Consider the following 144179-nt stretch of genomic DNA (forward strand, 5'->3'; position numbering starts at 1 on the left):
CCACCATAATTAGTGAAGGACTGAAGATGCAGCCAAAGCTCGTTCTAGCGAAGGATAGAGACATTTAAATATATTTGTGGATGGTTCTTGAATAAGTAATTTGGTTCTAGTGGCCATGGATGTATTTTATGGAACTCCAATGAAAACTTTGTGGCAGGGTGTGAGGCATCATCTGCAGCTATAATGGAGCTTGAAGCCATTTGAGATGGCCTGTTAGCTAGATTGTTGAGTGCGGTAGAGATACAAGTAAATTCAGATTTCTTTGTAGCAGTCCATGCCCATGCCCTTCAAGGGTTGAATACATCTTCGGCTTGGATGTTTTGGAGTTCAGTTTATGAGATCTCAAGGTTTGTTTCTGATTTCGGGTTGTGTTGTTTTTAATGACATTTCCAGTTCCCTAATCCTTTTGCATATTTCCTAGCCTGGGGTGCTAGACGTTTGTGTGGAGTGTTCTTTCTGTGGTTGGTGTTAACTCTTCCTTCTTATCCTCAAGGTCTGCTGGCTTGGACTATTTTATTTGAATGAATGAAGCCATGTGTTGTTGACTAAAAAATAAAATAAAAACGCAGCATAACACAACTTGTCCAAATTCAAGGGAGAGGCTTAAATATTGCCTTTATTAAAAGGAAAAAAAAAAGAGTTTTAAGCATTAGAATGCTAGGCCTAATAGGATATTAAGCTCATGATTTGAATAATTACTATGATTAGGAAGGAAGCCAACTTCAAGATTAAGATCAAGTTTAGGTCTGACTCATAGTAAAACAAGGTCAAGTTCTACTAAGATACATCAACCCGAGTTGGCCTTATTAAGACCAATCAGGTGGGTCAAGACTGCACTTGGCTTTTTGCTGGATGAGGACCAAAGTCAAGGTCTTTAGTCTTGTCAAAGTCTAGGGTAGGGTCAGGGCCAATTGTTCATTTTCATAACCAAAGAAAACATGGAAATCATTGCTGGTGTGTCCCTACTGTTCACTTTTCTAGGCAGTTCTAATTAACAAATCAAAAGTTGATTAAGATTTATGAACCCCCAAAACACCACAATGGAAGGCACTCACTAATAATCAAGTTGAAAGCACACTCAACCTCAAGCCTCCCATTCTATGTATCCACACTTAATAATAATAGAACGTCACTGTATTTTTTTTCACATTTTTTCCTTTTTAAAGTGAAGATACGCATCTATACTAATTTTCTTTTATACTAATTAATGAATGACAGTAAAAATTAGTAATTTAGTTGGCAAATTATTGGGGTTTGATCAAATACTTGAATCTAAGTTACTTTGAAGATGTAATCAAGGTGTGTATAAGTTAACTCAGATTAACCTCAGTCTCAAAAAAAATCTACATTTGTGTGTTGTGAGAAAAGATATCATACATGAGTGTCCAAGGTTTAAAGTATCCACAATACCATACGATACTAGTCGATACGTATCCATATTTGACCCAACTGATACGATACATCTCGATACGTCTCTTTATTAAATTACATTAAAATACATTAACTAAAGCGATACAATACTAGATACACGACGATACGTCTCTTAAAATCACCTGACCGATATGATACTCGATACCAATACTTTAAACCTTGTGAGTGACTTCTCATCCAAATTGATCTTTATCGACTTCATCAAACACCTCATACTTTTCACGAAATCAGATATAATTTTCACATCACAAAGGAAACCACCATTGTTTGTGCTTATTTAGAGATTCATTTCTTGGGTTAGTCTATTTTTTTAGTGATCGATGTTTCAAAAAATGGTAGTAGATAATGATACTTATGGAATAATTGAAATATCATTATAAGTCTTTCTTTTGATAATGATAAAATTTGATAATTTCACGTCTTCACTAAAAAAACTGTGAAAATAATAATGATATGTGAAGGTAACCTAATGGTTGGTCGCTTCTAAATAATTTGAAACCATATTCTACTATAGTCGTTAAAAATATAATTATACATTTCTTTTTCTTTTTTAAAAAACAAAATTTAGAGCTTCAGTTTATAAAACAAAAATAGTAAGGATGATGGAATCTCCCTATCTAATTCTCCTAGAAGGATCAATCAATCCTCTAGCAGCTCCATTAACAAATGCATGATTAAACACTGATTTAATACAGGACATTACTAAGATCACCTGTTAATCACAAAAACCCAATTTAGATAAAGTCCCTTCTACAAACTCCTATTAGGAACAAAAACAGAATAGAGTTCACTTATGATCCTATCTAGGATTCCTTTTTATAACGCTTTTACTAAAAAAATGACATTTATTTTTAATTTGAAAGTTAAGATTCGTATCCAAATGAAAATGAAAAAAAAATGATATGAAAAACGATGGGTAATAGTGTAATACAAGTATACAACATCATCGCCTGTCCCAAACGCTGTTTGTACGGACAGCTTTCGACTAAATGTTAAGTTTTTTTTTATTAAAAATTAAAAATAAAAAAAAAGTTTAAAAAAAATATAAAAAAATTTAAAAAAAAATTTAAAAAAATTTAAAAAAAGAAAGAAAGAAAGAAAAAGGAAAACCATGGTGGGCTATGGTTGAATTGCTTTAGTCGTGCATATTAAATGTATATCGTCCGGCAATAGTCAATATCAAAATCTTGTCGAAATTTCGATCTCGACCACTCGTTGCACTTAAATGATTTAAAACAACGGGTGATTGAGATTAAAATTTCAACAAAGTTTTGATCTAGACCGTTGGTTCTAGAGTCCAGCTGAAGCAAACTCCATTAGTGAGTTATTGATGTGTTTGTGAATTGTGAGCCAGGTAATGAAAGATACCCCGCTAATATATAAAGAGAGGTACTTTCCACGGAGTTAAGAAAATTAACCCCAAATCATTTAATATCAAATTTTCATCTCAACCACGATTTGTTTTTTCAAAAATTTCAACCATGTTAAGTGTAAATGCGACAAACTTCAAATGCTACGCACTTGGGTGTGGGTGGTGTGGTGTGAACGGTGATTCACCGTATCTCCACCTTTACACTTTTTTCTTTCTTTTTTTTGTTGATTCATCACTCTCAAATGATAATGCAGAATCAATTTTCAATGTTCCTCATTCTTTCAAAAGAAAAATATAAGATGCACTCAGCAAAGAGTGGTTATGATTTATGAATTAGAAAAGAGCATACCCCACTCCCCCACTCCCACTCGGTCACTCACTACAATTCAAAGGACCTTCCGGAATTGTACTCTTCTATGTCAAAACCTAAATATACAGTTCCGTAATAGTTATTAATTAATTTGAAAGCAAAGGTAATAATTATTAATTAATTTGAAAGCAAAGGTCTGAATCCTTTAAGAATTGTTCGTTCAATTTCAGTGTTGCACATCCCTACAGTTGAGATTAAATTTCGATCTTGACAGTCAGTCATCAAAATTTTGATCAAAATCGTTTGTTTTTTATCACTTGCTTCAAAACTCTTTTCACACCGTTCATTTATTAAAGCGTGATCAATTCAGATTTGTATGTTCGGAATTGGGCTTGCACAAGAACATAGAAAAAAGAGAAGATCCACCGTTCTCTCGATTATAGTATGAAAAATTCTACAAACTGTACAGCATTTTATGTAGATCATGAAATAGAACAAAATTTTGTGATAGAGCCTCAAGCCCCATCCATCTCTTCTCTAAACAAACCCTTGAAGTTGTCAAATTTCCAGATTTACAAAAGAAAATGCAGATGCTCAAAGCCCCAGGAGAAAATCGCTAATTGGAATTGGTTAGGGGTGTGAGAAGTGAGAAGTGAGCGGCAACCTTATTGCTGCTGATGCGGGTGTGATCTTGGAGAGAGGAGGGAAGCAAGCGAACTGGCCAAGACTGTGACTATGCCAGCCTTCACACTTCCCCTCTTTGGAATCGGTCGCACAGAGCGATTCCTTGGGGTAATCCTCCCTCCGTTCATTATTGTCATCGTCGTCCTCGCACCTGCTGCCATCTTTCTGTCTGCTCTCTTCTTCTTTTTCTTCTTCACTTAATTACTGCAAGCACAGACAGACCTAAGTGATGGTGGAATCGGAAGAAACTGCTGAGCTGAGATTTTAAGCGTAGTTGTGAGAAGAAGCAAGGACAGAAGCTCACTTATATACACAAGGAAAGAAGAAAAAGACCAAAAGTGGGACAGAACACCGGTGCCCCTCTACGGAACCTTGAATACAGACATGAAGTCCAGTTCATTGAAAGTGGACCTGAATGCCTTTTCGGGTGTCTCTTTCTCTAAAGTCTAAAGCAAATATTCAATGGCAACGTGTTTGTAATAATGCCCCACTGAACCCCAACAATGGCTTAGTAATGTATATAAAGAATGATAAAGAATTTGATAGGAACTCAATTATTTGAACATTTTAAGTTTCTGTTCGCTTAGAAAATTCATATTTTACACGTGGGTTAATGGGTTTGTTTTAAACTGTTGTGTTGCGTCATGGCTCCGGTGCTTTATTAGATTCCTTCTTTTTAACTTTCCTCCATCAAAGGCCCGCCAACTCGGACCACCTTCGCCACCAATAGACTTAGACCTTGGGAGAAATAAATGTATAATCAATAATGTATAGGAATGAACTTGAATGTTGTGCATTAAATATGCAGCTCTTGTTGTCGATGGTCGAGATTAAATTTTGATCGAGATTTCAATCTCAACTGTCCATTCGCAAGTGGTGAAAACTAAAATGTACAATCGAGATTTAATCCCGGCCGACCATCATCAGCACAGTTAATGCACAACATTGCAATACAAAAATCTGGAATTGCCAGAACATGTTAGAATTGTGAGACTGCTTTGGCCTGAATCAGTCATTAGTGAATGACTGAAGATGCAACCAAAGCACAACTTGTCCAAATTCAAGGCAAATGTCTAAATATTGGAATGCTAGGTCTAATTTCAAATCATATTCATGATTTGAATAATTGAAATCCCGTCGCACTGTTAGGTTAATTATCTATCTCGAGAGATGATTGTTTCATTTATTTATTTTAATTCCTTACTATGTGAGTAAAGTTAAGACTAAAAACAAAATCAAGGTCAAGATCAAGATTAGGTTTAATTTGAAAATCTAATCTATTGTGAAATAAGGTAAGATCCATTAACATGCCATGACCCAAGCCGGCTTTATCAAGACCAATCAGATGAGTCAAGACTAGACTTGGCTTTGTAGGCTTTTTGTTTTTCTGATAAAATGCTTGGTAGGTTCAAGACCAAAGGTCAAGGTCTAGGGTTAAAATCATTGCTGCTGCGTGACCTGCGTCCCTATTGTTCACTCTTTGAATCAATACTACTCAATCAAAAGTTGATTAGGATTTATAAACCCCAAAGAACTGTAATGGAGCGCACTCACTAATAAAGTTGAAAGCACACTCAACTTTTCTTTTTAAAAGTGAAGATATGCATCTAAACTGATCTTTTTATTTTTACAAAAAAAAATTAAAAAATATATATAGAAATGGTAGTGGATAATTTGACATTGTCTCTTCTTTCAAAAAAAAATTGAAAGTTTAATCTTTTATTTTAATATATATTTTTATTTCATTGGGAGTAAAGTGTATTATTTTTAGACATGCATATCACATAAAACATGCAAAATGAAGGATAAAATTTAGTAAAGAATACCGAATTGTATTGAAAATATGACATTATAATTTGCATTTTTTTTAATATTCTAAGCCATTATCAATAATCTGATCTTCATAAAATATGATCCAAATCTATTTAGAATTCTCAAAATAATTGAAAACGGAAAAGTGAATTAAAGAAAGAAAACAAAAGAGAAGGAAAGGATGAAATAATTATTGCAAAAGAAGAAAAAAAATCAAGAACTTTATAATTCCATGCACAAATTTTTTTATCTCCTTCCCTCTGCTACCATCTTTTTTTTTTTTTGTAATTCATTAACCCATCAAGTTGCCGCTCCTGTTTTGAATTCCAGAATAAATAGAGACTCCAACACCCATGAAGATAGGAGCTAGATATGTAATTGGGTTAGTTTGGGGATGTGAGAAGTGAACTGCAACCTTCGCCAACAATAATTCTACTAATGTGGTTGTGATGTCCTGTGAGTGTGAGAGAAGAGGGAAGCGAAAGAATGAGCTAACCCAGTAACTATTCCTGTTTTCACCATTCCCCTCTTTAGAATCAGCCGTGCAGAATGTATCCTCGCTGTAAAGCTTTCCCAGTTCATCACTGTTGTCGTCGTTCTCTTATTGTTGACGTACGGAATGAGAAGTTACTGAACTCAAACCTGAAAGTGCAGATTAGACTATGATGTTGTTATGGATAAAGAGAGGCAAGGTACGTGCCCACTTATATACAAAGAGAGTAATCCTTTAGTGAAGGAAAAAGTGAGCATATCAAAGCTAGAGGAATAATGAAATGCCCATTGGGCTTCTACTTTAAGCAAAACAAACACATTGTTTTCATAGATTCATATGCAAAACGTTGGGTAAGGTTTGATTTTTAAAGGTATCTAGAATTCCTCTGTTGCAAGTACACTCTGTATTGTTTTTTTTTCTCCGGAAAGTGAAGATCCGAATCCCACCTAGATCTCTTAAAGTTTGAAAAAGACGAAAGAAATTATTATTTTGTACGAGTTGTTAATGTTAATTATAAGCTTTCTTCTTGGTTCAAAATGAATTTAGGCCACTAAAGTATTATTAAAGGTGACAAAATTCGATGAATAATTAATTGTTTACTTGAAATTAAATGCTCAGAGGTAAGACTTTCTATATGATGCATTTGTGGGGCTGGTGTGATAATATACAATTTATCAATAAATAGTTACAAATAAAGTTTTAAGAGATGGCCAATGCAAGTTCTTCTGAAGTTTACATCGGAAAAATCAAATCTGAAAATGAAAAACTATCAGTTTGGACTCAATGTTTCTTTTTGGTCTTTCAGTTTAATTGAAAACTCTTGGAAGATGAGTAAGTTCGTCCATAATTGACCTATGTAGGATCAGATCAATAGATAAATCTGAAAATCGCAGGGTTTACTATTGGATTGGTTGATTTCAGTAGCAGTAATAGTGAATGAATCAAGCAAAAGAGAGGTTCATCCATTAGTTGAAGAATTAATGTACATCTTTACAACTTTACATGACAAAACTTTGTGAGATGCCCTCAAATTAAAGCCTGATCCATCTCTTAATTTTTGAAGCCCACTTTAAAAAGAACCTCTTAGTATCAAATTTGAAAACCGAAACTTCTTTAATTTCTGTCTTGAGTTCTGTAAATTGATAATTTGATGCCTCATATGGAACACGAGGTGTGAACGGAATGCTTTTCTTTTCTTTTGTATTGCATTACTTGAGGGGACACATTTCTTTCTTTTTTGTAGATTCCTTTGCTTTAACCTACTACATGTAGATGTAGTTCGATCTGTTTGTTTTATTTTTACTTTATTTTGCAATTCAATGATCAATCAACTCTACCCTACATGGCGAGTCCATCAATGTTTGTCTTGGAGATGGATTTTGAACAATAAAATCTTATTTTAATTTTTCAATGGTAGAAAAATAACAAAGGAGTCTCACTATTCATTTAAGAAAATTTGATATTTTTGAACTTATTTATTAATATTTCAATTTTTTTTAGTTTTTTACACAACATCTATTATTATTGGAGGGATACTAATGACCACCCACTATTATGCTCTAAATTATATAACATTCATATAAAAAATTATTAGTTATCTACAGGTAATTCTACAGGTAAGTTTTGTTGTTAAATGGTGTGTAAGTTTATCTAAATGTCTTTACTCTTTATTTAAGTCATATAAAGTATAAATTACCCAAGTGCCCTCCAGACAATAAAATTATCCAAATACCTTTTAGGCGGGTGAAGGTATTCTCCCTCCAACAAGCTTCTTCTTATCTCTAGCCGAAAACCGCGAGACCTCCTTCCCCTTGCTGAAGACAAATCCCCCACCGCCAAAAATCCAACAAAAATGGTAAAAAGCCTCACTCAAACTAATCGGTCTATGATTCTTCGTAAATGGTATTCAACCTCATTCATACTACGGTAAAGCCGGTGGGTGATTTCCGATGAAATACTAGGGCTGCAAACGAATCAAGGAAACTTGTTTGCTGATGTGGCATTCCAACTTTCCCACCCCATGCCATTTTAAAATCCCACATATTTGGTGGGACTTTGTGGGAAAATTGGGAAAAGTAAAAAGGGGGACCCACCCCTACCACTTTTCCACAAAATCCTTTCCTTTCCTTTCTTTCTTCCTCACCCCACTACATATAGGACCCACATGTTTTTTTTTCCCACTTCACCTTTGCAAACAAATGCACCCTAGGGGAAATGGTATTGTTCGTAATTGGTTGCTGTAATTTTCACGGTAAAGACATCAACTTCATCATGTACCCAATCTAAATCGATCAAAGTTTCTGATTTCATGCTCACAACATCTTTCATTCGGTACATATATCCATCTATCGTTGTTCAGGATTTCTCTTCTTTTTTTTTTTATAGTTTTTTTTCTCCTTTTCTATTTGTATCATAACTTTTTGTGAGATTAATTTGAGCGGTCTTCGATTGTATCGATGTTAGTTTTCTCTTGCTCGATTTGGATTTCTTTTTTCATATTCATTTTCAGTCGACCCCATGATCCTCTAGTTTCGTGGAAAAATGCTACAATTCTAAGTTTTGATCGAGGATTCGGTTGCTTCACGTTTAGAGTTAATTCTATTTATTGTTGTTGTGTAGTTCTTTTGGACGGATCTGTGTAATTTTTTTCTCTGGATACTCCAGCCAAGAGCAACAGTGGAGAACAAGCTCGTTTTCAGCGAAGAATCTGGACGTTTACGAAGAATAACATTTACCATTTATGAAGAATACCATTTACGTCTTTACCGGTGGGGGTGCTTGTCTCCGATAGGGGGAGGGGGTCTATTTATTTCCGGCAGTGGTGGGCAATTTCCAGTGAAGGATAGGAAGAACACGGGTAATTAGGTAATTTTATTGCCCATAAGGCATTTGGCTAATTTGAATTTTAAATGACTTAAACAATGGTAAGGGCATTTAGATAATTTTTTCAGTTATTTAACAATATAATTCAACTTAGGTGAGTTGTAATTTTTTAAGTGAGTGTGTCATGTAATTTACAGCATAATAGTGGATGATCACTAGTTTCATCCTAACAATAATGAGTGTTGTGTAAAAAACTCATGTTTGAATTCTTTACCTTCTTTTAACAAAAAATAAAAATAAAAAAAGGTCCCTCCATTTGGCTTGACGAGAAGCTACATGTTTGAGAGATGAAGATATAGGAAGGATATTTCAAAGAATGAGCATGGCATAAGCAATCTAGGTATTGCCTATAAATAAATGACAAGCTATCAAGGAATTGTACAAAGTGATGTCATCATGAAAACATGTGCAATCAAGGAATTACCAAGTAGTAATCATTCACTGCTCAAGGATTCTTGTCCTCGGTCAGAATCTAGAGGATTTTGTCTTTAGCCCTATTCTCGGAAGGAGTAAGAAGAGGAGGACACGTCCATTGCTCTAGGTGGTTAGAAATAGAGATGTACTTGGTGGTCGAACATAAAAAAATTTTGGATGCCAACCCTTAGTGTTTGAAGGGAGTGTCCCATTAGTGATGAAGTTCCCATTCCACCTTGATTGGCTAGATGACCTCTTGGATAAATAGAACCATCCACTTTGTTCCATCTTTTTGGCCATAAAGAAGTGAAGGAACTGTTGTTGACGTCTGAGGGATCTGCACGCACACCAGAACTGTTGTTGTAATCACAGTACTTCTTTAGAGCTGAAACGTACATGAAGTACTTTCTTTAAGGTATTTAGACACCCTGAATTGTGCAATACGGGTTCTAAAAGTGTCTTCACCCCAAGATCAGTCAGCCCAAACCTTTAAGGTTGCACCCCAGAAAGGTTTACTCAAGGTATAATCAGGTTATGCACCCCAGAAAGGTTTACTCAAGGTATAATCAGGTTATGTTCACTGCTTAACAGAATAACAGGGAGAGAGAGAGAGAGAAAGAGGAGGAGGAATTATGTGTGTCAAGAATGAGCACGAAATGGAGTTTATATAGAGCCCCAAAGGCTGTCAGAATAACAGGGAGAGAGAGAGAGAAAGAGGAGGAGGAATTATGTGTGTCAAGAATGAGCACGAAATGGAGTTTATATAGAGCCCCAAAGGCTGTGGGTGAAAGGGTAAGGCTGTGAGGGTACCTTTCAGCTCAACTCTCTTCAGCAAGGTACCTGCAGCTGACCTCCCTACAGGAGAGTGCCACTCAAATGGCATCTCCACGTATTCACCTAGTAGTGGGCTTTTCAGAATAAGGATCATGACAAACTGGGCCTTCCGGATCAAGTCCCAAGTCCCAAGTCCCAAGTCATATAGATATATATATATATAATCATGGCAGGGTCATTATAGGGTATCCAGTAAATTAATAATACCTGGGCTCTTACTATATAAAAACCATATGATCAGATCCTCTCCACCCGATGTGGGACTAAATAAAACCATGGATAAAAGACACAATTAAAATGAATAAAATATATATATAAAGTTTTAAACATATTTACAACAAGAACAAGGCCAAAGAGGGTCGAACTTATACTGGCTCTTGTTAACAAAACCCCTAGAAACATATCAGGTTTCGCCAGCTGTTCGGAACTAACATTCCCGGACACATCTCAAAATGATACAAAATTTCAGCCAAGATAGGGTGCACAGGAATTCTAAACCCACTCTTCAGGGTGTCCTCATATAGGACAAATTCCCCTGGACGACATTTATTGACTGGTTCAGTCTTGTTGGGGACCCTACGATTGTAATCTTGAGGAATGTCATATTTATTTTTTAAATACTCTAGTCTTTCTTTGGTCATCTCCGAAGTTCGGAATTCAAGACCTGACTTATTTGGGTCAAACTCGAAATGGTGGGGGAAAGGATCTTTCACCTGCTCGGCCTTATATTCTTCGGCTCAGAGACTGTCCACCCATCTCTTTCTCTTAGCCTTGAATTTAGCTCAAGAATTAACCACAGACTTAACTCAAGCACTACAAGGAACTATTACTTGTGGTCGGGATTTGGACTCAGAATCTTTGGCTTCACTTCCCAAAGATTCCCGAAAAAAAACAAAAGGGGTGGACGGTTCTTACTAATTACTGGAGGCAGGCTCAAGGTGTCATAATCTATTAGACCCGGTGGATGAAGAATTGGTAACCTCCATTTCAATTGGTAAACGACAGGGTCTTTTGGCCACAGTCTTCCTTCCAACCATAGAAGAGTAAGAGGACGAACAAGGAAGGTCTACTGAAAACTAAAAAGACCCCAGAACAACAGCAAAACATAAGGAGAGAAAAAAAAATAACAATGCAAATAGATGAAATGAAAGACTTAAACAACAAATAAGAACAATAGAGAATTAAAAGAAACGGTACATATTGTTTGGATTTCTACAAACACTTAGAAGGCTCAAAAATCTTCCATCTCTGAGGTCTACGAATGGACGCTACCAGGACAGAATGAAGCAAAATAAGGGAAGAACTCGAAGAAAGCAGAACCAAAGCACTATTTCAAGAGCTCTGGTGAACGAAGGTTTAGAACTTGCTTAGCATCAAGTGAGGAAGATGAAGGAAGAAAGGGTTTAAATACCCTCTGAGAATATTCCAATTGTAAGAAGCAGAAAAGAAGTCAAATCTAAAGGTTCAGATTTGATGACCTTTATTAGGAATTCTTTAACGATACCAATCAAGAGGACCATAAGAGATCTAATCACACCCCCGCCCCCTTTTTGAAATATTGATCCAAGGGTGGCTAGAATCAACGGCCTTAAATGCAAGTCGCCAATACATCGTCAGATGCCCAAGATTGGAACACGTGGACAAAAGATATTAAAAAGGCCTTTCAAAATTGAAAAACCGTCATAATATCACCTAGTGTACAAATCTGAACACCAGTTGATATTATAAGAAATACGCTACAGCGCCAATCTACAAGAACTTGTTCGACCGTTTCGGTAGAGTAACGCCTCCGTCAAGCAAGTCAGCAAGAAGCAAAAGGTTTAGAAAACAGGAAGCTCAATGCAATCCTTGATGCCAAAGAGAAATAACTCTAGAATACTTACCTTTTCATGGTGAAGACATGAATATAAAGATTATAGCTTTAGGAAGAGTTACCTGAGCCATAAGGTGATAGAGTTAGACTAAAACTCTGGGATTACCCTTTTTCTTGTTTAGGGCTTTATCTATAGAAAAAGAGATTAACTGTATCATACATCAACTTGTAAAAGATTATTATGTTTACCAACGGGTTTTGTTTAATTTGAAGATACTCCTTTTTAGATTTCATATATTGTAATGCACTTAAATGGTTTAAAACGGGATGGTCGAGATTGAAATTTCAACCAGGTTTTGATCTCAACCGTCGACCGGACAGTTGCCCAAAAGCAAAAACCATGAGTGAGTTATTGATGTGTTTGTGAATTGTGAGCTAGGTAGTGGAAGATAGCTCCCTAATATATAAAGAGAGGTACTTTCCACGATGTTAAGGAAATTGACCCCAAATCACTTAATATCAAAATTCAACTATTATAAAGTTTTCATCTCAACCACGTTTTTTTGTTCAAACATCTCAACCATGTTAAGTGTAAACGCGACAAACTTCATATGCCACACCCTTGGGGGTGGGTGGTGTGGTGTGAATGGTATCTCCACCTTTACACTTTTTCCTTCTTTTTCCCTTTAAGTTGATTCATCACTACTTTCAGATGATAATACAGAATCAACTTTCAATGTCTCTCATTCTTTTAAAAGAAGTTTTGAAAGAAAAATATAAGAAGCACTCACAAAGGGTGGTTATGATTTAGGGATTAAATCCTCTACGGATGGCCGCTCCAGATGGCCGCCACCTGTCCGCTAAAAAAATCAGAGCCGTTTAAGTTACTTTTACGTTTTCCTTTGTTTTACGTTTTCCTTTGTTTTTCGTTAAATCAAGTACAGATAATTCGGTTCGGAGAATGAATCGGTAAGATAAACCAAACCGGTTACTCATTAAAAAAATAATAAATAAAATAAAAAAACTTAAACGGCTAAACCCTGAATCGTCTCCTCCGTTCCTCCTCGTTCCTTTCCCCTTCCCTACAATTCCCTCTTAAGATTGTGCCATGTGGCATTTAAGTAATCCAATGGTCACCCAATAAACTAGAGTTTAAATAAAACTCAAATTTATGGGTGGATTTAAATAAAACTCAAATTTAGTTTGAATTGGAAAACCGTTGGATTACTTAAATGCCCTGGCCATCCTAAGAGGTTGTAGTGATTGCGGGGAATTACAGAGGATGTGAATCCCCTCTGTTCTGCGATTTTCAAATTTTTATTTCTTTCTCTCTCACTCTATATCAACGTGGTTTCCTTTCTTTCTGTCTGTCTGTCTCTCTATCGACACGGATTTCCCTTCATTGAGGAAGCAACCTATGTACCAAAATCTTCACTGCCAGTGGCATTACAGCCACAGGGATGGTTCATGGTCAGAAGATCATACAGATGGCTACCAGAGATAGGGAGTGCAATAGTGTCTATGTAGAAGAACAGGGCTCAAAGCTTGTAGTATTTTCTCAGTTTGATATAGACAATCTAAAAAAATCATTAGGCATCAAAAATTGATAGCTGGCTTACTGAAAGGATTGCAACATGTTAGGAAAACCTTTTCTCTAACTCAAGATGGGGGCGAGTGCATCCCTTTTTCTGTATCTTATCTAGAAAGATACAAATACAAATTCTTTCCATGACTTGCAGCAAGCGAGGGCGCAGTTATAACTTCTTACAGCCTCAATTATTGTATGGCATTAACATCTTGTGCTACATTAGAAGTCTACAAAAATCAACAACATTCATTAGTTGTGCTTTGATGCTGGGCCGTCACTAAAATATGCACATAATATTGTAAACTTGATCCTAAAATACTTTCTGCCTTCGGTTTTTGAACAGGTTCAGCACAAGTAGTCTGGTATTTATATAATGTCACTGACACCATGAAGAGAGTTCAGAATTCGGGTTGACAAATGCATAAATATTTCTACAAAAAAAATGCATATAACATTGTAAACTCTTCCACCACGCTAAAGCAGGAACTTTATTAGATAAAGAGTAAAAATGCCTTCTTTTTAAAACTACCATGGTAGTATCTGTTGGGATCCAATGATTGTGACAATCTTCAATGTTTCTCCAAACATATTCACAGCTCTTCTGACCATTGAGATAATGGGTCTGCATTTTGCTTGATATATGCTTTTCTGGAGCCAGCCTACATGCCACAGACGATATAAATCCAACCGCATTGCATAATATGTTGGAATACTGGGTGAAATCACTGATCCTGTGAAATAATCCAAGTTTACCAAAGTTCTTTTCTTGATAGCAGGTTACCAAACATCCCTGAAGAGAGAGAGAGAAATGTGTCAAAATTTGGAAATCACAGAACAAAAAGACAATGCAGGGTTTAGCCGTTTAAGTTTTTCTTTTTTTTACTGAGTAACATGTTTGATTTATCCGGTTCATACATCCGAACCGAATTAGCTGTACTTGGTTTAACGGAAAAACAGAGGAAAACGTAAAAGTAACTTAAACGGCTCTGATTTTTTTAGCGGACAGGTGGCGGCCATCTGGAGCGGCCGCTCCTTTGATGGCCGCAGAGGATTTAATCCCATTGATTTACCAATTAGAAAATAGCATATCATACTCACTACAGTTGAAAAGACCTTTCAACCTGTACTCATCTTCTATGTCAAATCCAACTTGTACTCTTCTATGTCAAAACGTAATATATAGTTCCGTAAAAATTATTCTTCAATTTAAAAGCAAAGGTCTGGATCCTTCCAGGGTTGTCGATTGAATTTCAGTGCTACACAATAATTATGCTGCCTACAATTGAGATCGAAATCTCGGTCTATCCGTCACCAAAATTTCAATTTCAACCGCCCATCTTATTTTCGACCACTTGCTTCAAACTCTGGTCCCACCCTGTGATCAATTCAGATTTGTGGATCCGGAATTGGGCTTGCACAAGAACATAGGAATAAGTGTTTTTTTTTTCCTTCGGTCTGAAGGAATATTTGTTTCGAAGAAAAAAAAGAAGATCCTCCGTCTCTTCATTACAGTACGAAAAATTCTACAAACTATACAGCATTTCCGGTAGATCATGAAATGGAACAAAATTTTGTGATAGAGCCTCAAGCCCCATCCATCTCTTCTCTAAACAAACCCTTGAAATTGTCAGATTTCCAGATTTACAAAAGAAAATGCAGATGCTCAAAGCCCCAAGAGGAAATCGCTAATTGGATTTGGTTAGGGGTGTGAGAAGTGAGAAGTGAGGTGCAACCTTATTGCTGCTGATGCGGGTGTGATCTTGGAGAGAGGAGGGAAGCAAGCGAATTAGCCAAGACTGTGACTATGCCAGCCTTCACACTTCCCCTCTTTGGAATCGGTCGCACACAGCGGTTCCTTGGGGTAATCCTCCCTCCGTTCATCATTGTCATCGTCGTCCTTGCACCTGCTTCCATCCTTCTGTCTCTTCTTCTTCTTCTTTCTTCTTCACTTACGGCAAGCACAACAGACTTAAGTAATGGTGGAATCAGAAGAAACTCTTACGGCAAGCACAACAGACTTAAGTAATGGTGGAATCAGAAGAAACTGCTGAGCTGAGATATTAAGCGTAGTTGTGAGAAGAAGCGAGGACAGAAGCCCACTTATATATACATGAAAAGAAGAAACCAAAAGTAGGGCAGAACATCGGTGCCCATTTATTTATTTATTTCCCCAAAACCTGAAAACACCAATGCCCATCTATGGGACCTTGAACACAGACATAAAGTCCAGTTCATTGAAAGTGGACCTGAAGAATGCCTTTCCGGTTCTCTTTCTCGAAAAGTCTAAAGCCAATATTAAACGGCAAGGTGTTTGTAATAATGCCCCACTGAACCCCAACAATAGCTCAGTAATGCATATAAAGAATGATAAAGAGCTAGGTAGGACGTAGGAGCTTAATTATTTGAACATTTTAAGATGCTGTTGCTGGCTTCCAAAATTCATATTCAACACGTGGGTTAATGGGTTTGTTTTAACTCTCTTGGTTGCGTGATGGCTTCGGTGCTTTATTAAGATTCTTTCTTTTTGTTCCATCAAAGGACCCACCAGCAGACTTAGACTTTGGAAATCGGGAATTTATAATGCATCTCCTCCTCCACCATCTATGATGTCCCTGAATGCATTTTTATACATAAATCTGGAGTTGCCAAAACATGTTAGAATTGTAAGACTGCTTGTGACAATGGGCAGTTTGGAGCAACATAAAAAATGAACCAGTGGGTTTTGGTGGTTAACATGAATCTCATTAGTGAATGACTGAAGATGCAGCCAAAGCATTACTTGTCCAAATTCAAGGCAAATGTCTAAATATTAGAATATCCTGGTGAGTCAAGACTGGACTTGGTTTTGTAGGTTTTTTGTTTTCTTGGTAAGATGCTTTGTAGATTCTAAGACCAAAGGTCAAGGTCTAGGGTTAAAATCAATGCCGGTGGGTCTCTATTGTTCACTCTTTTAATCAATTCTACTAAATCAAAAGTTGATTAGAATTTATGGACCCCAAAAAAACCACAATGGAAGGCACTCACTTATAAAGTTGAAAGCAGACTCAATCTCAAGCCTCCCATTCTATGTATTCACACTTGGATAATAATTGATCTTCTTATCACGTTAATAAATGAATGTCATTAAAAATTAATAACTTAAGTAGTTGAAAGTATTGGAGTTTCATAAAAAAAATCAAAAGTTATTCAGAAGAAGTAATGGAGGCATACCTAAGTTAACTCAGATGAACCTTGATCAAAAAAATTAAAAATTTGAAATTTGAAATTGCTAGAGGAAAAGATCTCTTACATGGGTCCACCATAAATTAGGTATAATTGAGTAATTTCTCATCTAAATGGTCATTCATCGACCCATCAAACATCTCTTACTTTTCATGGAATCAGATACAATTTTTATTTTATCAAAAAAAAAAAAAAAAAAAAAAAGAAAACCCCATTATCTATGCTTTTTGGTCTTTTCATTTGTCCTTTCTTGTGTGTGTGGTGGTGTTTCTGGTCGCCTTTCTTGGTGGTTTGTGGTGTGTTTTGACTATATTCTATATGCCCTTGTTATTTGTCTTGCCTCTTTTTCACCTTGGTTTTCCTTTGTTTATTATTGTTTTTTTTTTTTCGGTCGTGTGTTTTTTTGGTGCTTCCTCTGCTGGTTTTGTGGTCTTGTTGGCTCTTGTTGTCTTTTCAATAATACCGAAAAGTGAAATATGGAAGAAAAACAAAAGAAGGAATGGATGAATTAATTATTGCAAAAGAAAGAAGATTTTTTTTTTATTACTTGATAATTCCATGAACAAAATTTTTGAACCTCAAATCCCCTTCCCTCCTCTACCATCTTGGCTTTCCTTAAAATCGATTAACCCATCAAGTTGCCACTCATTTTTGAAGACCAAAATAAACAGAGACTCTGAACACCTATGAAGATAGGAGCTAGACATGTAATTGGGTTAGTTTGGGGATGTGAGAAGTAAACTACAACTTTCGGCAATAGTACTTCTACTATTGTGGTTGTGATGCCTTGTGAGTGTGAGAGAAGAGGGAAGCGAGAGAATGAGCCAACCCAATAACTATCCCTGCTTTCACCCTTCCCCTCTTTGGAATCGTTCGTGCAGAACATGTCCTCGTTGTAAAGCTTACCCTATTCATCAGTGTTGTCGTTGTTCTCGCACCGAGTGCCATCTTTGTATATTTTCTTGTTGGTATTGTTGATGGAATGAGAAGCTACTGAGCTCAAATGTGAAAATGCAGATTAGACTCTGATATGGTTGTGAATTGTGAGAAGATGCATGACAGATGCCCACTTATATACAAAGAGAGTAACCCATTAGTGAAGGAAAAATGAGCATATCTTTTCTTTTTCTTGTTTTTTTTTTTTGGGTAGAAAGTGAGCATATCAAAGTTAGAGGAATAAGAAATTGCCCATTGGGCCTCTACTTTAAGCAATACAAACACACTTGGTTTTCATTGATTCATATGCAAAACGTTGGGCGAGGTTTGATTTCTAAAGGTATCAAGAATTCCTCTTTTGCAAGTACACTCTGTATTGTTTATTTTTCTTTGCAAAGTGAAGATCCGTATCCCACCAAGATCTGTTAAAGTTAAAGAAATTATTGTTTTGTGCAAGTTGTTAATGTTAATTATAAGCTTTCTTTTATGCTCAAAATGCATTTAGGCCACTAAATTACTATTAATTTTAGTTTAAAAAAATAAAGTACTATTAAGGGTGACAAAAGTCGATGAACGATTAATTGTTTACTTGAAATTAAATGCCTAGAGGTAAGACTTTAAAGCCTGATCCACCCCTTAATTTCTTAAAATGTTTGATAGCTCTAATTTTGGTTTCTTTTGGGGTGGTGAGTTGCGACTTTACTAGTATCGATCTCTATTAATGTGGGTGTGACATATGATGACTAAAGAGGGAAGCAATAGAATTAGCCAATCCAATAATTATCCCAGCCTTCACCATTCCCCTCTTTGGAATATGGCGCCTTGAATGAATCCTTGACATAAAGCTCCCTTCTTTCATTGCATTCATCGTTGTTCTTGCACCACTTGCCATCCTTCTCTTCATTCTTCTTCTTCTTCTTTTCAAGGCAAATACAAATCCAAGCGGTGCTGGTGCTCTCATTTGCTAGTCTACTTGTCCTAGAATTGAATTTAGAATTATCAATTAAGATCTTTGGAAAGTACAAACATAGTGCGATGTGGTTGTGAGTTTTGAGAAGTTGGGAAGGCAAATGCCCACTTATATACAAAGAAGAGACCCTTTAGTGGAGGAAAAATACCCTTAATTTTTCATATGCAACATGTGGGATGGTGAAAATTGTAATATAAAATTTTATTTGTTAGTCTCAAAACTATCAATCAATTCAATTCTAATGTCATTGTTTGTTCATACTATTGGCCAAAAGTAAAAGGTCATTAGCAGAGAAACCCAACATATAATAATGTTGGGTTTGTGTGTATTGTATTCTGTGGGTCCAGTAATTATGGTTTTGGTTGTATTTGTAATTGAAACAGGGTTTGGGTCAATTATTAGTACTGGATTAAAAATGTAATTACATAGATATTAAAGTTTTAGGTTTCCCTATAAATAGTCTCTGTGGGATAACCTATAGGGATCAATCTCTATAGTAAATTTGGAAATCAATCACTGCAAGGGATTGAGAAACCCATCCTGAGAATAAGGATGAGGGACAAGCAAAGGGTAATACTTTGTGGGTGGAGAGTTGTGTGTGATTTCTTGGAAATAGTGAAACTTCTTTTCTCTGGTGGACGTAGGATTGTTTTACCGAACCACGTTAAATTTTCTCTGTTCGTGGTTGTGCATCCATTATCCTTAACAGATAATACTGAAATGCACCCACTAAATTTGTCATGATGTAATGTACTAGTGCTATGTGCTACTGGGTAATCAGTGACTTACTGATGCAGTTGTAAATTGTGAGGTGATGAAAGATGCCCAAGTATAACGTCAAAGAAAATGATGACCCTCTAATAATATCAAAATTGAAGTATTATAAAATTTTCATGTTAAACTATGCTAAGTGTGAACGCGAAAAGCTTCATATGCCACACCTTTGGGGGTAATGGTGTCAACAGATTCATTGTATCTTCACTTTTTCTTCATTTATTCAAATGTTTTAGAAAATAGAGATATTCCAACACATTAACTAATTAAACTTGAAAAAATGAACCACGCTATCATTTTTCACCCGAAATTACAGAGCAGAACCACTCAGGTTTGTGAAAGATTCGATAAAGTAGAAAGTTCTACCAAGAAAAGACAATAAAATAAAGAAAAAGTGGAAGAAAAAAAAACACATTCTAATTTGTCTCTTCTGTATCAAATAATTTAAAGTATAATAATTATTCTTCAATTTGAATGCAAAGATCCGTATCCTTTTAGGTTTGTTAATTGGTTCAAAATTCTGTTCACACAGGTTCATTTATTAAAGTGGTATCAAATTTCGATTTTAAAAAAAAAAAAAATTTAGAGAGTTTTTATGAGCACCTATTATTATTGGGGTGAAGCTAGTGATTACATGTTATTATACTTTAAATTAGATAGTATTTACTGTCAAAATTGCAAGTTACCTATAATTAAAATTTTTTATCAAATGATGCATAAAATTTCATATCTGATGGCGAGCGTGTTGTCAGAAAATTCATCTCATCTAAGTTCTCACGCCATTGTTACAACATTTTCTTCTATTCCCATAATTTTTGAGTGAATCTATTTTCCTTCTTTTACTTTGAGAATCTACTATTAGTTGATTTTGAAGAAAAATTTTAGGGTAACCTTCAAGAATGGGTATCAAAAAGAAATACATTTCAAGGCGTTAAGAAAATTGACTCTAAATCACTTAATATCAAAATTCAATTGTCATAAAGTTTTCATCTCAACCACGTTTTTTTCATTCAAACATCTCAACCATGTTAAGTGTAAACGCAACTAACTTCATATGCCACACCCTTGGGAGTGGGTGCTGTGGTGTGAACGATGATTCACTGTATCTCCCACCTTTACACTTTTTCCTTCTTTTTTTTCCCTTTACTACAGAATCAACTTGATGAATCAACTTTCAATGTCTCTCATTCTTTCAAAAGAAAAATATAAGCACTAACCAAAGGGTGGTTATGATTTATGAATTAGAAAAGAGCATATCGCACTCACTACAGTTGAAATGGACCTTCCAACCTGTACTCATCTTCTATGTCAATTCTGACTTGTACTCTTCTATGTCAAAACGTAATATACAGTTCCGTAATAATTATTCTTCAAGTTGAAAGCAAAGGTCCGAATCCTTCTAGAGTTGTCCGGTTCAATTTCAGATGCTACGCATTAATTATGCTGCCTACAATTGAGATCGAAATCTCAGTTTGTCCATCACCAAAATTTCAATTTCAACCGTCCGTCTTATTTTCGACCACTTGCTTCAAAATCTGGTCACCCCTTGTGATCAATTCAGAATTGTAATTCCGAAATTAGGCTTGCACAAGAACATAGGAATAAGTGTTTTTTTTTTCTTCGGTCTGAAGGAATGTGTTTTGAAGAAAAAAGAAAGGATCCTCCTTCCTCCTTCCTCCGTCTCTTGATTACAGTATGAAAAATTCTACAAACTATACAGCATTTTCGGTAGATCATGAAATAGAACAAAATTGTGTGATAGAGCCTCAAGCCCCATCCATCTCTTCTCTAAACAAACCCTTGAAGTTGTCAAATTCCCAGATTTACAAAAGAAAATGCAGATTCTCAAAGCCCCAGGGGAAAATCGCCCTAATTGGATTTGGTTTGGGGCGTGAGAAGTGAGAAGTGAGCTGCAACCTTATTGCTGCTGATGCGGGTGTGATCTTGGAGAGAGGAGGGAAGCAAGCGAATTAGCCAAGACTGTGACTATGCCAGCCTTCACCCTTCCCCTCTTTGGAATTGGTCGCACAGAGCGATTCCTTGGGGTAATCCTTTCTCCGTTCATCATTGTCATCGTCGTCTTCGCACCTGCTGCCATCTTTCTGTCTATTCTCTTCTTCTTTTTCTTTTTCACTTACTGCAAGCACACACAGACCTAAGTAATGGTGGAATCGGAAGAAACTGCTGAGCTGCGATTTTAAGCGTAGTTGTGAGAAGAAGCGAGAACAGAAGCCCACTTATATATACATGGAAAGAAGAAACCAAAAGTTGGGCAAACACCAGTGCCCATCTTTTTTCTTTTTTTTGCCCAAAACCTGAAAACACCAGCCGCCCATCTATGGAACCTTGAACACAGGCATGAAGTCCAGTAAATTGAAAGTGGACCTGAATGCCTTTTCGGGTGTCTCTTTCTCTAAAGCCTAAAGCAAATATTCAATGGCAAGGGTGTTTGTAATAATGCCCCACCGAACCCCAACAATGGCTCAGTAATGTATATAAAGAATGATAAAGAATTAGATAGGAACTCAATTATTTGAACATTTTAAGTTGCTGTTGGCTTTGAAAATTCATACGCAACATGTGGGTTAATGGGTTTTGGTTTTTAACTGTGCTGGCTTGCGTGATGGCTCCGGTGCTTTATTAGATTCCTTCTTATCTACTTTCCTCCATCAAAGATCCACCAGCTCAAGCCACCAGCAGACTTAGATTTTTTTATTTTTTTTTGGTGATAACCAGCAGACTTAGACTTTGGGAGACGGGGAATGTATAATGTCTCCGAGTGAACTTGAATATTGTGCATTAAATACGCAACATCTGTTGCCAACGGTCGAGATTAAAATTTAATCTTAACTGTCCATTCATAAGTGGTGAAAACTAAAAAGAACGGTCAAGATTTGATCTTGACCGACTGTCGGCAGCACAGTTAATGCACAACACTAAAATTAAACCCTAATGCTTCTCCTCCTCTACCACCTATGATGTCCCTGGATCTATTGCAATACAAAAATCTGGAGTTGCCGGAATATGTTAGAATTGTGAGACATGCTTTTGACATTGGGCCATAGTGGATTTAGTGGTTAACATGAATCTCATTAGTGAATGACTGAAGATGCAGCCAAAGCACAACTTGTCCAAATTCAAGGCAAATGTCTAAATAGTGGAATGCTAGGTCTAATATGAAATTATATTTATGATTTGATTAATTGAAATCCCATCGCATTATAAAGTTTTTTTTTTTTTGGTAAACATTATAAAGTTAATTATCTATCTCGGGAGATGATAGCTTCATTTATTTATTTATTTTATTGCTTTACTTTTATGGGTTAAGTTAAGACTAAAAACAAGGTCAAGGTCAAGGTCAAGGTCAAGGTCAAGGTCAAGATTAGGATTAGGATTAATTTGAAAACCTAATCTATAGTGAAATAAGGTAAGATCCATTAACACAGGGTAATAAGGTGAGTCAAGACTGGACTTGGTTTTGTAGGGTTTTTGTTTTCTTGGTAAGATGTTTTGTAGGTTCAAGACCAAAGGTCAAGGTCTAGGGTTAAAATCAATGCCGGTGGGTCCTTATTGTTCACTCTTTTAATCAATTCTACTAAATCAAAAGTTGATTAGAATTTATGGACCCCAAAGAACCACTATTGGAAGGCACTCACTAATAAAGTTGAAAGCACACTCTACCTCAAGCGCTTACCCAAAAACAATCATTCAACCTCAAACCTCCCATTTCTATGTATTCACACTTTGATAATAATTGATCTTCTTGTCACGTTAATCAATGAATGTCATTAAAATTTAATAACTTAAGTAGTTGAAAAAAAATTGGAGTTTCATAAAAAATTTTAAGGTAATTTTCATATGGACCCCCTGAGGTTTGGTCTATGTCATTTTTAGTCCAAAAACAATTGAAACTTTGCATATGCCTCCCTGTACTATAGAAAAAATCAATTTAAGAACAAATTATCGTTTCAATGACCAATTTGCCCTTATTCGTTTTCTTTTGGGCAAATTTCATTAGGACCCCTAAGGTATGGTTTATATCATTTTTAGTCCAAAAACACTAAGACTTTGCATTTGCTTCTCTTGTACTATAGAAAATGTCAATTTAAGGATAAATTGTCACTTTTATAACCAATTTGTTCTTTTTTTTTTTTTTTTTTTAATTTACATTTTTAACATGTACATCCTACCTTCAATGAAACTCATGATTCCCCTTTTAGTCCAAAAATAGGGTTTAAGCTAAGAGGTATTTGAGTGATTTTAACATATAAAGATATTTTGATCATATTTTAAAATTTATTAAAATTTTTTAATTTTTTTATAATTTTTTAACTAAAAGGGGAAGTCACGAATTTCATGGCATTTAAGATATATACCACACCCTTTGGGGGTAATGGTGTGAACAGATTCATTGTATCTTCATTTTTTCTTCACTTATTCTAGTGTTTTAGAAAGCATAGAGATATTCCAACACATTCACTATTTCAACTTGAAAAAATGAACCACGCTATCATTTTTCACCCGAAAATACAGAGCAGATCCACTCAGGTTTGCAAAAGATTCGATAAAGAAGAAAGTTCTTCTACCAAAAACGATAAAATAAAATAAAGAAAAAGTAGAAAAAAAAAAAACATTCTTATTTGTCTCTTCTGTATCAAATAATTTAAATTATAATAATTATTGTTCAATTTGAATGCAAAGATCCGTATCCTCTTAGGTTTGTAAATTGGTTCAAAATTCTCTTCACACAGGTTCATTTATTAAAGTGGGATCAAATTCGATTTAAAAAAAAAAAAAAATTAGAGAGTTATCACAAGCACATGTATGATTGGGGTGAAACTAGCAATTACTCACTATTATACTTTAAATTACATAGTACTTACTGTCAAAATTGTAAGTTACATATAATCAAGGTCCGACATGTCGCCGTCGCCGTGTCGGTGCCTGGCGACACAAGCGACACCGGCGACACCAGCAAAATTTCGGACGACTTTTAGTCCTTTGGTTTCGGTGATATCGATGCTCTACGGCCTCCACCTTCTCAGTTAAGTTCACAGTTTCTCACACCAGTTATTCTCAAATCAGGTAACGTCGGAGACATCGTTGGGCACTCCTGGATCTTCTCGGCCAAAATCAAGTAACGTCGGAGACATCGTTGGGCACTCTGGATCTTTTTGGCCAAAATCAAGTAACGTCGGAGGGAGAGGCAAAGCGTGCGGGTGTGGGTGTGCTGGGGTTTACTGTTTACAACTGAAAGCCAATTTAGGGATTTGATCGTGAAAACCAGAAGAAACAAGTTCCTTTCAGAATTTTTGGGTCTATAGGAGTCGGAGATCTGCATCGTTCACCATTTGGAGTTATGAATGAGTCGCCATCGCCAGCCTGGTAGCAAACCTCCTTCTCACCCTTTAATTTCCTTTTGAAACATTCAACTCCACCTTTGAATAAAGACAACGTTTCCAAAATACTTGAACAAACCATAATGAGAATCTCTGCACACAACCCAAGCAATACGATTTCAATTGTTCCATTTTCATTTTCTTGATCGATTTCATCTCTTAACAAGAGGAACTGTTTGTCGTCGCTGGTTGTGGTGGTGGTAGGTGTTTCATAAAACCCAAAAGTGTGGCGAGTCTCCGATTCAAAGTGCTTGGAATCGATTAACTCCATCGTTGCAGGTTTTGACAGTTTGGTCTTCACAGGCTCCACAGACTTTTCGATTGTCGCCGATGGTGGTTGCAGTGTTTCCACGACTTTTCGATTTCGATCAACTTTTCGATCGGTGGCGATATATCGCTGACATATGGTAAAATCGGTGTCGCTGGGGGGTGTCGTGTCGCCCCCAGCCACATGCCGATTTATTTCGACATTTCGGCGATTAATCGGCGACATAATATACTATGCATATAATTAAAATTTTCTATCAAATGATGCATAAAATTTGGATTGACTTAACTCATTTAAAATTTGAAATACAAATTGTCCAAATGTCCTTTGAACAGTAAAATTATTTAATGCCCCTGCCCTTCACTCTCACTCATCAGGTTGATTTCCCCTTCTCTTCTACAACTTCAACAATGGCTCCCCTTCTCCACCACCGTTTGTCTCCGTCATCCGCAAGCCTCCCTTTGCAACCTTTCGTCTACAACCATTTTGATTTTGTAAATCAATTTGATGATTCTTTCATCTGCAATCACGGGAAACTATTATGCAAATCATGGGTATCTGTTTTTCAACGAGTATGGTCATTAGCACAAATTCTAATAACAATCACAAAAAAAGGATAACAATCAGAAGGAGAACACCAAAACCTCATCAGAAGCGCCACAACCAAAGGGTAAAGGCCAATTGAGGCATGCTAATGGGGGTTATTGCTTGTGGGAAGTCAACGAATTTTGGGTATGCCTAGAATTTTGATAAGAAGTATACGACCAGGAAGCCGTTGGGTCATGGGTAGTTTGGTTATACCTTTGTTGCCATAGATAAGTCTCATGGTGAGCGTGTTGTTGCGAAGAGGATCAACAAGAATAAAGTATTTTCTAAAATGAGTTATTTTCGTCTCTTGTTTTTCTTCTTCTGGGTATTGGGTGATGGGAGTTGATGTTGTTGTTTTCATGAGAATCTGGGTTTTGAGTTTTGCTGCATTGGCTTGGGGCATTTTCATCGATGTTTTGTTCTTTCTTCACATTCAGCTTTTTGCCTCCGCCATTTGGCTTTTATTTAGGTTGATGGATCTGATTTAATTTATTTTAACAGAATTTGATTCCAAAAGAATTCAAAAGCTTCACTTTTATGCTTAGAATTGCAGATAGATTCCCTTGCCTAACTTTTCCCTGAAGTTCGTTTTCTTCACTGTTTCCATGAGATTCACCATCGATTCATCTATTGAGGCAATGTTCCACTTTCTCATAGTTCTTGAACATTGTATTGTGTTTGGAGTTCCTGGTTTAGTTGTCATTTACGTTTTAAACAACAATAAAAGTTTCTGATAATGAAGAACCCAGTTTTTGTGGTAGTATGAAAAACGAGTTTACAATTTTCTTGCAAAGGTGGGAGAAATTTACGGTGGGTTATTGATGGAGAGGGAGACGTTGAGTAAAATTATTATAATATTGTAATTTTAGTATCCAAAGAACATTTCATTAATTTGTGTTTCACATTTTGAATGATTTAAATGGAATAAAGTCATTTAGTGAGTAAAAAATTGAGATAGTAAAGTAATTTTAGTGTCCAAAACACATTTGGATTATTTGCATTCCAATTTTTATATTAGTTAAATAGGGGTAAAGTACACCTCGGTCATTTTACAAAATTGTCATGTAATTTAAAGGGCAATTGTGAGGGTGACTAGTTTCACCCAAATAATAGTGGATGTTGTGTAAAAAATTGAAAATCAAATTTTTATGTCGCCAAGAATTGTGAATTGAAGAAAAAGAAGATCCTTTGACATTTAATCACTGTATGAAAATTCTACAAAATATATAGCATCTGTACAATCAAATAGTCAAAATTTTGTGATAGAGCCTTAAAGCCTCATCCATCCCTTATCAACCAAACCCTTGAAGTTGTCAAATTTCCAGAGTCCAGAAGACATGCAGATTTTGAGCCTAACACATTCAGCAGCAGAAACCCTATTGATGTGGGTGTGATCTTGAAGAGAAGAGGGAAGCAAGTGAATTAGCCAAGACTATCGCTATACCAGCCTTAACCATTCCCCTCTTTGGAATCGGTCGCACAGAGACAGAGTGAGTCCTTGGGGTAATCCTCCCTCCCTCCATCATTGCCATATTCGTTCTGCTTGCACCTGCTGCTATCTTTCTGTCTCTTTTCTTCTCCTTCTTTTTCTTGTTTTTCTTTTCTCTCACGGCAAGCACAGACCTAAGTAGCCGTGGAATCGAAAAAAACTGGTGATCAGTGTAGCTGTGAGAAGAGGCGAGGACAGAAGCCCACTTATACAGGGAAGAAAAAAGGACTTCTAATATTAAATTTGTAAACCCAAAATTGTTTAATTTGTGTTTTGCGTTCTGTGAATTGAAAATTTGATGCCTCATATGCAACACGTGGTGTGAACGGAATGCTTTTCTTTTGTATTGCATTACTTTAAGAGCCACATTTCTTTTTTTAGATTCCTTTGCTTTTAACATATGTAGTTTTCGATGTGATTGTCATATTTTTCACTTTATTCTGCAATTCAATATCAATCAATCCTACCTTACATGGCGAGTCCATCAATGTTTATCTTGGATATGGATTTTGAACAACAAAATTTTTTAGGGCATGTTAAGGGTCTGGTGGTTTTTGGGGGTGGTGGGCAATTCTTGGTGAGGGATAGGAAGATGGGTGACGGAGAATACCTTCACCTACGTAAGGGTATTTAGGTAATTTTATTGTTCATAAGGCATTTGGCTAATTTGAATTTTAAATGACTTAAATAATGATAAGGACATTTAGGTAATTTTTTCAGTCATTTAACAGTAAAACTTAACTTGTGTAATTTATAATTTTTTAAGTGAATCATGTAATTTACAACATAATAGTGAATGATCATTAGTTTCACCCTAATAATAGTGGGTGTCGTGTAAAAAACTCATGCTACCAAGCCAATTTCTATGTGGGGATTTTTTAATGAATCCTAAATTTTTTTATTCGATTTTCTAACCTATTTTACTCTGGTAAAGTTCCCTTAATTTGAGATCCCAAGCCAATTAACATTGTATTGGAGAAAAAGAAATTTATAGATTCCATATGTCAGCAAACATTATTTGGCTTTAAATAATAATGAATTAGAAGAGAAGGACGAAAGCAATTTCCTATAGTCATGAATGATATATGTGCAGTAAACCCACAATATTCCGTTTTTTAAATGGAAATTACTCAATGTAACTCTGTTAACTCCATCTTTCTCTACAAGAGAAGTTGCATGAGGATTTCTACTAGAGCACCCCTCAATCTTGGGTTGGTTCCTAATTTGAATCTAAAATATCATTTACTTCTACTAGAGCACCCCTGGGGAAAGGATCTTTGCCAATTGCTCATGAGGGATGGGAAATTTTTAGCTTGTTAAAAAGGCTTGGGTCGAAAAAGTCTTTGAACCCAAAAATGTCAAGAGCTCGGGTGATGAGTTACAACATCCTTATACCAGTATCTCCAACCATAGTTGAATCTGAGCCCAGGAACACCAGCCATGAAATCACGACATTTCTTGGATTGAACCCAACGGCTTATAACCTCATGTTAGAGTTCGTTGGAGAGATCTTTGAAAGAAGCTAGAGAGGCTCGAGCAAGACGGGATTGGAGATCCTCTACCTCAACATGAGTAACTGCTTTATCTCTTATGATGGCCTCAAGTTGGCTAGAAGTATCTGACAGCAACTTGTCTTTCTCCTTCAATTTTTGCTCTAAGGACCTAACAAGTTCGGTCGATACCTTCTCTAAACCCTCCAACTCAGCTACCTTTACGAGAAGAGAAGCCTCCTTTTCTTCCAAACCTTCAGCTTGGAATTTAAGGGTAGACACCTCGACCTCTTTCTTTTTTAAGTTGTCTTGGAAATTGTGCATCGACAGATGATCCAACCGAGCAGTTTCCACACAAGAACCCAAGGCTTGGGTAAAGTTGTAGAGCATTCTGGAGAAACAAAGCCATAAAAGTAAGTTCAAAACAAAAATAAGAAAAATGAAGCAAGAAATGCTTAGAAACACATACCTTGTCGCAACTCGCAACATCGTATCTCCTCAGAGGAGTCAAACTCTCTATAAATTTCTGGTTGGACGGGAGAAGAATGTTCGAAAGCCACTCCTTGACCATTCGAGTTCCTCCCTAGTTGTTGCACAAAATGCTCGACTTTGCTTTCAAAGACCAGTTGGGAAGCAACAATGGTGAGCGAACTAGAGTAGAGCTTGTGGGAACCAAACCACTAGTCCCCGCCCGAATAGTAGAACATGGATGCTCTTTAGCAGGAAGACAAGCATCAACAGTTTCTTCTCTCTGCTTCACAGACAAAGCTTGCTCAATCCAAAGACGCTTCTCCTGACCAGACGCATGCTCGACTTTTGGCCTACTCTAACTTGTTCTCTTCGGACCTCAGGGGAGGAGGACCAGAAAGTGCATTGGATCAACCTTTAGAACCCCTAGCCTTCTCAAGCTTGGTCTGGTGTTTCAACCTCCTTTATTTTTGCTACCCCAGCTTTGGCACAAACAGAAGGACTTAATAACACTGCAAGAGAAAGAAAAACCAGAGGTTAAATTCCGACCAAAGACAAATGCAAATTTTTCTCATTAATATCATGTGAACACTTACCAGGTAAGAAACTCCATAAACTAAGAATATTAGTGTATTCCGGGCAATAGCCGTTCACTGCTCGAAGATTCTTATCCTTGGTAGGAATCTAGAGGATTTTGTCTTTAGACCTGCCCTCGAGAGGAGTAAGAAGAGGAGGGTCGTTCGACACGTCCATTGCTCCAGGTGGTCGGGAACAGAGGTGTACTTGGTGGTCGAACATAAAAATATTGTGGATGCCAACCATTAGTATTTGAAGGGAGTGTCCCATTTGTGACAAAGTTCCCATTCCACCTTGATTGGCTGGACAACCTCTTGGATAAATAGAACCCTCCACTCTCTTCCATCTTCTTGGACATAAAGAAATTAAGGAACAAGGCCAAGAAGGGTCGAACTTTTACTGACTCTTGTTGACAAAACCCGACAAAGGATCCTCATAAATCTTCGAAATCTTCCGACTCTGAGGTCTACGAATGGACGCTACCAAGACACAGTGAAGCAGAACAAGGGAAGAACTCGAAGAAAACAAAACAAAGCTGCACCAAAGCACTATTTCAAGAGCTTTGGTGAACAAAGGTTCATAACTTGCTTAGCATAAAGTGAGGAAGAAGAAGGAAGTAAGGGTTTAAATACCCTCTAAGAAGATTCCGATCGTAAGAAGCAGAAAAGAAGTCAAACCTAAAGGTTTAGATTCAATAACCTTAGGAGTTCTTCAACAATACCAATCAAGAGGACCATAAGAGATCTAATCACACCCCCTTTTTGAATCCAAGGGTGGCTAGAATCAACGGCCTTAAATGCAAGATTGCCCATACACCGTTAGATGTCCAACATTGGAACACGTGGACAAAGGAGATTAAAAGGCCTTTCAAATTCAAAAAACCTTCATAATATCACCTAGTGTACAAATCTGAACACTAGGTGATATTACGAGAAATGCGATGTAGCACCACTCTGCAAGAACGTGCTTAACCATGTTGGTCGAGTAACACCTCCGACAAGCAAGTTAGCAAGAAGCAAGAAGCAAGGTTTAGAGAGTCGGAAACTGAATGCAATCCTTGACACTAGAGAGAAATAACTCTACCCCAGGGCGGCCGGGCCGCCGGCCTCCCCCGGCGCTTCGCCCCGACCCCGTTTGTTTCCCTTCGTCGCCCTTGGTCCGTGCCCCCCTTGCCCCCCGCTGGGGGCCGCCCCTTCCCCCCCTTTCCCCGTCCGCCCAACCATGTTAAGTGTAAACGCGACAAACTTTATATGCCACACCCTTGGGAGTGGGTGGTGTGTTGTGGTGTGAAAGGTGATTCATTGTATCTCCACCTTTATGCTTTTATGTTTTGTTTTTCCCTTGATTTATCACTACTCTCAGATTGATAATACAGAATCAATTTTCAATGTCTCTCATTCTTTCAGAAGAAAAATATAAGATGCACTCATCAAAGGGTTGTTATGGTTTATGAATAAAAAAAAGAGCATATCGCACTCACTACAGTTGAAAGGACCTTCCAACATGTACTCTTCTATGTCAAAACGTAATGTACAGTTCTGTAATAATTATTTCTCAATTTGAAAGAAAATTTCAGAATCTTTTCAGAGTTGTCCGTTCAATTTCAGTGACGTGCATTATCTACAATTGTGCATTAAATCTTGATCTTCAAAATTTCAATTTCAACCATCCGTCTCATTTTTGACCACTTGCTTCAAACTCTGGTCTCACGGTTCATTTATTTAAGTATGATCAATTCAGATTTATAGGTTCGGAATTGGGCTTGCACAATAACATTGGAATGCGTGTGTATGTGTGTTTTTTTTTCTTCGATGAGAAGGAATATGTGTTGTAGAAGAAAAAAGAGAAGATCCTCCGTCTCTTGATTACAGTATGAAAAAATTCTACAAACTATACAGCATTTTCAGTAGATCATGAGATAGAACAAAATTTTGTGATGGAGCCTCAAGCCCCATCCATTTCTTCTCCAAACAAACCCTTGAAGTTGTCAAATTTCCAGATTTACAAAAGAAAATGCAGATGCTCAAAGCCCCAGGAGGAAATCGCTAATTGGATTTGGTTAGGGGTGTGAGAAGTGAGAAGTGAGCTGCAACCTTATTGCTGCTGATGCGGGTGTGATCTTGGAGAGAAGAGGGAAGCAAGCGAATTAGCCAAGACTGTGACTATGCCAGCCTTCACCCTTCCCCTCTTTGGAATTGGTCGCACAGAGCGATTCCTTGGGGTAATCCTCTCTCCGTTCATCATTGTCATCGTCGTCTTCGCACCTGCTGCCATCTTTCTGTCTATTCTCTTCTTTTTTTTTCTTCACTTCTGCAAGCACACACAGACCTAAGTAATGGTGGAATCAGAAGAAACTGCTGAGCTGAGATTTTAAGCGTAGTTGTGAGAAGAAGCGAGGACAGAAGACCACTTATATATACATGGAAAGAATAAGCCAAAAGTGGGGCAGAACACCAGTGCCCATTTTTTTTTTTTTTTATTTGCCCAAACCTGAAAACACCAGTGCCCCATATATGGAACCTTGAACACGGACATGAAGTCCAGTTCATTGAAAGTGGACCACAATGCCTTTTCGGGTGTCTCTTTCCCTAAAGTCTAAAGCAAATATTCAATGGCAAGGTGTTTGTGACGATGCCCCACTGAACCCCAACAATGGCTTAGTAATGCATATAAAGAATGATAAAGAATTAGATATGAACTCAATTATTTGAACATTTTAAGTTGCTGTTGGCTTAGAAAATTCATATTCTACACATGAGTTTATACTATTGGGTTGCGTGATGGCTCCGGTGCTTTATTAGATTCCTTCCTATCATCTATTTTCCTCCATCAAAGGACCCACCCGCTCAAGCCACCCTCGCCAGACAGACTTTGGGAGATGGGAATGTATAATGTGTGCGAGCGACCTTGAATGTTGCGTATTACATATGGAGTACTTTTGTCGTGACTGTCGAGATTAAATCTCAATTAAGATTTCAATCTCAATTATCCATTCGCAAGTGGTAAAATCAAAATGGAAGGTCGAGATTTGATGCCCGCCAACCATCGGCAGCAGCAGTGAATGCACAATACTGAAGTTAAACCCCAATGCTTCTCCTCCTCCACAGCCTATGATGTCCCTGGATGCATTGCAATACAAAAATCTGTAGTTGCCAAAATATGTTAGAATTGTGAGATTGCTTTTGACACTGGGCCAGTAGTAGAATATTGGAATGCTAGGTGTAATATCAAATCATATTCATGATTTGAATAATTGAAACCCCATCGCATTATAAAGTTAATTATCTATCTCGGGAGATGATAGCTTCATTTGTTTTATGGGTTATTTGTTAATTTTATTGCTTTAGTTTGTGAATAAAGTTAAGACTAGAAATCATAGTTAAGCGCTGATGTATACGAGTTAAACTTTTCAAAAAGACAAGAATACCCATGAAGAAAAAAATCCTACGTTTGACTCATCATTTTCTTCGTCTTCCGTCTGCAACCACTTCTCTTCTTCCATTCTTGCATCTTTATGATTTTTAGTATTGCACGATTTTTTTTTTCATCTCATTTGCCGTCTTCTTCTCTTAGAATGTGGGAGTAATATTAGAACTAGATTAAATAAAAATTAACGGAGACTGAAGGTCTTGGTCTTTGGAATATTGAATTATGGAGATCTTCATTATGGTGGGGTTTTTTTGAAAGTTTGTTTTTTTTTTTGGGGGCAAAAGAGCCTTAGTAATAAGGTGTCTAATTAATAAATTAGATAACTCAATCATGTAATGGCATTAATATTAGGGGTTAAGTAACTCAAGGTCCTACACCAAAATTACAAGATATAAAATGGACTTCAATTGCTCGAGTTTGAAGGAGCTGGTTTTCCGGGGTGATTGTTCAAGCAGTTCACCAACTAAACACTCGGATTATACTAAGACATCATCCAATCCTATGCAAAGAGTAGGTAATAAGCCCAACCTTGATGCTACAGTTAATTCAGGTTCACCATGGTGATTCCTCATAAATCCAAGCCACCCAAGTCTCCATTAGGTTTGGGGATTTATCTTCACAATGTGAGGGGATTCCTGCCTCACCCACTTCCTTGATTATAGCTCCAACAAGAATGTAAACAGAACGATTTTGCTCTCTAATTGTTGGTTACTAAAATTTTCATAGGCATTAGAAAAAAAAGATTTTAGAATGCCAATAATATGTTAAAAGGATAGATCTCCTTCAAGGGTATGGTTGCTCTTTTTTGAGTGACTTTACCGTCTTACGCTTGGATGAAGGGAAGGTATTACATTTCTTTATTGACTATTATCACTGTCCTTATTATGACCCCATTCTTTGGGATTTTACTCATTGGATGGCCTCAAGGGGCCAAATGACAATTACTTCTAGTTTTATGGTATCAGCCATGGTGACAAATTTTTTGGCTTACAAACTCTATACATGAAAAGAACAAGAAAGAAGCTACAGTTGCAATAAGAATCTTCCACCAATAAGTTCATTAATTTTACTAAAGTTAGTCATTGTGTCTTTCTCCCTCTTTTTCTGTCTCCAAATTTCATCGACTGAGTTTAAAAATGAAGAATAACTTGTTTACGTTAATAAATCAATTATGTTTTTGATTGGTTTCTTCCTATGTCTCAATGCCATCTTCATATTGCTACATCCATAATCTTCAGTGATATAATAATATTCAGTACTTAAAAGGCAATTTTCTTATTAAATGAAATACACAAGGACCAATTCTACCAATGCTTATTTTGTGAAAGAAATAAGTCATACATTTGATATGCACATAAACCTCATGTTTTGTATATGAATATGGAGGAGCTTTTTGGCCCTTTACTCCTTTCTGCAAACACGAAAAACTAAAAATAGTGAATTAATTCAATAGTAAATATCGGTGTCAAAACTAGAGAAGACAGAGGGGCAAATTATCAGTTAGACCCCTTATTACTAATACCGTTAGACTCAATTGGTTTTTATTTATCAATTTTCAGTATTGCCCCCACATCGTAAGTACAAAAGGACTGTTCATGGACCATATATTTCAAACCTTATGAGAATTGTGATTGGAAGTGGAAGAAGCCACAAACCATAAAGGGAGGAGACAAAAAAAATAGTCGAATGTAGGATGACCCAAGCCAGCTTTAAGACAGGACTTAGCTTTGTTGGTATTTTGTTTTTTCGGTAAGATGTTTGTAGGCTCAAGACCAAAGGTCAAGGGTCTAGGGTTAAAATCATTGCCGGTGTGAAGATATGCATCTAAACTGATATTCTTCTCATGTTAATCAATGGATGTCATTAAAAATTAATAACTTAAAGTAGTTGACAAATTATTCGAGTTTCATAAAAACTTGAACCTCATATTCAAAAGTTATCTTGAAGAAGTAATTGAGGGGTACATAAGTTAACTCGGATGAACCTCGATAAAAAAAATAATAAATAAAAATAAAAATGAATTAAAATAAATAAATTAAATTAAATTAAAATTTGTACATTTGAAATTGCTACCGAAAAAGATTTCATACATGGGTCCACCATAAAATTAGGTTTAGTGGAATAATTTCTCATCCAAATGCTCTTTCATGGATTTCATCAAACATTTCATAATTTTCACGGAATCGGATACAATTTTTATTTTTATCAAAAAAAAAAAGATAGAATTTTCATAGGGGTGTCAACTGTGCGGTTTGGGGTTGTTTCAGGCTGAGCCTAACGGTTTCGGGCTGAAAAACACCTAGCTCAAACATGGCCCATTAGGAAAATAACGGTTTCGGGCCGGTTTCGGTTTGGTGCGGTTTGAGTTTGGGTTAACTAATAGTTTGGGCTAACGGTTTAGATTCGGGTTGATTAACGGTTTATGGTGTGTAAGAAAAAAAACAAGAAGAAACAATTGAACATTATACAATAAAAGCCAAAATTATATGGAAAGCAAAATTGCTATTGGTCAATTTTCATTAAAAAAAAAAAAAGAGTAAATATCACTTACCTCCCCTCTTAGTTGGACAAATAGCACTTACACCCCCTCTTAGTTGTATAATATCACTTACCTCCCTTCTTACCTAGCAAATATATCAAACACCTCCCCTCTATTAACTTTTTCGGTTAAATTTAACTTTTACCTTTAAATATTTTTCTAAAACCCCAAACTATCCTTGGCTAAAGATTTTTTTTTATTTTAAATCCTAAATTACCGTAATCACTCTAACAATTAAAATTCTAAATTACCCTCAATTAAAATAATTGTTACAAACCAAAACACCTAAAATACCTTTTTTTAATTTTCAAACAATTAAAAAAAAAACCCAAAATAGTAGTACGTGTTTAATTTTATCAATATACCCTTTTTTTTTAATTGCATTTTTAATTTTACTTGATAGTAGTACGTGTTTTTTTAATTGTTTGATAATTTTTTTTTTAAAAGATATGTTGGGCTTTTAAAAATTAAAGATGGTGTTTTGATTAAAATAATTATTTTAATTGAGGGCAATTTAGTAGTTAACTATTGTTAGTGTGATTATGGTATTTTAAGGTTAAAAAAAAAAAAAATTAGCCAAGAGTAGTTTGGGATTTAGAAAAATATTTAATGGTAAAAATTATATTTAACCGAGAAAGATAATAGAGGGGAGGTATTTGATATATTTGCCAGGTAAGAGGAGAGGTAAGTCATATTATCCAACTAAGAGGGGGGTGTAAGTGCTATTTGTCCAGGTAAGAGGGGGAGGTAAGTGATATTTACCATATATAATTTTATTTGTTGATTTCAAAAGCATCAACCAATTCAGTTATAATATCATACTTTTGGCCAAAAGTGAAAGGAGATTAGCAAGAAAACCCACCATGCAATAACACTAGAATGCACCCACTAAAGTTTGTCATGGTGTGGCTGGTGGCTGGTGTGTGGTGTGATGCAAGGAACGATTTCTCGTTCGTTTCGCCCGGTTCGCCGGGCGGCGAACTGAGCGAAACGACGAAATCTCGGCGAGATTTCGCCGAGTAGCCGGCAATATCGTCGATGAGGCTTGACAGAAACCGGAAAGGAAACCGGTCTTTTGCAACTTGAGGGCTGCGACACGGTTGGGATGAGTCTCCTCCGGCAACTCCGGTGATTCCAGGTCCAGATGATCCGGCAAAGCTCCACCAGCTCCTGTTGCTAATGACTCTTCTCCGATGGTTCCGGCTACGGTGACACCAGGCGAGACAGCGGCCTGAAACTCATACACTTGTGGGTGGTGGTGGTGAGAACAACTCTCAGAGATTCGCGCAGGAACAAACGAGACCAACATCTGATCTTGGACGAGGGTGTTGTTGGAGATCTGTCGCTGCTGTTTCTCTTTCTTTCTTCTCCTTCTCCGGCGATGTTGCCGAGCTGCTGTTTCTTTTCTTTCTCTCTTTCATTCTTCTTCTCCTCCTCCTCCTTCAACAATGGCAGGTTGAAGATATCGTTTCGCCGGAAAATCGACGATTTTCCGGCGAAATTGGGAAGATTTAGTCAGAAAATGTGGTTTCGCCGGAAAATTGACGTTTTTCTGGCGAATAGCTGAAATCTCGGTTTCGGTTCTTATTTTATTTCGCTAGTGAGCGAAATTGGCGAATTTCCTTTCCATGGTGTGATGTACTGGTGCTGTGTGTTGCAATGAAATTAGTGAGTTATTGATGCAGTTGTGAATTGTGAGGTGATGGAAGATGCCCACTTATGGTGTCAAGGAAAATGATGACCCTCATAATCATATCAAAATTGAAGTTATAAAATTTTCATGTCAACTATGCTAAAGTGTAAACGCAACAAACTTCATATGCCACAACTTTTGGGGGTAGTGTGGTGTGAACGGGGACTCATTGTATTTTCACTTATATTCTTCATTTTCTTATATTCTAATGTGGTCCAAAAGAGGCAAAGGTCGCACCGGAGACATCCAGGGACAGCCCATTGTCCCCTTATTAACTAATCCAAAGTTGGAGCAGATGCAAACTAATTAAAGTTGGAAAATCAACTACACTATCATTCTTCATCCGAAAATAAAGAGCAGATCCACTCAAGTTTGCGAAAGACTCAATAAAGAAGAGAGTTCTACAAAAAATAAATAAATAAATATAGAAGAAAGTGAAAAAACACATTCCAATTTGCCTCTTCTATATCAAATATTTTAAAGTATAATAATTATTCCTCAATGTGAATGCAAAGATCTTTATACTTATGTTTGTAAATTGGTTTAAAATTCTGTTCAGAGAGTTTTTACAAGCACCCGTTATTATTAAGGTGAAACTAGTGACCATCTACTATTATACTTTAAATTACAGAATAGTCATAGTCAAAATTACATGTTACCCATAAATAAAATTTTATGTCAAATGATACATAGAATTTAAAATGCCTTAACTCATTTAAAATTTGAAATGCTAATTATCCAAATGTCCTTTGAACAATAAAATTACTCTAATGCCTCTGTCCCTTCACTCTTGCTCACCCGTTTGACTCCCCTTCCCTTCTACAACTCCAACAACGGTTCCCCTTCAGTCTCCGTCAACCGCAAGCCTCCCTTTGCAACCCGTGGTCTACAACCATTTCGATTTTGTATATTGTTGTGGAGGGTAATCAACCCAAGAGCCCCCCCTTGGGATACATGGAGAGACCCTTGAGAAGAATCACCTACGTCCCCTCGTGCAGGTGGAGATCCTCTCTCCTCGGGAAAAGCATGGAGAACCTTCCGCCTCAAGAAAGGTATAGAGAACCCCCACCCCTGAGAAGTCAAAGAACCTCCCCCCTCATGGAATATGCAAAATACTACCTCGGGAAGTTGGAGAACCTCTTCCCTAGAGGATTCCTCAATAATCACTCGGGATACGCTTGGGCAATGAGAGAACGCCCAATACTAAGTCCGAAGAGGAACGTTGAAGACGACCAAGTCAATATGGTCAATTAGATGCCCACTCCGAAACGTGGGGAAGTGGCTGATGGAGTAATGGCTCCATTAGTCCCACTAAGAAAAGGAACATGTTCTCCAAGGCAACTCACCCCACTCTTCAATCAGTGGGCGAAATCCACGGTGGGGCCGCCCCTCGGTAATCACTATATAAACTTCATCCTAAGATGGGAAAGGTATGAGACTCTACTCACTATCCTTCTCTACACTCTAAGAACCCTCTCAGAGCCTTCGTTGTTGCTTAGACTAACTTGAGCGTCGAAGGCGGTCCCCCGACCAACACAAGGTTGGGCCACTCTAATTTCCTTTGTGAGTGCAGGCATCACTTACTCAAGTCACGTTGGAGAATACCTCAAGAGGTTGTCCAACTACTCAGATGACATGAAGGTCTAGACACAACATATATCAATTTGATTATTCTTTCATCTACAAACACGGGAAGCTATTCTGCAAATCATGGGTATCTGTTTTTCAACGACTACGGACAATGGCACAAATTCCAATAGCAATCACAACAAAAAGGATAATAAGCAAAAGGAAAACACCAAACCCCCTTCAGCAGCACCACAACCGAAGGGTAAAGGCTAATTAAGGCATGCTAAGGGGTTATTCCTTGTGGGAAATGAACGGATTATTATCGGGTAAATCCGTTGTTCTTCTAGATTTATTATCTTATTATATCCTTGAGGCTTGTTTTAATTTCAACTAAGAATAAGTACCAAGCGGGAAGCTAAATCTGAATTGGGTCAAACCTAGATTCACGGTAAGTTTGGTTATACACTGGGGGTTGTTGCCATAGATAAGTCTAATGGCGAGCGTGTTGTTGTAAAGAGGATCGACAAGAATAAGGTATTTTCTAAAATGGGTTCTTTTCGTCTTTTGCTTTTCTTCTTCTGGGTATTGGCCATTGGGTGATGGGAGTTGATGTTGTTGTTTTCATGAGAATCTGGGAATTGAGTTTTGTTGCATTGGCTTGGGGCATTTACATCAATGTTTTGTTCTTTCTTCACATCTGGCTTTTTGCCTCTGCGATTTGGCTTTTATTCAGGCTGATGGATTGGATTTAATTTATTCTAATAGGATTTGATTCTAAAAGAATTCAAAAGCTTCACTTTTATTAAGACTTAGAATTACAGATAGATTCCCCTGCCTAACTTTTCCTTAGAACTTTTGTTTTCTTCGTTGTTTCCTTGAGATTCATCCAATTGATTCATCTGCTGAGGCAATATTCCACTTTCTCATAGTTCTTGAACACTGTGTTCAGGGTTCCTGGTTTAGTCATCATTTAGATTTCAAATAACAGTAAAAGTTTCAGATAATGAAGAACCCAGTTTTTGATTACTACCACAAAAAAAAATTGTTATCTTCGTTCTTGTACCTACTGCCATCTTTCTGTCTCTATTCTTCTTCTTCTTTTTCTTGTTTTCCTTTTCACTCAGGGCAAGCACAGACCTAAGTAGCGGTGGAATCAAAAGAAACTGGTGATCTTAGATTTCGAGTGGAGTTGTGAGAAGAGGCGCGGACAGAAGCCTCATGTGTAAACCCAAAATTGTTTAATTTGTGTTTTGGATTCTGTGAATTGATAATTTGACGCCTCATGTGAACGGAATGCTTTTCTTTGAATTGCATTACCTGAGGGGACACATTTCTTTGTTTTTGAATGCAAATAATCCAAATGCCTTTGGAGATTAAAATTATTTTATTATCTCAATTTGACTCACTAAGGCTCTTTTTGGTATCAATTATCATTGTCAATTATGAGAAATTTTCATTATTTTAAATTGTTTGGCATCTATCCTGAATTTTATTTTTATTTAAAATAATAGAAAAACCTCCAAAATCCATAATGAACTTTTTGTCCATTATGGATTATGATGAGAATTTCATTATCTTCATTTGTGTAAGTTTACTTAAAGTTCTATAAATAAGATGAGGGTAAAATAGTCAATACACATTCTTTTATAACAACCATACTTTTTCCTTCTTTTCTCACTTGTTTACTATTATTTTTAATAATTTTTTATCTTGACACCAATCTTATTTTCCATTTTATAATTTATTTTCGATAAAATTCACCAAACCATTTTTCATTCTTAACCAATAATGAATTCCTTTGTTTTTATTTCAATTTTCCAAATAGGCATAATGGAGAATTAAAATTATTTTATTATCTCAATTTGACTCACTAAATGACCTTATACCATTTAATTCATTCAAAATTTGAAATACAAATTACTGAAATGTCCTAGGGGAGGTCTTGGTTTCGGTCCCATTGGACAGCATTAATTATATAAGAGCTTCTTTGATGATGGTGATATTGTGACTCGGAGTTCATCAAGCAATTCCTCATAGGCCTTCGCAACATCAGGATCTCCAATTACTACATCGTGGCCGAGAACTGCATAATTGGTAAAACGCTCTCTAGATGAACTACCACTGATCTAAGCACAATACCACACAAAAATATGGTGTTATAGTGCGAAGGTGCACAAGTTGGGCGGATGAACCTCATAAAAAAATTAAAAAAAAAAAAAAACAGAATCTTATCTTAAACATGTCACCCGTCTCTGTTAGAGGTTCTTTTCTCCCAAACAAACCGTGCTCGTCACATTTTATTTCACTTAATAAACGTAAAGGTACAGACATTATATAGCTATTTTGATGGTCTATACATTTTCCAGTTGTTTCAATTAGAGTGAATATCCTCTATGCTTTCCAATAGCTACCTCTTTCTCTCATTGCAAATCAAAGTAGAGACAATCAGTAAGCTTCTCTTTTTCTATCCATCACCAATTCTCATCCTTCAAACTTTAGCTTGTTTAAAAAAACAATTAGAGTATAATATTATCTAACAAAATGTTAAATTATCAACAGAAATCCACATGTTAGATCATTTTGTTTAATCACAACAGAAGCAAAGTTCCACGTGCATTTGCACGTGATATCGTACTAGTCTTTTTAAAATAATAATAAAAAACAAAAAAAAAAAACCTCTACATGGCTTGAGGAGAAGTAACATGTTTGCAATCCCAAGCCCAGTCCTATGTATTCTAATATAAGCTCATTCTTGCTTTGACCCTAATTCAGGGTCGATGATTATTGTCCCTGACCTTAAGTCCTACAGAGCCAAGTCAAGCCCATTCCCGCCTTGATTGGCCTTGTCCTTGTCCCTAATCCTTGCTTTGATTGGCCCTATATTTGGTCTTGTCCCTAGCCCTAGTTCTATCCTTGTTCATGTTCTTAATTTATTGAGATCAAACATCAGGGTCAAAATTAGAGTTAGAATCAGGGCCAAAATCAGGGCTAAGGTCAAGGCCAAAAATTAGAGATGGGTCGGGACAGACTCGACAGACCAAAGAGTAATCCCAGGCCCATCCTTGGTCCTAATCAAGAATAGAATATTTTGGTCATAACATGTCCTAAAGGCCAAAATCTTGAGCCCAAGCCCTATTCGAGCTCAAGACAAACTTAAAGAAGATCAGGGCCATTAAGGCAAACTTAAACTTGCACCCAAGAAATGTAGGAGTGATATTTCAAAGAATGAAAATACAAAAGTAACCTAGGTATTGCCTACGAGGAATTGTATGATGTCATCAGGAAAATATCTGCAATCAAAGACTCACCTAAAAATGCTTCAATAAAGACGAAGTTTTGTTTGCCGCTACATCCAACATGGGTATTTTAGTTGCAGTTCTCTGATTGCAACATCTGTCATTATAAAAATCTAATGGTTGTAATCTCCCATCCTATTAATCAAAATTCAATGGTTCAATAAGAGTGATGTGATGTTCATTATGTAAACTAACAGAGAACTAAGGGCAGGGACAAAGCCTTACCTTAATGTTATGTTATGTGACCCATCACAATATATAAAATTGTCCCTTATATATATATAGAGGGAGGTTACATATTAATTTTCTTTATTCTCCTTCTAAAAACATTCCACTTTTCTTTTCTTTTTTTTTCTCCCTCTCTGTAACCCCCTCTCCTTTGGGTAGGTTTTGGTTTTCACTTGGTGAGATCCATGTAGCCAATCTATTGAGTTAATAAATGATTTGCTTGTTATTGTGGTTCACAATTTCTTCAGATCAGTGAAAATTTAAGAAATCTGGTTTGAGCCTATAACCAGGAACAAAACCATGTGAAGGAGAGAAATTCAAAAGCAAGAGGTTAATTGAAAGAGAGAATGAAACAAAAACGAGGGCATCGATCATCTATCCATTAAACGGCTGATAAATCTGCTGGCTGTACATCCGGATAATTTACATGGACAAAATTTTACACAAAGGCTTCAAAGCCTTTTCTGGAAACCAAAAGGAAATCTACACTGCTCTGGCAAACATGATTTTAAAGTTTAATTAAGAGAAGATTCATCAATTTTGAGTAATCCATCTGGGTTGTGATTGGAGCTGAGAAGTGAACTGCTGCTGCTGCAACTTAACCAACAACTCGATCTACTGATGTGGTTGGTGTGACCTCTGGTGACCGTTAGAGAAGAGGGAAGCAAAAGAGTTAGCTAATACTATAACTATCCCAGCCTTCACCTTTCCCCTCTTTGGAATCGGCTGCCTGGAATTAATCCTTGAAGTACTCAACCTTCCCCTGTTCACCATCTTCGTTGTCTTGGCACCAGATTCCATCTTTGTATTTCTTCTTCTTCTTCTTCTTCTTCTCACTCAAACCAAGCACAGAGCAAAGCTGTATTGAAGTGCTTAGATCTCTTTCGGTAGTGTAGGTGCAGATGGGTTCTGATGTAGCTCTTGATTGTGGGCAAGAACACAGTTATATACAACCAAAGGGGTCCCTCAAGGAAGGCAGAGAAAGTGAGTTTCAAACTTTCAAGTGTAAACGCGACAAACTTCATATGCATCACGTGTGAAGGTGAAATGTGAATGCAGATTTTCCTTCCAGATTTTCTTTGGGTTTCGGTCACTTGACTGTGGACACCACCACTTTTTTAGATCCCCTGGTCTACTTTTGCTCCACAATCACCACCACCACCCCCATTTCCGGTCTCATTCACACTACCCAAATTTTCAAAGTTGGATTGCTCCCCAAAGGAAGAGAAAAGAAGAAGTCAGGAAAGGTTGCTGGAGATGAGACTTCGTCTGGGCCAGCCCAACCTTGAAATTAACCTGTTTTTACAGGCCAGGATCTGGGCCTAATTCAATACAATCTTCAGGCCACATTGGGCACCTCTGACAGACTTGATTGGCCTGGCCCAAGCCCAAACCATTAGCTCTTTATTTCTCAATGTCTTCAAAAATATATCATGTCCAAAAATGAGAAGAAGGCCCATATAACATGCCGAACCAGTCCAAGCCCAAACCAATCAGTTTTCATCCTTTGGGCTAGAGCTGGACTTCTAGGGTGGAAATGTCTATAGCATTATCTCAACAGGATGTGGGCCCAACCAAAAGCCCAGGCCCATACCTTTTCCTCCAATATTATATCAAAGATTTCGGGACATCACAAAGGCCCAAGTCTATGATGTCATGGTGAAATTCTTTCAAACAGGTGAGCTGGACTTGAAGATGAACAAAGGAAATTTATCTAGTCCATTTCTTTGTCGAAAATGAACTATCCATTTCCTTGTGGATGTATAACATGTGTCCCAACATCACATCAAATGGTTGAAATTCATTTATAAATCATATCAAAGAAATTATGATTAAATTAAAAAAAATGATGTGAATTGTAAATAAACATTAATATATTTGATGTGATGTTAGGACACATGTCCCACATCTACAAGGAAATGTACTTGAAATGGACAAAATATTAGTCCGATGAACAAAACCTTTATACGCTTGATACCTAAGAGTCCATCACTAAAATTGGTGGAGCAATATTGGCGCATTAGCCTTGGAGGAGGAGGAACAAAGCTAATTTTAAAGATAATGGCAAAGTTACTCAAATGCATCTTCCTAGGTATCATCAACCCTATTCGATATGCTTTTGTGCCTCAATGATTAATTTTGGATAATGTTTTCCTTGCCCATTAATTATTTCATTATATAAAGAATAGGAAAAAGGGCAAAATGAAATTAGTAGCTTTGAAGTTACACATGAAAAAATCATATCATAGGATAGAGACCATAGAGTGGAACTTCTTAGAGGCAACTTTGTTGAAAATGGGGTTTTCTTGTAAGTGGGTTAGTTTGGTAATGAAATGTATATTTGGTTTCGTACACCTTATTTGTTAGTGGAGGATTGAGGGTTTCTTTCACTCCATCTCGAGGAATAAGACAAGGAGACCCCCTCTCTCCGCTCTTGTTTACAAATTGTTCCCTAGTACTTACTTCAATTATTAACAAGGAAGACACCCAACAAAATATTAAAGGTGTGCGAGTGAAGAACAAAGTTCCTCCAATCACCCATCTCCTCTTTGCAAACGATTGTTTGCTATTCTCTCAAATCAAGTTGGCAAGTGTGATTAAGTTAAAGGAATACCTGGACATACATTGTAAAGTGAGTGGGCAAAGAATAAACTTGAAGAAATCCCTCCTCATATTTAGTACCAACACTCCAAGGAGATTTAAAGCATGTTTTTCTTGCATTCTCAAAGTCCCATATGGTTTTGGCCCATGAATACCTTGGACTTTCCTTGGAAATTGGGGTATTTAAAGCGGATGCATTTAACCAGTAGGCCACAAAAACATGCAACAGAGTCAAGAATGGAAAAACCAACTCCTCTCAGTTGAAGGGAGGGTCACTATGGTCAATTCCATGACTAGCTCAACGGCCACTTATGCAGCCCAACAATTCTCCATTCCGTCAACTTGTCACAATAAGATGAGAAAATGCATGACAAATTTCATTTGGGAACAAAAGGAGGATGGGCATCGGATCCATTGAATGTCTTGAACTCATATGGGTAAGTCAAAACAAAAAATGAGGTTTAAGATTGAGGGATCCAATTCCACTATAGAGCTCCTCTCTCTAAAGCAACATGGAAGTTATGGGCTGAACCTAATTCTCTATGGGTCAAGTTTTATGAGATCCACTTACTTTCAAAATGGTGATGTGTTTTTAGCCTCGGAGGGAAATAGGCCTTCTTGGACTTGGAGGAGCATCTTATTGGGTATCAAAACATTAAAGGAATGTCTCCTATGGTAGGTGGGGAATGGACAGAACATTAAAAAATGGGAGGATAATTGGGTCCCTAGCAACCTAAATTATAGGCTCAAAATAGAGAAGTTGAGTACCTGCACCCTAGTCACTGTGGATGAACTGATTGATCTAGTAACAAGACTATGGAAGAAAGTAGCACTAGAAAGATGATTCGGTCAAGAGGATATGCAATCAAATTTTAAAGGTGAGACTAGCTTTGCAAGCAGTGGAAGATAGAATAATTTGGGGGCTTGTAACCAACGAACTTTTCTCAACCAAGTCAGCATATCACATGTTAACAACTAGAAGGCACTAGGCTATGTCATCTCAGCCTGCTTCTTCAAAAAGACATGCTTGGGAAGATATCCTAAAGAGGATTTGGAAAAAAGGATTTGGCAATGCAAAACTCTACCAAATATTAAGAATTTTATGTGGAGGGTTTGTGCCAAAGCAATTGTTTCTAGGAGAAATTTACAACAAAGGGGAGTTCCCATAGTTCCAATTTGCAAGAGGTGCGGGAAAGTGGAGTCAACAGAGCATATCCTCTTTGAATGTGAATTCGCTAGGATTGTTTGGTTTGGGTGTGGCCTCACATTTATGCTTCCACAACATGATAATTTATCCTCACATGCAATTCTAAGAAATTGGGAGGATGGTCAGTTCAGATAAGTGGATCACAGGAAGCAAAAGCTATGCATTCTTGCTTCTGTGATTTGGAACATATGGTATGCAATGAATGACCTCATTTTCAACAAGGTGGACTCTCACCCAAGTGTGGTACTAGCCAAGGTCACAACCCATTCTGATGGAATATCCCTTATGTGGCGAAAGCTTGGTGGTTTTACATGCACTATAATGGGGCCAAGGAGGCCCAAATTAATCACCCCCACATCTTCTCTGATTGTGCATCTCTCATTAATTTATTGGAGGATCAAGAGGATCATGAGGTTTTTATTTTTTGGGTAGAGGATCATGAGTTCATGGGCCCATAACGTCTTCTCAATTATAGGGGAGGCTGTAGAGTTTTTCTCATGTAAATTCTTCTTTATTCATAGTGAGTGAAATGGTGTAGCCCACTCCTTAGTCCAGATGGCCCTATCCGTGCTTGGTAGGACAGTTTGGCGTGTTCTACTCAGTATATTCGTGATCTTTGTATCCAATAATCCAATTTCTTCTACCTTTTTCTACGCCTTCTGAATGAAAATCGTTTTACTAAAAGAAAATCTTAAGAAGATAAATACTTCCTTTGCAAACGCACATGTAAGATGACTACATTTTATTATCATTAAAAGGAGTTATACTAGTAATTGGTTCTTCTCCTTAAAAAATCTCCCGATGAGTGTCTAATGAATTATAGGATTCAACCACATTTAATGTTCTAATTTAAAGGTACCCATTGGATTTATTATAATCCTTGAATTAGAATATTACATGTGAACTAAGTATTATAACTCATTGGGCACTCAGAGAGTCTCTCCAAGTCCAAACCCATTATACTAAGGCTATGTTTAATATATGGTTTAGGAATAAATTTGGGGTTACAATCAAGGAACAATATGTCGCCGACAATATCATGAAATATCAGCGAAATTTTGATGTGTCGCTCAAGACCGACACAAAACCAACCTTCGATAAGAAATATACCAAAAGTTGCCAAAAATTCGTCGACAAATCGGCGAAATGTCGGCAAGAATTGCCATTACTCTGCATTTTCCGGCGAGTTTTTTCACTTGTTTTGCTATTGCCGCCATCTATGTTGTTGCTTCTTTTGTGAAACCTAGATAAGAGGATTGAGAATGGGAATTGCCGAAAAAGAGAGGAAAGCACTACGAACCACGCTCAGAGATGAGTCATGACTCATGAGTGACATCCTTCACTGCTGCAACCCACCATTGTTTCTCCGTTTTCCTCTCTCTCTGCAAAAATCTCCAATAGACAACGAAGAACGAACCCCTTCTCTCTCTCTCTCTCTCTCTCTCTCTCTCTCTCTCTCTCTCTCTCTCTCTCTCTCTCTCTCTCTGTGCTTCTCTTTGCAAAAATCTCCAGTGATCAACGAGAACAAACCCCTTTTAAGTCTTTACCTGAAAGACGACTCTCTCTTCTTCGGTGGGCTAAGCTTCATCTCTATTCATGAATAACGATTGCAGAGGTTGCAAAGTAAGGGCGTGAGAGAGCGAGAGAGAGAGAGAGAGAGAGAGAGAGAGAGAGGAAGTGGATGTAGGACTTCTGAGTTCTGACATGTATCAGACTTTTGGTGTTGGAGAGAAAAATCTGGAACCATGCGTAGTTTTGCGTTTTTGCAAAAATACACCACTTAGTGAGTCGTTCCATGCTGGGACCCACTAACCCACATGGTTTTCGCTCCATGCGTAGTTTTGATGGTTTCGCTGGTTACCGACACCGAAATTTAATCGAATTTTTTAACCTTTGTTACAATGCACCTTGCAATAAAAAATAAATAAATAATAAGAGTAGTTTTCATTTAGACCACCTAAGATTTGATCCAAATCACCTTGAACAAGAAAATGGTAAATATCACTTGCTGATTTTTATTTTAAACTTTTCAGTTTGATTTTCTTGACTTTTATTTCGGTAGAGTTGACATTCTGATATGCCTAACGCCCAAGGAGCCATTATAGAATTTCAGTTTCACTTGCTTGCACTCTAGCTCTTTAGTGAGAGAATATAATTGATTTGATGCGTGAAGTAGTAATTTTATATTAAATGTTTCATTGCCACCATTACCTTTCCAAAACAAACCTAGCAAATATATTCTAAAAAACTAAACTGTCAAAATTATTTTTTATTCTTAAAATATTAAATTACATTGGTATAACCTAAAAAACTTTACTTAAACTTTTTGACCAAAAATCCATTGCTTGTCTTGATGAAATCCAACTTTTTCTTTAACCTATTTCAACTAAAACATGATTTACAAAAAAAATAAATTTCAACTAAAACATATTTTGTCATAATAAATAAATAACTATAAGATGATTTTGTCAATACCTATTTTAATAATGGAAAATACAATTATGTAAATTAGATGCCTGGATGGACATATATGAAAACCTCTCTTTTTATTTTTTTGGCCGGTATATATACTTAAATATAAGAATGAAAAATGTTTAAAAATACTGAAGTAAATATATATTTTAGAACATGAATTATATGTCACCCCTGTCACCATGAAGTCACTTTTTTATGTCAAGAAGTGCAAAATCATGCCTAAATTGACATGCATGATGCATCCTGAGTGAGTTCGCTTCACACTACTTTTATTTTGGATTATCTTCATGACATGGATGGTTCTTAAAAAATCTTGTACTTAAAAGTTAAAACTTAAAACCATTAGTGAGTTTTGAAACGATCAAGATTTATAAAGAGAAAAAAAAAAAAAAAAAAAAGAAATCTGATGATGTCAATAATTCACAATGAAAATAACCTCCCCAGCAATGATCTCAGTCTCTCCTTTTGAAAACATTGGTCACTACTTCAACTTGAAAACAACCATTTGAATATACTTCTGAGAGCATGAATTATTGTGCGTCACTTTGATTTGGCTTAGCGTGTTTAGACTTTTCAATGAAAGTTACTTAAACTAACAGTTCAATCGAGGTCTTACCATGAAAGAATCAGAATCCGGATCATCTCTTCATCGAGAGTGCTCCCCCATGGCTTCCTGACCACAAAAACTAGTGGGTCCTACTGGTGAATTTTTTTCTTCCAAAAAGTATTTTTCACCGTAGGCCCCACTGGTTTTTGTGGTCAAGAAGCGTCGGGGGTCGATCCAGATTCAAAGAATCAATGGCATCGAGCAAGCTAATAAAAAGGACGTTAATGCCATTGCACTGTCAGCCAGGGAAAGATCTCTATTCTATCTTCTCAAAATCAAACCCATAAACCAACGAGTAATCGAATCCGGATCAGCACCCAATCAGGGAGCTCCCCGACGGCTTTACCACCACAAAACATGTGGGGCCCACAGGTTAAAAATAATAAAACATAAAAAAAAAAAATCATCATCCAACCTTTATGGCCCCCACATGTTTTGTGGTGGTAAAGCCATCGGGTACTTCCCTAATGGGGTGCTAATCTGGATTCTGGGTAACCTAGCATAGATGTCTTGGGTATTGGCATCATTTTGCCATGATAGCAGTGGAGCATGTGTCTTTGCAATGTGCATCCCACGTATCGGGATTGATGTGTTGAAGGGTGAAGCGTTTGGTGTTTGTTGCAGGCTCAACAAACTTTTTGTTCATGGGTTTGAATGGGTGGAGTTCAAATATGACAATCAGGCATTAGTAGGCTTTATTGAAAGGTAGGAGTTGGCTTCCAATTATGTTGAGTGTGTTCTAGTGACATTAGGGTTTCACAGAACCAGCTCATTTTATGTAATTTTTCTTTTGTTCTTAAGGATTTCAACCATGTGGTGTATACCCTGGCTTAGAGTACGTTGTTGTTGACAAGCACGACTTCATGACCACTGTACAAAGTGTCAGCGATGTCGGTGATATATCGTCTGTCGTTGGGGGGGCGACACTGTTAACTCCTACACGTTTCTGAAATCTAAAATCTTCAATCTTCTCTTCTGAATCTTCTTTAATGGCTTCTTCTTTTGTTTCCTTCCTTCTCCACTCTTTCTCTCTCCTTTCTTACTCCTCTTCTCTTGCTTCTCCCCTACGCAACAATCCATCTTCCCCTTTAAGTTTCCTTAGTCGGTCCTCTTAAGTCGGTTGGGTAAATAATATAATATATATATAATATATATAATAAATATAATATATATATATATATATATATATAATACATATATAAATATTAAATGGCTAATGGGCTTTATTATGGGCTTGTGGGCCCGCTGTAATATCTTATGCAGGGCCCACTTTCAGTGTGCTAATATTCATACCTCTAGGTCCGGAAATTTACGCCGATCATTTCCTCGCTTTCGGTTCAGTCTAATTCCACTGTTGTGGGACCCACAAACGATGTCTGACCTCGACCCAATATCAATTGGATCTAGCCTCATTTAAACTATCATTTAACTATACTCAAATCATTTAATTAAACCGTCAAATCAATTATCGAATCCGTTAATAATCTTAAAGACTGACACATTCACACACGATAATAACATATTAATATAAAAAGACACGGGGCATAATAGACACGACATATGCAATAAGTCGGCAATATATCGCCCGGAAATCGGCGATAATCATCAACAGTCGATTTTTCTCCAAATGTATAGGTTACGCAAGGGCTATTGTCGACAACTCGGGCAGCAACCTTCTCGATGATGTCTTTGACGCTGAGGTAGACATCAAACCATCATAGATCTAGGACGGGAACGAGGTTTTTTTTGTCTCTTTGTCTACCTTGGAAGTTTTTATGTGGATTAACATAGAAATCTGTTGAGGGCAAGATTCTTCTCCCTTCACTGCTAACCCTGCAAATCTTACACATGCTTCCATTACCATCGAAGCACAGAAAAATTATGGTTTGGGAACTTTGGCAAAGAACTAGACTGAAAATTATAAGATCTCTATAAGTCGCCGACGAATGTATGTCCTTGTGAAGACCAAAAATATGTTGCATCGTCAGTCTCTTCTCAGTCGACTTAGTTGTACACAGGTACCCAATTCGCATTGTTTCCACCATCTCACTCACCAGGTCGTCCCTGAGTCTTAGCCTCAGGTCCAAAACCACTTCCACTCTCTACCTCTCCTTCGGGTTGAGATCCTCGACGACACCTTTTGTAGCAACCATCCAGCGGCCGCTACGAATGAGCGCCGCGTGGACCTCCAGGAGATCGTGGCCATTGGCTCTTTTTAGTTTTAATTTTCTTTAAATTGTGTAAATGAACCCAGTTTGCATCGCTAAGCTGAGAACCATCGTCGTCGATGACAACGTTAAAAATGGAGGTATTTGTAGCGGCAAAAGCAGAACTGGGTTTTGGTGGCGGCAAAAAATAAGTAGCAAAATCTTGAATCCCAGGAAATCTGGTGAAGTCCTCCAACTCAACACCTTCATCTGATCCCATTGTTATTAACAAGTCAAAGGCCCAATCCACAGACATGTCGCTCTTAGTTTGACACAGAAGAGTTTGCGTGGACGACAGAGAGGCATACTCAGATCGCATCAGCAGTGGTTGAGGGTGCGGATCGTTTGTGAATCGGATAGTTGCTTTTTGAATTCTATTGGTGAGATGACTCAACACCGATGATCTAAGGGGATTTTTATCCGCTCCTGTTTTAGCATCCTCCAGTTGCATCTAGTCTACCATTGGATGATTAACAACTGTCTTATTCTTATCCTAAGATTAGTATTTTCTCATCCTTAACCATCATCCTTTTAACCTATTCTCCATCTTTGGCTCCGGTGGCGGTAGCACCAGCATCACTTGCAATCATCTCCTACCCTTTTTAGCCTTTAGATATACATTTTTTCATCTTCTCTCTTTGTTCATAACAGTAGGCTCAGTAGCAAACTGTTTTCACAACTTTTCTCACTTCCCTTTTTCCAAGATCCCATCTTTGCCACAATGACCCAAGTCTCCGTTTCTGAGAAAACTTTCTTCCCCTTTCTAAAACCCATTTCCTACCACTTTCTAAACCAAATTTCTATTATTAAATTTTTTGCAACATTAAAGGCACGATTCTATCCCTTTTGAAGGGGCTACAAAGTTCCAGTGACAAAAAGTTCGACGGAGAGATTTAATTGAAAACTTGATTGGAACCTAATGTGGAAAATTAAAGGAACAAATGAGAAGGAAGAAATTCCGATCTGAGAAGGAAACCCAAAATTATTTTCCTTTTATTTTAGAAAAATATAATCGGGAACAGAGGATTTTGCCATAACAGTTACTCGGATGAAATTGCAAAGATGGCGGTGCTTGATGGCTGCTTCATCATTGAGGTTTTTTAGTAGGAATTTGTTAAATCCAAACTCTGATTTATCCCTCTGAGTTTTCATGATTTATCCCTTTGAGTTTTCACTTTCCTCTTTAGTGATTTTGAATCAACTCCTCTATTCTTTGTCGTTCCATTTTTATTTCATCTACCCAAAATGCAAGAAGAAGAAGAATACCACCACATTGGAGATGGCAGGTGGTAGTCGGTTGGTGTTTAGGCTGGTTGTGCCAGAGTCAAAGAGGGAGACAGCAGTGTAGGAGAGACGGGAGCTGTTTGAGGAGAGGAGTGGTTAAAGTTTGAGAGGAAAAATCATGGCTAAAGATGGGAGAATATTGACTTTAGGATAAGAATAAAACAATTGTCAATCATCCAATGGTGGAATGGATGCAACAGGAGGATGCTGAAACAAGAGCAGATAAAAATCTTGATCTGAGGTGGTTATCAGGAAAATCAAATTCAGCGCTGCGACCTCACAAGCAGAAAACTGCAGCGTCGAATGGAGCTTTTATAGTTGCGGATCCCTTCAATAAACAGAAATATAGTTTTGAAAAAATAGGACTTTGTTCGGTCTCGTCGTCGTCGCATTCATTTGCTAGAGTTTTTGTTGACTCCGGCTAGCTATTGCAACTTCTTCAAAAGAGGGTAGAGATGAGAGACGAGAGGATTGGTTTAGTTTAAGGATATAGGTTGTTTTATTGGTTTAATCCGGTTTGGTTTTGAAATTAACACGGTTAAATAAAATTAAAACTAAAAGAGCCAATAGCCACGATCTCCTGGAAGTCCACGCGGCGTTCATCCATAGCAGCTGCTGGATGGCCGCTACAAAAGGCGCCGTCGAGCATCTCAACCCCTCTCCTTCACCCGCCCTCAAACCCAATACACCGTCTCTCTGGTGCATGGCTTCCCCATCTTCTCAAAAAGTCGTTTGAAATTTCACCCTATGTCACTGTGTCAGCCACAGACACAGCCACGTAGGGCGAAATTTTGAACTTTGTTCATGACTCATTGCCAATGCTAGCCACTAACATAACGACATAGGACGAAATTTCGAACCTTGTTCATGACTCGTTTCCACTCTTTGATTACAGGACTTAGTGGTTCCTCTTCCTTGATTTTTGCTTGCTTTTCCAAATAAATATCTCATGGGTAATTATGCAAAACACTTGAGCATGTGCGTGGCCGCGTGGGCCTCTTGACCCTTGAGAGCTAAAGACTCACCAAATTCCACATATTCTAAAAGTAACGAGACATTTCGTTTTCCCAGCGGAAAGACGTGGAAACAATTTCCCCGTCACGGACTTTGGAGCGTGGAGTGTACCGTGACTTCAACGCATGCGCTTGTTATCTTTATGAAATTTTAGATAACAAAAGTTAAAATCGAACCGTACCGATCCATTATAGCCCGAACCGAACCTTAAAGGGTCGTAATTAGACTGAGGGTTGTGAAGCCCACACTAATCCGAAATCGAATCGCAACCTGTTATAACCAGTTTTTAATTTTACATTAAATAGTATTTGAATCATTATATTACCATTAGATAATTGGTATAGACAATTAAAAAAAATAAGTATGAATTCAAAGATCAAATAGTCATTTTTCTACTTAATATCTAGGTTCTAGATTTCTAAAGAATGGGTAGGTTTTTTTTTAATGGAAATTGACCGATAGCAACTTTGCTTTTCATATAATCTTTGCTTTTGTTGTAGGATGCTCAATTGTTTTTTCTTGTTTTTTTTTTTTTTTGCACACCATAAACCATTATTCAACCCGAATCTAAACTGTTATGCCAAACCGTTAGTTGGCTCGAACCCAAACTGCACCAAATCGAAACCGATCCGAAACCATTATTTTGCTAATTGGCTGTGTTTGAGCTATGTGTTTTTTAGCCTGAAATTGCCCCAAACCGCACCGTTGACACCACGAACAAAAGTTAATAGCAAAAAATTAAATCCAGTTTAAAAAATAAATAAAAATCAGGAATAATCTTTTTGATATTCCTATATATGTATTTCAAGAAACCAAATCGAATCTAACTTTGAATGGTCAAATCTTCTTTGTTTAAGATTGTAACCATTATAAAAAGAAAGAGAGAAAAAAGTTAATCCATTATCTGAGTTTTGTGTCTTTAGAATCTAATGTGGGCTTATTAGTCCCCTATATTAGTGTGTTGCATGACTGATTTGAAAAGGAAAAATGAATTATAATTAATGAAAAAGAATTCAATCTACAATGATTTTATTTTTTTGGGTATAAGGGAGCTTTTTATTTATAAGAAAATAAAAATATTAAAGTGATTTTATATATATATTGGGTAGAGATTATTATATATTTATATGTACACCGAGAAAAGTCCGACCCTGATTTTTTCATTAAGCAGCGTTGATGATTGCCAACTAAACAACTCTTTGATGATATTAAAGACAAATTTCGGCTAAATACTTGATGAAAAAATAATAATAATAATAATTGATTTAAACTTGTGCGGATCAACTATTTTATATCCCTAGTCTGACATTAAGCCAAAATTTATATTTCTAAATTAACGAATTCCCAAAACTCAGCTGATACTCTTTGAGAACTTTGACAAAGCCATTACTATTGCAGCCTAAGCATTCATTATTCAAACCGAAATCAATCCAAACCAGGAACTCTAGAATTGATATTCAAATATAAAAGTATAAATTATCTCCTAATTATCAAAACCCTCCAAGATTTAAAGACTTTCACTATTTTTGGTAGTTGCACCTGTTTTGAACTACACATGGACCTACTAAGCTCTTCGTATTTAATATTTGAAGACGGTTCCCACTTTCTTACTATGTAGTTCTAAACCGTCAAGGGAGTATATTATTGTTGACGACATTAAGTTGCTGAAGGTAAATTTACTGTATGTAATTTTGTCTTTATTCCTAGGGATTTAAGTGGACTTGCTCATTTCCTAGCTCGGAGGGCACTCATTATGTTGAATAAAGTAGAGTGGTCTGTTTCAAGGCCAGGAAATGCATGTTCTCAAACTTGTGTGTCCCTCTCAATTTGTCTTTTAGTTTTACTTCCTACCGAAAAAAACAAGAAAGGGGGAGTAGATTATTCTTTTCCGAAATTGGAGGTGATCCAAACTCGTTGATGGGAGATTGGGGAAGGAGTTTAGATTACTTTCCCGTAGAAGAATCACAACGTGTTTCGTGATACTTCTCTACTATACATTTGTCGAGATTCATGTGGTTTAGTATCAAGGTGCGTCAACCCTAAGTCTATTCAATCAGGTACAACTTACAAATCTTTCATTTTCCATTCAACGGTCAGATTTTAAACAAAATAAAAAATAAAAAAAATTGAACGGTCAGATATTGCAGCGGAAACTGGGAAACTTGGGAGCGGAAGCAAAAACAAACTGTGGCGATTCACCTCATAGCCAACATAGATTGAATGAATGACCCTTTCTTTTCTTTTTCCGTATGCGATTTGATGGAATGAGTTTAGGGATAGATGACAGAGACAGTTTAGTATTTAGAACCACTGGTCATGGAATCCTTGTTGCTTAGGTCTTTCTATCTTTATAAGTTTTGTATAAAATACACATCATGAGTCTTGGCTTCTGTTCTCATTCCTCAATGCCGGCCTAAGAGAAACAGGTTTTGGGAGTTGGAAGTTGAAGCCCGATTGAGATTGTTCAACGTTTGACAACCGGAAATGATTATTTTCTAGTAAGGATTACATGGGTCTTCAGGAATATTTTTAATTAATGCAGTTACTATGCGCAAGCCGCGCAACCAGACTACCGGATTGCTTGATTAGGAAAGATACCCGCTCTGTATGGAAGCATGTAGGGGCCTATTTCTTGAACCAGAAATGTTTCTTAGGCTCTTATAAGAAGGTTGGTTCTTCTAAGAATTCTCCGTTTCATCAAGTTTCAGCATCCATGGAGACGGAGAGGGCATGGCTCAGATCTTCGGATTCCGATAGATACTCAAAAGAATTGGATGTTGCAGTCAAAATTGTCCAGATGGTTTGTTCTCTCTGCGAGAAGGTTCAGGAGCATTTGATTAGTAAGAGCGACGAACACGTTAAATCCAAGGACGACAATTCTCCTGTCACAATAGCAGGTTTTGTGGATCTCCTATCTTCTTTATATCTCTTAATTTCTTTGTGTTATTATCTTTCCGGGTTTGGGTTCCGATGCTTGCTACTGGGTCTGTCTTTGTCTGAGATTTTAAGATTTTCTGGAGATGATCTGAATTCCGGAACTTGTTCACCTGTCTTCTTTTCTTGGATTCTTTTCCCCTATTTTCTTTGGTGGAAAATGTTGGGTAAGTGGGGGCCAGGGTGGGGACTGACACTAATACTGCGTTCTGTTTTGAGGTTTTTTTTTCTTCTTTTTTTTTTGGGTGAATGGTTTCTTTGTCCATTTTTTTTGGCTGGCATAATGTTCTGTAGGTTAGCATAAAAAGGTAATTTGGCTACTCTCTCAAAGCTGGAAATTTTTAATGATGAATTAATTTTGAGGCGTTAACTCTGGAGGAATAGTTCTTAAGTAGTGATGGGAGAAGTATGCTCCTTCCTGATGATAAGCCAGGAGATGATGATAGGATAATTGCATCTTCAGAAGAGAAATAACCAAAGGACATCTTGGAGAAAGATTTTTTTATTTTTTATATTCCTATGTTGAATTTCGTTTTAACTTTCATGTATCCATATAAACTTAGTGATGGTTGTTTCTGTAGAAGCATTCAGCAGTTTCATAGTTCCAATAATAACTCCTAAAAGTATAACCAATTCCATAACATCCATCTGAAAAGGCAGGAGTGATTAAAATTGTGTATATGACATAGGCAGTAATGTGTGAGAATGGTTTCCAAGAATCAGCTACTAGCATCAATGCCTGAAGAATCAATTTTTATCGATTTTTATGTCATCCGTGGTGAGCTTCTATTTAGTTAGGTGGAATGTGTAATAATGATTAACAATTGCAGCATTAGCTCCTTGCTGTGAGGAGTTGAATGACACCAAACATCCATATTGTCTTATGCCAGTCAGTATATGGAGTATAAAAGCTAAAGCTTTTCAGTAAAAAGAATAGATACATTGCTTTATTAATTCACAATGTTTTTTCAGGAATATTGATTACATTCTGAGTCAGCATAGTTTTGAGTTCATGATGCATGTCTCAATCCCTGTTCCTTGTGCTGTATGTGTTAAATCAGCTCCCAGATGTCTCACTCTGAAATTCCTCCACGGAATCTAATTAAAGACACTGCATGTTTTTCTTTACGACTGCAATTTACCATGTTGCTAATTTCCATGGATGTAGTGCAATTTTGAATTTGAAGAAGAAGTGAACTTTTCTCCCATAGTAGCCATATTTGAAATAATTAGTAACTTGTGACTGAAAGCTAGCCAGGAAGTCCTTGTCAGTCTTCCACACCAATTTGCTTCATTCAAAGAAAACTAGTTGTGTCTAAATGACAACTTTTACTTAAATTAGAAAATAGTCTTCATATATTATCAATGGAAGTAGTTAAACAAGCACATTGATGTTGATCCAGGGATATATCTAGTTAAGTGCTATTCCATTTGTCAATGTTCTCCAATAGGCTTATAAGCTGTTTTTTTTTTCTTTCTGATTTTCTTTGTCTCTGTTGTTGAATATGCTGCTGTTATTCTTATTCTTAATCACATTGCATAAACAGATTGGAGTGTCCAAGCAACTGTTAGCTGGATGTTGTCAGAAAGCTTTGGGAGTGAAAATGTGTCAATTGTTGCTGAAGAAGATATCCAAACTCTCACTGAGCCCGATGCAGTAGGCATACTAGCAACTGTGGTAAATACTGTGAACCAGTGTCTGACTGAGGCACCTGATTTTGGACTTAAGAGTCCTGTTAGGCCTCTTGGAACTGCAGATGTTCTTGAGGCAATTAGTCGATGCAACTCAACTGGTGGACCTCATGGAAGACATTGGGTACTTGATCCTGTTGATGGAACATTGGGATTTGTTCGTGGAGATCAATATGCCATAGCTCTAGCCTTGATAGAAGATGGAGAAGTTGCTCTTGGAGTTCTTGGGTGCCCCAACTACCCAATGAATAAGGAATGGCTAAATTATCACCACCGTTATTATCGAATCATGTCTAAATTGTCATCTCCCAAATCTGATTCTTGGGACAAAGGCTGTGTTATGTATGCAAGGAAAGGTAGTGGAGAGGCATGGATGCAGCCATTAGTTGGGGAAAACAATAGGCTTGGTCTATCAAACTTGTCAAGATCAATTCAAGTGTCTTCCATCGACGATCCAGCACTGGCTACATTCTGTGAACCAGTTGAAAATTCCAATTCAAGTCACTCCTTCACAGCAGGACTAGCTCTCAGTGTTGGGCTGAGGTGAATTAACTTTTAATTTTTCTCTTGCCCAAGTTATACTACTATCATTATGATGTTCTAGTCTACCATCTTGTTGCAGTAAGTAATTGATTGTTATCAGATTAAAGGTTTAAAATTTCAATATGCCATTGAAATCTGCAAAATGGGCTAAAAAAATCGGTCCATTTTGCATGTAAACTCGAAGTAGTCATTTCAGTAGCCAAATCATGGACCTTTCCTCTGGAACTGTTATAGTGCCTATTTAAGCATGTTTATGCATCTGTGAATTATTATACAGAAAAAAAAAAATCCATAGTGAATTTTGTCTTCACATCCTACATTGTTGATGCAAGCTATAGCCTTCTATATCCTTTTCCTTATATAGCCAGTTCGACTTATAATATGGTCCATAGTGTACAACGTTCAACATAAAATATTGAAACATGCAGGAGGAACCATAAAATTGGAAAGCAGTACAAAACTTTAACCATTTCAAGCAATCTTTGAACTAATTCGGTAATTTCACTGAGATTTCAACCAAAACCATCAAGTTGCTCATAGATTTGTTTTTACTAGGCTTAAACTTAGATAAACTGTAAAATTTCAGTATTTCTACCCAAATTTCTGAATTATGGTGATACAAGAAATTATTTTTTATTATGGAAGAAACCAAGATGGTATTTGAAGTCAAATGTTCACGGGAGAAATTTTAATAGAAAGTGCAGGATATATTTATGGGTTGGGTGTCTTGATGTTCGGGGGAAGGTTGTTTGTTTGGATTTTCTTGGGCAGAGCTGGTTGGGTATTGATTTGGGGATGGGCTAAACTTATAGGGGAAGATATCCTTGTTTAGATATAGAAACTTGAATAAAGATTGAACCTTTATCCTGAACTTGAACTTGAATCTTGAATCCTGAATCTTGACAATAAGTTGAGGAAAAATCTTCAACCAATTTGAAGGGGAGTTTTAATTCTAACTTCTTGGGCCTTCCACTTTCGAGGAGTTGATTAGATATACACTAATCCCACCTATAAGTCACCCAAACTTGAAGGAAAAAAATGATTGGTTCATTGCCTGGAAAAGAAGATAAAAAGGGCCTTCTCTTTCTAGCCATTCCGTTACGAGACTTCTCAACCACCTTCTAAGCACCAACATTTATGGTTGAGGGCGAACTCATGGTTAGAGTTCGTCTAATTGCTTAGGGTTCCACTGTGTACAGATGAGATACAGATACTTTGTGCATTGGCATTGGCAGCCATATGAGACTTTAAGTGCCCTTGAGCCCAGGCTTCCCACAGCTTGGATCAAGCACCAACCCACTAACCTTGATTAAACACAAGACAAAAACCTTCACTAGAGAAGAAGAAGAACGGAGCAGCAAAAGCTTTTTCATTGATCAAATTTTTTTCTAAATATTTGCCTCTATTACAATTTACAACCTTTTGTAGTTACTCAATATAAACTGCTGTACTAAAAGAAGAAAGGCCTAACCCAATCCTGAACCTTCAAGATAACCTAAGTAACTCAAAGCCATTCCTAGTGCAGGAGGCTTTCATGTTTAGCAGGTTCTGGGAAGGTCAAATGTCCTTACTCCTATTTCCAGGACTGGAATTTGTGATCAAGTGTTCACCAAGTGAGCACTTGACCTACAGGCCAACCACAACCTCCAACTTAAATCAGCCAGGAAACTGAATAGACTCAAGACAAAGTCCTGCTCCCTAGACACAATATAATTACTTAAAAGAAACATAATCCAACCCAAAAAGGGATATCGTTAAACACATTAAATTAAACCACTTATTCAGACCAGAAAATCCGTTTTCAATTTAAAACACCAAAAATAGAAGTATGGGAAATAAAACCACCAATCCGATCTAACTGCTCAGAGTTTAGGCCCATAAGAATGATCTAGTACATAGAAAACCAATAAGATCTGAGGCCCAACATATACAGACAGAACCCTAGATTATTCCTAATAAACTAAGCCTTATGGGTGATGAATCTGCATCACATGTCCATGGCAGCAACAAAAGCCAAGCTCTCTTGGGGGAGAGGGGGAAATCAACTGTAGAGTACTAATACATTGAAGACATAATCATAAAGGAGAGCATCTTTTCTCCAATGGCAAGTTATTCTTGAGTCTTGTTGGGATTCTTTATTGCCATAAACTTTGCAACATTGAACTCTTCCGCTGAATTTTTAACTGTTCCAGATTGGTATTGAGATGCTGATGGGTATTGAGATCTTCTTTTGTACCTGTAGAAGCATTGAAATACTTGTTCTAGGACCTTTTGTTCTGCTTGAGAGTAAACAGGGTATGATATGAAACATAAATATGAGATATACACTTCTGTTGAAGAAGGTACACTTCAATTCATCCCATATGCCTCTGCAGTAGGGTGACGTATTACACTGGCAGTGATAGTTTGTTGCTTGTTGTTCTATAACCATATAAGGACAATGTCATTCTCCCACATTCATTTCTCTGATGCTTTTAACTCAAAAAGTTCTTTAGAGTCAGCTGAGGGAGGATAAGGTTGAAGATATTTCAATTATTCATAGCAGAGAAGATAATTATCTAATCCATTGAGTTTGATGGTGGTGATTTGAAAATTAAAATTTTCCAGATATGCTCAGAAAATAGTAGGAGAAAAACAATTACCACAAATCAAGGAAGCTGACGGGTTTCAAAACTGGATCAATGGACCCTTGTAGAAAGGGAAATACCTCAAAAAATCAATCAGGTATCCTGTCCTGGTCAAATTAAAAATCGACCCAGTGACAGAGTATCCGTAGGGAGTAAGGAGAACTTCAATTCTGGGAAGTCAGATTGGAGGATTTGCTCTAAACTGAGATCAAATGTTCTTCTGGGCCTGATGACTCATGTGAATATAGGGTGGGACAGGTGTCCTGCAGGAATTTGAGTTTATAAGAAGACTACAGAAAATGCTGCATGTTTGTAAAGCTGTCTTCAATGAGCCCTATAATCCATGAAACCAACTACTGAGATTAGAGATCAATGGACCCTTGTAGAAAGGAAAATACCTCAAAAAATCAATCAGGTATGCTGTCCTGGTCAAATTAAAAATCGATCCAGTGACAGAGTATCCGTAGGGAGTAAGGAGAACTTCAATTCTGGGAAGTCAAACTGGAGGATTTGATCTAAACTGAGATCAAATGTTCTTCTGGGCCTGATGACTCATGTGAATATAGGGTGGGACAGGTGTCCTGCAGGAATTTGAGTTTATAAGAAGACTACAAAAAATGCCGCATGTTTGTAAAGCTGTCTTCAATGAGCCCTATAATCCATGAAACCAACAACTGAGATTAGAGACCGTAATTTGTTATTATTCTAGGGCCTTTTAAGCATCTAAGGCAGCATCAATAATTCCATTCAGACTTTCATAACCTAGACCAATTGGAGACTGGTTACTGAATCTCTGGTACCATGTGACCAGGGAGGAGCTGACAACCAGAATCAAAGTAGTAAAGAGAGAAGGAGAGAAATTAGATGAGAAACAATATAGAGAGCTGAAACAGAAAGGAAACTACATGCATAACCATAACCCTCAAAACCATCTCATGATAGGGAACTCCGTCCTATGATTACTATTTTATAAATACCTCCACACAAGAGAGACCGGGTAAGGGTCCACAAATGTGTAAGAAATACAACATAACATGATTTTTCTGGGAAACAAGGAGATGGCGAACCACCTCCATTGCTTTGACACAGCTGAGGTCTTCTTGTCCCTTTTATTTGGAAATTAGATGGCAGCTGAAACTTTTTTGAAGACCGCGGGAACTGTCCTACCATGTTCAAAGGTTCCGTTGAATAGCTATTGCCTTGGGATTTTGCCTGTAAGATGTGCGCTGGAACTAACAAGGATGAGGTTGTATTCTTTTTTCTTTTTTTTTTGGTTAGGTGTATCTTTTCAGAGACGCTTCCGAAATTTTTGTGCAGTATATGCTTACATCTTTCTGTAGCACTGCTGGGTTGTTGCTGGAGCCTCTTTTCCTTTTATAAAATTTATACTTGACAAAATAACAGGGGGGGGGGGGGGGAATCATTACCTCATGTCTGAAACTAGACATGGACATTACCTTACATCTGCAACTAGATGAGGAAGCACATATTACTAGGAAATAATTTGATGAGATATTTGTTACTTAACACATCTGTGTTGAGATAGCTCGAGCCAGGGAATAAACCACAAATTTTCAAATACCATTTTGAGATTTAAAGCCACGTTTGTGAATGACAGCATGCAAATGTTACATGTTTTATGTGTTACTAATATGCTTTTGTGTTAGATTGTTTTATTTATTTTTTTGATGTTTTATTTGGATTCATATTTAAATTATGTCTCACTCTCATCCTCCCTGCATCCCCACTTTTCACTCACAGAAATCAGCCTTTGCGCGTATACAGTATGGTGAAGTATGCTGCCATTGCTCGCGGGGATGCAGAAATTTTTATGAAGTTCGCCAATGCTGGATACAGAGAGAAGATATGGGATCATGCTGCTGGTGTTGTCATCATACAAGAAGCTGGTGGTGTGGTAACTGATGCTGGAGGTCGTCCGTTAGACTTTTCTCAAGGTATATATTTAGAAGGCCTTGATCGAGGCATAATTGCTTGTTCTGGTGTTAAGCTACATCAGAAGATCATTAGGGCTGTTAATGCTAGCTGGGACTCCTCTAATCTATGATGTTTAGCGTGTATTTTCACTGCATCCATGGAGCAGATCTCTATCATATAACAGGGTAAGACGATCTTGGAAATTATTATTAGCCAAAAAAGGGTTACTAGAATGATTCATGACTCAGTGGAGCAGGTTATACTCCTTTTTGTTCATTCACTCATCTGTTTCAAGACAATGGCTGAAATCCAATGTTCGTTTTTATCTGTAAAATTGATATCTAGCCTCAAAAAATTCAATTACTCACTGAGTCTCTGAATCAGCTGTGCAACTGGGCTCTTGGTAATGAGTTTTCGTCCTTATTTTGGTATTCACATTTGTTCCTTTCCCTAGAAGTTTGGGTCACCATTTTTAAGCTCAAAATGAATTGCAGGGGAAGTCTGTTTCTGACTGGTATGTTGATGAAGGTTGGCAAATAATGTTCCACTCTTTAACACCAGGGATGGAGTTAAGTTGACCAACCAAGCTGAAGATAGTAGGTTATTTTCATAGGTCTGTTTCTTTTCCCTTATTTTTTTGCTTGTATTAGCTAAAGGCATCTTGCTATTTGTATGTGCTCTCTAATGCATGAGCATGCCTTTATGCAGAATTCCATGTACATACATAATACATTACTTGCATTTATATGCAATTACTTTACTGATCCCAATTTCATTTTCAGAGAATGTATATTACATCGGTGGTTATAATGTCTGATTACGAGTTTCTACTCATAGTTGTCTGCATGGCAAGTTAAATGCGTGTATGCATATCTTTCTCTTTTGACACAATTTTTAGATGGTTTCAAAGAAATTAGTAATTTCCCCCCGTTTAGATTGAATATCTAGTCCTGAATAGGATTGAATCTTTTAGATCCATTTAAGAATTCAAATGTGAAGTAGACGTTTACAGAAGTTCAAGCAGAGAAAACTGCCCTCATTGACTAGAAAGCAAAGTAGGGTGGGAGAAAAATCTTAAAAACCTCACTGAAAGAACTATATCCAAATAATCTTCTCCTATAATTTCTCCATCTATCAGAGACTTCAAAGTTAAAAATCTTGCTACCATTCACTGAAAAATGTCATTTTCTTTGGTGCTTAAAATTAAAGATCTTTGAATTTGATAAAACTAAGCAAACTTGAGTAAACTCTCTAAATAAATATACCTTCAAAAACCTGAACTGGATGAATCAGGCAAACCCAAGGCTCAAAAACTATTGAGAAAAGTGAGCTTTCTGAACAGAGGAATTGTTTTCCAGAGGAACTGTACCAGCTCACAAGTGCATTTCTCTCCATTTCATATCAAAATGAACCCAATAGTTTGAATTTCCATTGTAATTGTTCTGAGAAATTGTATTTGATTCTTGTCTATGTCCTTCTTCACAATAGTCCTTAGAAATTTCATGACTAAGAAGTTCTTTGTACAGAGTAAATTCATTCATGAGATGACCTTGAACTTCCTACTGTTACCAGCCATCTGCCACCTTGGAAGGTTACCCCACTCCCCTTGCCATTTACTGACAAGGGACTTGGCCCTGGGTCTTTTAGCATACACCTGATATGCCATTTGTAGTAGGAGCAGTTAATATTTTCGGTGGCTTTCATGGTGTAAGGATGTCTATATTATGCAGAGTCGATCCATAGTTTGTGGAGCTTCACCGTCTAGCGGTTGGTAGAGGGGTTTATGAGGTTGCAGTGCACAAGGCAGAGTTGTAGGGAGAAAGAGAGAGAAAAGGAGGTGGGGGAGGTGAGGTTGTTATAATTCCAACCTCCCAAATGAATGAGAGACGAATTAAAATTCAAGGATGTCACTTGGGAATCCTGAGCCTGCTCTGCGTGTCCTTGGTTTTAAGATCTGATTCAATGCTAGTCTCTCTCTCTCTCTCTCTCTCTCTCTCTCTCTCTCTCTCTCTCCAGGTTTGTGGGTTCACGTGGAAGTTAATGTTTCTGCACGGCGTTGGAGTAGTTTGTGAGTTTTCTCTGCATTGATATTTTTTCTTTGGGTTTCATTTTGGAGTTTAGATTCGATTAGAAAAAGAAGCCTCGTGTGATGTCTTGCAATCTTGCCATCTGATGTAAACCAGTGGGCGGCACTTGTTTTCTTCTTCTTGGGGAAACAAAAAGAGAGAATGCAGAAGTGACGACCTTGTGCGTGAACTACAGTGCAAGTACTGGCCCGTTCAAAGGCTTAGTATAATCCACAAAAGTCGATACCAATCTCATGTTCAGGCCAAAGAACACACAAGTGTTTCGAATTTGGGACATGAAGGTTATCAAACCACTTGAGAGCGAGCTGAAGATCACTAGACCACCACCGGGGTGGTACTTGAGAATTCAAAACTTGAACAGAAAATTTTCGTTAAGAATTTTGGCTCAATGGTCCTTTCCCCATTTCTGGACTAAAAATTAATGAGATGTCGACCTGGGCTGAGTTGTTCTCTTGCTGTGAAGATAAATCCTAATTAATAGACAGTACAGCTAACCAAGTCCAGGGATCATTAATAGAAGGAAAATGCAAGCGAAAATTTTGGATATTTTAGTGTCCCTGTCCTCCTGTTTTCCCCCTTAAATGATGTCTTAGGATTTCAACAACTCATCCAATTGAATCTCAGACGGTGTAAAGGCCCAACTAAACTCCCAGAAGGAAAACACTTCTAGAAAGGGTGACTCAAGCCTTCAACTTCAATACAATCACTACTGCTGGGCAAGTCGGTGATCTGCTGCCCGTTAAGAGGAGTCAATGTCTTCTGAAAGTGATCTCTTCTGCCTTTCCATGCCAACCTTCACGTGTGTTATGTGATAACCTCTATACCCAGTTCAAATCTATTTCCACATTTAGTTGATCCAATTTCTGTTTTTGCTTCTGAAGATCCTTAAAAGAAATCAGTCAATTTCAACAGAAAATATGTAGCTAGCTTGGGCCATTTTGCTGCTGGTGTTGGAGATCAGATACAAATAACTAGCCTCTGGTCCCCAGCACAAGTTGGTGCATGCCAAGAAGATACTCCTTTCGCTCTCTCACCAAGTCTTCCTATTCCCCTTCGCTCTGAAGACCTGTTACAGAAAAATGGGTCAACACTGTACCATTCTATAAATGAGCCCAAACATCCAAAAACTGTGTGTGTAACTAGCACATGAGGCAGGCAGAGAGGGTATAAATGTATCATAAATGACAATCAAGGAAGCAGAAGCAGCACTAATAATGGTGCACTAACCAGACCTGACTAGCACGCCAGTAGGTCCTACAGCCACCAGTCACTCTCGCTCTTCTCGCCTGTCATCCAACTCTCTCTCGATCACCCTTTAATTGCTCTTCCTTTACTTCCCCTACCATCTTGCCACTTAAATACCAGCCCTTCCCCTGTCTTTTGATCTCCAAACATCAACAAAACAAGAGAGCACAAACCCAGAAGAAAAAAAAAAATGAATACCTTCAACTTCTTATGTGGTTTTCTGATGGCGGTTTTGCTTGCTACCTCCACCTCTCTCTCCGCTGCTGCTCGCCCAGACTCAAGCGGAGTTTTAGCTGCAGAACTGAAGAACAACAACGTTAAAGGTAAGGAAAACACCAACACCAACACCAACAAGAAGAAGAAGGATGGTGGAGATAATGGAGGATTGGGAGGTTTCTTCGGTCCCGGCAGTGGTGGATTTGGGATTCCAGGGTTCAGTAACGGGTGGGGAAACGGTGTCCTTGGTGGAGGTTACGGTGGTGGCTATGGCGGTCCAAGTGGGGGTTCCTCTAAGGGCGGTGTTATAAGACCCACCGTGGTGTGCAAAGAGCGAGGACCTTGTTACAAGAAGAAGCTCACCTGCCCAGCTAAGTGCTTCACCTCCTACAGTCACTCTGGCAAGAACTACGGCAGTGGAGGTGGCGGTGGTGGTTGCACCATCGACTGCAAGAAGAAGTGTACTGCTTACTGTTAAGCAAATGCTGCTGACAAAGGAGAACTTGCAAGGCACTGGAAGGCTGGTTTTCCGGTCGCCGGCGATATCTTTAGCCCTTTGGTTTCTGCTGAGAGTTTTAGTTTTAGATCCATAAGTAAATATTAGATGCTTTATTCTATAATCTATCTATATAGTGATGGGGTTTATGGAGGGTTTAGTAGGTGGTTGGGAATGATGCTTTTAATCTTTCCTGTATGGTGTTTATCTGGATGGTTTACTCTGATAATAAAAGAGTAGTTAGTTTGTTAGCTTGTTAGCTTGTTAAGTAAGAAATTCATGAATCACGTGTAACCCCATGTTCATGCTTTGTGAATGCGTCTCACACTCCATGCTTTTCCTACCCATAACTCTTTTTCTTAATAGTGTGATCAGGATATGAGAGGACCTAATAACCCACCAAGCAGTATGGGGATGACATAGGGGTCTCCAATGAAAAATGACTGCCAACTTTTTAAACCTTTATGGGCTTATGGTGGAAGGGGTACCACACCCACACCACCACAGATAATGTCTGAATAAATGAATAAGCAGATTAAACTTGCTTGGGAATGCCCAACACTGCCTTGACCCTCGTTTCAATCCCTATCATACGTAGTACAGTGTTGCGCAATAAGAGTTGGACTTTAAACATATAGACATTGATGGATTCTTTTATTTGGCTCATCACCGTGAGACCCAGAACAGAACTGAGTAACATCTATTTGCTCACTATTTCTATTTGGAAAATTTTTAGTGCCACCCCTTAAGCATCCCTTAAAATTAATGGGAAAAATTACGTGATTAACTGCTTTTAGGTTTCTCCTTAAAAAAATAGCCATTCAATGTTTTACTTTACAAGACTGCTAAAACTGAGTTTGCATTACAAAATTAGCCAAAATAGTGCTTTTTCACTTCTTTGGACATTTTTACCTCTAAAATTGAACATATCGGCATAAGGGTGAAAATGTCCAAAAAGTATTAAAAAATAATGACTTTACCCTTTTGGACAAAATAGTGATTTTTCCGCTCGATGTGATCGATTTTAGGGGTAAAAAATGTCAAAAAATGTGAAAATTTAATATTTTGGCTAGTTTTATAAATGCAAATTCAATTTTGACTAATTTTGTAAAGTGAAACATTGAGTGACTATTTTTCTAAGGAAAAACCTAAAAGCAATTAATCACGTAATTTTTCCAAATTAATGCCACCCAATGAACGTATCCAATTTATCACTTAGACCCCTATTCCTGATGCTTGTAGTCTTCAATTAGATTTTATTATAGATTTTTAATATTACACCCACATTATATCATGTAATGACCAAAATAACCCTCCCAAACAAAACCCCCACCACCCACTCTGCCAGAAATCATCCAAAATAGAAAAAAAATAAAGTGAAAAATAAACCTGCCGGAAATAGGGCCCATTCCTTTCCATTCATTGTCATTGTGAAACCCAACCACTTCAGCGTTATCTGCAATATGAGGGCCTTTCCTTTCCATTCGCAATGATGATCCATCAAGACAGATTTCATGGAAGCACCTTGTGTGGTGCCTTCAGATCCACTAAACTGTTGAATTTGAAATTCAACCAATCAAACCCAAAAGTACCTATCGATGATGTCCTCTACTTCATAGGTTAAATTCCCTAATTTGGATAATCAGTTCCTCTAGTACCGCACCAACATGTTCTTGACCATATAATCTCTCTGCATCTCTGAGGAAAGAACCCATAAGTTTTAACTGTTCTTCAGGATCTTCCATTCCAAGAAAAAAAATCTGCTTCTTTCACAATTACTTGGCACAAACTATCTAAGATATTCAAAGCAATAGCAGCTGCCATTTTTGATTACCTAATTCTGCAAATTGATGTTAGAGTTCAATAATTTCATAAACCCTCTCTTTGTAAAGCTAATTCAAAGCCCGATGTTAGGGTTCTGAAGGTATAGCAGTTCCATCACCATATTCAACTACCTTTTCCAAATCATAATGCTCTTGCATGTTAAAAGTAAATTTCATCCCTTGGCTAACTACTTCAGCAAGGTTGTACCTATTAGCACTTCTATAGGCATTGATAATTGCACCATACAGGGACTTGTTGCTTTTGATCTCCCCAAATTTCAATTGATTGTAAATCCGCTTCTCACCTTCCACCATTCCTGCTTTTCGATAACAATTTACCAGATTGATAAAAGTAACGTCATCTGGTTCCAGTCCCTTATCTTACATTTTCATGAAAACATTGAGAGCCTTGTGTACCTCCCCTTAAGAACCATAAACATATATAGCATTATTGCATATGGAGGAAGGAATCAAGACCCACTTCAGCATTAGCGAAGGTCTCATAGGCTTCCAGTGCAAAAGCATGTAGACCCACAGACGACAGAAGCTATTATGGTTTGCCTAGAATAAGGACTTCCATTATTGAACAGTACTTTAAAGATGTCACTAAAGAGGAAAATTTTCTGTATTATCATCTGATGCGATAGTTCACCACATGCATAAGATGTCATTACTGTATTAAATGAAGGGCAATCCCTAATAGTTGCATCTCACCAGCAATATCAATAACTTCATCAAGTAGGCCGACACTTCTGTAAAGGTAGATCATAGTAGCAAATGATAGGTCATCTGCCTGACCATTTTGTCTTAAATTATCAAAAATTAATTTAGCTTCAGACAACATCCCAAATCTGCATTGATATTGATCATGCTATTGAATTCAACAATATCAAGACCACCTCCCAAATCTTTCATCTTCTCATACAGCTTCTGAGCTCCTTCTAAGCATTCCACCTTACTGCAAGCCTTAATCAAAGATTTGAGGACTATATGATTCGCAGGAATCCTAGGTTCCTTCATCACATGGAAATAGTAAAAGGCCTCATCAACCTTTTGAGCTTCAACAAACCCATTTACCAGAGACCCATAAACAATGTCATCACTTTGTACATTGCTTTATAAACATCCACTGCATCAGGGAGCAGGCCTGCACGTGGTTTAAACCCTACTTCTTGCATTTCAGCCAAGAGTTCCCTTGCTTTATCCACTAAATCACCACCCGCGAGCATTTGAATGAGGGAATTATATGTGCAATCTTCTGGTCAAGTTCCACTGCTCTCATGTTCCTGAAGAGTAAAAGAGCACTATCATATAGCTTTGCCTTCCCATATGCTTTGATCATGACATTATATTGTAAAATATACTTCTTGTGTCTTGACGAATCCTTATTTCCAGAGAGAATATGGATTCGGGGTCTTTCCAAAGACCTTTCCCTGCAAAAGCATCTATTATTGCAGCAAATGTCTTAGATGAAATCACGCGATGGAATTGATACTTTTCAAGTAGTATCATTGCCCGATCAACAAGTCCTTGTTCAACATACATCCTAATAATAGAAGGTGGAGAATGTTCATCAATACGTAAACCAGATTTATCTAGTTCTTTAATCACGCCCTCAACTTCCTGAACCATTTTCCTTTTACCCAATACATGAAGAACAGCTCTGTGGGTTACAGAATAAGGGAACAGACCTACCTCTCCGATCTTCTGGTAGCAATTGAGAGCTGCATTGATGTCATCCACATCAGCATACAGTGATAGAAAGATGTTGTAAGCCCTAGTATCAGGAGAAATTTCCCTTTCTTCCTTCTTACTAAGCATGAAATTGCTTGGGTGCTTTCCACATTTTGAGGAACGAACAGTCGAGATCAAAATCTCACTGAAGTCGAGCTCTACTAAGCAACGCTTCTTCCTCTAACACATGCCCATGAGACCCACAAATAAGAATCATGGTATTGAAAGTAAAAATATCTGGCTCAACATCTGCTTTCAACATCTCAGCAGCAAAGGCATTACCTGCATCCTTCAACTGACCTGCTTTGCCATAAAGATCGATCAAGGTATTATCCGTAAAGGTGATATCTCAATAGGAGGATTAGACCTAGAATTCAGGTGGTTAACTAATTCCAAGATGTCCGACTCCATAATAATTGAGTGAATACCAACCTTGCAAGTTTGAATCAAACTAAATCTAACTGCTGCAGTTTCAACAATCAAATTCTGAGTCACATGAAATTCCAAAAGAAAAGGCCATTGCTGGCCTAGTACCCACAGCTGCTAGTGTAGTGTGTGGACACAATGTAATGTGTTAAATCTATTGGTGTCAAGCTTGAGAAGAGAGAAAAACTGAGGGAACTGACCTTGTCATCACTGGATTTTAGCATTTGGCTGTGTAGATCTCTGGACCCCACACTATATTCCACTGGCAGATATGAGCACCCAAGAGGATGTATTGTCTCGGGTCTCAAATCTCAATCCTAAAAGGCTGTAGGAATGACCAATTTTTTATTTAAATCAGAGGCAGGCCTTCAAGTTCAGGGTGAGAGTGAGACACAAAATTTCACTCGGATTTGAGTTGAAAACAATTAGGGTCACATGATCGAAACCAATGAACAAATGAATCAGTAGTCACGTGGTAAATTTCATGACTGTTCCCAAATTTACAGGCTAGTAATATCACCTTTACAGACGAAAATGTTACATCGTACCAGCGAACAAATCAACAGGTAAAAGATAATCAACACGCTACGTATAAAATCAAATACTAAACGAAATGTTCAAAGAATTGGCTGTGAAGAAGCTCTACCCTTGCCCAATACAAAATCACACCAAGTCTTCTTTTCAACTTTGAACTACCTCTTCTTTGTACATCAGGTTGTCATTTTATAATATACTCTGATAATCAACCTAAACAATGGGCTTCGAAAGGCTATGAAAAATGTGTGCTAAAAGTCCCTCCTGTTCAACCACAACAACCAATGCCGTTCATCCCTTTTCATCATTCACCATTCACCATTCCCCTGCTAGCATGTTACATTGCTGCCCTCATGGCTCCTCTTGTAGCATCTCGCTTTAGTTCTGCAGCCTTGCCGCTACCACGGAAATACATGTATACTTGCTGCAAACCACAATAAGGAATAATAAGGCTGTCATGAAATGAGAATAACGAGGCTTTGGTGAAATTAAGAAAAAAATACAATTTTTAAGGGAAGAGGTAGAGGTGATTTTCTTTTTCTTTTTCTTTTTTTTTTCTTTTTCTTTTTTTTTTTTTTTTTTGGGGGGGGGGGGGGGTTGGGAGTGGGGACAAGAACAGACCTGAAGAACCCAGATGCTGACCATTGATTCAACACAGAAGAATCCAAATCCAATGAAATAGAAAATCTGTGAACAAAAGATAGGGGATGCACGTCAGGTAAGCACAATCTAGCAATAAATTTAGGTTATAAAAAATTCACAGGACGTAAGGTAATTCCTTTTAGAACTAAAAGCAGATCCAAGAATCATGCTTGCTCTCCACGTCAGAGAAAATTATATGTACATACATTATCATCATATTTATGAATCTGGGACTGAGACCCGGGAAATCTGATCCTGATATCAAGTCCAATCAAGTTCAAGTACTCATTTTGTTAGAATATTCAACCTCTAGAATGTTCTCACTCCCTCACCTGTAAAGCTTATTATCTACTACTCATTTTGTTGATGGCTCCCTATTTGAAACATTATCAAGACTTGCAATTGATGGCTCCCAAAACAAGCCAAGATCCTCAGCGAGTCTGATGATTTCTCCTATCCAGTTCTTGTCTCCCTATTTGAAACTTTTAACCTCTAATACCATCAATCACAACTCAGGACATGATATTTTGCTACTCTAACTAAAAAAAGCAAACCCTTGCCTGCCTTTTGGTTGTCTCCCCCCAGCCCCCCCCCCCCTACATATATATATATATATATATATATATATATCCCTTTCCTGCGCTTCTCGCAGTGGATTAAACTCAACTCTACTTTTCTGAACTCAATGGCAATATCTGCAGAGACTGAATTATGAAAACCAGTGGATGCATTCAAGAATATTTGGTCAATTTCATTCAAAATTAAAAGATAAAAACAAAGAGTGTTTCACTTTCACTCAAACAAGGGTGAAGAGAGAAAAAGAAATGATTGAGGCCACTAAGGAGAAGACAATCGAATTCTCAAGAGATTTGGGGAGGATGAAGAGGAAACCATCTTTTTTTTTTTGAAATAAATAGATTAAAGGCAACAATGCCAAGGATACAAAGGGAGAGGGGGGGGGGACAAAGCCTTTCAAGAGGAAGGTATAAAGGAGGAGGTGAGACTCCAGGAACTAACAATCAGCCTATTCTTAGGCAAATCAATCACTGGGGATGGGGAAAAGATAGAAGTCTAGATGAGACCTCAAAACAGATGGCCTTCCAAATCATGTCTGGGGATTGAGATTTGGAGGACCATCGCCTAAGATTTCGCTCCCACCACTAGCTTGCCAACTTGGTCACAAAGGGAAGAGCCAGAGAAGACTCTCAAGCACTAGGCCCAATCTCGAGCAAAACCATAAGAGCGCCTTGACCTAGGCCAAATGGAAGCAAGGGCTTTCTCCTAAAGAGAGCAAGAGAAGGGGCATAAGAAGAAAATGGTGCTCAAGGTCCTCAATACAATTCCAACAAAGGGTACAATTAGGGTTAACCGAGATATGGCGGCTAATGAGGAAGGTTTGGGTAGGAAGGGCTAGGTTAAGGGCTCTCCAGAGAGTAAGGGAGTGACGGAGGATGTGACATTTGAACCAAACTAGGGGGCCCAGGGGACAGGGGTAGAGGGGTGTCTAAAGAGGTTCCAAGCAAAGGAGGTGGAGAAGAGCTTAGTGGGGGAGGGAAGCCAGATGGTGATGTCACCAAGAGAGGAGCTAGTAGAAAGGGGAGCGAGAGAGTTTCACACTTGTGTGTCTTGGGTGGGGGGGAAGGGGACCACGAACCATTAGTGATGAAGGTAGAGAGTGGGGTGAGTTTGGGGATGCGGGTATAATAGACAGAGCAGGGCCCAAAAAGGGTAAAGAAGATGCCCGACGGATGCCAAGCATCTAACCAAAAAGAAGTGGCTCGAGGTCGAAGGAGCAGAAGTTTTCTCCAGACCCAGGAGGGGTTGGGAGGGGATGGGGATAGTCCAAATGGAGTTAAATTTTAGCAACTGAGAGTAAAACCAAGAAACCCTGATGGAATTGTGCTTGGAGGCAATTTTCCAGATGAGTTTCAGGAGGTAGGCTAGGTTGATATTGAAAATTCAGCAAATGCCCAAGCCCCCTTCGGATTTGGGGCGACAAACAGATATCCAGCTAATGGGGTGGAGAAAAACATGAGGATTCTTGGCCTTTCCAAAAGAAGGCAAAACAGAGGGATTCCATGGCCCGGATAGAGGATTTTGGAATGGAGAAGATTCCACACCAATAGAGATAGAAGGATTGGAAAACAAAGCGGATGAGCACCACTCGACCAACAAAGGAGAGGAGTTCACCTTTCCAGAGTTTAAGCTTTTTCCGAATATGGTCAAGCATCGGCAAACAATGATGGCAAGTGATGCGGCCAGGGATTAGGGGGAGGCCGAGGTAGGTGACAGGGAAGGAACTCGATCTGAAACCAGTAAGGAGGAGAAGGGAAGAGCGGACAAAATCGGAGACTTCAGAGAGAAAGAGGGAGGATTTTTCCAAGTTGACCCGGAGACTAGAAAGGGATTCAAAAGATGAGAGAGCTTCGAGAATGGAAGAGATGGAGGAGTGGTCAGCTTTAGTGAAAATTATAAGATCATCCGCGAAAGCAAGGTGAGTGAGCTTTAGGGATTTGCATTTAGGGATAGGGGAGATGAGAAGTTGGTTAATTTTGGTTTGAACTTGATGAGAGTGGACCTCAAGAGCCAAGGAGAAGAGGTAGGGGGAGAGGGGGCAACCTTGACGAATACCAACCCAGCAGAGGAAAATATCCAGCAGGGGAACCATTGGTGATGATAGAAAAGTGGGGGGTAGATATGCAAATCTCAATCTAGTGGACAAAGGAAAGGGGGAAGCCCATTGCAGAGAGGACTTCACTAATGAAATCCCAGCAAATGGAGTCAAATTTGTGGAGGTCAACCTTAAAAAGGGCTGCTGGGGAGTGGGCAACTCTGTCAAAACCAAGAACAATCTCCGCGCAGAGGAGAATGCTATCCAAAATGCTACGCCCAGAGATGAAGGCAGATTGATTGGGACTGACAAGAGAGGGGATGACTCGCATGATTCGGTTCGCAAGGAAACCATTTTGTTAAACAACAGAAGCATAATTGATGATTGGGAACCACTTGGAATCATTTTTTACATCAACACCTTTTGTTTTCAAGTTCCTATCAAGCAGTAGTAGTCTTGGCACTGGGACTGGTGGCATGATGGTGCTAATTCTAGCGAAGATAAAAGCTTGGTGAGAGTAGGGTTTTCCTTCATTTGGTGTACTCTCGCATGCTTCATACCTGTAATAAGGTTAGACTGCTCCAAGAGACAGTTTTTGCTGTCAAATGAAGCTCTTACACCAGCAAAATAGATGAAATTTAACATCTCTTAGCCTGGCTGTGCATACAAGAAAGTTTGAGCTACCATGTATTTGGGAGCTGTGAGGTGAAAAGGGTTTGCTGATAGGTACCCTTAGGAGACCAACCAATTAATCCTTTCCAAAAGTTGGTTGTCATGACTAACATCACCATCTTCTGACAGCCCCCCCCCCCCCTCCTAAAAAAAATCCTCTCTTCTGAAAAAAATAAGTTTTGACCTTCTAGTTCATCCATCTTTTGTCAACAACTGTGATCAAGTAATTGGTTCTTGAATTCCTTACATTGTTGCCAAAACTTCCAGATTCTCTAGTTCGGATTTGAATTGAATCCATCAGCTAGGCTCGCTATCATATCAAATTGATGTGAACCTGAGGTTGAAGTTCTAAAGTTGGGGTTGCTATGGACCCACCCATTCTCTAATAACTCCACCAAAGCCAAATCCCAAGTCAGGCCAGTTTTCAGTCTAGACGGCCAAATTGATCATTTCAGTTCAGCTACAGATCTCATTGGCATGGTGAATTCTTTCACGTAATAATCAGATGGGACAAATTTCATGTATTGGTGGACCCTCAATTCCTCAGTTCAGATGTCAAATTTCAACCCAAATAGAGCTTGGCAAGTGGAAAAACACAGCCCCAGGAAATCCAAGACAATGGGAGACTATATTATACTAATCAGTGTACCATAGGTGCACATGGACATGCATACTACACAGTGTGGTATCTAATTGAATTGGACACAAAATTGTTAAGCTGACTATGCAGCCAAGGTGATGGAAGGTTGCCATAGGCGTGCGGGCGGACAGACTGTATATATTTTAAAGCAATGACAATTGATCACATTCATGCAAATGATATAGTAATGCTAGTAATGACTCAATATGAAAAAACCAATGTATAACAAACAAGAATAGGACATAATATAAGCAAGCTATGAAAATATATATATATATATATATATATATATATATATATAAAGATAAAAAGAAAGAAGAAAAGCAGTAGCATACTCAACATTAACTCGTTTAAGAGTCAACAAGCCATGATGTGTTGCTGTGGACTAAAGAAAGAGCCTGGGTACCTAGGCCACGGCACCACGCCTTGCCAAACATGTTTGACCATGAAATTTAAGACATGGCTAATTCAAACCATGTCCTTTCTATTCAATGCTTGGAAAAGCCAACCATGTTTGACCATGAAACTTAAGACATGGCTAATTCAAACCATGTCCTTTCTATTCAATGCTTAGAAAAGCCAACCATGTTTGACCATGAAATTTAAGACATGGCTAATTCAAACCATGTCCTTTCTATTCAATGCTTAGAAAAGCTAACCATTGGCCCATAGGAACAGCTGAACAACACTGGTGCAACAAGTGTAGTCTTGAGAGGATTCTTAACAAGGGCCCAAGCATATTTTGGAGTTTTCTATACAATGTAACTATATGATAATTGATCTGCCTTAGGAACAAAAAGCCTTAAGAACATAATTTTCGATTCGTCCTGGCTCAAAACACAGTTAAGCCTCTCTCTGTAAAGAGAGGGAATGGGAAGAGTATTGTTATGCTCAGGGAAGGGAGAAGAGGTTGTGGTGAGAGGGGGAAAGAGAATAGGATCCAGTGATATTCACGAAGGAATTCAGTAAAGGGGACTGTGAGAAATGATGTAGATGAGAGAAAAAACCAACAAAATGGTTTCTTACAATATTTCTCATTGAGATGACAAAATGCCCCTGATTTTGCACATGTGCATATTAATTTGACTAAATATACAGTGCATAATAAGTTTAAAAAAGAAAAAGAAAAAAGTGCTCAAAACTTATTGTTACAAAATTGAAAATCTGAAACACATTTTTCCAAAACAAAGAGAACTATTAAAAAAAAATTGTGCAACAAAAAAATTCCAGCTAATAGGAAAAGAGTTGCAAAAAAATGTTATCAAACGGTCCACCAGTCTACCAAAGCAATATAGGTGATTATCAATTTCCCAATTTTGTTAGAGTTTCGAATCTTTTGATACAACAAAGAAAGCGAAAACAGTCAACAATGTGCTACATTATGTAAAAACCTACAAGCAAGACAAACTGCTTGACAGTTGATAATTGATGTACTATACTGACATAACTAAAACCAAAAATAAAATACAAATAAAAGTAACTTACCCCAACCAAAGCATTCTGGCTGATAAGAGAAATTGCTGGCAAGATACCTCTGTTGACAGATTCATCAGATAAACATCATTACCAATCTAGCAAATAGAATTACAGCAGAGGCTAGAGAAGAAAACACACAGTAGAGAGAAAGGGGGTTTGCATATTAGTGTGAAACAAGTAGGTTGAAGACTTCGCTTACATAAGCCCAGGATATAGTAATTGGTTAAGCTTTGACATTTTAACATGGTGATGAAATGCATCCAAATCTAGTCATTTGAAGATAGATATCATTCTCAATTATCTTTAGCCTTTAGGAATTCAATGGAAGTTCTATACTGCATCTTCTAAAATTCACAGGTCATACAACAAAAATATGTTTGCTTTATGGGAAGTGGATTGACAACACAAAAGGTCTCAAATGAAATGGTAAACTGACTTACACTTTGTTTTCATATTAGAGCACATTCCCATAGGGGAGAAAATAGTCATTTGGTCAGAAGCCTGAAACAAGGGACCATGAATGGTTAAATCTTTCCGGGGAATATTCAGGTCACCAGAATCTCCATGAACCATGAACTGAACCCTTGAACTTCCATGAACCATGAAATCAAGCTGCCTCCTCATTCCAGGCATTTTTTAAGGCAACCATAAACTCGATCCTAAAATCTAAATCTTCTTCAAATGGATATCGTGAAGATGCTGCTAGAAACTTAAACCTGAAACCTTTCCAAATTCCATTGTTAATGCTGCAGAGCTTGTGGTCTGCTGTAGCTGTCAATGTTGCCATCCGGTTGCAGACATAGTGAACAGAAGTTTAATGCTGGGGAGAGAATGGGACCATAAGGACTTACAGTTCTACTCATTTCACTTAAAACAATTTGCAAGGTGCATATGAATGCAGAAAAGTAAGCACTGGCGACAGGGTGTTGATAAGATTTTACTCTGTTTTATATCCTTTGAAGGGGAACAAGATTCATGGAAGCATAAATGCTGCTATATCCATAGCAAAAAAATTTATATTAATGTGAATTCATAAATGAATATGCATATTCAAGTTTTCCTATGGCCTTGACTCAAAAATGGAAACACGTAACTGCAGCAAGTATAACTGCAAATTACACCTGCCCTCCTCTTTTTTAACTTTTTAGGACACTTACCATGCCTGTAGTATGAATCTGAAACATCTAAAGACAAACCTAATATAAGGCAGAAGTAATTTTTCAATCTAGACAGTCTAATCAAAGAACTCAATTTAAGCAAAAAGTAGTTTCTTATCCAAAAGCAAGACAATACTAAGAAGAGGAACTTACGTGAGAGAATTTCCCTTGAAAATAATAGGAGGGGCAACTGCAGAAAATACGCAGAATCCAACATGAAGCTGTACCAGATAAATGAAGGAAAACAAGTTAGGATCCCTTCCATGTCATGTTCAATGAGAAATCTGATGTAAAATACCAATTTAGATAAAACAATCTCTACCAAGTAAAATATAAAAAATCTCCCATACTTCAATGCACTTTCAGTCCTGAAAAAATAGAAAAGCAACGCAGCAATATGATTATATAACAAAACATTGTGAGTAGAAACTTAAGTCAGAATAGTAGATGACATGCAGAGATTTAAAATCTGGTCAGTAGGAAGTCCAAAGGAATGGAACTATGGAATAAATAACTCTTGATGTTGCCAAAAGAAAGGCAGGTATGGAGATCAGATCTTTACACGACTGAATGATCCTCAGGTTGGTTACCTAGTACCTACCAACCTAAAAATGTATGGAACAGATTACAAAGGTATTGATCATTAGATTGGTTAAACCTTCAGTCAGAAAGTTTATAGGAGAACCAATGCCAGGTCTTTCTCAGATCATAAGTCTGTTAACTCTACAGCAAACCCTTTTGGTGAACAAATTTAACATAAAGAGATAAAGTCTACAATAATCAATGAACACAAGTACCTCGCTGCAAGATAAAGAGGACGGTACCACAGTACATAGCCTCCTGGCACTCCTGATATAAAATATATAATTGCAAGGAGAAAGATTGACGCACCTAAAACACCAGATGTAATGAAAAACGATCATGATAAAGAATACTGAATTAGAACCAAATCAAAAGCCCTGAAGAAATTAGATGTATAAAAATATGGGAAGTAAATATTAAGGTAGGCACTTTTTCAACTTTTCACACTAACCTTCCCCTTTGATCCATGCTGTGGTAACTGCCACAATATTCCATAATAGACATGCTGCCAACCCTGCAATTCAAAATTTGCAACTTAATTAAGTCCAAAAAAGAATAAACAACTGAAAGGTATACATAACAGCATGCTTAGATTTGAGTACTTCTTTTCCTTAAGAAGTGGGATGATAGTAGTTCTACAGTCACAAAACAAATAAGGGATCACATAAGAAAATTAACAAAAAAATCACAGAAGTGATGTTGACTAGTTGAGACAGCAACCTTATGGTGAAATGTGAATCAACTCCATCTTCCATCCCAAAAAAACACCATTCCACCAACACCAGCACCAACACCAAATCCACAGAGAGAGAGAGAGAGAGAGAGAGAGAGAGAGAGAGAGAGAGAGAGCTGACAGAAGAGAAACACCATTCACAGCAGAAAGGTTCTAAAAATATCAGTATAAACCTAAGAGAAAAGAAACTGAAGGCAGGGTTCAGGCGAATGAGAGTAATACCATCACCACAGGACTCTAAAAATCCTGAGTTCAGCAAAGAACTCATCAGGAAAAGTATTCTGTTTTCTCTCCCCTCCAACTGCTTCATGCCATCTATAACTTGTTCAGGGCTTACCACTTTATAAGAAGCCCCTATTTGCCAAAAAGATTCTATTTATGGGTTCTTGACAGTTGACACAGATCCCCAACCAATTTTTTCTTTTTATTTTTTAGTGAAATTAGCTTAGGGATGGGATATGCATGTGTGGGACCCTTGATCATTCAGGTTAACCTTGTAACAGCCCCTTACGGGCCTAAACTGATTAAGCATTAAGTAATTTCTGTTTTTGAATTGAAAGATAATTCAATGAGTTTGATTTAAGTTGTCATGTGATCATTTAAGACCCATGAACAACACCCCCCCCCCGGCAGCCTTTCTTTATTATTGACTTTTATATTTGACTAGATTGTATTAGGATTCACACCTCTGATGCAAGAACTGGAGTTGTGTTATGTTCAAAAGCCCCCTAAGGTAGTTAGCTAGGTTTTGGGAGTTAGTTATTTAGGTTTCAACAACTTAGTTTCCTAATTTATTTACAGTCAGCTATTTCTATTTGTAATTGTTTTCTTAAGATCCCTCTACAAAGGGGACTGAATATTAGATATTTTTATTGGTTGATTTTCTGGTTACAAGAATTTGAGCTCTTCCTACTTCCCCCATCATGGGAATTAACTTGCTGACCAAGTGCCCTGATGAATCATGCCAAGGGAGCTTCTGGGTAGGTAATATCCCAGTTGCTAACCTGACCTGGTGAGTAATATCCAGATCCTCTACCTTCCATCATCTTTTTCTTTCCCTATTTATGTTTTTGGAAACCCCCATTCATGAGATCCACCAACAGCCCAAATGCACCATTTAGTTCATTCAAATTCAATGGTACCCCCATATCAAAATTAATAACACACATTTAATCCACCTTGCTGCCTCTTCTAACCAACATAATCCATTGAAAGCCAAGGGTCCATTAATTCTGCAACTTTTTGATAACCTTTTTAATCATCACCAAGTCACCTACTGAATCTAGAGATCGCGATCGTGAGTCAATCAGCGCTTCCCTTTCATAAATCTTTATGGGTTAAGTTAAGGTTAGATAATTATGTTTCAAACGAAGGAGAAGGACAGGGCTCAACCTTAGACAGGCGGTGGAAACTACCAAGCTGGAGTATGGTATGGGCAGAGGGAAATGGAGGTGGAGCGGTGAAATGCATAGAGATTGGAAAGAACACCAATGGCGAAGCACTCTGCTGGGACGACACTAACACTAAGAGATGAAAGCTATGGGAGCGAATGAGATTAGATACCCTAGTAGTCCTAGCCATAACCAATAGATACTAGGCGCTATGTCTATCGACCCGTGTAGTGTTGTAGCTAACGCGTTAAGTATCTCACCTAGGGAGATCATTCGCAAGAATGAAACTCAAAGGAATTAACGAGGGCCCGCACAAGTAGTGGAGCATGTGGTTTAATTCAATGCAAAGCGAAGAACCTTACAAAGGCTTGACATGCCGCAAATCCTCTAGAAAGAGAGGGGTGCCTTTGGGATCACGGACACAAGTGGTGCATGGTTGTCATCAGCTTGTGTTGTAAGGTGTTGGGTTAAGTCCTACAACAAGTGCAACCCCCGTGTTTAGTTGCCACTGTTAAGTTTGGAACCTTAAACAAACTGTCAGTGATAAGCCAAACAATGGTGAGGATGACGTCAAGTCATCATGCCCCTCATGCCCTAGGCGACACACGTGCTACAACGGATAGGACAAAAGATAGTGATCTCCAATGTGACTTTGTGAGCTAACTCCAAAAATCCGTCCTCAATTCGGATTGTAGGCTGCAACTCAGCTGCATGAAGCCAGAATTGCTAGTAATTGCCGATTAGTCATACGGTGATGAATTTGTTCCCAGGCCTTGTACACATCACCCATCACACTATGGGAGTTTGCCATGCCCGAAGTCATTATCTTAACCGCAAGGTGGGGAATGCCAAAGGAAGGGCTAGTTAACTGGAGTGAACTCATAGCAAGGTAGTAGAAAAATTCCTAGCTCCGCTTTTAAGGCTTCCACTTTTACATAAAGTTCTTGTTTCGACAATTCGAAAGTAGGAGAAGGTTTTTTGCTAATGAATCTATATTCAAAATCATTCCATTCAAAATCCTTTGTTCTATCAAAGGCGGGACTTCCAAATTTTCATAGGGTCCTCCCAGAATTCCTTCTAGAGCCTAATTGAATATTTTTTATGGATTCCTTCATTTCATTAATTCGTACTAAATAATGAGCTAAAGAATCTCCTTTTTTTTGCCATTGAATTTCCCAATCAAATTCGTCATAACATTCATAATGATCAACCTAATGAAGATACCATTGGATTCCTAAAGCTTGTAGCATTGGTCTCGATAAACCCCAATTTATTGCTTCTTCTCGACCAATAATGGCCACCCCCTCAACTCGCTAAAAAAAAAATGGGATTCCACATAACTAAGATGCTAACAGCCTTGACTCTTACCTAACCATTCCACGCCCAAGGTTCATTTACTTTATTTCCTGATGGTGAATAAGCGTTGTGCAGATGAATTAGCGGGTAAGCCTTTCTTTCATAAAACAGGTAGAGTAGAAACATTAGCTCTTCCTTACTAGGCACAATAATAACATCTTCACCATCTGAGTAATGATGAGTCAAAGAACACCATGCAATGATGGATGGTGAGGACCCAATTGACTATAAAGGTCTTTCTGTAGCTAGACGCATATCTTTTTTCCCCAATTATGGAGGTAGGGTAGTGCAAGACCCATAGCTAGACGCGAATCAGTCAATGTATGATTCCTACATCGATCATCTCTTTATTTTTTTTTTTTTTTTTCTCCCCCCCCCCCCCCCCCCCCCCCCCCCCCCCCCCCTGCCCCCCCCCCCCCCCCCCCCCCCCCCCCCCCCCCCCCCCCCCCCCCCCCCCCCCCCCCCCCCGCGGGGGGGGCCCCCCCCCCCCCCCCCCGGTTTTTCCCCCCCCCCCAGGGGGGGGGCCTTTTTTTCCAACCTTTGGAGGGCCCCCCCTCTTATTCTAGCAAAATGGCCATGAGAAGGAAAAGACTGACCCATTCGGGCCTTACTTGAAGGTTGTTTAGTTCAAAAGACATATATAATACAAGTTTTGGAGTAACAACAAGAAAGCAAGTGATTCTTGTCTCAAAACCTAGTAGCTAGCCTAAGTGAGCCAAGTCAATGATCCAATCAGCCTACAAGGACAAAAGACTCTAACTCACGGAGGGCCTCCAGCCTGGCTAAAAGTGATCGGGGGCCCCCCCGCTGCGCGCGCAAATCTAATAATGGATTAAAGAACAGCATAAGGTTGCATTCATCGAAAGATGACTAAGGCTTAACAAGATGCTAACAGCCTTCCCCGACCATTCCAGGGGGGGGGGGGGGGGGGGGGGGGGGGGGGGGGGGGGGGAGCCCCCCCCCCCGCCCCCAACCCGACCCCGGGGGGGGGGGGGGGGGAGGGGGCCCCCCCAACCCCCCGGAGCTTCCTTCTCACATATATATATATTGATTAAAGGGGTGACAAACGTGCAATGCTTCCTTCCTCAATCTCTACTATCTTCGCGCCTTCTTTATTTGGTGATCGTACCACAATCCACCTCCGTTTTCTGGTTAAAAGCCGTATTTTATAGGATCAAAGTGTCCTAGGTGGGAGAATCACTGAGCGAGCCCCCCATAGAGGCAAGGTGTAACAATATCTTGCTTGGTTGTTATGTTAAGCCAAGAAGAAGGAAGAGAAAGGAGTGGGGAAGGTGTGAAAGCTGCTCCCACGAACTAGACCTAGTATGTTGTGAACCATGGAACCCAAAAACGAAGACCTAACCAAAACAATGTTCTTGGGTCCTCGCATGTGAGCGGTAGAGAATGCCACGGCTACGCCCCTGAGTGCAAGAGGGTCCCTTCAAAGGGAATTGACACAAAGCAAGGGGAATGAATGCCAAAACAAAGAGTTTTCATGTTGATTCGAGTTTCTTGTAGCAGGTGGGGTGAGGGTGATTATGTTCTTCATCCCCAAAACGAAATAAGTGAGGGCTTAGTTGACTTTTTGTTTTCTCCAAGGCTTTTTACGAGTTGGAAATGAATCAAACGGATGAGGATAAACTCCTCGCTCACCTAGCCCATTAGAGAAACCATCTAATCGAGGGCGTAAGAATAGTTTGGTGGATTTCAAGGTTAGGGGGGCGAGCATTAGACTAATCGTTACAATTTAGAGTTCTTCCCATGGATGGAATTTCATTACCTCATCTACGGTTGGTCCGTATATCTTTCTATGATCCTCAAGACGGAGCAAGACATATACACAAAGCAAGAGCTCTACTTTCTATATAGGGTGTACTTCATTAAGTAGCCTTCTAAATGGAGGACCAACCCCCCCCCCTTAATCAATTCTCAGACCCACTACACCCGATAAGCCTTTGATACTATAGCTCCTTTCCCTCCACTGTCCTAGAGTAAAAGGATACCCCCCCCATCCCCCCCCCCCCCCGCCCGATGGCACATCAATCCCTTAAAGCCCCATTCCCATCCGAAGGCTGCACACCCTAGTTTGGACCCTCCCCCTCCCCCCTATTTCATTTGATATAAAAGTTTCATCCTGGCTGGTTGTGTTTTGAAATGTTGGAAGAACTGCCCCTGGCAGGAATCTAAGTGCTGGAAGAACTAGGCCACCCAAGCCTACATCAGTGTTTGTATGGTACCAACAATGGAATGAAAACCATTTGTGATGTAATCATCAAATTCTATGTAAACTTTCATGTAGACCAATTTTGATTCTAAGGCACATCTTCTAAATTTTGAAAGAACTTTAAATGTTCTAGTGAATTAGCGATGCAGATCCATAACCCAGATGGGCTTCTCTTCTTAGGAAATAGCATAGGGTTAGGATATATATATGTAATAGGGCTTTGATCCCATGGGTTTATATATGAAATGTCTATATATATATCTAGATATGTAATAGGGCTTTGATCCCATGGGTTTATTTTTGAAAGGTCTCTTTATGGATCTAGCATATAGGTATGTAGGCTGAATACGAATTTAATTTAATTTATTCAGTTTCTTTCCTGTCTTAGAGATTGAACTTGTTCATTAATCACATGACTTGTAGAACGTAACATGAAATAAGGAACCTCAAATCTCCCACGATTGAGTAGGAGAGCAGTGCCATGTTTAAGGCAAGTTCAAGCTTAGTAAGTTTATTTTCTCATTAGTTGGACTCTCAGCTAACCTCTAACTTAATAGATTTAGATTTTAATTACCAAATGCGTACAGCTTTTTTGCTAAGTTTTAGCTTTGTTAATTTTCCATTTTTCATCAGGAATTGTAATAATAGAGTGGCTGGCACCATATATATATATATAGGTACAAACCTGCTGGTGTTGCTGCTTCTTCCTTGCTTAGCATTTCTAGGCTGTCAGTTGCTTGGTGTTTAAAGTACAAGTTGCTGTTGGGACTGGTTGGACCAGCTGTCTCCTAGTCAATGAGAAGTCCGGGAGGCTCAACTAAAGCTCCCTTCAACACAGTTGAAGACTCATCTTCTCCAACCCCCTTGGCCGGAACCCTAAAGTGGGCAGATCTAGGGTTGGCCAAACCCTAAAGAGGGTATTCTGGTCAAAACCAGCCCTAAATAATGGCTGATTTGAAATTCCAGAATTTTCTTTTAATTTTCAGCATGTGAGTCTAGTTCTTTAATTCCAGCATATGTCAATTAGAGTCCTCAGTTTTTTAATTAGCATGTGTCAATTAGAGTCTTAGTTAATTAGGATTTCAGTTTCAACATGTGTCAACTACAGTCCATTAGATCTTCTTTAATTTGGTGGGCTGTGATTAAATGTAATGGGATCCTAATCTATAAAGGAGTCCCACTTAGGTTTAAAGTCTCTTAGTAAGCTATTAATAGCCTATTCTTTCTTTATAATTCTTCAAGTCTGATTATTGAATAAGAATATTGAGTTGGAGGACTGTGGATCCTGTTTGAGGGGCCACAGCGGATTCTGAGTAAAGCTTTCTTCTTCAATGATCAGCAAGTCTGTCTAGCATTCTTCTTTAGAAATTTTGGCAAGCTCTCAAGACAAATCCAAGTGCAGCAACCCCCAGCCCCTTCCTCCCTCCTCCCCTACCATCACAAGGCCCCCCACCCCTTCACCTTCAATCGCAACAACCCCCATCCCCTTCCCCATCCCTGCCCAACCCTAATTCCCCTCCCCCTTGGTCCCATACTTTGGCAGCATCATTCCACAAGCCCCACAACATGCCAGCCTCTTCCCCAACCCCTACGATCTTCCTTAGACCATCCACTACCTTTCAACATCCCCCCTTCCCTCTCCAACCCTCCCCTCTCTCTCTCTCTCTCTCTACTCTTCTTCCTTACTGCAGCAGTAGCCCCCGTCCCCTATTAGGTCCCTAGTCCCCACCCCCTTAACTCCCCTATCCTTCCTAGTTGGATTGCACAGCACCCATCATCCCTACCCCTACCCTTAATCCACCCAAAGTCTAAAACAGTAGCAATTCTAAAAATTCTTCCCTCCATCTCTGCAATTCATCTTCCACCTGTAGACCTAAACCCTAGTTCAACATAAACCCTCAACCACACTCTAACACCACTTAGGATTTGCATCTCCTACACCTACTCTACTTCCACTTCTAAATCCTAACCCCAGTTGACTTCCCTAAGAGTCCCACTTCATGTAGGAAACCTCCAATTAAACCTAAAACCATTTAGGTTAAACCTGAAATGACAAAATAACCACAACAAGCCCATTCTTACCCTAACTGAAACCCTAAGACCCTAGTTTCCAAACATTTGTCAGCCCAAATCTGAAGGGGCCTTAGAATTCAGTATCTGAAGAAGTCAGTTCCATTACAGCAAACTCATTTGGAAAATTGTCACTAACGGCATTCCCTCGGGTTAAATGGGTCCACTCTTATCTTCTCAAATCCCTTTTGGTCCCTTCTCCCAAATCCTTCTGGACCTGATTCCCGAGACACAAACTCCCTGCCATTTCCATTCGAACTTCCTCCACTTAGCTAGATCCGTGGCATCCGTTGGGTATCCTTATCAATCTTTTCACTCCCCGCTCTGTCTATGAGACCCGCATTCCCAAATCTACCCGCCTCTCGCATTTCATCTCTAATGGTTCTTGGGTCCCTTCTCCTCATCATAGGCTCAAACATCATAAAACTCTCTTCCCCCTATCCTCTCCCTTCCCCATTGAGTTATTTGGCTGCCATCCACTTCCAAAATTACTCTGCTCCCTTTGCGCCTTCCGTTCTCCCTCCCCCTCCCCCCATTTGGCCCCCCTTGGTTTGGTTCAACGGTCATATCCCCCGCCATTCTCTGACCCTTTGAAGAGCCCTCCCCGCCCTCCCAACCATCGTTTTCCTTGTTTCGCGCCATTTCCTGTGAACACAAATTGCATTCTTTTTGGAAGAACACAAGGACATCGAAGCGTTCTTTTCTTGCCCCTTCTCTAGTGCACTTTGGAGAAAAGCCCTACCTTCATCGCCCCGCTCTGGTCACTCTTTTAGGTTTGCGACTGGCTTGGGTTTGGAGTAATTTTTCAGGTACCTCTATATGTGACCGATTGACAGGCTTGTCTTTGGTGCTTCGGCCATCATCTATGGTCGGACTCACATCTCCGGCGCAAGACTTCTAAATCCCACTCTATATATACTATTTTGAATGCTATTTACTTTGATGTATCCTCTAAAATCTCAGCTAATCCCTCCCCCCTGGTACTTGACTCCCCAGAACTCATTGTTGCAGGGGGCTTAACTCCCAAATCCATGCTCCTCCTTGATCCTTGTCCATAGGATCCTTCTTTGTATTTGTTGTTTCATCTTTAATTGATTATTTATTCATCCAAAAAAAATTCCCCATACCAGAAATTTCAAACTTAAATTGCAGCCATTTCTAACCATCAAGCCCATCCCCCGAGAATAACCCCCCTTCCACACACCCCCTCCCCCCCACACACACACACACAGAAAAAAAATAAATAAATAAAAAGAGAGACAAATAAAAGGAGAGCACACAATCCCCATCACAGCCTTGAAACCCTAAATTCTAGCAAGCCCTAATATTAATCCAAAAGCCTAAATTTTAGGACTTTAATTTCAGCCATCAGATTCTGTCCAAGCTTGGACCAAACCTAGCCCCCAGCCCCTTTAATACTGCATCCAAAGCCCAAGTGCAAATTCTTACCAAAAATGAAACCCTAACCCTTATTCTTCCCTAATTGTACTGGTCCTATAATAAGGTCTTTTTTTGGTCATTAGTTCCTCTGAGCTACATCATTTAGCCATAGTAATTATTTCCATACATAGAACATTACAAAAATATTTCATGATTCAGCTGTATGATATTACCCAAATATGAAAGCTTCTAATCCACAAATATAAGCACACAATTGACATAGCTGTAGTAGTCTAACAGTGCCTGAATTCCATACTAATGATCTATGAAATTACAACCCCTAAGCAGCTAAGCTACAAGCCTGCAACATGAGCATGCGGTCCCACATATTCAGAAACTTCATGTCAACAACTTGAGGCAGAAAACATGACTGGAAGACAAACAAAACCCAAGGGTGGGGGGCGGGGTTTAGGAATAAAGAGTACATCTGATCAAAATAATATATGCCTAACCATGTCTAAATGAACCATTGTATAAATGCAAAAGCGCTTTTAAGCTGCTACCTATGAAGGGCTTCCCAGACGGCCCCAATGAGTGTTCTGCCATGTGAAACAAGATGAACTATGACAAGAATGTAGTCAAGATAAGCCATGTGCCAAATTTTCAAGTGCAAATTGAAGCAAGTACCCTTTGCAGCCTATGTACTCCAACCACTATTATGGACTGTGCTAAAGCCTTGAATCTTTCAAACTCTACTATGACACTGAAACTCCGTTTGGGATGAAATTTGACATGATAGCAAGGACCTTGGGGCCTACTTGCCCAGAAAACTTAGATCCACTCAACCTGCCATGTGGCAGATATTCAGAACATGCAGCAACTGATTCCTAGGCCATGTGGCAGATATATTCAAAAACACAAGGAATTTGAACAGTATGAAAGCAAGAAATTATAGATCTACTTTTCAAGATAAATATCTTGCTGATTTTCATTGTAAACCCAAAACTTGGAAGATAACCACACCAATATACCAATAGTGTGTACATCCTATAAACAAAAATTATTGCATAAAAGTTTTTCCCCATTATTTAAGCCATAATTATAGTAACAAGAGAACCATGAAATATGATAGAGCTTACAAACCTAGAAGTGTAGTGAATGCAACATACTGCAGCTTTTGCAGGTGAATTGGTATTTCGTTTGCTATATCATGGTGAATAATGGGGAAAAATGGAGGCCAATTTTTGTCCTCTAAGACAATACCAGCTGCCAAAGCAAAAAGAAAAACAGTTCAGCCAATACATAAGATTACATAAATTAACCAAGCTCTGTACATAAAAACTACATCAACATTATTAGCCAAATGATGTATAACAAAATTATTTGTACCCTTATTTGCAGCATCTTCCCTCCTTTTGATTTCCTATAAAGCATCACCAAGGCTGATTAGAATTTTAAAGGATGATTACATTAACCAAAGACAAGCAAGAGAAGTTAAAGAACAAACTTAGATTTTTAACTATCAAAGGGGCATTGGGTTTACTCTTACCTCCTCAAATCGGACTCTTTCTAGACCATCCCTATCCCTTCCAACCCTTCCTAGATCTGGAGGAAGCTCCTTCTTCTCAAACCCCGTGCTCTTCCAGCCATTACCACCCAAATTTCTTCGGGCCTCTCCACCAAATTCTAGCTAGATCCGTGGTATCCAATGGGTATTCTCCTCACTCTTCTTCCCGCCTGCACCGTCTATGACACCCATATCCCCAAGTCATCCCTCTTATCGGATTTCATCACCGACGGTTCCTAGATCTCTCCCCCACACCCTAGTCTCACACAAGTCAAGAACTCCCTCCCCCCCCCCCCAATCATCCCCTCCACCCATGAAATATTATTTTGGCTCCCCTCTACCACTAAATCCTTCACCACGGCTTCTGCTTGGAACATGGTTCGATTCCCCTCCCCTTCCCCCACCTAGCCCCCCTTGTCTGGCTCAAAGTACACATCCCCCGGCACTCCCTCACCCTTTGGAGAGCCCTAAACCTTGCTCTTTCAACCCAGGCATTTCTTATCTCCCGCCATATCCCTGCGAACTCCAATTGTATCCTTTGCTGAAATGGTACTAAGGATATTGAGCATTTATTTTTCTCTTGCCCTTTTTGCAGCTCCCTCTGGAGAAAAGCCCTTGCTTACATTTGGCCCCCTCCCGTCGCTCATTTGGGTTTGATCGTGACTGGTCTTGGATATTAAGTAACTTTCCAGGTACCTCTATTTGTGACCGGATAGGTAAGCTTGTCTTTGGTGCTATGATCCACCATCTCTGGTGGGAGCGGAATCTCAGGCATTGGACTTCTAAATCCCGCTCTCTCAATTCGATTTGGAATGCGATTTATTTTGATGTATCAGCTAGACTCATTTGTATTCCCCATCCCCCGGTTGTTGATCAAGGAACAAGCTCATTGTTGTCTCCTAGGTCTTAACTTCCAAATCATCCCTTCTCCCTGATCTTTCCCAGTTTGGATCTTTCTTGTAGTTCGGTGTTTGTTCTTTAATATTATTATTTATTCATCCAAAAAAAAAAAAAACAAATACCAAGCAACCACATTACTGGAACAGATATTTGATGATAAAAAAAATGATACAAAAATATGCATGAGTAGTATTTTGCAGCAATACATCTACCCAAATAATAGACAATATTCACCGGATTATCAAATTTTATAAATCAAATGCATCATCATGCTTGAACATTTTTAAGTTTGATAAATCATCCATTCAACTGTCAAAACCCCATTAGTTGATAACCTAGTTTACACACTCAAGAAAATTACCTGATCTCAAGAAAACCATCTCATAAGCAATTTTCTTCCCTAGTAAGTGATTTGTGTCCTACTTCCACACAATGCCCCTTTGATCCTTCATTATCACACCAGTCAAATCCCATGGACCCATGGACATCCCAAGTTCCCAGGGACCTCTTTGGAGATCACCCCATAAACCCCAACCCAAAACTTCAATTCCTCATCTTTTCCCCTAGCATGCAAATATTATAACACTTTAAATTGGATATGCAAATAACATGACCAAGTATTTAAATGTCAACACCAGAAACCGGCTTGTTCTCATGTAATACAAATTGAGATTTATTGAGATCACTGAATCCAGCAACGAAAGGATTGAAATTGAAGTGACTCAACTGATTCTGTGTAATATACATTGTATTAAGCTATTCAGCACTTCTCATATTTAATAAAACAGATATAACATATAAATTCATTAGAGAGATACCAAAGTAGGAGTGATTCCAATTTGGATTAAAAGTTGAATCTCTTAGCAAGATATGTTCAACAAAAGAGGGACATTTTGACCAGACTCTGCAGAATTCATTCAATGCAATAGAACTGGCATGTACCTGTTCTCGCTTCTTTAATTCAGCCTCCTTGGCTTGAAGCTCCTTTTCCTTCTTTTTTAAATCCTAAATTTACAAACATAACAAATAAATTAAATAAATATAAAACAAAACAAAATAGCCAAGATCCTAATACTCAGACAAATCTAAGAGGTGAGAAAAATGGCTAACAATATACTTGGGAATGAAAGCGCACCTTTGCTGTATCAAGAGGAATATCAATCGTTGCTCCACGATCATAGTTGAAATCCGCAGGCTCAGGAGGAAGAGGTGAAAGTCTTGAGTTTGTGGCAGGTGGCACACTTCCAGGATTCTGGGAATCACAGCAAGATAATGACTTTTAGAACTTAACATCACAACAGGAAGCCAGGGTCTCATACAACAGAAGAACATTTCAGATCCATGGTGATTGCATATAGAAGTAAAAAAAGGGAAAATAAATGTCTCAAACAAAAACAACCAGACATACAGAAGAAGATTTCACATCCATAATGATCACAAAAAGAAGTACACATCCATAATGATCACAAAAAGAAGTAAAAAGGGAAGATAAATATCTCAGCACCCCCCCCCCAAAAAAAAAAAAAAAAAAGACTTTCCAAATGACATTCTGCTACAACAATACAGCAATAAAAACATTACAATGCATTTATTAAAATGCCAATGAAATTGGGCATAGATTGTTAACAAAACATTTAGTTGTAAACTAGTTCATCTATGCTCAAGTACTTGTAGACTATATCAGAAATATATTAACAAATGTCAGATTTCAAGTGAGTTACCAGACTCATCCCTTGCCAGACTTGTTCCTTACAGGAATTTCAGTTTGCTTAATCAATATAAGAATTTTGAATTTTGTTTATTCTACACAATGGAAGGAAGGAAAACATCATTGTAATCTATCATCTAAAAACATCGATGAAATAATGGAGGTTTTAACTCCAACATCACAATCTTAATGAACCATGTAATTTTATAAATGTATCAGCCTATCAGGTGTGGTCTTCAGTTGAAATAATTGCTTCAAGAGAAGTAATTTAAATAATCTCACTCTATTCTAGTAACAGTAAGAATTTTAGTTTACTTGCTAGTTAGGCCATTGGATCCTGATCATGGTTTGACTGGATTTTAGGTTTTTTATTTCTAACTTTTTAAATACAATTACATATTTTCAAAGCCTAATTATTTTGTCGTAGATATCAAATAACAAGCAAGACTTGATGAAGAAAATCCTATTTCTGCTCCAAGACCTGGAGATTGGTGTCTCCCTCTGAAATGTTGGTTGTTTCACTACTGGACCTCCAGCCTTGGGAATAGTCAGTTTGATCCACATCATTAGGCTGGTAACTTGTCAACTTGATTAGTCACATAACTTGGGAGTTATTGGCATCTAATTAGGCCCATTCAAACTCCAAGCAAGGATAAAGAAGATGAGGGGAAGAAGGGGAAACTTGAGTGGAATCAAACTGGCAGTAGGGAAGAGGGAGAAGAAAACTAGTGCAAAGATGAGAAAAAGAGAAGGGGGGGAGGGGGAGTGCATACGCACAACCTATAGGATTTAAATAAATAAAAAAATTCAATAAAACTAGGACTCTTGACAAGTTAAATTAACTAAAATTGTTCCTACATGAACCATCCTGCTTGAATTTTATTTTTCTGATAAATAAAAACTAAATTAAAGAGCCCCCAAAAGGGAAGAAAATGAATGTACAAATAGATTTTTTTTTTTTGTGGGGGGGGTGAGGGGGGGGGGAGCCAGCCATCAAGGAGGAGTTTGGAGAGCAGAACTTCAACCCCAAGTAACAACTATGAGACTATTCCTTAGGGTATCTAAAACAGGGTGGGGAGCAAACTGAAGCCTAGTGGAGACGTTAAAGCATATGGCTTTCCAAACCAACTCCAAGGAATAGATTTGGAAGTCCATCTCCTAAGATTACGCTGCCACCACAAGGGGTGGATAGTGGCACCAAAGACCAGCTTACCAACACGTGGACTTGAGGCCCACCAAATATGGAGAATAATCTCTTTGATTATTGTTCACGTTATTGTAGCATGACGAGACACTAGTTGTGTGCATCAATCTTTCCCTCCAAAAAAAACTCATCCTTGAGTTTCATTTAAAAAAAGAATCTGCCTCACTCAATCAACATCATAAAACAGAATTTGACGGGTTGCTGCAGCATTATTCCATCAAAATCATTGAAAAAGGAAAGAAGGGGTATAAGAGATAGAAAGATCTCAAGGAGGAGAAGAAAAACAATGAAGACAAACAAGTTGAAAAGTCCAAGAGAGAGAGAGAAAAGAGATTTACCTTAGCTTTAGGCTCTGATACCAATTAATGGGGCAAAATAGACAATAAGAATAAAGAAGATATGGGCACAAAGAGGAAACTTGCCAACTGGCAGTATAAAAGAGTGAGAAGACTCATAAGAAGACAAGAAAAAGAGAAGTGGGGGAGTGCAAATGCACATACAATACTTGATCTTTAATTCATATCTTCAATATCCTTTTTCAAGCTAGATACAAGGATTTGAATAATAAAAGAAACATATTCAATAACTAGGACTATTAACAATTTAAATTAACTATAAAATTGTTCCTACATCCACATTACCAGCCCATTTTCCTTCCTTAACCCTAAATCCATCTCTCTCCCTACCCATGTCTCCTCTTATTGGGCCTGGCCCATTCCAACCCTTGCTAGGCCCACTCCCCTCTAAGAGTGGGTACACACAACCCAGACCCTTGTTCCCCTCCTCCTCTATTTCCTGTAGGCCTGGCTCCCCTCTTAACCCAACCCCCGAACACTCCTTGCTTGCCCAACCATCTAGGGCCTCCTCTAACCCTACCATGGACATCGTTCCTTGTCCCTTGTCGATCCACGATCGTGAAGGTTGCCGAAGGAGTAACCGCGCAAACAAAAGGCAGCAACAAATTGGTGAAGATTTTATTGTTGATTTAACATTGCCACAAAACAAGAGGAAAAAGAAAAGAATCCAAAAAATTGGAGATGTCTAGTTTGTCTAGTTTGCTTTCCATTTTGCTCATTGATAGTTGCTAGGCTTGTGGCTTCTTTGGTTCCTTGTTTTGAGCCTTGTGGCTCTCGTTGCTCAGGATTTGGCTTTTTTGCTTTTGTATTCACTTCTCTTTGGTAATGAATTTATTTATTCATCCAAAAAAAAAAAAAATTGTTCCTACATAACCTATCCAAACTAAAATTTAGCTTGCATAATTATCCCAAAAAATAAATAACAAAATCCTACATTATCTCTAAAATTCCTACACGTAATAGCATCTCCTATTTTGTCTCCTTGCAAGCTGGACTTAGGGCCACCAAATATGAAGAATAATCTCTTAGGTTACTGTTCACATGACTGTAGCATGAGCAGTAACTGGTTGTGCCGCATCAAATTGTCTTTTCTATTCCTATTAGATTAGGACAATGTATTTATCTAATTAAGCCCCCTTATTATATGTCTCATTCTAGAGAATAGATGGTTCCCTCCCTGCATTTTTAAATTGTCTTCAGCAGCAGACCCATCCCTTACTTAGAGCACCAAGACTTGCTGCATGTCCTTAGCAGCCAAGGTGAAACCCCTAGGCTTAGCATGTCGAGTCATTATTGTTTTCCCAAACATAACAAGTTATTCTGCCCAACTTTAAGTCAACAACAGTGAGGCCATTTTAATTTTGTTAGTCTTGTATTAAAAGTTTATTTTTATATCTCAGCTTTTAAGTCCAGCAGCCACAATTTGGCCTGCCTAGTCAGTATAGGAGTCAATAGATTGCTGTCCCGTTTGATTCAGTTTTAGCATTCTAAGTCCAACAGAACTTCCTATATAAGGCTATAAGAAGACCCCCCCCCCCCTCATGAAATAGACTACAGTTGATTAATAAATTTATTTTCTCTCAAGCTTGAGAAAGCTTGTGTGTATGTGTATATGTGTTCTGCACTAAGTGGTTAGTTCAATCTTGGCAGAGGATTGAATAACTTAGGCTTCTTGGAGAGATCAAGCCAGATCCTTGCTATGGCTGAACCATAATTGTCAAGGCGAGGCGATAGGCAGCAACAAAAACCAAGGCGACACCAAGCAAGGCAACAAGGCATACCAGGACACGTTGACCCAAAGAAGGCCAGGATGCCTAGGTGTCGCCTTGACAACTATGGAATTGACAGCCTTCAGGAAGCCATTCCATTCAAACTAAAGCTCCGTAAGGTATCTAACAGCACACACCTATCTCCCTTTAATATCACCTTTCCATTTCCTCTGATTTCTTGAGCATTCAAACTCCCCAAGAAACCAAAATACAAGGTTCAGATATATACCAATCTAACCATCAGATCTGTCCCAAACCTCAGGCATATCATCCCCCTCAAGTTGTAAGCTTCAATCCTAGTTTCATCCCATTCTAAACAGCCAATTAAAAGATATAAATGGTTTCTCAAATTTCCGTACTCCCTAAAACCAAAAAAAGGGGGAGAAAAAAAAAACAGATCTTCTAATTTGGCCATCCAAATCCAACCAGACATGGCATATCATATTCCTACATGATTACCTATATTCCCTCCAAGTTTCAGCCCATTCTGATGCCTAGAGGCCCTTGATTCCAAACTCTAAAGTTTCATCCTATATCACCCCATATCACACACCTTCCGCTAGCCCTCAACATCAACACTAATCATCCCATACACATAATGACATAACCAAACCTGCTTAAAGTGAACCTACTGTCTCATAAATTGGTTCTGACGAAGATCTTGGGCGAACTGGCTCCTAGCTGATCATCTATCAGATGACTACATCATTGGTTCTTGGAAGAACTGGCTCTTAGTTGACCATGTATCAATCCATGACTACCTCATCAATCCTCTCAATATTAGGCCCAAGCAAGTGCCTGCCATGTTCATCCATGCTCTTCCGTGGAGTGCTACCAACAGTCACTTTGTCTTTAATGAGTTCAGATTAAAAGAACCCTTGAATCCTTGATAGTATGTTGAAGGGAATTTACTTGATGTTGCCTTCAAGCTCTGAACACCCATGGGGAAAAAAAATTGGCCCAAATCTTCTTTTCTCTCGATCTAGGTAATAGGTGCATTGCCTTTGTATTCCATCTATCTTTTTGTAATGCTCCACTGTTCACAGGAAAAACTTGGGTAGTTGAATGTATTCTAGTCTCATCTTGCTGTGCTCAGGTAAACCATCAAAATAATTGTCTAAAGCATATAACTATTCATAAAATACCTGAGGATTATCTATGGCAACATATTCCTTTAACTTGTTCACCTTTGGAGTTCTTAGTTGCTCCCTTACTTTTTAGGGTCTATGCCAATGAATTCAAGATCTTCCTCCGGTTGGGTCTACCATGCTCTTGTACCACTCTGATGTAGCAATATATTAAAGGGGGTCAACTAGGAACCAGTTACAACATATCTAAAAAAATGGCTCTAGTTGGGCTTTATTGATAGGGGTTAGCCCAAAATTATTTGGGTGTGTTAGGGTTTCACTCTCAAATGGGTATGATTGTTTTGGTCTTTTGATTTTTCTTTTTTTATGAATAAAGAAATATATTAAAAGGCAAAGTGAAACAAATACAAGAGAGAACAGCCTACAAGCAGGAGGCCAATAAGAGAACTAAGACCCCAGGAGACAACAATGAGCCTGTTCCTTGGGGTATCTACAACCAAGGAATGGGGAATTGAAGTAATTCTCGTAGAAACACCGAAACATATGGCTTTCCATAACATGTCTATAGAACTAAATTTGGAGGTCCATCGTCTAAGATTGTGCTCCCACCATAGGTGGTGGATAGTGGCACTAAAAACTAGCTTACCGATCAAATCACAAATGGAGGAACCTGAAAATTTTCTCAAATCCCAAGACCAATCTCGAGCAAAACCAAGAGAACACCTCGAACGGGGCCAAATGGAAGCAAGGGCTTTATCCCAAAGGGAACGGGAGAAGGGACAAGTGAAGAAGAGGTGGTCGAGGCCCTTTGAACCATTCCAACAAAGGGTGCAATTTGGGCTAACTGAGATATGGCGTCTAATGAGGAAAGATTGGGTAGGGAGGGCAAGGTTAAGAGCTCTCAAAGGATGAGAGAGTGGCGGGGAATGTGACCTTTAAACCAAACCAAGGGTGGCCAAGGAACCGGGGGGAAGGGAGAGTGGATCAAGTTCCAAGCTAAGGCGGCGGAAAATGATTTGGAGTGGGAGGGGAGCCAAATAGGAAGGTCATGAGGGGAGTCAAGAAGGGGGGGGGGAATCCCAAACCTATGTAAGACTAGGGTGGGGGGTAGGGGACTAGAATCCATTGGTGATAAAATGGGAGAGAGGGGTTACTTTAGGGCTGAGTGTCTTATAAACTATGCGGGGACCAAAGAGAGTGAAAAGAATACCCATTAGATGCCACGGATCGTGCCAAACGAAGTAGAGGAGCCATTGGAGAGTTAAATGGAGATGGAAGAAAGAGAAAGAGATCTCAAAAGGAGGAGCTTCTGCCAAACCCAAGAAGGGTTAGGAGGAATGGCAACAGTCCAAAAGGAGTCAGGTTTGAGAAGGTAGGAACAGACCCAAATTACCCAAATGGAATCATGTTTGCAAGCAATTTTCTACACGAGTTGAAGGAGACAGGCTATATTGACATCTTCAATATGGCGAATTCCTAACCCCCTTTGGATTTTGGCCTGCAAGTGTTTGCCCAACTGATGGGATAAAGGAAAAGGGAGGATTCTTGGCCCTTCCAAAGGAAAGCACAAAAGAGGGATTCCATGGCAAGAATGGTAGGTTTGGGAAGAGAGAAGACACCACACTAGTAGAGATAGGAGGGTTGGAGGACCGAGCGAATTTGCACCACCCTACCGGCAAAGGAGAGAAACTTGTCTTTCCAAAGTTAGAGCTTTTTGCAGATATGGTCAAGCATCGAGGTGCAATAGTGGTTAGTGAGACGGCTCAAAATAAGAGGGAGGCCAAGATAAATCTTAGGGAAAGAGCCATGCTTAAACCCAGTGAGCTACAGAAGGGTTGAGCGCTCTACATCGAGACACCCGAGAGGAAGAGAGTAGACTTGTCAAGGTTAGCTTGAAGGCCAAAAAGGGAATAAAAGAGGGAGAGGCCCAAAAGAATGGAAGAGATGGAGTGGTTAGCTTAGGAGAGAATCATAAGGTCATCTGCGAAAGCTTTGATTTTGAGCAGTGATGATGAATGGTATAAATTTTTTGCTTGTGGAATAGGACGGCTAAGACATTTTCCACATAGAATGTGAGGATCTTTAGGAATTCAGCATGGCAAAGTTGAGATGGGGACCAGGTGGAACCTCGGGGGGTGAGCCGGTGGGGGGGCAACTATGCGAACCCAGAGAGGGTCGGCGTTGGGCCGGTGTGGCCTGAGGGGGGCGGGGGGGGGCGGCGGGTTCCGGGGGGGGGCGGGGACGTTGGCAAAGGGTTAGGCATGAATGAATCTGCAGTATTACCTCAATATTGAAATGATTTTCAGCGTAGCTGCTCCTCAGATGAAGATAGAGGACCAACCCCAAAATCAGGTTAGTGTTTGGATATTACTCACCTAACTCCAACCAGCAATTTGGATATCACACACCCTGAAGCATGTGACGTGGATATTACTCACCAAGCTTCAACTAGATTTCAAATACTAGGATTCTCATGCAGCTAAGCAGTTCATCACTCTAGCCTAGTTTGTCTTCCCATGCATAAGGGTGTAAAGCACATACTAACAATAAGCTAATAAGAAGAAAATGACCTGTATGCCCTAACTTAAATTGGACCAAACTACTGATTTATATTGAAACAGATTTAAACCACCTGTTCAATTGACATAACTAAAAGAATTAAAATAATTTAGTATGGGGATTTTCATAATCAACTAATGTATGCATTTTCAGGTTCACCAATTTGGCTGACTGCAATGTGAGCTAATGAATGCCCAACCCATATACATATAAACCCTAGGTTGAATTCAAGGGAGAATAACCCAATTGGGAACTGAATCTGCATCAAGAAGTGAGGAAAAACATGGATGGCTTAAGACTGGCAATAAATACAGATTTTAGTAAAGCTAACTGGAGGAAAGGGACCATGATACCAAACCCATTTAGTTGGGATAAGGCTGATTTTGGTTAAGTAATACTGTGGTACACATTTAAAATACAGCTGTGAAGTTCACTGTGCATTTGAAATAGAGTTACTAGTTCAAAAGTAGGATTTGCAACGTTCACTCCCATCACCAAATTTAACAGGTGATCTTCCAGAATCAAGGGAAGCAACCAAAGAACTTTTACAATCTTCAAGGAATTTCAATATCCAATGAACAGATTTCAAGCCATCAAAAAAGAATCTTACTGTGGTATAAAATGCACCTCCACCATAGTTTGACTGTCTGGATGCTTTCCCCCTAACAGCTGAATCCTGCTGTTATGGTTCACAAACAAGAACGGTGATTATAACAACAACACAAAAATGTAGGAATGGAAATGGACCAATATCAATCACATCCACAGGGCAATTCAGTTGATGCTTACGTTATTTTGGACCAGTTGCCCATGACACCCATGTCACCATCTGGTAAGTTTCAATAGAAAGACATTTTCACATGGTGATGCAAAGCATTCAAGCAATTTTGCTTCAGTAGATGAAGGAAAAAAGGGGGTGACGTCCTAAATGGTGAGCCCTAAATTGGGATGAAACCCAAAACCTGAGAAATCATCATTCAGTTGTTGAATTGACAACAGAAACCCTCCCAATGTCTCAAGAAGGCAGACCATCAAGGAATGCTTCCTTGTAAAGTAAGTTTTCAATTTCTGATGCCAACACCAAATAATGATGATGACCCAGTGCAATGAGTGTAGCTATTTCAGCAACTAATAAAGGCACAAAGCAGAATCATGCCATTCACCAATGAGATTAGGTAAATAACATGGGGAAAATATACAGGATTCTGAAACAAGCAGCATACAACTTAAAGAGATTCTCATTGACAAGATCAACAAATAAAATTCTGGCGTACAATTGAATTAGTTTATCAGGGTCAAATTTTTGGTGTATTACAATCCCCATTCCACCCAAAACCTAGGACGGATGTGAGCGCCAGGCGGCGCGAAATGTTCTATAGGCCCCTTCCTTTCCTTCGGTGCGGGGCCGATATTGTTGTTCCGGGTTCCCACGTTTGTACATTACTTATTTCACCGTCATAGATTACACGTCAATATACATCTACCTGAAGAACATTCTCCTATGTGCTAGCCATATGAGAAAATTGTGCAAATTGCATAGGCAGAAGAATCCAGCAAATTGGAAGTGCTATTTGCTTTTAAGAGCCTAAGGCAGCCAACTCCAGGATTGGGGACCCAAAAATTGTGATGCATTAGCATCAGCAGCCATAACAACAATAACTACAACATCAATCGAAGCCTTTTCCCAGCCAGCCTAATAGGGTTGGTTACATGGGCCTTAGAAGAGATAAGAAGATAGCAAGGGGGGGAGGGACAGGAAAATTTTCACAAAAAACTTCATAGCCCAGACAGAAGTTTAAAAAGTTAATCACAGTTTACAATGATGATGATGAAAATATATATAGTTGAAGCTAAATAGGATGCTTTAAAATCAACTTTATAAGAACAAAGATAAAATCAGACATGATGGTACAGTTTTTGGACAACCATATAATCATAAATAAGTAGAAACACGAAAGTGAAATTTTTATTCATCCTAGAAAGTAAGAAACATACATTCTCAAGTAAGCATGAAAACCCAGCAGATAGCATTACAATGGCCATCACTGAAGGGTCTCCATAGTATCAGAGTATATGTATACCCCACGGAGTTCCAATGGTTGATAAACCATCTCAATCTCAACACTATAAAGAACAGAAACTTTCAATGCAACCAGAGGTTGAACACAAAAGTTAATACTTTTGCCAGTTTGACAAACAGTATTTCACCCATTAGTCATAGGGATCCAGACATAAATCAAACAAAAGTAGACCACCAATACACAAATTGTTTCTAGATCTCCTAGAATTTGCTAGGATATATCCAAGTGTCTAACTTAACCAGTAAATGAGTTCATTCTTAATGGACAGAAGAGAAACTAAACAAGGACATGTAAGTTTGTGCAGGATACATGAACCCATGCTTCATCAGTACCTTCAAACAAATTTCAATCTTAATCATCTAAGAAACTCGAATGAGCCACAGAACAGAAGGTGCAATTAACTCAAGAGTACGGACAGTAGGTAGGACAACATAATTCCATCTATACTGCTGAAAATCGTTTTAATTATTTATTTATTGAATAAAAAATTGAGTTCCAACAGCAAATCTAGTTTTGCACCCTTCGGAACTCTTTATCTCTTTTTATTTTGATTTTCAGACTAGTCCAAAATATAATAGAAATGTGAAGTCCAGGAAGGATGCCGGTGAAATAAGAAAATGATGCGGTATGTGCTCTTTCAAAAGTTGCCATAATTAAGTCAAAAATGAACCAGCCAGGGTAAAGGGAAAATTGAGTTTATTTAAGGATGTTAACATCCTGCAGACTTAGAATGCAACCCTAGTACATTCTAATGAAATTTGCGCTCTAATTTTATGTGAACTTCTTAAGAGCTTCTGGAAAAAAAAAGGAAGAAAAAAAAAAAAACAACGTCTACTAAACAAGCAACATCCAAGGATTTATAAATGAAACCGTTGTGGTTAACAAGGTCAAACGATTTTCAGAGCAATAAATGTTATTTGGCATCTAGCATTACATTTCATCACCGACAGAAAATGAAAAATCCAGATCCGGCAATTGAAAGAGAAAGGCTCCATAAATCACGACAAATCTACTACCAATACTGCAGCTACGACAAAATTCAGAGAAATCAACTCAACTGAAACTGCACAAATCATCCAACCCCCCCCCCCCTTTCAGTATACGAAGTTGTGCAGTTCCAAAGCATATTTCACATTGAAGATCATACCACCACGCGGTCACAGAAACCAGGTTTATTCGTGGAACTAATAACTCAAGCCTCAAGACTCAAGGCACGTGAAATGCAGATGGAAACCACGAAACTAAAAATGGAGAACTCACCGCAAATGGATTGACCTCTTCCTCGTCGAACGGATTTTGATCATAACGCCCGGCCATGACAATGAATCAAACTTCGAGACAAACAAAAGTAAAGATCTGGAGACTCAACAATGAGGAAATTTGCAAGAGCAGCGTATCAGAAAATCGAATTCAGAAAAAAACCAGAGCCAATTTATTTTCTACGTACCTAAATTCTCTAGCTAACTACAAAATCAATGGAGAAGGACTAATTGAAGAAATGAAAGGTTCTTTCTGTTGACTCTTTGTGAATGAACGACTTTATTTGGAGGCAAATTGGGATAGAAAAACGGAGGGAACACCCAAAATGGTGCGGTGAAGCCGTGAAGGTAAAGAAAGAATCACAGATATAGAGAGGAGGAGGGAGAAGGATGGCCAGAGAGTCTCTCTGAGACTCAGTTCATGTTTGAACGTGAATGCCAATAGCGGATCCTTTATTTTAATAAAAGCTAAATCTCACCGTTGAATCGGCATCTTACAGTTACATCGATTATAAAGATGATAAATAGACGGTCGGATCAGGAATCTGTTTGAAAATTTTCAGTTCCTTCTTTTTTGGTAATAAAAAAAAATTCGGTTCACGCGCATCGTAAAAGCAATTGCATATTGCTGCTATATTATAGTATATTGTTATAAAAATATTCGGAAGTAGTCGTTTTTGTTTCCAGCTTGTAATATGATCATGCCAATAAGGCATGGCCGGGAAACAATTTTCTAAATCTACCTTCATAGGGGTAAAGTAGTCCTTTCGTAACTCAGAGTGTGCTGACTGTGCTCCGTGCTGCAGTGCTGGACCTCTGCTGGTATGGGATTGGATGTAAAGAACAGCCAGAGCACATAACTCTTAACAATTATTTTTTAAACGCAAGGCGCGTATGTTAAAGTAGGAAGGAATACATAAATTAACCAAAATTTATGCAATAAAATTCTCTGAGTATTCAAGATGAGATGGGCGTTTTAAATGAGTCAGGATTCAGACTCATTTTATGGTGGGTTTTTATTGGAAATTTTCGTCCAGTCCATTTACTTGTCATAAATGGATAATTTATTTCATTATGGATGAACAACATATGTATATAGGTCATAGGTGGACCTATATTGGGCTGGAGTGACAATTTTTTTTTTTTTGGTAAACAACAGATTTATTCCAACCAAGCAGGGAGTGGGGAAGAACAAAGTTTCACCAACCACAAAGTGGAAGACGGCCATTCTTTCGGGCCCGAAACCGAAAAGGCCTTCCTGGCTAAGAGATCAGATATTATATTAGATCTCCTAAGGATATGGGTAGGGATACAATGAATGAAGTTATCTATTAAGTAATGAATATCTTGGATCAATGGCTCCACTACCAATGGGGGTTGAATCTCACATTTAAGATATCTGATTAGCTACTTACAGTCAGATTCAATAAGAATCGACTCATAACCACTTGCAAGCGCCTCCAATAATCCTGCTCTAAAAGCGATAATTTCTCCCTCTTTAGCTGAATTATAATGTCCCGGTATCGATGAAGCACCCAGAAGTTTGCCTTCGGCATCTCGAATAATGATGCCAGCCCCACTTGCCTTTGTTCTTTCAACCCATGATGCATCGGTATTGACTTTCACAAAACCCAATGGAGGAGGTATCCAAATCGGCCGCACTATTTCTTCACATTCAATCCCCAAGTCTGAAGTTGGATTGACTTGTTTTTGAATGTCCCAAAACTCTTGCAAGGAATAGCTCGCCTTGTCAATTACTTCTTGTGGTGTCCAACTCCTATCACCCATGATTCGATCATTCCTAGCTTTCCATAACCACCATACTACAAAGGAACAAAGGCTTTTCATAATTTCTGCATCCCTCTTACCCAATTTGCTGAATTCTTTCCAGATAGAGATCCATTCTTGAAGAGTTCTACATTTATCCTCCGAGATTCTCCAAGAGAGGGAAGACCCAAACCATACACTCCTTGCAAACGGACAGTGTAGTAGGACATGGGGTGTTGTTTCCTCTTCTAAACCGCATTCTCCACATAATGTATCTACCCCGATCTTCTTGGCAAGTAAGTTGGATGTTGTTGCTAGACATTCATTACAAGCTCTCCATAGAAAATTTCTGATTTTTGGTCAAGTTTTGCATTTCCAAATCTCTTGCCAATGTTCCTTCCTCAACTCATCCCAGCTATGAGTTTTAGATGTAGAAGGTGACTTCTTTTCCTCATCCTCTTGATGTTGTACTAGTACTTTATATGCACTCTTCACTGAAAACCTTCCATCTCTACTGCAGCCCCAAACTAGTGCATCTTCATTAGGAAACAATGCCAACTTGATGTTGAAGATTGCATTGGCCTCTTCTGGAGAGAACCATCTAATGATTTCTGTACTATTCCAAGTTCTTGATTGTTGATCTATCAAATCTGCCACAGTTGAAATCCCACAGTCATCATGCTTTGTAGTATGGACTTTGAAATCCTTTAGTGTAGGAATCCAAGGGTCTGTCCAAACATCAATATGGTCTCCCTCACCAATTTTCCAAATCAACCATTTCTTGAGTACTTCTCTACCTTCAATGATACTTCTCCATGCCCACGATGGATTGTGGCCCATACTTGCCTCTAAAAAAGTGGTTTTTGGGAAATAAATCTGCTTAAGGAATTGGGCCCAACATGCATCCGGTTGAGAGAGAAGTCTCCACGCTACCTTACTTAGCAGAGCTTTGTTGTGCATTAGAGGATCTTTAAAACCCACTCCCCCCTTGGCCTTTTCTTTGCACAATCTTTTCCAAGACATCCAGTGGATTTTTGCCTTTTCTTTTGTCCCTCCCCAAAAGAATCTTGCCGCCTGAGCTTTGACCTTTTTGTGAATTGAGTTTGGGATCTTAAAATGAGAGGTGGCATAGATAGAGGATGGTAAAGCCACAGCTTTCAAGAGTACTTCCGGCTAGGTTGATTGAGTAGTTTGTGAGTCCATCCTTGGAAGCGATTTTCCGCTTTATCACCAAGTGAGTGAAATAAAGCTACTTTAGATATCCCAAAATCTGTTGGAAGTCCTAGGTATTTGGTTGGCTCTTCTCCATAAGAGACTTTTAGAATTTTTGAGAACCACCGCTTCACTCTTTGCAATGTATTGGGGCTTAAGCATACATTTGACTTCTTGTAATTTATCGCTTGGCCGGAAGCTTTGCAATAGGCCTTGATCCCTTCTTTCAAAGCATGGACACTTTTCAAATTTACTTCAGAGAAGATTACACAATCATCTGCAAACATCAAGTGTGTGAGTGGATCCTTTCTGCCTTTTATGCGAATACCTCGAATATCACCCCTTCCCTCTCCAAGTGTAATCATGTGAGTTAAGCCTTGTGAACATATGACAAAGAGTGCTTGGTGATAATGGATCTCCTTGCTTTAAACATCTTTCCGGTGTAACCAGAAATCGCTCAGATCCATTAATCAAAAAAGAGTATCTCACAGAGAATAGTACATTTAATATTAAATCAACAAATCTAATATTAAATCCCAACTGAGTAAGAATGGCTACAACATACCTCCACTCAACTCTATCATATGCTTTCTTCATGTCCAATTTTAGTGCCATGACTCCCTTATTTTTTGAAAATTTTGATTAGTTCCTTTAAATTTTCTTGTTTTTTTCCTTCCCACGTGTAAATAACTATTTGTCTTCGTCAATATTGAAAATAGTTTTTAAATGCAAAATAATAGATATAAATGTCACTCCTAATTAGAAACTAACTCATTAATCCTTATTTATTCTCTCCTCTTTCTTCTTTCCTTCTTATATTTTCTCTTCTCATTCTACAAATGTGGGTTAAGAAAAATTTTGAAAAAATCTTCTCCACAATTAGATATTCTTTATATTTCTCAATTTTATTTATTTTTATCTTTATCTCTTTCTTTTTTTCTGTTCTTTTTTATTTTTATTTGATTTTATAGTCTCTCTTTCTTTATTTTTTCTTCTGATTTTGTTATTTGATTTTGTATTGTAAATAATTAATATAAATAAATAAATAAATAAATATATATATATATATTTTTTTTAATTTTTTTTCTATGGTTAGTAAAGTAATTAACTACCCCCCCTCTTTAATTTTACCTATTTTTTCCCCTCTCTTCTCTTTCCCAATTTATTTATTGGCTAAAGTGTAGCTAAATGGATGTGTGAATAGATTAGTTGAACTGTACTGCACTAAATATTCACCGTCAAATTTATAAATCTAAATTTGGATGTTCAATAAAATTCATATTTTTCCTCCCATAAGTTAACTTAACCTAATATTACAATAAAATTCAGGGTAAATATCACTTACCTCCCCTCTTAGCTGGACAAATAGCACTTACACCCCCTCTTAGTTGGATAATATCACTTACCTCCCTCTCTTACCTAGCAAATATATCAAACACCTCCCCTATGTTAACTTTCATGGTTAAATTTAACTTTTTCCGTTAAATATTTTTCTAAAACCCCAAACTACCCTCGGCTAAAAATAATTTTTTATTTTAAACCTTAAATTACCCTAATAGTTAAACTAATAAATTACCCTCAATTAAAATAATTATTAAAAATTAAAACACCATAGTTAAAACTCAAATTATCTTTAATTATTAAAAGCCCAACATACCCTTTTTAAAAAAAAAAATTATCAAACAATTAAAAAAAAAACCCAAAATAGTAATGCGTGTTTAAAATTAAAGATAATTTGATAAAAGTATTTTGATAAAATTAAACACGTACTTAAAAAAAAAACGTACTACTATCAAGTAAAATTAAAAATGCAATTAAGAAAAAGGATATGTTGATAAAATTAAACACGTATTACTATTTTGGGTTTTTTTTAATTGTTTGATAATTTAAAAAAAAAATGTATGTTGGGCTTTTAATAATTAAAGATAATTTAGGTTTTAACTATGGTGTTTTAATTTTTAATAATTATTTTAATTGAGGGTAATTTATTAGTTTAACTATTAGGGTAATTTAAGGTTTAAAATAAAAAATTATTTTTAGCCGAGGGTAGTTTGGGGTTTTAGAAAAATATTTAACGGAAAAAGTTAAATTTAACCATGAAAGTTAACATAGGGGAGGTGTTTGATATATTTGCTAGGTAAGAGGGGAGGTAAATGATATTATCCAACTAAGAGGAGGTGTAAGTGCTATTTGTCCAGCTAAGAGGGGAGGTAAGTGATATTTACCCTAAAATTCATATTTTTCTTCCCATTATTTATGAGTTAATTAAATTTAACCTAATATCACCAATTGGTGGTAACTTTTCTTTTTTTTTTTTTTTTTTTTTTTTTTTTTTTTTTTGGTACTGGTGCTTTTTTAATACTGAAAATGATTGGTGGTAACATATATTTTTTTTAGTCGAACACAAGACCCCTCCACTATGAAGGATGGATCTTTACCACTCAACCAACCCTGCATTGGCAGTAACATATCTTTTTTCTCCATAGGCTTCATTGAAAATCCAAAATCCTTTCACTTGCGTTCATCACTGAAAACCCTATGATTCCAATAGTTTTTTTAATTGTACGCATGGTTAAATTGATAGTTGATAGCCAACTTGACGCTGCGAGGTCTGCTGGCTATGCAAAAGACACTCAAGACTTATCTTCTGTCATGCTTTTGGTCCAGCCTCAAGCTACTATGCGAAGCTACTGGTGATGCATTAGGAGCAGAAACTTTTTCATTGTTTACAGATTGCAGCTTTTGTCCAAGATATTGAACCTATGGAACCTTTCAGATCACCACCATTGCATATATACTAAATTCTGTAATCATCCATTATATATTCTTAGTTGAGCCTCCACTTTCAATGTATAGTCCAAGATACTGAACCGGACGCAGATGAAAGGGTTTTTAATGATTTTAATGAAGCAGTAGAGAATGAATAGAAAAAAAATAGAGAAGGAACATAGGAAGAAGAGAAAAAAAATAGAAGAAAAAATAGAGAAGGAATCATAGGAAGAAGAGAAAAAATAGAGGAGGAAACATAGGAAGAAGAGACTTACTCTAACCGCCCGCTAGGTTCTTGAATTGTTTCTTTCTTTTCTTTTTGAAAATTTAAACAATAATAAATGTTACATTAACTAACCCTAAGGGGAGGAAAAATACAAATTTTATTGGACGATTAGAATTATTTAATAAATTTGAGGGTAGATATTTATAATCGTTTAGCTAACATATTCACCCGTCCGTTCCCTTGTTTATTTATTTATTATTTTTTTTTGTTATTTGATTTTATATTGTGAATGAAATATCTATGATTAGTAGTTAAGGTAATTAACTACCATTGATTTGCATTTCATACCAAAAATGAAAAATAATTGGTTTGCATCTCCTACCTAGAAAAATTGATTTGCATTTAATTTTTTACAGTTGAAATTAGGTGTCTTCTTTTTCTTTTTTTCTTTAATTTATCTATATTTTGTCAAGAAAAAATTATCATTATTCATAAATCATAATTTACCTATTTTTTTAATGTGTAAACCCTACACTATAGGTCTACGTTTTAATATGATAAAATAATTTAGAGGTAAGACCCCAATGAATCCTACATGATCCCATACAATATATGGGATGGAAAAACATTAGTGTTTCCCAAACGAGTATGTGATCTGAACTTCATTTTTTGCCCCCCCCCCCAATGTTGAATTCTAGTTCTACCATGTATGGATGTTAAATTTAAAAGATAGAAAATTTTTTATTCTAATTTAATCCCAATTCTTTGATGTGCCTACAGACATGTGTCAATCATTCATAAAGAAATGGATGGTCCATTTTTTATCATAAACGAACAAAATAAGATTTAGCCTCCATTCCATTCAATCTTTGAAAAGGTTGTGACAAAGTTTATTCTTTATGTTGAGACTAAAGTCCAATCCCCATGAATCTTGGAATCTTGCATTGAAGGATGAATAAAGGTTGTGTCGAATTCCTCACTCCTGACACCTTCACCGAGAAGTCGCATGAGGACAGCTTGTACGTCATTTGCATGGTCTTCATGATGTAGCTTTTCTGAGGGAAGTCTCTTATAAGCACCCATTGAACCATCCGGATCCAAGCTTGAACCCTAGGTCTAGCTCCAGCCGCTTATTCCGTTTCAGAGATTGTTGTTGGAATGATCATAACAGTATCCAACTCCATTTTTGCTTTCTTTGAATTTCAATTTGCTCCTTATCTTATGTGTTACAAATAACATAAGGAAAAATGACAAGAAATGATAAATTTTAGGTCTTGTATCTAATATAATCTCAAATAACACTAATTGGAAGACAATGATCGATCAAATATGATTAGAATGAGCTCCTTGTTATTGTGTTGCTATTGTCGTCTATATTTTAGAAACACAAATATAATTTACAAAATGGTAAACCAATTTCATGTAACCTACTGACATTTGTGTTTGTAATAAAAATAAATGAACAACAACTTCAAAATACATTCAACAATGCATAATGTAAGTACCACGTTTACATCCACCAATTATATACCGAATCCTCTACCTGATGAATAAAGATTGATACTCTATTCACATTTTTTTACTACACAATGGAAGTAAGGCACAAGTGATATCAGTGTTCACTTTTGGTTTATTTTGTTAGCATTCGAACATCAATCTTACCTTATTATAAAGTAAAGAAGTGTGAGAAGAGCACATAATTCTATCCAAAGGAATAGAAGATCAAGACTCCAATTTTACGCCTATTCCATTCCATGCAAGCACCGCCAATTTCTGAATTCAGTGGTTTATTCATTGCTCCATGCTTAAAGAAGCTGCACTTGTCGCTAATGAGTACTGCTGCGGACTCCATTTAAGGCCGTGTAACTGTGTAAGTAGAGAGGGCCCTCTGTCTGTCGCTCCTGTCAAAGTCCAATGGACCAAAGGACAAAGAGATATCATTCAAAAATGCGTACTAAAATTACCTCTCGCTTCAATGTCTTTCAATCAAACAACGAAAATTCTTTTCCGCTTCAGTTCTATCTCAAATTCATCAACTGAATAAGTACTCTTGGGCTTAAAGGTTCATCAATGCTATAGTTGGATGAGTGATACAATATCCTTGTCATCCCTTGAATGATTTACGCCTCCCTCTATCCTTACGTTCCAAGCTCTCTTTCTTTTTACTCTTCCCTCTTCTTTTTCTTATCCAAGCATAGAATCCAGATTCATTCAATAGAGAATCTACAAGTTTTATATAGCAGCGTAACCCTTATTAGGTTGGTTTTTATTTTTTTGGTTGACATTATTAGCTGTATTTTCTGTAAGCATAGAAAGAATCAAACTGCACTTCTGGGATGGTGGTTGGTTGATGGGGTTTCCTGTGATACAGCCCTCCAGGATAAGGTTTGAGGTGAGATAAGGGAGATGGAGTAGCTTTAGGGGTGGCACATGAAGCAAGAGCAGAGGCCAGAGAGGCGGACAAAGAGAACAGTGTTAGTAGCCATACAACACTACGCCGTTTACTTAAAAATGTCGACCATCAAACCAAATTAATGCTCGAACTGCTAAAGCATACAACCTACCTTTCACGATTTAATCACTTTGGTTGCACATCTGGATAACAAGAAAGCTCCTGAGCCCTAGCAAAATATTTACATCTACAGCTACACTACCCATTAAGAGTCCATTAACTGACAAGCTGGGTAGCAGAAAGCTTCCTGAAGTCAGGGTTGCAACAAATAATCTGCCGGGTGTGGGGAAAACTCGGCACTATAAGCAAAAGTTCTCTCATTTTGGAAAACCTTTCTTCATTTGATAATTTGACCCCATATTGGAAATCTTGTGCCATCAATACCTCCAGCCCCTATTGTATCAGTGAAAAAAACCTGAATGATCGAGCTGCAGTTGAGTTCGAGCAACAAAGGCCTATTTTTTCCACTTGTCTTGTTAGGGCAGTTCCCAGATTAGCGCATTAAGATTCCCAGCGATCGGAATTATGAACCCTGACTGAAGATGTCTGGAAACAAGGTGGAAAGTTCATATGGAAGCATTTCAACAAGATTGTCAGTGATGATTGAGATCAGCGGGCAACATTATAAAAAGATTTCAAAATTAATTTCCTGTGGGCAACATTATAAAAAGATTTCAAAATTAATTTCCTGTATTTTCGGACAGTGTTTGGTAGATTGAGCATCTAGAACACACTCTGAACCTCACAGCCCCAACCCACAACGGGAAAAAAGCCAGCACCTGTTCCAGACCCAGAATCTGTTCCGAAACTGCAGACGTAATTATAAATGATACTGATCGAAAGTGATCGAGTCCAGCTACAACAATAACTTTTTTTGGGGTCAGAAAAAGTAACTTGACACAAGCAAAAATTCTATCTAGGATTCAATGACCTTCAAGAACTTCAATAAAATGACACGAGAAGCAAGAGTAGAGATTTGGTCAAAAGAATGAATAAATTTAACAAAAAAATAGAAAAAAAGAATTAAAGCTAAACCTTTAGCTGAGCCACGGTCATCTTTGCCTCTTCTTGAATGGGTCAATCCATTCATTGTCCTCTTTAACAGCTTTGTCCCACCGCTTCCTAAAGACTTTAAGTTCCGAAGTTGATTGTCTCCTTATCTGCTCAATAAGAACAAACAAACCATAAGGATCACTAGGTGACGCTGAAGAAAAGCAACCTAATTATAATTTGTAGACAAGCCACTAAACTTTTCGTTGGTAAGCAAGAAGCCCAAACATTTGTGCAAGGTATTTTCTTAACATCCAACTCCAACCACAACCTCATCCCGACTAAATTAGATCGGCTAAATGCATCATATAGAGGTTAAGATGATAAGAGACAAGACAGATAAAAGAAGTAAAACTAAGTAAAAGAGAAAATTTGTAAAAGAAGAAACCAAAGTAAAATGATAGGAACAACCCCTCAGAAGGGGTTGGCTGCACGGATCCTAGTCGTCCACTCAACACTCCACGGCAGTACTATGATTGAGCAATCACATGCATATACTTTCTTACCACTTTCCCAATAGTCATTTTAAGACATTCCTACCTCTTTTGACTCCATCTAATTGAATCTGGTCTCTATTCCTTACTAGTGCATTTATGGGGTCCCGGTTGGACAAAATTGTACCAACCTAAATGGCTCTCATGAAACTTGTCCTAGATTGGTGCAATTCCCAGTTTGGTTCTATTACAATCATTGATTTTTTTTTTCCTTTCCTGCTCATCATTCTCATCTTTGCTATACTCATTTTGTCTATATTTCTCTTCTCAACTGCCCAACAACCTGCCCCATTAGGTCACTGCAGGTCTTAGTACTATCCTATAGAATTTCCCCTTGAGCTTAACCAGCATATATTTGTCACACAACACTCGAGATGCACCTCCCCACTTCATCCATTCTACTTTAATTCTATGAGAAAAATCATACTTTGTATCACTTTCCTTGTTGATGGTGGACCCTAGGTGATGTAAACGCCAAATCTAGAGTTAGTCTTTAGGATCAATTCAAGTGAACCAGCAGCAAATCTAGGGTTCTATAAGCCTGCTGTTCTAGTATAATGCTGCCTTTAAAGTTTTTAGGGTTTAGATATAGGACCTATAGGGTTTGGGTAAGGCATCGGGTCTAGGGTATAATGAATTCCAGATCTGAACCTTCTTGTAATTTAAAATTCAGAACTGAAAAATTCTAGGGTTTAAGAGAATTAGGGTTTTCTTATTTCTAGGGTTTCTAAGGGGTGGCTAGAGTTAAAGTTTAGGTTGAAGGTAGGAGGAATTGGGGATAATGATTCTAAAAGGAAATAGGCTTTAGAAGAAAGATTTGAAAGATATAAGTGAAAAAAGGTTAGGGTTTCTAAGGTATGGTGAAGAAGATGAAGGGTAGGATTTTCTAGGGTTTTGGGTGGAGGGAAAGGGGCTGTAATTAGGACCAAAGGTGAGGGAAAAGGAGGGATGTTTGAACCCTCAAGGAGCTGGCAATTGGATGAGGGGCTTGTGAGATCTAGGCTCTTGGTTTTGGAAGAAGGTAGGGAAAATTTATAGTGTTTAGAAAACTGAAAAAGGCTATGCTGTCGCAAGGTTGATGGAGGGGGGAAAAAGGAAGAAAGGAGGGCAGGGATGACGAACTAGGGCTGGGGAACAGGATGGGATTGGGAGAATAGGGATAGGTTTTTTTTTTTTTTGGTGGGGGGGGGGGGGTGCCACAGGCTAGGGAGGATGGGGAAAAGAAGGGTTTTGAAAGAGAAATAGAAAGGAGAAAGGTAGGGCCGGGAGTGGGGGAATCTTTGTACTTATTTGTAGGAGAGAGAGAGGTTGAAGCACTTGAATGATAACAGCCACTAGAACTCCATAGCAGCCGCAGTCTTCCTTCCTCGGGAAACCCATGACTCTAATATTCACCTTCAATTCTCAGTTAATTCAATAATCAAAATCTGTCCTTACAAGCTTGGCGCTATACTTATAGCCTTACATTAGTGGACTCGCACTAGGACTCATCATTAGAAGGTGATTCAAACTAGGACTCTTGTTCTAATAAAGTGATGAGAACTAGGATCTAGGGTTTGAACGATTGATGACTAAATCTAGATTCTCTTCCCAAAAATCAGTATTCTTATAGGGCTGTAATGTCCCACAGTGGAGGGTTTTTTGATGGATTTTGTAAGTACTAGGATTAGGCAATGGGTTGGGAGTAGGTTTGGCCAGGCTTAGGGGTCTAGGATTTTTTGTTTTCAAGCTTGAAACCTTGCTGTCTTAATGCATTCAGATTTTAGAGAATGTGGGTTTTATGGAAATTAGGGTTTCCTAATAAGAAGATAAGTTGCAGAAGATCCAGGGTCTTGAGGGAGGCAGGGGCTGGAATTTAGGATCGGAGGTAGGCACTGTGGTTAGGTTCTAATTTTAGATAGGGAAGGGTTTAGGCCAAGGGAATAGGTTCTTTGGTCTTAGAACACTTACTTCTATTCTGGTTTTCTAATTTTCTGGAATTCCAGAAGTGCTGCAAGCTTTTGGAGGAGATGAAGCAGAAAAGAGAGGGGATAAGGCTGGGATTAGTAGTCTAGAGTCAGGGAAGGGAAAGAAGAGGGGGGGGGGGGGTAGGGGAGTTCCCAAGGCTGCTGCCGGATTCAAAGAGGGTTCGAATGACCTTTGATGGAGGGGAAGGGGCTGGGATGTAGAAACTAGGTTTGAAAGGGGTAAGGGAAGCTTGCAGATGAGAGAGGAGAGTAAAAAATGAGACTGAGGTTGGGGTGGAGGCTCATACTTACTTGGAAAGTGTCACAGGAATGCTGGAAAAAGGAAATTCTGCAGACTTTCAATCCTCCTGAAGCTGCCACAGGCCCCCTCTGGGGAACCCACGACTTCTTCCTCACCTTCAACATTCAAACAATTTTATTTATCAAGTCAACTTGCTGATTACAATCTTAGGAGGCTTATTTATAGCCTTCTGAAGGAAATCTTACTTGGGACTCTTAACTAGCAAGACAATTCAAACTAAAACTCTTAATTGACCAAGACTTTTAACTCACACGTTCCTTCATATTTCACTCTAGGGGAGTCTAATTTGAATTCTAAGAGTAGATATGAGATCCTCGCAAGGAGTAGGACAAAACTAGAGTACTCCTTCACAACTTAGAAATCCTACCCTAACAAGGACTGTTTTAATAACTCTGACAAATATGGACTCAAATTTAAGAACAAAAATAGATCTAGGTCCCACAAACATATTGGACCCAACTAAAGCCTAATTGGATTCAACCGAAAAAGTGCAAAATTATCACACCACCTTGACGCTTGGACAAAATTGCCTAGGTTGGTGGTAGGGCCACAAGGTATTGGTAGCCTCTATGGGCCCTCTTTGGGTGGTCCTGGATCTCATTCGCATCACAAGGACTTTGTCTTAACTCATCATAAGATAATTCAGATTACAAAACATGAGTAGGAATAGACTCCTTGTAGAAATTAGAATATAACTAAGGGAAAACCTCTCTAATTGGGACTCCTAACTTGACTAGGACTCTTTAATAGGTTGACCAAAAACTAAACCAAACTTCAAAAAGTAAATAAATAAATAAAAAGTAGACTTGGAATCCTACTAACATATTGAATCCAACAAACCCTAATTTGACTCAACTAGAACAACCAAATTACTAGAATGCCCTAATATGGGCAATCTCCTATAGGGCCATAGGGTGTTGGATTGCCACCCTAGGCCCTGTTTCGACCCTTAGTGTGGCCCTGGATCTGGTTCATATCATTAGATATAAAGCATTCACTTTTTGATATCTCTCGATCCTCAAGTTTCACCACTTCATGATTTCAATACCTATAATTAACATAGGGACTTGAAGGAAATTCGGAAAGAAGAAGAAAAATAGAAGGAGAAGGTGAAAAGGAGAAAGAGGAAGATGGCTCACATGTATGAGACTCTCCCTTATCATGCCTTATTTATAGATTACAAACCACTAAAACTTTCCTAAACTAAATTACAGCAAAAAGAAAAGTAAATATGCATAGATTACATAGGATCTCCCAAGTCTACTAAAAAGAAAACTATTCTAAAGAGATAAATTGTCAACCAAGCAATAAGCAAAATAAAAAATAAACTCTACTATGCCATCTTGAATTGCACATGGCTGATATTATCCACAATATCTTGGACATAGTAAGATGTAATCATCAACACTCCCCCTCAATCTAGAGAATACAAATCAAAGGCTCCAGTTTGAAATAACAAAAGCATATAAATAAAAAAACTTCATCAATCTTTAGTAGCCACAGCAAATGCCAATAGACACTAAAAGAACTTCACCCCAGGATATAATACAATAACTATAACTTAAGTAAACAATCTTCTTGCCAGGCAAACCATCTAATAATAAGAATAATAGGTGGTGGTGATGATAAATCATATGCATAAGCATAACAATAACAATCATATCGGGGCACTATCTAAGCAAATGCCAGGGGAGTTCCACAAGTAAAAATGCGTAGCTCCAACATCTACAAACATAGAAAAAATATGTAACTCTAATGTCCACACTAGTAGTAGGTAGTAATCTGCTGAACCAGACATAAAAATAGAGCCTCAAACAAAAGCTTTTGCAAGTCGAATAAAAATAATTGTTAGCTAAGAAGGAAGATAAAAGACAATATGGGTTACTGCTAAGTAAGTAGATAAAAGACAATATGGGTTACTACACCAAATATGCGGGTAAAAAATAATATAAGTCACTACAAACCAAGTAGGTCAGGAAAACCGATCAAGTAGGTAGGTGTTGCTATAGAACACAATCTTATAATCAAAATCTCCACAAATAATACACCTTCAAGAAGTCTTGAATAGATATAGAGCAAGTCTACAATCTGCCCTTCATGTGTGGCATTAAATTTGAACAAATAATAACCAATTACTAGCATCTCAAAGTTTGTATTGAGGAATTGTTTGGGTGCTTGAAAGAACCTTGTGACTTGATGAAACCAGGTACAAAAAATTCCAATCATTACTGGTGTCAAATAGCTGCCCAAAAAGGGTAGAATAGTAGTGACAATTGAGCAGAAGTGCAGCATTGAATCAGTAATTGGACCCTCTCATTAGAAGAGTTAAAAAACAACTGCAATCGACTCTAATAAATAGGACCGCAGCAGCATTGGTAGCCATTAGGGTATACTTTACAACCCAATAATGTACTCAGCAGTAACAGGTCAGCATCAATGAAACGCCCCAGCAGAACAGCTTATTATTCAGTAAAAAACTGAACAGGGCAGCGGTAAATCACTTCATTGAGCAGTGTATTATTTACCAACAAAACTGATCGATCAGCAGTAAATTGTCTCACAGGGCAAAGTCTTGTTTATCAGGAAAAAATTCTAAACCACCAGCAACAACTCAAATAGTACAACAGCAAATTAAATCATAAAACAAAAAATTTGAACCAGCAGCAACAACTCAAATAGGGAAGCAATAAATTAAACCCAGCAGTCAGGTTCCTTATGCATAAAAAAACTAACCAGAACAGTGGGAAAACAGGTGCACAAAATAGTTGTCTATTTAGAAGAAAATTTGAGGTTGATTCTGGTAAATAGAATGGAAGAAAATTAGTGCAACAAATGCAGCTTAGAAAATACCATAACGGAAGTGGTAATACCAGCAAAGATCTTGCTTTTTGAAGGCTCGAGATGAGACTCTGGTCGAGTCTCGCAAAATACCCAATCTTGACCGAGATCTTGGTTGAGTCGGACCTCGATCCAAGCACCCTTTTAAGTCCCATAACTCAAGCGAGACATGTCAAGATCTCGACCAGTCTCACCTCCTCTAGCCTCCCATCTGGCTGACAGCATCCCAAGTTCATCTTTTGCCGGATTGTTGCCTCCTCTCACCAACAACTTCCCTAAGCCACAACAGCTATTCATGGCCCCAAGCCCAAACTGCAAAGAGAATCCCGAGGCCCAAAGTGATTTAAGGCCTCCACAAAAGCCCGGGACGCTATCCCATAGGACCCATACGCCCCCCGCTAGGACGGCCCTCCTGAGCCCCCGCCCACTCATTAGGGATTGAGACTCCCGTGTTTGTCAGGGGGAAGGTTGTTGGCAACATAATGTGAAGCATAAGCCATACCCAACACTTCTACTATGAACGATGATGGTTGCATTATTGTATTTTTGAGAGTCAAGAATGTGATGTTTTGTTGTACTTATATGGATGGAGTTATATTTGTATTTAAGTTATTTCTCGTATCTTATCATTAGCTTTTTATTTATACGTCCTAATTGTTCTATATTTCATGTTTTATAACCTCACATGTTCATTCCTGCAGATTTCTGTTTCAAACTTAGGGTCGAGTTGGAACTCATACTTAGGATTGTTTTCTCACAAATCTAAGAGCATCAATGTGTTCAGAAGGCCTAAATAAGATAAATACCAACTTTGAGCCCAACCTAACCCTTAAAACCCCCTAACATAGGCCCTCGAGTCCACTCGAGTTGGCCTGAGAAAAACACTAGATCTCGAGCGAGATTTCACTTTTGCTTAAGGGTGAGATTGCCCTGGAGAGCAAGACCTAAAACCTTTGGTTACCAAAAAGAGGCAATAACAGTAGTAATTTGTAGTAGGAACTCAAAATTACCAGAACTAGAATAGCATTTATAACTTGTGATCTAAATCAAGTCCATACCACACCTAAATTAAAGAATCATCCCACAGAGTTAAATGCAAGACAGATTGAACCTCAAAAAGGAAGAGAACTTGCATGAGAAAATAGTTGCTGGAGAAGCCTTGATCTGAAATATATAAGCAGCCATATATCTTCTCGATCCTGGGTTCTAGTAGAGAGGCTCCAATCCCATGATAGGATTTCATTACCTCTAATCAACCTAAGAACTAAAAGGAAATTCAGAAAGAAGAAGAATAGAGGAAGGAGAAAGAGGGAAAGAGCTCGCATGCATGACTCTCCTCTATTATGCTTCATTTATAGATTATAAACTATTCTTAAAGTAAATATGCATAGATTATAGGATCTCCCAAATCTACTAATAGGAGAGATTAGTTGTCAACCAAGCAACAAGGAAAATAAAAAGTAAACTATATAAGGCAACTTCTGAACTACACATGGCCAAGATTATTCACGATATCTTGGCCATGCAAAGATGTAATCGTCAATAATCATCCTCTCCCAATTTGACGTAAGTTACCCAGCATATATTTTGTGTTTGTCCTACATAACTTAAGACCTCTTGATCCAAAAGTTGATCTCTGCAACACCACTAGATCCCAAAGTAAAAACAATATAATCAGTAAATAACATACACCAAGGGATCTCACCTTGAATGTGTCTGGTAGAATTTCCTTTTACATCCCTTGACACAATTATGCACCTATGGCAGTACATCTGGTGCAAGGGATCTTCCTGAAGTGTCTTTAGGAAGCACCCAATATATAATGTAGGCAGATTTCAAGGAAGATCAACAGTACATGAACGAGAGTTCCACAAAGATACTACAATTGGCCCATCTGAACAATGGTGCATAACATATTCACACAAAGTAATTGCAATCCATACTCTGTGCATGAGAACAAAGAATATATAGATATGATACAATGCCAAAACTCAATCTTTGCTTGAAACGTTGATGTTTTAACCCACAAAATAAATTCTGAAAAGGTGTTGCCTTTGAGAGAATTCCCTATACACCACTTTGGAGAAGAAAAAGAAAGGGAGGTGGGTTAGAGATGTTCCATGGAACACCAACCGTAGCATGACCAACAATATCACTCACATGGGCCCAAATGGTTGGGGAAGGAGTGAAAGAACAATTAAAACAAAACCCACATGAGGGCAATATTACACTAGCAGTGACAACACCCCCACCCCATGTACGGGGGGCTGGGACATCCCCTTCCTCCTTTCTTTCTTCTTACTTGGTGTATCACTTGAAAAACTTAAATAGAAAAGGGAAAACTTTGAGTGCCCATCCTCACTTTATGCCCCTCTTGGTATTTCCTTTTCTGGAAGTTCATTACCACCCCCAAAAAAAAAATTCAACTACTATTTTATCTTTTATGATTCCTATGTACCCTCCCTTTTCCCTTCGGGACCCTTTTTCTCTTTCAGCAACTCTCCCTCAATGTCCAATCTCTAAGAAGAAAAATACCTTTTTTTAATGGAAAATTTAAATAGTTGAAAGAACTTAGACAATAATTATAAACTACTGATAAATCTATGAAATAGAGTTAATTCTATTGCTTTTATGCTTGAGATAGCTTGATTTAGGAGTGATTATCTTATTTTTAGTAAGTGTTCTTACTTAATTGTAGTTTATAGAGTCTTAGTATTTTAAGTCTAGTGTAGTTATTTTATTTTGTTTTTGTATGAATTTTCTGTAATGTAATTGACAAAATTGTTCATCGTAATTTCTTGGCACTGTAGGAAGTGCAGAGTTATATTGAAAAAGAAATGGCATGAGATATGTGATGTAAACAGATAACAAATATTCTAAGTTTCCTGCAGAGATGCTGCAGCATAGTTTTCCAGATCTGGCTTATCCAAGCACATGTGGCACACATCAAATGAGGCCAGCAAAAGTGGCTAGCTGATTGGACATACCTTTCTGTCACTACCTGAAAGATCTCAACCGCTGACTTCAAGGGAAAAGGTTCTAATCCTACAACCCTATTCACCCTAGCACTTTAAGGAAAGAAAGGGAGCAGCCAAAAAAGGGGGACAGCATCATCGAAACAAGAGGTAAAAAAATAGAGAAGAGGAATCGGCTAGGAGGAGGAACCGAGGAAGCAGCTGCAGGAGAGCACTAGAGCACTATGGAAGCATCATCTGGCTCTCCATTTGGTTCTATTTTTCCTATTTATATCCATTCTAGTTGTACTCCATTGAAGGCTGTAATAATTTCTCCGTTCTTAAATTTCATATGAATTGATTTCATTGCAATGTTGTGATGATAGAGTACATAATCCTGTAATTTGAGCTTGAGTGTTTAATTTGTTGTTAGTTTGCTATAACTTTATTGTAGCCATGGAAGATTTGCAATCTAATACCTCCTTCGCCCCGCGACGACATGGGGCCGACTTTCCGATTTCTCGCGAATGTCTTTTCCGCCGTGCTTTTCGAGCTTTTCCGCGATAACACATGGCCCCCCCGTCCCACCTCCGTCCATGGCTGCGGTTTCGGGGGGGGGGGTCGTCTTTACTTTGGCCATTGCTTTGGCCCGTGTGTGCTCTTAACTCCGTTTTAGAGAATGACTTACGTATTCTCGGTTCATCCCTTCATGACTTGCTTGGAGTCTGTTTGCTCATTTCTATTGTATTTGTTTTTGTTGTCTGGGTCTGTTTGCTCTTTCTTTGTTTTTTTTTGTTTTTTCTTCTGCCAGTCCCGTTTGGCTGTTTGTTGTTATATTATATGTTATTTTAAACCTTGCCTTTTCATTTGTTATATTTGTGTATTTTACTGGCGTTGGGTTTTGTTCTCGGTCTGTTTTCGCTGCTTCGCTGCTTCCGGCGTGTCGTTCCTTGATTGTAGCAAGGTTTGTTTGATATATATATATATATGTGTGTGTTTTTGTTTATGTTCATTTATTGGCTGGCCATTTTTGAATGAATATTGTACTTTCAATTGCTGGGAAGTTAATTGGAGCTAGACTAATGTTAAACAGTGTCTGCTGGCTTAATCCCCAAGTGGACTAAGTCAATTAGCAGGTAGGTTAGGAATATTCATTTGCCTCACACAACCTCCTCCGGAACCCAAGAGTAACTCCACATCCTTAGTTTAACTCCCCTAGGAATATGATGGATTTAAAGTAGGATGATGAATGCATAAGTGCACCAGAAGATTTCTACGTATAATATTTAGTTCCAGGTTCTCTGATTGTTTTGTTGAGTATTCATAGCCCAAATTTAGGAGAAGGGAAATAGAATTCAAACATCATTACCACTGCTTGAAGTTCTTTTCAATGTGTGCTTTCTGATTTTAGGATCTCTAGCTTACTTCATCTGTCATTTCTTAATTAGTTTGTTGGTTCATATATTTTCAAGAGTATCATTCCCATGGAGAATATTATCCCTAGCTTTCAATGTAAAAGAATCTATAGCTTACTTCCTCTATCATTTCTTAATTAGTTTGTTGGTCCATATATTTTCATTAAATTTTGCTATTAGTATCCTTTTACATAAAGTCAAGGATAGTTTTCTCCATGGGAACGATACTCTTACTCTTTATTACTTAATTGCGACACATGCACTTGTATAACATTTACAAAATACAAGAAAACAAGTTTTTGGCGTAGTTGCCGAAGAATTTTATCATTGTTAATCAGTGTAAAAGAGAGTTTTAGTTTTTATTTACAGCATGTGCTTTACTTTTATGTTAGTTTTCTTCTATTCCCAGGTGCTTTATTCTTGTATGGATACACCGTGTGATCAAGAGTTGATACCCTTTGATCCAGTAATTGAAAGGACAATCCGAGCTAGGAGAAGGGAGCAACGAGGTTCAACAGCAATACAAGGAATGGTTGAAGCAGTGGGAATTGGTGCTAATAATGGTAACAATATAGCAGTTGAGGTAGATGATAGAGATAGGGCAATTAGAGAGTATGTTGTACCAATGTTGCAAGAGCTAAATCCAAGTATAGACTGTATAGTACGACCAAAAATTCAAGCACCACAACTTGAGCCTAAACCAATGATGTTCCAAATGCTCCAAACAGTGGGATGCCAACAGAAGGTCCTCATCTCCAACCTAGACTTTTTATGGAGGTGAGAGATTCTTTCAAGATACCAAGAGCTACTAAGGACATGGTGGGAAATCTTGCGAGATCTCGCGAGATCTCGCGAGATATCTCGCTATTTTGACATAGCGAGACGAGAGGAAAGGCGAGATCCGCGAGATGGGAGATCTCGCCTCTCTTGCTGCAACCATAAAAAATTGCCAAAACTTGATTTTTTGTCGGAATTTGTTGGGGATTCAACTTCTAAACATCTTTAAAACATTTACAATATCAAATTATCATCATTCAAGCCTATTTCAACTAGATCTACAACAAAGGTAAGATTTTCCCCCAAATTTGAATTTTTTTCAAATAGAATATTCTACAATGGGTGTGTGAGTTTAGTGTAAATATATGTAGATCCACAAGCTTTGATCTAACTTTCATGGAAACCAATTTAATGTGACATTTAAACCTATATGTGACATACTATAGTGATGAGTTGACTTGGGAGTCATATGTGGCCACCGTTCAGAATCAGTTGATGCAGAATGCTGAGTGATACTCTTGCTTTGTCTTGTAGTCTTGTAATCTTATTACTCACATACTCTTGTAATTGTGATTGTGAGCTTATGGATTATGATTTATGACATACTAAAAGTCTAAAACTTCTTATGGTTGTAAAATTTTGAAGCCATTTAAGTTCTTTGATAGTTTGATATGTAATGTATTTAATACTTTATAGTTGATAACATGAATTACTTGATATCTCTACATTTCGGTTTTACACATAGGGTTGACTTAGAAGACATAGTTAGGGTTATTTTCTCACAATTCTAAGGCCACCAATGTATTCAAAAGGCCTTAAATAGACTAAAAACCAAATTTCAGCCCAACCGGGGCCCTAAAACCCACCGAGATGGGTCACCGAGATGGGTCACCGAGATTACGCCAAAATTTTGGTAGATCTCGACCGAGATCTCGCCATTTCGGTCAAGATCTCTCTATTTTGGAGTGGCGAGATCTCCCACTATGACTGAGGAAGCCTTGAGATTGAAGCTATTTCCTCATTTATTGTTGGATAAAGCAAGAGCATGGTTGAACTCTCTACCTCCACAATTTGTAGCTACATTGAATGATTTAGTAGAGAAGTTTTTGATGAAGTACTTTCCTCCACCAAGGAATGCCAAACTCAAGAATGATATTACTAGTCTTCAACAATTGGATAATGAATCTCTGTATAAAGCTTGGGGAAAGATTTAAAGAGCTTTTGCACAAGTGTCCTCACCATGAAATGCCTCATTGGATTCAAATGGAAACTTTTTACAATGGTTTAAATGGGCAAATTCGATCCATTGTGGATGTTTAGCAAATGGGACTATATTGGCAAAGTCTTACAATAGAACTTGCAAAATTTTGGAGAGAATAGCCAACAACAATTGTCAATGGCCAGCTGAGAAAGTAGCTGCAAATAGGATAGTAGTAGGTGTTCATGAGTTGGATGCAATGATAGCCTTGATTGCAAAAGTGTCTTCTCTAACTATTGTGTTGAAGTCAATGAATTTTGTTGTAGCAGTAAATCACAGCAAAAGGCAACAATCTCATGTACTTATTGCAGTGGGGAGCATTTCTTTGATAGTTGCCCATCCAAAATCTGCTTGTTTGTTGGGAATTTCAACAAGGCCTACAATCCATATTCCAACACCTATAAATTCCGATTGGAGGCAGCACCCCAATTTCTCTTGGAATGCTCAAGGACAAAATGTAAGTCCTTCCTCAATCCCAACTCAACCACAACACCCTCCAAGTGTCCCACAACAAGCAAAGATTCAGCCTATGGAACCATCTTCATCAATAAAGAGTCTATTAAAGGAAAATATAGCAAAGAATGAAGTGATTATTCAGACTCAAGCAGCTTCATTGAGGAATTTGTAGAATCAAACAGGATAGTTAGCTAATGTTTTGAGAAACCGACCTCAAGGAACATTGCCAAGTTAAACGAAAAAATAGGTGTGAAGACATGGAACATTGCAAAGCTATTGAATTAAGAAATGGGAAAATCCTGGAACAACCCCAATGTAAGCCCAACAAACAAAAGGAGAACATTCAATCCAAGAAGGAGAGAAGAAGATATAGTGGCTTTTCAAAAGCAGTAAATTGATTCTACATAACAGAATGCTACAACATCACTACAACAAAGTAGCCCAGAAAAGAAGATCACTAGACCACCACCACCTTTTCCTCAAGATTTCACAAGCCACAGCAGGACCAGCAATTTATAAAATTCTTAGATGTTTTGAAGTAGCACCACATCAATATCCCATTAGTGGAAGTAGTTGAACAAATGCCCAACTATGTTAAATTCATGAGAGACATCCTCTTTAAGAAGAAGAGATGTGGAGAATTCAAAACGGCAACAATGCCACAAGAGTGTTTTTCAAATAAATAAACTTCCTCAAAATTTGAAAGATCTTGGAAGTTTCACCATTCCATCTGTTATTGGCAATAATTATGTTGGAGAGCCCTTTGTGATCTTGGAGCGAGCATCAACCTTTTGCCAATGTCAATTTTCAAGAAGCTCGGAGTTGAAGAAGCATAGCCAACAATCCTTACAATCAGCTGATGAACTTAAGGGGAATCAATTTGAGCCCCATGGGTTATTCGAAAGTGAGATCAAACACCCTAAACCATGTATTGGAGAGCCACCTATGTTGGAGTTGAAGCCTCTTTCAGATTACCTCCAGTATGCATACTTGGGAGAAGCAAAGATACTTCCTATTACTGTTTCATCAGTGCTAACAGAGCATCAAGAGAGAAAGCTACTTGAAGAGTTGCAAAAGTATAAAGAAGCATTGGGATGGACTATAACAAAGATCAAAGGGATCAATCTTTCAATCTACAAGCCTAAGATTTTGTTGGAGGAATGTCATAGCAATTCTGTAGAGCACCAAATGAGATTAAATCTAATAACGAAAGAAGTTGTGAAAGAAGAGATCATTAAATGGCCATGGGAAGTAGAGCATGCAAGGAATCCAACATTACTGGGTAAGACTGGTGGAGCATCACCAGACTTCAATCAACCTCCAAACTGCATAGCAAAGGGAAGTAGTCGAGCTGTCAACTTGAAAACAAGCGCCTGTGGAGGCAACCCAATTTAATTTTTTTAACTATGTTGTTGTTATTTGTTTAGTTGATCTAGTTTCTTATTTTTGAGTAATCTTTATTGATTAAAATAAGAATGGCATGTGAATGGCAGGGAGTGTGGGGAAGGCAAATAAGCTGAAAAAATGGTGTGGAACATGGATAGAATTGGAGGACAGGGATGAATAGAATCTCAATGCTACAGAATTGCTGTAGCATTACCACAGCACTGTTCACAACACAGCAAAAATTATTAGCAAAGCTACAACATGACCAGTTTGTTGGAAGAACTTAGACAATGATTGTAAACTAATATGAGCAAAGAAAAAAATATTCTGATTTCATGAGCAGAAAAAGTTTTATTAATTTATTTCTTCTTTGGTTGGGGGGTGGGGGGGGGGGGAGGGGTTAGACGTTAAATCAGCTGCAGTTATCCATCACCCATTAATTCATAAGTAACCCCAGCTGATGTGGTTACTGCCCCTTTCTAAATATAATTTAGCACACTATAATCAACAACAAAACATACAGTCACTAGTATTGGCCACTTTAAGGATTGACTCATTTATTTTCGGCTTTAAAAGTTGGAGGATATCTTATAGGTCAAGTATCAGAGATCCCTGTTAGCTATGTGACGGGAAGTATGGGTAACATGTTTCAATATGTTATCTAGATCAATATCTTAAATTGACTGGGTAGGCAAGCACCAGAGTAGAGACCAAAAAAAATACTGAACAATGAGCTATACGGTAAGCTGTATAATATATATAAGCTGCTTTCTCCCTCTCTCCCCCAAAAGAGATTGGTCATCTGAGAATTTGCACATGCACATTTGCTAGTAGACTATAGGTTAAGCAATCTCACCTCTGATCGCATATCAACCGCAGGAACACCTTGCCTCTGTAGATAATTTGAAGAAACAAAAAAGAAAAAAAGTATATCAAATGTGAATACGGTAGTGCTTTGAATGGATGAAATTAGATAATGTTCATTGAAACGTATGCCTGATACCTTCACCTGACGAACATCTTTAGATGCCTGCACATGAAGTAAAAGAAAGTTGTTACAGCATGGATATCTCTAGAAACTTCATGCTAGAATCATTGTTATCCCCAGTTATTAATCACTAAAATGCTTTTTGTGCCCCCCCCCCCCCCCCCCAAGGAAATTTTTTTTTAATACAATGTTGAATATAATGTTACTATCACAAACAAAATGTAGGCCTTGAATAGAGCTGATTCAAGGAAAATGATACATGTGCAGCCCCATTTTCATGGGATAAGGTTGAGTTGAGTTGTCACCTATACAATGTAAATCATGCTTGGATAAAACTTCAAATGTTCCAAAAGATCCAGTTCACCACAAACCATATTAAGGACAACAGAAAAGATGATGCCAGCACAGGGGATAAACTCAAGGATAATTGGTGGTGCACTAGCATTTGATTGGTTGGACCAGCATGAGCAGATTTGGAAGCCCAAACCCATGTGGAACTGGTCCAACCCTGGTTTTTGGTCCAATAAGGATTGAAAGTAGTTTGTTAGTGTTAGTATCTTTTATCAAGTTTTGAGTGGAATAAGTAGGAACAGGAGATAGAGTCGCTTCTATTCCTAAAGTCTAATTTGCTGTCTTGACTCTTGACTAGCCAAGGTCAGAAGTAAGAATTCCAATAGAAAGTTTATTAGGAAACACAAGAAAGGTGACTATGGTTGCATGTTCCCTCGTCCCCTTGGCAACTCAAGTCTCTTCTCAGATCTCCCTCCCCCCCCCCCTTTTTTTCCTTCCAAAAACCCATCCACCAATTTGGAATCAAAACTGAAGGACTTCATGAATCTTTCTTGCTTCCTAATGTAGACTACACACCTACCTATTCACATGCAGTTACATATTCCTCCTTGCTTCTTCTCTATTTTCCTTGTTTCCCTTGCTGCTCTGCTGTGACATCTATGTAGCTTACCCACCTACATCCCCTTTCTTCCTTCCGTATGTAGGTTACCCACATCCTCCTCTCTCTTCTCATCACTACTCTCCCTTCCCCCCCCCCCCAACATCGATCAACCAGATGTTAAACACGCATCATTCATGGTGGTCTCACAAAGGAAGTGTATATATGCAGCAATCCCAGTTTTTATTGCTTAAGGAGAATTTGGTATGGTGTGCAAGTTCAACAAGTCCTTGTATGGATCTCTCCTCCGGCATTGTTGGTCATTCGCTGTGGTCATACATGAATTTGCACCGTCATAGTGTGATGGTGATCCTTCGGTGTATTATCATCCGTTTAAACAGGGATAACATTTATTATCATATATGTAGACATGATTCATGAGGTTGGCACATTGGTTAATGGCTTAGTTGTGTAGTGCTTGGTCACAGGTTCAGGTCCTGGAAACAGGAGTATGCCTGCATATATTTAACACTCCCCTGACCCTGCTAAACAAGGAATCCTTATGCAGTGGGTACAGCCATTTTATATGTAGACATGATGTCAAAGGAATCAAGCATTTGAAGGCAAACTTACAACAAAAATTATAAAACTAAGAATCTAGAAAGATTAAAATTTTGAGTATGATAGTAACTCATACAAGGAGAGGAATTTCACTTTTACAATGGAAGAACATTCTGTATTTGCTTACAAAGATAGGGGTACTAGATTGTGAGGACCCAAACCTATATATACGCCCATGGATCCCAACAAAAAGCTTCTAGCCTATGGTAGATGACCTCAAGAAGTTCTGGAAGTTGGTTTGTAACTTACATTATTCGATTGTGACTCGACCTGATATTACCTTTCGAGTCAATGTTCTAAGTTGATTTCTATCCTATTCCTCTCCTTGAATAGACTTCATTAGGATTTTGTTATTTATATTCTAAGGTATCTCAATAAGGGTCCACGCAATAATCTACTGTTTTCCTATCATGGACATGGACATATTAAGGTTTTTCAAATGATGATTGTTGAGAATACAATGGTCCAAGGTTGCTGCCTTGGTGTGCATGCCTTGGAGAGTTTTTCTTGGTGCTCAAGCTGTCTGCTTTCCTTTTTCAGACAAGGTTCCTTGGTCAAGAAGAGTTAGACAGTATAGAAGTTTCTAATATTCAAGTTAACTTGCTGCTAGGCTTTATTGCAACTTGAGAAGCAAGTTAACTTGCCGTCCATAAAAGGAAACTGAGTAATAAATTTCACACAGAAAATAGAAAGACCTCAAGAAGTCCTGGAAGTTGGTTTGTAACTTACATTATTCGATTGTGACTCGACCTGATATTACCTTTCCAGTCAATGTTGTGAGTTGATTTCTATCCTCTCCTTGAACAGACTTCATTAGGATTTTGTTATTTACATTCAAAGGTATCTCAATAAGGGTCCACGCAATAATCTACCGTTTTCCTATCATGGACATGGACATATTAAGGGTTTTCAAATGATGATTGTTGAGAATACGATGGTCCAAGGTTGCTGCCTTGGTGTGCATGCCTTGGAGAGTTTTTCTTGGTGCTCAAGCTGTCTGCTTTCCTTTTTCAGAAAGGTTCCTTGGTCAAGAAGAGTTAAGACAGTATAGAAGTTTCTATTATTCATGTTTCCTTTTAGGAATTTTCTATTTTCTGTGTGAAATTTACTATCAGTTTCCTTTTATGGACGGCAAATTAACTTGCTTCTCAAGTTGCAATAAAGCCTAGCAGCATTATAAATAAAGAAGACTGTGATTCTAGTCTGCTCTTGCTAGAATCACAGCTCATTGTTGCAGATTCTTCATCTTCTCTTATGTTTTCTTCTTCATTTTTTTTCAAGTTCAGCTACTGTTTTGGTTGATTAAAGCTTATTTCCTAACATGGTAGCACAGCCTTATTGAATCAAAACAGGACTGTTCTCAGTGTTCTCTGCTGAAGTCTTTTTTTTCATGATTCCTTACTTTGGTGCGCAGCCACCAGTTGCTGTACTAAGTTTATGTAGATCAAATGAGTATATAAACTGATCTATTCTATTTCTTACCTCCTACTTATCCCACAACTTGATCGATTGCTTTGATCTATTGCTTTCTGCATTCTGCAGATCTATTATCTTATTTTATACAGTTTCATCCATTCTGCAAATCATTTTTTTTTTTTCTTTTCTGCAAACACCTATTCGATTTTGTGTTACAAAAATTTTCTGCAGATAAATTTTTCCCCTCTTTTCTGCAAACACCTTTTTGATTCTGTGTCACAGAATTTTTCTGTTATCCTTCTTCAAGTTCTGGGCAGTTTTATCTACTCCTATACATTATGTCTTCAATTACTGGAGATTCGATGACAAGCACTGCTGAATCCAAGGACTCTCAAGAAGATATGGTGAACATACATATTACCTCTATCAAATTAAAAGGTAGCTCTAATTATTTGCTATGGTCTCTAGCAGTTCGTGTTTACATTCTTGCAAAGGGTAAGCTTAAGTTCATTGAGAGTGAACCTCCTACTAAGTCTGACAAATCCTACCTTGATTGGACTCAAGATGACGCAATTCTTAAAATTTAGTTGTGGAAAAGTATGGAGCCTGAAACTGCTGCTAATGTTATGTTTCATAAAACTGCAAAGGGGATGTGGAATGATCTACAAGAGACGTATTCCCAAGCAAAAAATATGATTCGTATTTACAGCCTTTAAGAGAAGATATTTCACTTTCAGCAAGGTGATAAAGTCACTTCAGGATTATTACAATTCTTTTAAAAGTATAATGGAAGAGTTAAATATGTTTCACCCTCTTACTACTGATATTGAGAAACTTAAAACTCAAAGGAACAAATTTTTTGTGTCCAAATTTCTTACTAGTTTAAATCCTGAACTGAAGTCTGTCAAAGGCCACCTCCTAGCTGGTGAACATGTTCCTAACCTTAATGAAGCCACTTCTAGACTTTAGCAGATTGCCTAACCTGAGGGGGGGTTCCTATAGAAATAACACTAATGGAGATATTTCAGTTTTTACTACATCTAGTGGAAGAGGACATGGTTGTTTCTCATGGGGAGGATAATACCTATGTTTGTGGGTTGCATAAGGCTATCTATGGACTTAAACAATCCCTACAGGCTTGGTTTGAGAAATTTAGTAAAATTGTGGAATCTTTTGGATTTACCCAATCTTATTCTGATCAATCTATTTTTATTAGACGACAGGGTGGCGGTGTTGTCATTATGGTTGTCAATGTTAATGACATTACTCTTTCAAGCAACGATATTGGGGCTATCAATACAACCAGGACATTCTTACAGAAATCTTTCCAAACCAAGACTTGGGTGATCTACAGTATTTCTTGGGAATTGAGGTAGTTCGGAGTAAACAAAGAGTTAGTTTGTCCCAAAGAAAGTATGTGTTGGATCTTTTGGAAGAAACTAGTATGCTTATCTCTAAACCTGTTGATATTCCCATAGATCTTCAGTTCAAGTTAGGAGTGAATGATGGTGACTTGTTAGATGATATCCATCATTACAAAAGTCTTCTTGGGAAACTGATTTATCTCACCATCAATCGTCCATATATTTCCTATTCAGTTGCTGTGTTAAGACAATTTATGCAGTGCCCTAGAAAGGCCGATTGGGATGGAGCTATGAGAGTGCTTCGATATCTCAAGAGTGCGCCTGGTAAGGGACTATCAACCAAACAGGAGTATAGATCTGGTTGCTTTCACTGATGCAGATTGGGCAAGGTCTGCATCTAATTATTGGTCTACTATGAGTTATAGTACCTTTCTTGGTGGAAATCTTGTAAACTTGGAGGAGTAAGAAATAATCTACTGTTGCCTTTCTAACGTTGAAGCAGAATATAGAGCCATGGCCCACAAAGTTGCCAAGTTGATGTGGCTTCGTTCCTTATTGGAGGACACAGAATTCACAATTTTCAGCCTTATGAAAATGTTTTGTGATAATCAAGATGATATTTACATTGCCAATAATCCGATTTTTCATGAGAGAACGAAGCATATAGAGGTTGAGTGTCACTTTGTTCATGATGCAGTCAAGAAGAAAATCATTGAAACCCCCTTTGTGAGTTCTACTGATTAGCTGGCAGATTCTTTCACTAAAGCAAGCCAAGTTTTCATTCTATCTGTTGCAAGCTGGGCATTGGAGACTTGTATGCTCCAGCTTGAGGGGGAGTGTTGAGAATATTCAAGGTCCAAGGCTCCTGCCTTGGTGCACATGCCTTGGACAGTCTTTTTTGGTGCTCAAGTTGTCTATTTTCCTTTTTCAAACAATGTCCCTTGGTCATGAAAAGTTGGACAGTATAGAAGTTTCTATTCTCGACATAGTTTCTATATTCATGTTCTTTCCTTTTTAGGAGCTTTCTACTTTTCAGTACTTTCTATTTTCTACTTTCTATTTTCTATTTTTGTGAGATATACTATTAGTTTCTTTTTATGGAGGGCAAGTTAAATTGATTCTCAAGTTGTAATTCAGCCTAGCAGTATTATAAATAAAGAAGGATGTGATTCTAGTCTGCTCTTGCTAGAATCACAGCTCAATACTGCAGATTCTTCATCTTCTTCTTCTTCCTGTCTTCTATTTTCTTCTTCATTCTCTTTCAAGTTCAGCTACTGTTTTTGGTTGATTAAAGCTTGTTTCCTGACAGCAGCAGCCTTGGACCATCCATATTCTCAACAATGATCAAGCCAGATATACTATTCATAATGGTCAAATACTGGTTACAATGTACAGCTAAATTAGGGTTGACTTACCCCGCATACTCAAAGCAGAAATTAGAAACTTAAGAATTAAGGTTTCCTGATTACAATGTACAGCTAAATTAGGGTTGACTTACCCTGCATACTCACAGCAGAAATTAGAAACTTAAGAATTAAGGTTTCCTAATTGACAACTACAAAATATTCAAGAGAATAATTCTAAAAGCAGAAACTAGACTCCTAAAGTACAACCCCCCACCCCAAGAAAAAAAGACATACACACAAAATTGAGTCTTCTAATGTAGTCTTCTTGTGATTCGCTCTTCTGCCGACAAGATCATTGAGTAACATCTACACCTAAGCAAGTAAGAAACTGTGACACTGTTCAAGTGAACAGTAATGCAAACAGCATTTTGACTTCTTTTTTTCATATTTCGGTCTACATCAGGTTAATGCAGTATCGTTGGAAGGAATCATGGAAAAGCAAGACATTGATACGTGTGGCAGCCTGGCAGGGTGATGCAAGACAATCAATTAGGACCAATTTAAACCAGCATTGAACACCCATTCAAACCAGCCAACTAGTCAAAATAGAAGGTCCCCTAGCTCCACAATTTTGACCAGTCAACCGGGACTCCACAATTGGAGAAACATGAAGGAAGAAACCCAAAACAATGTTCATATGTCAGTGTCATAGCCCTTTATTTGGTATATTGGGAATGCTTCATAGAAGATTTGTGGGGGCCAAGATCGGATTTTATAAAGATTTTATTCTTGGGAGATTTAGGACCTTAGTTTAGTTTCTATTTTAGTTATGCATGTGGCTGAAATATAAAGCCTAGTAGTTTCTAATTTTAACTTGTTTCTATTTTCTTAAGATTCTATTGTCTTTTTTGGGTAGTCCTGAAGATTCTATTGTCCCTAGTTACTAGGATATTAGTTTCTATTTCTTGTAAAGCTTTATCCAAGCTATAAATAGACCCTTAACATTACAAAAAGAAGGAAGACTTATGGAATAGAAAGAACAGATGAATTGAAGCTTTAGCATTGGGCATTTTCAGCCCCTCCCCCCATCCTCTTCTTCTTCTTATGAGAGTTATTTTCCATCTTCCCCTTCTTCTAAGTCTGATTCTTCTTAGCTTTCTCCTTCTTCTTCGTATTTTCTTTAACCTTCTTTCTTCTTTATTTTGTCCCCCCATTAATTTGGTATTACAGCCCAAACCTAGGTAACTCTATTTGTCTATTGGATTCTTCACTCTCTTGATCTTGCTCAATTTGTCTTCTTGCTAATTTCCTTCTTCTTATGAGCTGTCTTTCCTACTAGTTCTTATTTATCTTATCTATTTCTTCTTTTTGGGAGCTTCCTCCCCATTCTGTTCTCCACCTATGCACTACCATTGTGATTAATATCACTCTTGCAAACCTTACCTCTTTTCATTCTGCATACCTTGGAAGGAAAAGAAGGGGGGGGGGGGGGAAGAAGCATGCTTGAACAAAAGCTTTTGGATGAGTTTTTTATTTTTTTATTTTTTATTAAAGAGATGAACAATTGATGCAAGATAAACCACTTAGGACACCAATTCAAACTTCAAACCAGCCAACTAATCAAAATAGAAGGTCCCCTTGCTTCACAATTTTGACAAGTCAATCGAGACTGCCACAATAAGAGATACATGAAGAAAGAAGGCCAAAACTCTATTCACATAAACAGTGTCACAGCCCTTTATTTGGTAGATTGGGAATGCTTCACAGAAGATCTATGGGGCCCAAGATTAGATTTTATTCTTAGGAGACTTAGGACCTTAATTTAGTTTCTATTGTAATTATTTATGCATGTGGTTGAAATATAAAGCCTAGTAGTTTCTAATTTTAATTTGTTTCTATTTTCTAAGATTGTATTGTCTTTTTTTTTGGTAATCAATAAGATTCTATTGTCCCTAATTACTAAGATATTAGTTTTTATTTTTAGTCCACTAAGTCTCTATTTCTTGCAAAACTTTAGCGAAGCTATAAATAGACCCCTATGTTGTAAAGGAAAAGAAGACTTGTGGAATAGAAAGAAAAGATGATTTGAAGCTTTCGCATAGGGTGTCAGCAGCCCCCCCCCCCTTTCTCTTCTCTTCTCTTCTTATGAGAGTTATTTTCCATCTTCCCCTTCTTCTAAGTCTAATTCTTCTTAGCTTTCTCCTTCTTCTCCCTATTTTCTTTAACCTTCTTTCTTCTCTATTCTGTCCCCCCCCCCCCCCCCCCCCCAATTACAAGGTATATAGGGTGACTAGGGTCATCATTATATCAAGCCATGATACATGTCAAATGTGATTTTTATGTGGGTAAAAAAGTTAGCTGAACTTGGGTCTAAACTTTGAAGTATGTGTCTCATCATACTGATTCAAATCCAGTGTATCAAAATGAAGAGCATTGAAGTAGATTCCGTTTTGTTCTGGAAAAACCACAACAAGGGAATTATTTTGAATAGGAGAACAATACGTAGATGTGTTAAACAAGTCTCCAGGGATAGGAGGATTGGATATACTCATAACAAGTCAGGCATGGTTGATATCAATGCTTTAGCTTTAAAAAAGGTAGGAGAAATACAAAGAAAAAAGGGGCCGGGGAGGGGGGGTTGAGGGAAGGGGGTTTGGAGTATTAGGAGTTGATTGATTAATTGAGCAGGAGTCATGGATACCGCCTTGCTCATCAGGGACGACTCCTTGCTGCTTCTCTTTAATTTTCTTTTGTTATTTCTGTGCTTTGCTTTTATGCTCATGTTAGGGTTATGCAATATCATCTTTTCTACTGTTGCATTATCAATGACATCATGTTTTCTTGAGTTCTACTAATCATAACAATAAAATTCTAGAAATCCAGGTAATAGGGTGATGTCAGAACAGAGGATTATAATATGGAGTTAACTGACCTTCATGGCAGAACTTCCCCCTAGGGTTTGTATTCCTTGATGGACAACAAATTCTTTATCAACCACTCCAACTCTTTTTGTGCGATCACCCTGATGATGCAAGGTGAAGACATATGAGATAAAAACCAAAATACAATAAGCTAGTCTATAAAGAAGATAAAGAAAAATTAAGTTCAGATAGAATCATAAATCTAGGTAAACAGCTCACAAAATTTGCACATATTACCAGAAATTGGACCAGTTTTTGTTATGTTACTGTAGCAGGAAAGGGGATAAGAAGGCACTTATGGGTTAGATATGAGTGCCTCAAGTTGAGCATGCCTGTGTGTGCCATACATTGTAGTGCTTTGGGGTTTTTTGTGTTCACGCGAAGGGGGGGGGGGGGGAAGATGTGGGAATAGTACTCTAATCTTGCGGCCCCAGACCAGGTGCAGTATCTGCAAATCCAATCTCACCTGAGCACAGTAACCAAGTTTCATATCCATTCCCCAACCATGAACAAGATCATTCTGCATAAATGCAAACAGTAATATAACCATAAGCAGGCAACTCTTTCATGAAGCAATAACTTTCAGAATCTTGAAGCAATATGAATGATTTTTATAGCGGAATGGATATTAAAGAAAGAATACAATGTGGCTTTGGTGCTCCGGGTGAAGACCCTGATGTATGCCCAAACAAGTTCTGATATTTCTATACAATCATTGCCAAAACATTTACCAGGTACGCAAACCAGGCAAGGCAGTTATTGGGACTGGGTCATCTAATTCCAATACATGGAAAGATCAAACGGTAAAACAGATGGTTGGATACCATGGAGTTGGTTTCCATAGATAAATGAAAATTTTCAGAGATGAAATGGTAGCCCAAACTCCTTTTCCAAATTTACAATCATTCCTTTTTGTCTTTTTTTTTGAGGTTCCCTGTTTACCCAAATTTAGATGCAGGTATTTGTATTTGATTTATAATAAGTCCAGAACAAAATATCCAATGACGGAAAATTTCATGAATACATAGAACATAATGACATTCAAACTTAATGATCAACTGATAACAAAGATCACAAGACGGTATTGTCTATTAGAACTGCCTAGTAGGCATTGGATGTACAGTGTTATCTCTGTTCTTTCTCCAGATTTATGAAAATGGCCTCCTCAACCCCACAACCAACCCTTCTCTTGGTGGTGTTGGGGCAGGGGACATCTATTTTCGGTTGATGAAGCCATTATGCAACCATTGTAACATGTTACAGTGTCCAAGAGGGGTTGACATGAACCAAGAAATAGTTTCTCCTGCAAAGCAGAAGGAAAGGCCGCGTGCTCCTTCCAGAACTTGCAGGAAGTGGGGCCTCATGCATTGGGACACTCATTAGAAATTAAGTAAGTAACATGACAATACTTGGCATTTGTTTTACCTGGATAAGATGCCAAACACAACGCCAAGCAGATTTTGAAAACACTGGGGCCATACCCTCCACGAATCTATAAATAAAAAACACAACATTATAGCCATCCAGAAGAAGTATGGAAAGAATAATTTATGGCATTAGTATTGTTAGCAGGCGCACAAGATTTTACATTGCTGTATCAAAGGTTAAGCACCTTCATTCTGGTTTTCAGCTCCATGGCCAGAAAAAGAAAACGAAAAATTGGAAATATTACATGTAGACAACAGTAAGAAAGCACAATAACATACCCAGTGCAAGGTGGTTCATTACTGTCATCTGAACACTTCACGCTGCCACGACTGTCATAGACTCTTCTGCATTAAGCAAACAGGGTGTTGCTATCAGCAGGCATGTCAGATGGTATGATGTTTACAGTAATCCTGTAGGAGGTCCTGTAGGAAGAAATCAATTCACCTATGGATCTTCTTGCTTCTTCTCCGAATGGTAATTCTGTGATGTATTTCTGTTGAGTTAGGGTCCAAAGCCGGCTGAGATATCTCTAGTCCTTCCGATTTCATAATTTCCAAGTATCTGGAAAGAGAAACCCTTTAGATGTATGCAAAAGCTTTTTGCATTAACAAATAGTATCTATTAGACCTATCAAATACAAAGCTTGACAAGCAAAAGCACATTAACACAGAACTATAATTCAATTTCACCAAGCTTTTTGTAATAAAAATCTTACTTTTGAAGTAATTACACTGGAACAAAGAAACTGACTAAACAGTATAACTCACCTTTTTTCTGTTGGGGGGGGGGGGGGTTGAGGAGATGATGCAGATCCATCACTAAAACAGGCTTGTTTTATTAGGAATAAATCTAAGGGTTGGATTCCATACATGTTGCTCCTTTGATCCCATGGGTTTCCTATGTAAGCTCACCTTAAAGGGCCCAAAGTAGGGGTACCTAGGCCGAGTACGAAATTAGCTTATATATCACAGTTTTTTTCATGCTTTACTTGAAAAGGATTTGATGGTTTAATCCAGTGGTTCAGTTTGAGTATTTTTGGTCTAACTGAAGTCAGAGGAATACTCCCTTGGCCAGAGAGGGAATCTTTCAATTATACGACAGCCTCCCCCCCCCCTCTTCAATGGTACTTTCAACCTCCCATGAATTTGAGACGTGTGTCTTGTTAGACTCAGCCTGGGACAACAGATCCAAAGCTGCAAGGGACTTGGGCCTTGTGGCATTTATGAACAAAAGATATTATGAAGGGGGAGAACCCAACTCAAAATTGTGACACTAATGAGCAAACTAATGTTGCCTTCTTCCTCATGAGTTTTCAGTAAATTCAAGCAGGATTGGTGTGTATATCCAGTAGGCTCCTTGATATGTGAAGCTCAGGAGGTGGTCCTTGAAGCTCCCTCTTCAATTATTTGAAGCACAATAACATAGTTAGTTCACAATCAATTGCAAGAAATCCAATCCATTGATTACCTAATGTCCATTATTAGAAACAAAACACCCTGCAAGCTATTCTCAGTTGAGACGAGTCGAGATATCACGATCTTGACCAGTCATGACTGTCCTAATTCTGTTGGTTTTTAGCGTGTTGACCAGATTTTTCACCGGCAAGCTGGTCGGATCTCTACCTAGGGTGCATCAACAAGCTATTTAGCTTATCTAGAACAAAGATATACAAATTTTGAACCCAATCTTTGAAGCAAGGGGAGTGTTCTTCCCAAACCTCATTTTTTTCACAAACTATGTTCTACATTGATGGAGGTGGTTCTGGTGCTGGTACTGGTGAGTGGTGAAGGAGTTGCTTAGTCATTGATTTTACTCTTGTACTCTCGTGTTGTGACATATAAATACCCTGATGTTGTAATGTGAAATTGGGAACAACGGAAAATGTTTGATATATTATTTAACTTTAAACCTTTATGTTTTCATTTATATCAAGTAATGGATGTTATTTCATGTCTTATAAGCCTACATATTCACTCCTTCAATGTACTAGTTTAAAGTTAGGGTAGAATCCGAACTCACATATACACTTGTTTTCTCACAATTCTAAAGCCACTACTGTGTTTAGAAAGCTTAAAATAGACTAAATACCAAATTCTAGCCCAAACTAAGCCCTACTACCCACCAAGATGGGCTCCCCAATTCGGTTGAATTGACTGAGGATTTTTACCAGATCTCAGCCAAGATCTTGCAAGATCTTTATTTTTGGAGGGATCAAGATCTCAAACCATGTTTGGTGTATAGGGAATCATAAAATGCGAAGATGCTTTAAGTTTGAAAGAGAAATGGATGCATAGAGCAGAGTTTCTTGAGCACCATAAGATTTCATCATATAATTTTTAATGGGAAAAATTACCAGCTTGATGGGGCTGTAACTTGGATAAAGTAAGGGGCTAGGTGAAGGGTGTATTAGGTCCCAATCTTAAGAGGCTTATAATGGTCAGATTGGGAGATTTCAGGCTTAGAAAATAGGGCTTCTTGGGAATCCAAAGATTCAATAAAGGGGCTGGATCTAGGGCTTTAATAATCTAACATGGCTGAAATTGGATGGAAGGCTTGTATTAGTGAAGGGGATTATAGAGTTAAAATATGGGATGATATGATGGCTAGATGTGGCTGGACATATTTCTTGTGAAAAACACCTCGTGTATGCTCTAGCAGTTCTGAGAAAACTTGCAGGTTTAGTGGTGATGAGGGATTGATAGTTTAGTAATGGTGTTTCAAACAACTAGAAATTATAGGGGACAAGAAGGGCAAATGGAGGCTTTAATTCCTACTTAAGCTGAGGCTTCCCACTTCAACAGCTTGCTTGGCAAACCACCAAGACGGACTGTCAAACAACCAATAGGAGTTAAGGCCCAACTCCAGTAGCAATATATCCAAGAGACATAGCAGACAATAAGCTTTAAAAGCAATTCAAATATCAATAATAAACTGATTCAATTCCTATTCGGAAAAGAACTAGTCTGATGTAACCAGCAAAGGACAGCCCAAAAAGGACCGATGAAGGTCCCAAGCCCACCTGAGTACTGAAGCAAACCCAGGGAGCCGAACTGACACAAAGCCAATTTGGTCATTTTCAACCTCCATATCGAGTCCTAATAAGTTGGAATAAATCCAGTTATTTTTTATAGGTCCTTTTTTATTTTCCTTTTTGTTGATTAGAGTCCCAATTTGAAAGTTATTAGAGAGTTTTAGTTCGAGTGGGAGTGAGTGAGTGTGGATAAGATAAGATTCCTTATCTAAGAGGTTCTTATCTTGTAGGAGTTTGTTTTGTTTAGAAATTCTATTTTGATTTAAAGTCGTTGCTTGAGTCCGAAGTTATCTTAATTAGCATGTGCTTTCAACTTAAAGTGTGTGTTTATAAGATTCCAAGGGTTGAGGTCTAGTAGTAATTAAATTCCCTTTTAAAGTGGGTTGGACAAGGGGTGGATCCTTATCCATTAGGGACTCCCAACCCTAAATTAGGTGACCAGACCTCCCTTAAACCCTCTAAGCCCTTGAAAACAGTTCTGAATTTACAGAACCAGCAATCCATACCCTAAACCTACCCTAACCCTAATATGAGTTCCAATTTGAATTTCAAATTTGGAAATTCAAATTACAGCAACTTTCAGACCTAATTCTCTGTTACAGCATGGTTATCTAAGCCCCAGGAAACCCTATGATCTCTGAAACATCCTTTCCCTTTCACTGGAAATCCTGGGCAACCCTAGGAATCCAAAGAAATCACCAAACTACCCCTAGCCCTAGATTCGGCGTATACATCATAATCTCAAAGTAAGTAAATTAGTACCTAGTTGAAAGAAGACTCCTAAAACTAAGCTCTAACTAATTGACTCCAACAAGCTTCCTACCTAATAGGAATCTCATTAACTAATTACAAGATAAAATTGTAATTAAAACAGACTAGCTATTTTCATACTTCAACCTTCTACCCTCATTTTAGGCCCATCACAACTTAAAACCATGTGACTAAAGGCCCATAACTAGAATAACCCAACCCTATGCTTATCTTCAGGAAAATAAGCTCAAATTGAGGGTGATTTGCATCACTTATACTATTAAGTTTCAAATATCTTAAATTAAGGAAGACCTTTGATTCTTGTTATTTTATATTCTAAGTTCCTATGATTAATTTCACTTTGATTAAACATGATTACCGATAAAAGTATTTTACAACACAAACTATGGATATTACTACCCTGGGACCTCATCAGAACCTGAAGCTCCAATGTCTGGACCATGAGGAAGCTTTGATAATGCCAGTTCATTGACCAAGATTTGATACTTTATAAAAAAGCAGAAGAAAGTTAAAACCAACAAAAAGTGCCTTCAATATTTACCTTCCTGGGTGGAAATTTTGTACTCCCAAATCCTCATCCCAGAGAAATATGTAATCATAACTGGAGACGATATCAGGGTGTAGAAAACGCTTAGCAAACCACCTGGAATATAAACAGGATAAACAACAAAAAGAAGAAAAAAAAAGACAGGTGAGATCAGGTCATTACCATGGCTAGTGAATCAAGCTGCCAAGACTATATAGAGCCAGACTACTACATCTCACTCCCTATACTAAAATATGAAAATTTTCCCTCTCGTCATAAAGCACAAGCATAAGAATATATCTTCGATCCTCTTCTGTTTGTAGACTATCAATAGCATTTCCTGTCACACTCCATATTCAGCAACAGGTGCAATGAGCAATTACACACTTGAGAGCTACACAACCGAGCAGTCTACAGACAAATAGGTGATACCTGTTCAAGAAAGTCCTAACCAGGTGTTGCCCAGGCTTTCATGCCTGCGTCTGTGTTATAATGCAACTGCTTAGTTTCATTTTTGGCTTCACCGCTGCCCAACTGCTTTGTCTAAAATTGAAATTGTTAATATAATACCCATATTCAAGTGCCAATGGCCACTAAAATTGTGTATGCAAGTGTTAGGTTATACATCATTCCATACCACCCAGGTGTCCCTCACGCCTAGTTTACTAAGCTAACAATAACCTCCTAGGGCATAGGCCATAGGCTGCATTGCCAATTTGGCATTTTCTGCAGCTTTACTAGCCAACAAGAAGGGGAATAAGTACCAGTATTGAAGACTTTACCATTTTGTTTGGTTGAGAGCAACTATGTGAATGGCCTTGTTGTTCCATGCTAAATCCCGCCAACCGTCCACATTACCATCATAGTGAAACAGTACAACAGAAAAATTTTCTGCAAAGAACTGAGATTCAAGAAAATTAGAGGCAAAGAATGCTCAAGTACAAGCTATATATAACAAAACAAACTATACCTTTTTAACAATAGCGTCAACATTTCGTTTTGTTTAATTCCAACTGGAATTGCAAGCAAACTCTGATTACTATGAATATCAACCTGGAAAACGGATGCTGCCATTACTTGGTGTCCAGAAAAATAAACACCACGAGAATAAAATCCAATAGCAAGGATAAGAGGATTGCATCTTTTAGGGACAGTAGGGTTAAGTATCCTACCAATACAAGAAAGGAAGTGAAAACGTTCAAAATATACAGAGGTTCCCAGTGTCAGCTCGTATGGAAGTCATCATCTCAAGAAAGAAGCATTACTTAATCAACCAATATGCAACAAAATAATCTAATAAAAGCATGTGTATGCACCAGATGTACTACTTAGTCTGTTACTCGAAGAATAGAGGACCAAGAGAACAAAGATTTCATATTTATCCACCACTCCCAATAAAATATCCATCTTTCTTCAGAGATGCAAGTTTCTTTCTTTAGTCACTAGAGCAGCACAAGGAAGTGCAGGGGCAGACCCACTAAGGGGCCTGGGGGGCCATGCCCCCCCCCCCCCCCGGATTTTTAAATTTTTTTATAATCCCCTTAATTTTTCTTTTTTTTTTTATATTAATTTCCTTCATTTTTCAGTTTTTTCTCTTCTCAAATGAGAAATATCACTATTTGGCCCCCTCCTAATATTGAGAACAATTTTTAAAGGTAAAATAATGGGTATAAATGTCATCCCTAGTTAAAAACCAACTCCTCAATCCCTATTTATTCTCCCCTCTCTTCTCTCTCACATCTTTTCTTCCTATTTATTCTCTTTTCTTTCTATAAACGTGGGTTAAAGGAAATTTTTGAAAAAAAAATCTTATTAGATATTTAAAATGTCATTTCTAATTAGAAACTAACTCCTCAATCCCTATTTATTCTCTCAT

At 38.1% G+C, this 144179-nt stretch overlaps 4 protein-coding genes, 1 non-coding gene and 2 pseudogenes across 9 annotated transcripts; 2 read left to right on the forward strand and 5 right to left on the reverse strand.

Moving 5' to 3' along the window:
• Positions 1-56134: 56134 nt before the first annotated feature.
• On the forward strand, positions 56135-64938 carry HL (HAL2-like protein). The gene is made up of 3 exons (XM_089168517.1): positions 56135-56860; positions 58445-59132; positions 63521-64938. The coding sequence occupies exons 1-3, from the start codon at positions 56500-56502 to the stop codon at positions 63822-63824; spliced, it is 1353 nt and encodes a 450-aa protein (XP_089024643.1). The 5' UTR covers positions 56135-56499; the 3' UTR covers positions 63825-64938.
• Positions 64939-67003: 2065 nt separating this feature from the next.
• Positions 67004-68137, forward strand: LOC149004564 (uncharacterized). Its single transcript, XM_089168883.1, has one exon. The coding sequence runs from the start codon at positions 67217-67219 to the stop codon at positions 67718-67720; it is 504 nt and encodes a 167-aa protein (XP_089025009.1). The 5' UTR covers positions 67004-67216; the 3' UTR covers positions 67721-68137.
• A 1511-nt stretch (positions 68138-69648) lies between these two features.
• LOC149004565 (pentatricopeptide repeat-containing protein At1g73710 pseudogene) lies at positions 69649-71815 on the reverse strand (annotated as a pseudogene).
• Positions 71816-71834: 19 nt separating this feature from the next.
• Positions 71835-104092, reverse strand: LOC149004566 (secretory carrier-associated membrane protein 1-like). 4 transcript variants are annotated; one of them, XM_089168262.1, is made up of 14 exons: positions 103869-104092; positions 103682-103777; positions 100951-101016; positions 92792-92908; positions 92599-92661; positions 90579-90612; positions 90333-90455; positions 80487-80549; positions 80251-80344; positions 79776-79821; positions 79607-79674; positions 78306-78354; positions 72877-72942; positions 71836-72679 (listed from the first exon to the last, which is right to left on the reverse strand). In XM_089168262.1, exons 2-14 carry the CDS (start codon positions 103736-103738, stop codon positions 72593-72595), a joined length of 933 nt encoding a protein of 310 aa, XP_089024388.1. In that variant the 5' UTR covers positions 103739-103777; positions 103869-104092; the 3' UTR covers positions 71836-72592. The 4 variants fall into 4 exon arrangements, with proteins under 4 accessions (XP_089024389.1, XP_089024388.1, XP_089024386.1 ...); XM_089168260.1 differs by having other exon boundaries at positions 71837-72679; positions 100951-101019; XM_089168263.1 differs by lacking the exon at positions 100951-101016 and having other exon boundaries at positions 71835-72679.
• Positions 104093-105087: 995 nt separating this feature from the next.
• On the reverse strand, positions 105088-105468 carry LOC149004567 (uncharacterized). Its single transcript, XM_089135677.1, has one exon. It carries the CDS (start codon positions 105466-105468, stop codon positions 105088-105090), a length of 381 nt encoding a protein of 126 aa, XP_088991803.1.
• Positions 105469-111600: 6132 nt separating this feature from the next.
• On the reverse strand, positions 111601-143377 carry LOC149004568 (uncharacterized; annotated as a pseudogene). Its single transcript, XR_016169940.1, has 11 exons — positions 143274-143377; positions 143086-143204; positions 142319-142420; positions 138420-138536; positions 138254-138319; positions 137973-138039; positions 137014-137067; positions 136559-136648; positions 128006-128032; positions 127859-127894; positions 111601-113266 (listed from the first exon to the last, which is right to left on the reverse strand). The product of XR_016169940.1 is annotated as an uncharacterized LOC149004568 (transcript).
• On the reverse strand, positions 125042-125149 carry LOC149004569 (small nucleolar RNA R71). Its single transcript, XR_016170082.1, has one exon. It is a non-coding gene; the product is annotated as a small nucleolar RNA R71 (small nucleolar RNA).
• Positions 143378-144179: the final 802 nt, after the last annotated feature.

The sequence above is a fragment of the Hakea prostrata genome, chromosome 9 (assembly GCF_041222555.1).
Source record: "Hakea prostrata isolate BN-2017 chromosome 9, UWA_Hpros_2, whole genome shotgun sequence".
Lineage (NCBI taxonomy): Eukaryota > Viridiplantae > Streptophyta > Magnoliopsida > Proteales > Proteaceae > Hakea > Hakea prostrata.

Bases quoted from the DNA above. Each gene is read 5' to 3' on its own strand.
- HL (XM_089168517.1), top strand. From the start codon at position 56,500: ATGCAGTTACTATGCGCAAGCCGCGCAACCAGACTACCGGATTGCTTG. The intron at 56,861-58,444 runs GTTTTGTGGATC...TTGCATAAACAG, and splicing joins TTCTCCTGTCACAATAGCAG to ATTGGAGTGTCCAAGCAACT. The intron at 59,133-63,520 runs GTGAATTAACTT...TTTCACTCACAG, and splicing joins GCTCTCAGTGTTGGGCTGAG to AAATCAGCCTTTGCGCGTAT.
- LOC149004564 (XM_089168883.1), top strand. From the start codon at position 67,217: ATGAATACCTTCAACTTCTTATGTGGTTTTCTGATGGCGGTTTTGCTT.
- LOC149004566 (XM_089168260.1), bottom strand. From the start codon at position 103,738: ATGGCCGGGCGTTATGATCAAAATCCGTTCGACGAGGAAGAGGTCAAT. The intron at 92,662-92,791 runs GTGCGCTTTCAT...TTGTAAATTTAG, and splicing joins TTCCTCTTGATACAGCAAAG to GATTTAAAAAAGAAGGAAAA. The intron at 79,822-80,250 runs GTACTTGTGTTC...CTATTTTTTCAG, and splicing joins CCTCTTTATCTTGCAGCGAG to GACTGAAAGTGCATTGAAGT.
- LOC149004567 (XM_089135677.1), bottom strand. From the start codon at position 105,468: ATGGGTGATAGGAGTTGGACACCACAAGAAGTAATTGACAAGGCGAGC.